Raw genomic sequence first — 124,992 nt, 5'->3', positions numbered from 1 at the left:
CCAAAATTAGAAGTCAAAGCTGGTTTCTCTATTGCTATGCATACTGGTGCTGCTATGCATACATGCAGGTTTAGGCAGAATACTTTGTATTCTGGGCTGAATACTAAATAATCTCTCTTAAATGTATTCAGTAATGTATTCTAATGCATCACATAAAAAAGTAATTTATGAAGAATACAAGGATAATTTTAGAATATATAGGCAAGGCACAATTGGAAGAATTATGTGTAGTATGTCATTATTATCTTATATGAACAGCAACATCTCCACTATTGAAATCTAAGTCAGTCTAAACAGCCAGCTAGCTATCTATCAGCAAGTTGAATGAACTTAGCACTACATTGATTTCTTTAAATTAGAAGGAATAAGGTGGCAGATGGCAGATTCAGTCAACTACAATATCTTGTCCATGCTGCCTGTACCTCCAAGACCCAAAAGCCCCAAGCTGTGACGTTGTAGCAACCAAGCAGGATTGTTTGTGAATGTTCAGAATGGGATTATTTTGTTTTTAACTTTTTTGTTTTTATTATTATTTCATTGGACTGACATATATTTTGACACAAAATTGGATACAAAATGCAAATTAACCATATTTTCAAGATGATAACTGGATGCCACTTGCAGAAATTAAACACACAACGTAGTGAGGTCCTGCAACATTTAGTAAATTAATGATTTGAACTAGGCTTGCTTCTATATTTAGGCCCATTTATTCTTTGTATTTTCTACTTCTTATATTACTGACACTTTAATTTTTTAGGTGCTTTTAATCATTACATTTCTTTTAATATTGTTCATTTGAAATTGTATATAAAAAATAACATTCTGGTGCGATTCTAAAAGTGCTTTAACAAAATGTTACTATTAACTGCATTCTGAATACAGGTGCTAGAAAACTTAATGGGGGCTGAATACAGTTACTTCATTTTTGTATTCTGAACACGTAACACCACTGGTATGTATTCCTTTACAGCCCAACCCTGCATACAGATACTGTTTTTTTTTTTTGCCATTCATTCCTGAATACATGGAACAATTTTGATCTAATTGCTCTCCGAACAGCTCTCCTCAAAGTCTGAAGCAGGGAACTGCACCAGCTCATCATTATAGATTATATCCCTTTAACTTTGTGAAGAACACATAAAAGTACTAAAATAAATAAATAAAAAAGACCACAAAGTAAGTAGATGGTATGGCAGCAAAGCAACATTGTGTAAATGTGCCTTTTTGAGAATGGCAATTTCTGTTTAAAAAGGGCACCATCCATCCTTCATGGTGAGAAGAATATCTCCTCAGAATACTATTATGAGATGTGGGTTGGTGCTGTTTTGGTGGCACAAGGGGGACCTACACTATATTAAGCAGGTGGTTTTAATGTTGCGGCTGATCGGTGTAGAATGGAAAGTCCTCTTTTAGTCATGTAGCTGTCAGTCAGTGAACACACTCACTCACAATAGCATTCATCTTTTCATTTTCACCCAAGGTCAGAATTTCATGTGTGTGTGTGTGTGTGTGTGTGTGTGTGTGTGTGTGTGTGTGTGTGTGTGTGTGTGTGTGTGCGTGTGTGCATGCACGCGTAAGGGTGTGTTTACATAATAAGCAATGGTCTTTTAGTCTTTCTGTGCACAATTCCCTTATTTTGCTACTATCCGTTTTTCTTTTTCTTACAAAAATAAAATGGCACATGTTCAATTTACTCATCTTTGGATTAATTTTCATTTGTATGTGGCCCAGATTAGACCTACAATTAAAAATTAAAGCAACTAATCAACTAAATGAAAAGGACTGAACATGAATAAACAGTTTTCAGATAAATAACGCTCTGCCATAGCAGTTTTACAAAACTGGATAAAAAATTATCCTATATTTTTTTATGCCTAAATATTTGTGAAAAATTGTACAAATGACATGTACATGTACATTTACATTAACAGTACTAATGTAAAATTACATCATATACATTTTGTATTAGCAAATGTGTTTCTCATCATCAAAGTGGGAAAAACAGATGGAAAAGTTTGTAGTTTGTCATTGCATTTTTAGCAACGACAAGTCTATCAATTAGTACTGCTCTATTTACAATTTCCAAGACTGGGAATTGATTGCTTTGCACTCCTGAGCAAACTATATATGTTTTTGTTAGGGCAGAGTGGTCCAAAAACTATAAAAACCTCTACAAGAAAAGTATATAGTAAGTTAATTTCAAATGTGCTGCAAAGACATGTCCAACATTATCTAAAATGAAACAGCTGTATACCGTACATGTATACGTTGAGTTTGTAATCAATAAAATAATATTTGCAGGGATTTCATAGCATTTCTCTGAAACATTTCTAGAGAACTGCATCAACAGAGGAAAGAGAACCATGCCCATAATGCTGTTGCCTGGAACATATAATAATAAAGAGAACACACTGATTCTAATGAACCCACAGCACTTCCCAAAACGTCTGCAGAAGGGGGAGATGACAATGTCCAGCACACTGTGCCACACCACCTTTACCCAGTGCAATGACCAAGAGCTGCACACTTGGAATTATCAGTCTAAAAAGGAGAGAAGGCAGATATGTTATAATTAGCGTTTCTGTCTTATTTTACACTTAAACACAGCTTTTGACAGTTAAATATATTTCTTGGATGTACTTTGGTGTAAGATAAGCCTCCTTGGCAAGTACGTAGATTTACTTGACAGATCATGTTATTTTAAGTACACTTGGCATTTACATTTCCAGGAAAAAAAAAATATATAACGTGATGTTCCACAAGGTTATGTCCTGGGGCCTTCCTGATTTTAATTTTATTATTAACAGGGATTATACCAGCTTTGCTTGATAATAGAGCATATCTATATCTATATATCATATAATAGAGCATAATAGAGTATAGCAGCCACCCAAAATGATCTAATAGATTTCCACAACAGGTCTACTCTGTCAATGATTTCAGTTTGTTGATGGCCTTTTTTTATTTATTTGCACTTGAACAATAATACAACACTCCCATCTGAAAAGACCAGGGTGCTGGTCATCAGAAAGATAATGCTGGTCAGCAGCTTCTTCAGCAAGGTTTCACTGGTGAAAAGCACAGCTATGCTGGTTCACCAGTTTAACCAACGCCAAGCTAAAAACTAACCAGCCTAGATGAACATGGAAATTGCATGCTGGTTAAGATGGCTGGTTACAAGGCTGTGTCTAGTATAATTAGAGCATACACTGGTGACCAAAGTTTGGAATAATGTACAGATTTGCTGTTTTCGGAAGGAAGTTGGTTCCTTAATTCAACAAAGTGGCATTCAACTAATCACAAAGTATAGTCAGGACATTACTGATATAAAAAAACAGCACCATCACTATTTGAAAAATTAATTTTCATGCTAAATTGTTAATTTGGTACTAGAAAATCACTCGCCATAATATCAAACACAGTTGAAAGCTGTTTGGTTTATTAAGTGAATTTTAACATTGTCTTTGTGTTTGTTTTTGAGTTGCCACGGTATGCAATATACTTGCATGTTTTAAGGTCAATATTTGGTCAAAAATGGCAAAAAAAGAAACAACTTTCTCTAAAAACTTGTCATTGAGGAATGAAGGCTATATAAACTGGCCAAAAAACTGAAGATTTCATACAAAGGTACACTACAGTCTTCAAAGATAAAGGATAACTGGCTCTAACAAGGACAGAGAAAGATGTGGAAGGCCAGATGCAACTAATCAAGAGGATAAGTACACTGAGTCTCTAGTTTACGAAATAGACACCCCACATGTTCTCAGATGACAGCTTCTTTCATTGAATTATACCTGCTCAACACCAGTTTAATTTACAAAAGTAAAGAGAAGACTAGGTGTGCAGGCCTTATGTGAAGAATTCACACTTTTGAAACATAAATACAAAAAGAAAAGATCAGATTGGGCAAAGAATCACAGACATTGGACAACAGATATCTGGAAAAGAGTGTTATGGATCTTAACCCAACTGATATTTTGTGGGATCAGCTAGACTGTAAGGTGTGTGAGAATTGCCTGACAAAACAGCCACATCTATGGCAAGTGCTGCAGGAAGTGTGGGGAGAAATGTCACTTGAGTATCTGGACAAACTGACAGCTAGAATGCCAAGGATCTGCAAAGCTATCATTGCTGCACATGAAGGATTTTTTTGATGAGAACTCTTTGAAGTAGTTTAAGAAGTTCTGAAAATAAATAAATCAAATTGTAATAGTAATTTATCGTGTGATTAATGTCGTGACTATACATTATGAGCAGTTGAATGCCACTTTGGTGAATAAAAGTACCCATTTCTTTCCATAAGAACAAAATCTGTACATTATTCCTAACTTTTTGCCGCCAGTGTACATACAATAAATACCTAATACCACTCAATCTGAACTCCAGGTTTAAACAGTTGGGGAAATGTTATAGTCTTCACCTAATCGGTTCACAAATTGTCAATTGACCCTTTGCTAAACCCCCCTTGTTTACGGTTGCTTTCTCTGACATGCTCTGCAGAACTTTCCATAGGAATGAATGGGAGATTATTTAGCTAATTATTTTCATAAACGGAATGGATAATAATCTTAAATGGGCTGGAATGAAGAGTAACACTTTAAGACATATTTATCAGAGGTTTTATTTCTTTTTAACAGATAAAGAAAAACGATTAATCACTGTCACTTGAAAAGAGAAAAGGATAATTTGATAGCAATTATACACCTGACAACATTAATGTAAGTCAACAGAACCGCTAATAACATCTCATAACACTCATTTTGATGCTGTGAACGGTTTATTTACTATAGCTTTTACATGCATGAATCAATACATAAATGAGATAGTTCAGTTATTACCTTTAATTTAACTTGGAGAAAATGTAGACTGATGCTATTCATGTGCATTCGGTAATGGGGACTGACACCGTTTAATCCATAGTATGGTCTTCTAGATATTTATTTAGAGTATTTTTATTTTGATCCTCTCTGGGTCACTATTGCAAGTGACCTGACAACATCGTGTTTTAATTAATTTTTTTTTTGGATGATTTTGATAAAATCCCGCTTAAAACCACGCACACACACTCCACTCCTATATACGCTCTAATTGGGAAATAGCAAACATATGTCAGAATAATGGCGGCACTGCAAAAGTTGCTAAGACAGGATTGGTCAGAAACCTTTTTAAGGCGGGGCTTATCAAAGGGTCAATTATCATTAATTAATATGATATTTATATCAATATATTATATAATTTTATCAATAAATGGCAAAACAATATAGTAATACTTAGTACTTAATTATAGATTCTAACTTAACATTTATAATTATTTTAATTGCACGTGGTTTTTTCTTTCTTTTTTTAAAACTTTTTATTTGTTGGTTTATTGCAGTTGATTGTTGACTCAATGGTGACTCACCAGATATGTAGACAACTGAGGACAGCAAAGATAATACCTGCCACGGCAAGCAGAAAGGGAATGATGCAGTAAATCCAGAGTCTAGACAGCTCAAACAGAGCACAGCCACACATTATCAAAGCTCCTCACTGAAGCAGGCTCTGCTATCACATCCTCAAAGGCCACCTGAGCGGACACATCAAGAGAAAAGCAATTTTTGGTTGCCAAAGCTTTGGACCTATATTACTCTGCCTAACTGATATCTTGGTAACACTGAGTAAAATAGGCATTTATTCCATTAGTGGTCAAAATGTTACATTTTTACTGGCACTAATTGCACAGATGCCAAAAAAGTGTGTGATGCATGAATACTGTGTGCAACACTGTATGACTTTATATGCTGTGAACACCACATGCCATCTGCAATTTGATTACATTTTATGGGCCTTTACAATTAAATCCTGTAGTACTCCTTTTTATCATTAGAGGACAGTATAGCATTATAAACATAGCCTACCATACATTGACCCAAGATTACCATCCATTCTGATATAACTATAGGTATTTCAGCAACACTGTACATCATTTATTTTAAGAAGACGCTATTATATAGTTCACATTTGCACTGGGACGAAAGGGGCTAGTTGTCACATGGAAAAGTTGCTATCACATTTTTGCCTTTGGGGCACAAAAGCTCAATGTGTGGCACATTAATTTGTTTCTTTATTCCTGAACAATAAGTGGCAATGTTTAATAGCCTTTATGTAATCTAGACCTTGAGGTTTGTGTCCCTACAGTAACTGACTTTCTAAAATAACCCCACCATGAGAAATATTTATTTGAGTAAAAAGTGTGACTACTAGCCCCGGTCTCCCCTTCATAACTGATGAAGGGGAAAGAAAGAAAAAACAAAAAGATTCACAATGTGTCTAAACTGAGGAAAAAAAGACTAAATGAGGCTGAGGGAACCACCTATGTGTATGTACACAATAAATGTCTGGTGGCCTGAAAAGAGAAGGCCACTGGCCTGAATAGTGTTGATTGTTTGACTCACCTTTAGGCACTTGATTCCCTTTGGGTCTCTGTCCTTAATGAGAGTTTTGTGTTACTGCAAGCAGCCAATGAATCCTCCTGTCCTTCTGTTTGCTCTTCTGTAGTACCACAGGTATCATTTTGATTAATTTCATAGAGATCCAAGAGTGAAGACTCCTCTCGTCTTCTCTTATCTCTATATCTATAGTGATGTCCTTTGAAGATGTTTCCTGGTACATGATGTGCGGTAGTGTGTGTGTATGGTTGTGTATCTGATTGTTGTAGAGGCTAAACTGTGGACCTACTAATGCATCTTCCCAATAGCATCTTCTCATTAAGAGATTCATCCACTTACACTGAGATGGGACATAACACAAATATTTGTGCCGCCTCACAACTTACTATATTAGTTCCTCAAGAGGACAACAAAGAAGTGACTGGCTTGATTTAGATCATGTCAGAGGTTGATTAATTGGATGGTTTGGAGGCTGAATACAAAATACTAGCCAAATTTAGTCTGAAATGTAAATTACTTTAAATAATTCACCAATAATAATAATGATAATAATTATCTACACTAATTTACTCACACTTGTGTAGTTCCAAACGCAATCGACTTTCTTCCATGGAACACAAAAGTAGATGGTAGAATGCTGGTACTGTTATTCTGTCACAATTCCTTACTCACTATTCACTTCAGTCAATAGAAATCGATACTCACTATCAACATTCAATAGAAAGTCATACAAGTTTGTATTGAAATGAGGGTGAGTAAATGTATACATTTTTGTGTGAATTAACCCTTTAATTTCTTGTTTGTAGAACTGTTGTATAAAAGCAAACTTACGGTCATACTGTTGGTTGAAATATCAGCACGCCTGATATAGTTTATGAAATGTTTTCATGAAAAGTGTGCTTGTGAAATATTCGTCTTTAAAAACGGCACTTAATCAATATTCGCAATGACATTTAGAAATTTGTAAGATTACAAATACTTTTTAGTTCCACTGTATGTTGATTAACAATATATAACTATGGCATTGATTGAAGATTAACTGGGATAAATGGTGGTATGTCTGGATTAGGCTTTTATTTATCCAAAAACAAATAAAGGGAGGTGCACAGAAGAAAAGAATGCAGGAGAGTGGAAAGTGAAAGGTCAAGTTCACACTTTACATTACAGTGTACTTGTACAAGTACAGAGTAATACCATTAAACAACATGTCCTTAATTTGTAAATATAGTAGTTAAACTACAGTATATGCAACGTGAACATTGTTATGTAAAGAGTTACCAAAAAATGAACAAGTGGAAAAAAAAAAATCTAAAGCGGTCATGTTAAATGGATACGTGTATTTGTATATTGGTTGCTTTTTGTTTCAACTTTACAACGTTACTATCAATGTATTTTCTGGATGAACGTAGTGCGATAAAACATTCAGATACTTTTGTGGAGAGGCTATTTGCATCCAGGTGTAAATAGCACCTGCCACATAGCACAGATATCTGCACCAATAGTCAAGTGGAAATATAGAATGTACAAAAAAAACAGCGCAGTGGTGAATAAAGTGAATTCATGGCGTTCCATTTGCGTCAAAAAAGAGTCAACTGCTGTATACAAGCTGCATCCGAATATCCATTCTTCCGTACTATATAGTATGCCAAAAACTGTTTGCCAATTACTGTGCCAATGGAGTAATCATCAGTGTTAATAACACAGTTAGCGAGAAATACCCTGATGACCTACAATTTTCAGCTAGATTCTGAAGTGCGAAATCGACTGGACACCTTATGATCCCATAATACCCCAGGAGTTGAGGAGACGTCATTTAAAAGAATGGTGAGTTGGACGGCTCTTTTCAACTGTTTGTTCTATATACACTAAATAATTGTTTCTTGTGCTCAGAAGGTGCTTGTTTAACAAAACCAGAGTCGAGGATTTTCGCGGTGGTTGTTCTTACCTCATATATTCTGGTCATGGGTCAATACCCATGTTCCCGTATGAAGTATGTCTGGAATCTATTCATTCTACTTGCATGCATACCTAAAGAACGTACTATTTAGCAGGCAGAGAAGTGCATCCTTCATCAAATACAGCACATACTTTGACAGTACACAATTCGGACACAGGGATCCTCTGAAGGGGGATGCAGTAATGTAGAGCTACAGCATGATAATGAGCAGATTTGACTGGCTGTCACAGACTGCTTATACTCTGTCAAACTGAAGAAACAATGTGAATATATTTGAGGTAGTCTACAGTTATTTTAAGTTGTATTAGTATATTATTTTAAGTATATTACGGTATTTTAATGCATTTATTTATTAAATGCAGATAATTTTTTTAATAATTGAGGGAAGGAATGTTTGATCATTTAAACAACTTTTCCATCTCCTCTGAAGATTTGAAGGGGCTGACTGGTAAATAGCATCTGTAAATACTTTATCAGGCAATCAATGTCCATGCTTGAGACTGCATTTTGTTCTTTATGGTGAAGGAGTGTACACACAGCTCTAGGGCACTCCCTGTTGGTCTCCAAACACAGGACAACTCACAGTATATTTTCATGGTGCAATCTTGTCTATGAGAGTACTAGGACTCTTCGCTGTTTGTACCACTCCGCTTGTCTGTGTTCGCAGCATTCCAGCCAGGCTGCCAGTCCTGCATTGCTTGGCAAAACACTGCAGTCGATCCTACTTTGGCTTCATTCTGCATTATTTTCATGAGTGGAGCAAAAATAGACAAAATAGCTGCCCATGTTGTGTCTAAAATGTAAGTTATTTGATATGCCTATAAATGTTGTAAAAGCATTACTGTAACTGCTATCCTGGGATTTTCACACACAGAAGTCTCTAGAGTTTACTCAGAATGGTGCCAAAAAAAACAGCCACACCTTGTTGATGAGAGAGGTCAACAGAGAGTGGCCAGACTGGTTCAAGCTGACAGAAAGGCTACAGTAACTCAGATAACCACTCTGTACAATCGTAGTGTGCAGAATAGCATCTCAGAATGCACAACACGTCGAAACTTGAGGCTGATGGGCTACAACAGCAGAAGACAACGTCGGGCACTTTATTAGGACCATAGTGTTCCTAATAAAGTGCTCAGTAAGTGTAAGTATTGCAGGATAGTCTATCACCTCTCTGTAAGTGTAGCAGGTGTTAACCTTTCCTGCTTCTGTCTCCTAATCGTGGTTGGGAGACACAGGGGAGATTCGTCTTCTCCATGGCCGGTGATTCTCCTCCCGGGGTTAACTCCCTAAACTTCACGCTGTTTGGTGTGATGGTAGCACATAAAAGGACAATGAGGCCGTCTTGCAGAATAGTTTAGGTGCTTTATTTGACTGACTGCACTGAAATACACTGCACATAGCTAGCTACTTGCACGGATCACTGTATCACTCTCACATACACCATCAGCTGCTTCGCGGGGAACAACAAAACAGGGGGGCGCGCGCGCGCCTTCGATAAGCACACTCGCTCACTCTCGGTCACACACACACTGAGCTGTCCCGAACTGAACACTTTAAAGACACATCTCACAACACTACCCCCACCATGGACTGGCAATTAACACTAATTCCATTCCATCTAAATATACTGAGCACAATTCTCTATAGCTGTAGGCCTAAAATGTGAAGAGATAGCTGTGTCCCAAACAATATATAAATCCAAACAGGTAGGATATACCAATTTAACAAGTGTCAAACAGTGTTAAAAGTTCTAAAGCTCATTCAACAGTGAACACAGGAGTGAATAATAACAATTAACAGTAATGTAATAGTCTCTAATAAACATAAGAGTACATCACCTTTTAACTCCTATTCTTCAGTGACCAGAGGTAATACTGTCTGACTAATCTGGTAATAATCAGAACATACATCGGGTGCAATAAAGTGCAATCATGTAAAAGCATTGAAAAGCTCTTCAGTTTTTTTCTTTGAACGTGAAAAGTGCGTAGAAAAGCAAATATAAAACGAACTAGACTAGAGTTCAAAAACGCAAACTGTAAAGTCTCTAGTGCAAATAGGAACTGTCATAGGTGACTCACTCAGTGACCCAGTCCCCATACCGGACCGGTCCTCGGCGCTGACGTTGGGGTCGAGGTTCGCGCGGAGACTGGTGTTGTGGCTCTCCTACCGCACCCCCACCATGGTCAAGTATCACATGGGAAGGAGTGGATGGGAGAGACCCGATAATGTGAGAATTAGTAGCAGATGGAGTAGACGGCCAGGAGTCGCTGGGACCATCACTCTAGGCGGTAGAGTAGAGGCTTTGCAGGCCGAGATCCTCTCGATCTGCTGGGTGCCCATCCACAACTGGTGGCAGGATCTCAGAAGGCGTCCAGTTCTGGGATTGGTCCAGGACCCAGGTGTTGTCCAGGGGCTCACGGCTGCGGTAGCATTTGAGTTGATCATGGTGGACGACTTTGACCTTAGCTCTGGGGCCCTTTTGGATCCGGTAGACTAAGTCGTCTAAATGTCCCATAACAAAGTAAGGTCCCTCGTAGGAGGGGAGGAACTTTTTGACTTTGTTTCTGACATGGCGTGTTCCTTTGATAAGATACCACACCGCATCGCCGACTTTGTACTGTGTGTGGCAAGCGTTTTTGTCATATTGTCTTTTTGCACGCGTGACTGACTCACCGAGGGCTTCCCGGGTGATGTTATGAGCAAGTTCCAACCACTCACGCATTTGTTGCACATACTCGGGGGCTGAAGTTGCATGGTCAGAGTCCGGGGGCAAACCAGCCACAAGGTCCACTGGCTCACTTATTTCACGGCCGAACATCATGAAGTTGGGGGTGAAACCAGTAGCGCTGTGCTTGGTCGCTCTGTAGGCCATAACTGCATATGGGATCATCAGGTCCCAATCCCAGTGACAGTGTTCTGCAGTGGAGGCCAGGATCTTTTGTAGTGTGGCGTTGAAACGTTCAACTTGGCCGTCGGACTGCGGTCTGAATGGTATAGTGTGGGTTTTGTCGATGCCAAACAAACGGCACATTTCTTGGAATACCTCTGATTCAAAATTGCGTCCTTGATCGCTGTGCAGAGAGTGAGGCATTCCAAAGCGACACACCCATTCAGTTGCAACAACGTTTGCCACTGTCACAGCCTTTTCGTCAGGGATTGCGAATGCTTAAGTCCATTTCGTGAAATACTCCTGTATTACGAGTATATAACTGTTTTTACATTCTGTCTCATTGAGTGGGCCTATAATGTCCAGTGCAATGCGCTCCATGGGGGCTCCAACTCTGACAGTTCCCATGGGCGCTTGTGGAGTCTTGTGGGGTCTGGCTCTGCATGCGCAGTTCGTAGAAGTCCGGCACCAGAGGGCCACATCTTCTCTCACGTGGTACCAGTAGTATCTGGTTTGAAGTCTGGCCACAGTCCTTTCAATACCAAAATGTCCACCTACTGGCCCTTCATGCATTTGACACATAACATTGGGTTGCATCTTGCGTGGAAGAACAATTTGAGGATAGAACTGTGTATCGTCTAGACAGTAAACGCGGCGGACCAATACTCCATCTCTGAAGTACAGTCTTCTCCATTGACTCCAGTACGTCTTGGTGGCTGGGCTGCATGGGGAAACTGTGACCCAAGGGGGCCACTCACTGCTGACCCCTAACCAAGCTCTGATTGGTGCAATGTCTGTATCAGCAGCCTGAGCCTGACGCAACTCCTCCATAGTCCAGCCAGGAAACAGTCTGGTCTCATTTGTGTTTGTCACATAAATAATCTCTGTTTGTTTTAAAGTGTCTGTGTTGGTAACACTAATAGCGCTTACCCCCACCGGACTCAGCAATAGGGAGCTAGTGTCAGAGTCCAAATCACACTGAATGGCTTGGTGACTTATGGTTTTTGGCTGCAAGGAAGGGTCCTGCAGATTACAAGGACAGGACTGGCGGCAGGGCCTGCGGAAGAGACTGTCAGCATTGGTGTGCAAGGCCCTGGGCGATGGATAATTTCGAATTCGTACTCCGCTAACTTCTCAAGCCACCGGGCTAACTGACCTTCCGGCTCTTTCATTCGCGTGAGCCAGCGCAGGCTGCTGTGATCAGTCCGTACCTTGAAAGGCCTCCCAAGTAGGTACTGCCGAAAATGCGATGTGAAATCGACAATGGCTAGCAACTCCCGCCTCGTAGTGCAATAGTTCTGTTCAGCTTTGGCTAGTTTGCGGCTGCCGTACGCTAACACACGTTCTGTGCCACCCTGCATTTGCGACAGGACAGTGCCGATACCGGTGTCGCTGGCATCTGTATCCAAAATCATTTCGCCATGGTCCAGTGGATAGCCTAAGACAGGGGCTGTGGTAAGGCGGTGCTTGAGCGTGTCGAAGGTGGCTTGGTGTTCAGCGTGCCACTGGAAGTGTGCATTCTTCTTGGTCAGGTTATGTAACGGTTCGGCAATGGAGGAAAAGTCTTTCACAAACCTGCGATAGTAGGAAGCGAGGCCAATGAAACGTCTGACCTCTTGGACTGATGTGGGAGTGGGCCAGGCTTGGACTTTGCTGACTTTAATGGGGTCAGTGGCCACACTGTGCTCAGACACAATATGACCTAGATAGGCAACTTGACGGTGGAACAGGCAGCATTTGGCTGGTTTCAGTTTGAGATTTGCCTGTTTAAGTCTCTGGAACACTTGGCTCAGTCGCTGCAGCATCTCGGGCACATCCTTGGCCAGCATGATGATGTCGTCCAGGTAGACGAGGCAGGTCTCCCACTGCATGCCAGCAAGGACGCGGTCCATCAGGCGTTGGAACATCGCCGGCGCGTTACATAATCCGAACGGCATAACGTTCCATTCAAATAGTCCATTACGGGTGCAAAAGGCGGCTGCGCGGCGGGCTCTTGGTGTTAGCTCAACTTGCCAGTAACCTGCAGCAAGATCCAGAGTGCTGAACCATTTGGCGGTGGCGAGAGTGTCCAGCGTGTCTTGGATGCGGGGTAACGGGTACGCGTCAGTGATGGTGAGGTTGTTGAGTGCCCATGTAGTCTATACAAAGGCGATAAGTCCCATCATTTTTACGCACCATAACGATCGGCGAGGCCCAACTGCTGTGGCTGCGTGTGGCGTTGCCGCTCTGAAGGCCCTCACTGATCTGCTGTTCTGCGCTTCGCTGTTTTTCCCTGGCCATACGACGAGGAGACTGCTTCACTGGAGGTCCCAGCCGGGTTATGATGTCATGCTGCACAAGACTGGTCCTGCCCAGATCACCAGGTCCCCTGGAAAAGACACTTTCATAGGCACACAACAGGTTAGATAATTCAAGTTTTTCATTGTCATTAAAGTCAGTGGAACTCTGGGCACAGAGCTCCTGGAGGTGCTCTGGAACTGCAGGGGGGCTGGCTGGAAAGTCTGCCGCGGTGGGGATACTGGACGAGGACAGAGCTTCAGCTGGCTGGAGGAGACCTGCAATGGCACCTTCTTTAATAGTCACAGCCTTGTTGCCAGGGTTAAAGAGGCGTAATGGAATGATGTTGGTGGACAGTGCGTTGACCAGGGCTCTGGCAATGAGTACTTTGTGCTTTTCAACAAAGCCTTTTGTGGGGCTAAGCATCATGTCTCCCTGAGCTTCTCTGCAAAAGTGCACGTTGCCTTTGCCTAGGTACTCTTGTCCCGCTTCAACCACAACAGTTCTGGCTACTCTTACAGCGTGTGACTTTGGAACAGTCTCTGGGTGAAAGTAGGGCACTTCTTCTCCAAACAGAATTATGTGGTGCTTACCAAAATCCAGGTGGGCCTCAGCTTGGGTGAGGAAAGGATGGCCAAGCAGCACCTCATTGCCCTCTATGTCTGCTACAAGGAAGTCCACTTCAACTTGAAGTGGACTTGTTGATACTGACTGGTACCTTGGCTTCACCAAGCACTGGCACGTCTCCTGGTCCCACCCCGAGCAAAGTCTCTACGATGGATGACTGAAGCGGTGGTCTCACGTTTTGGTGAATGGCGTTGTATTGGTGAAGAGCCAGCACGCTCCTCCACGCTCCACTGTCTAGGACTGCACATACCTCCAGCTCAGATATGCGCATGTGAATGTTCATTTCACGACTCTGGCTTTTAAGGTGGAACACAGTGGTCAGCGGGCATTCTTTGGCTGCCTTTGAAAAGAAAGTCTCTGTATTTCTTTGAGGGGACGAGCACTGGCTCTGTTTGTGACCCCAACCATTACAGTTATAGCAGCGAATGTCACCCCTTTTAAAGTTCTTGTGCTGCTTTAGTGTTTTTGCAGATGTGCGTGGGACAAAGTGATTGGGGGATGGGCTAACTGTAGAGGTAGTGGTAGTCACAGTCTCATTTTTGTCTCTTTCTCTGACAACAGCAGCCCGGGGCCTGTGTTCAGTGAGGTTGCGGGCCCCTGGCTGCATGATGCTGGTGACATAGGAAGCAGCTCTCTTGGTAGTGTCATGACGGTGGGCTATCTCGTAGGCTTTAGCAAGTGTAGCTGGACGTTTTTCTAACAGTCTCTGAACTAGCTCTGCATCACCCAGGCCGTTTGTGAAAACTTCAACCGCTATAGCATCTTGCTCAGCCTCTGACCAGTCACCATAAGCTATAGATACTTTTCCATAAATGTCATCCCTGAACACATGAAGCGCCTCACCTGGTTTACGCACTCTCTGCCTCAGCTCTATGGCTACAGCCGCTGCATGATCTGAAGAAGGGCCATAAGCAGTTTCGAGTTCCTCCAGCAGGCAGCGATAGTCCCATTTGGATGAACGAGGGTTTCTGTGGACAATGGCGCCTGCAGCTCCCGTGAGACAGAATTTCAGCTGAATAGCCATTGTTTTAACTGACCAGTGATTTGCCTCTGTGCAACTCTCAAACCTGTGCAGAAACTCTCTCCACGGTGTGCTGCCGTCATACTGGCCAGGACGTAGAGTGGGGACTCTCTCTTTGGGGTTATAGTCCTCATCACTGTCCGACAGAGGAGGCTGACGGGGCGCAGAGCAGCTCTTACGGGTTGGAGATGAGGGACCAGGCTGGCGCAACGGGAAATGTCCATGTTTTACAGTCATGTCTGGATTAATAGAAGAATATGGCATGGGAAACGTACTGGCTTCAGGTTTAGATATAGCTGGTGTGCTATGTACAAAACTTCCCATGTAAACATTGGCAAAGGGATTTGTGACTTCATAGTGCCCCTTAAATGGCATGTCTGGAGTGGGATATGTGTAAAGGTGCATGTCTGGCCTTCTCACGGAGCCGTGGCTTTGACTGTTGCCTCCACTAAAAGGATTTGTGGACGAAAAATGGCCGGGCTGTCGAACGGCGCGAACAGATCTTCTCCATTAGGAAGAACGATAGTGCAACTTTCATCACACAGGAATGGGTTATAATGTTCGCGTTTTCTCTCAGCCTTGCACTCGTAAGCTTTCACAGTACCTTGATTGTTGTCCTCCACATTGGTTAGCGACATAAACGGGTTTGAGTAGGTGGTTTCTCGTCTGTAAAAATCGGAGGGATAGCGAGCGGCCGCCATTTTATATTAGTTCAGCCACGCCGCTATAACAGTTGTATTACAGTCACTCGGCTTTACTTTTTATTGTCCTTCCGTTTTATGCTCACCAGTCTTTTAACAACGTAAAGGTCCCTTCGTGGTCGCCAGTGTTAACCTTTCCTGCTTCTGTCTCCTAACCGTGGTTGGGAGACACAGGGGAGATTCGTCTTCTCCATGGCCGGTGATTCTCCTCCCGGGTTAACTCCCTAAACTTCATGCTGTTTGGTGTGATGGTAGCACATAAAAGGACAACGAGGCCGTCTTGCAGAAGAGTTTAGGTGCTTTATTTGACTGACTGCACTGAAATACACTGCACATAGCCAGCTACTTGCACGGATCACTGTATCACTCTCACACACACCATCCGCTGCTTCACGGGGAACAACAAAACAGGGGCGCGCGCGCGCGCCTTCGATAAGCGCACTCGCTCACTCTCGGTCACACACACACTGAGCTGTCCCGAACTGAACACTTTAAAGATGCATCTCACAACACAGGATAGGCTGTCACCTCCCCATAAAAGGCTGTCTTCACAACAACACTCTGCAGTCAGTATTGCCAATTTATAACAGACCAGCTTCCAAGATTTTCAAAATCATTCTGACTTACTAGTTATTTATCAGCATAAATATTAGTTAAAACTAGTCTCCATACACAGTTCAAATGTTGAAGTAATCTAAGTAAAGAGATTCAGGGCCCTATTTTAAAAGCGCAAGCGTCAAGCACAACACGATGCCTTAAGTCATAAGCGCGAAGTCAATGGGCATGGCCATGAAGTTTTTGTATTTTCGTGCAAGCAAGCGCTAAGTTTAGGCGCAAGTGGGTTTGGCAAAATCACCAGTGCAGTCTTTTGTGAATTAACTGCGTCCTTGATGAATATCTTGCATGTTTCTATGACAGTGACACACTCCTTTAATACCCATGGAAATGTGATTCTTGTCAGAATTTCGATGTATTCTTCGTTAAATTAAGTCATTTTTATTAATCATTTCTACTGACACACAATACATGGCTAGTTTTAACAGTAACAGTGTTTGTATCGAAACACATTTCACTTCTACAGGTCGATTTTGATATTAGATATTTTTTTCATTTATTGAAACACAAAACAATTAAACCACAAATATTTCCAAATTCAAATTTCACTTCAAACAAAACTAAAATAGAATAAAAATAACGAAGTGGTCAAAGAGATCATACTAAATCCAGACATTTTACTCTCTCCAACTTGTTTCACGGGCCCCGTATACTGTGACTTTAAAATTACTACCAGTAGTCAAAATTAAAACATAAATACAATTGTAAATATACAAGAATAATAATACCTATAACAAAAAAAAAAATAATAATAATAAAAAAAATTAACTATGATCTCTAGAAGTTTAACATATATCCCGATGTTATTATTGTATAATGCCCGATTATTGTTTTTTACTATATTTTTTGCAGTAATTTATTGTAAAAATACATGTACTTTCTTGTTAAACATAATGTAAATTTTTACCATTACTTATACAGGAAAATCATACTTTTACATTTTTATTGTAAAAACTACTGTATTGTCTTTTAAAATATATTTATAAATTGTACTGTATATTTTAAAGTTAATATTAATTTATCAATTAATTTTTTATTTCTGTAGCATTTTTACAGTTTTTTACTGTTAAAATTACAGAATTTCTTTGTATTGTACTAGAATTTTGAATATTAACAATAAAACGTTTTGTGACATTTCCATGTATTAAGAGTTTATTAATTTCCATGACTTTTTCAGACATGGAACACACAATTTTAAATTTCCATTATTTTCGGGACCATTGGAACCCTGCCATATGGAAAATCCTTGCCCTTATGATGAAAGAAGCCAGTCTCACAGCCAATGTAGATTTAACAATGTGCTTTCAGAAACATCTGCATTTTCCAACCTTTAGAGCCATTAAAAGATCACCTTGCAAACTCCTCTATTAATAACCACTGTCAGCCTTGACTGTCTGTGAGGGGACCCTTTTTTATCTGAGAGCTAAAACACTGTCAATCTCCCACGACAATCCTTCCAAAGACTCATTATGAACAAGGATAGATGCTGATAAATGTACCTCTTAAAATCCTGAATTCTGTTATACTCATCAATATTATGACCTTTTAAAGAGAAGCATCTTGTCTCAGAGATTCATTATATTTATTTATCTTATCTTTTTTTTCTGTTACAGAGATACTCTGATACTTCAGATAATCACACTGATTAGGTTCAAAACCGTTGTGTAACTGGACTAATTCCACAAACAGCTTGGTCTGAAAACATCTGGCTTCTGGGAATGTAGGATTCAAGTCGAGAGCTTGACTTTGCTATTAATTGTGGTTGATCTCTAGACGTTTAACACAAATCTCATAATTTTTGTTTCAACAAACAGCTTCAGCAGTGATTGAAGGGACATAATTTGATGTTCTGAACTTTTAGAATTTGGACATGAACTTTATTACTGGTGGAATCTCCAAACTGCAAATGCAGGAACTGAATTTGGACTTTGTGCTGAGTTAAGATTTTGTATTGAAACGTCTTAGCGCAATGGCATATTTCTCAGCAAAATAGCAAATTACACTTTGCCCCACTTGAACCCACAGTAGCACAAAAATTACACATAGAATTTGCATTCTAAGGAAAATTGGCTAAGACGTTGCGCATGGTCCTAGCACATAGTGCTGCGCTTTGTGCACTCACGGAAATAGAGACCTCAAATCTGCTGCCACGCCACTGTCACAGAGAGAGACTGACTATACACTAGTTCACAGTTATTCACAGTTTACAAATACCTTTGAGGCAGCTGTCTTCGGTTTTGGGTATTATTGGAACACTGTTGGTTGAACTGCATGCTCTTGTGTATTGGTCGCCCTTTTATGTGTCTATTAAATCGTTTGACAGTCTTTTATTTGTGTCTGCATTCAACGACATTACACAAACACAATATGCCCTGAGATTTATGCAGTTTGTAAAGCAGCATATTACATTCGACATTGTGTGACTTGAAGAGGTAATGGTTAAATGTATTTCCTCATCCCCAATAACAGGATACACACAATATTTGTTCATTATCCTACTTCGTCTAATGCTGCTGACTTTATGATTTCTCTTCAAAATCACTTTTGTCTTACTGTGAATTAAGACAAATTTCCCTCTTGAAAGAAGAATAACACGAAACCCACATACGTTTTAAAACACCGTTATTTTATGGTGAGGAAAACCGCATGCTGTATTGTCTTTTAAAATATATTTATAAATTGTACTGTATATTTTAAAGTTAATATTAATTTATCAATTAATTTTTTATTTCTGTAGCATTTTTACAGTTTTTTACTGTTAAAATTACAGAATTTTTTTTGCATTGAACTAGAATTTTGAATATTAACAATAAAACGTTTTGTGACATTTCCATGTATTAAGAGTTTATTAATTTCCATGACTTTTTCAGACATGGAACACACAATTTTAAATTTCCATTATTTTCGGGACCATTGGAACCCTGCCATATGGAAAATCCTTGCCCTTATGATGAAAGAAGCCAGTCTCACAGCCAATGTAGATTTAACAATGTGCTTTCAGAAACATCTGCATTTTCCAACCTTTAGAGCCATTAAAAGATCACCTTGCAAACTCCTCTATTAATAACCACTGTCAGCCTTGACTGTCTGTGAGGGGACCCTTTTTTATCTGAGAGCTAAAACACTGTCAATCTCCCACGACAATCCTTCCAAAGACTCATTAAATCAAGGATAGATGCTGATAAATGTACCTCTTAAAATCCTGAATTCTGTTATACTCATCAATATTATGACCTTTTAAAGAGAAGCATCTTGTCTCAGAGATTCATTATATTTATTTATCTTATTTTTTTTTTTCTGTTACAGAGATACTTCAATTTTCACCTTCATACTACAGAGATACTCTGATACTTCAGATAATCACACTGATTAGGTTCAAAACAATTGTGTAACTGGACTAATTCCACAAACAGCTTGGTCTGAAAACATCTGGCTTCTGGGAATGTAGGATTCAAGTCAAGAGCTTGACTTTGCTATTAACTGTGGTTGATTCAGGTGCAGTGTGTAATTTATGCATCACTAGTGTCACCAAATCAAATTGCAAAAATAATTACTTTTTTAAATAGGTTTCCCAAGCACTCCCCTCTTTTTGGGGGGAACCAATCAAAGTTTTTGATTACTTAGTTGTCTCTGCTTATATTAAGCTTGGATAGCAGAAAATATTTTAACTAGGGCTGTCACTCAAATAACATTTTTAATAGAATTTATTACACAATGTGCTATTTAATTAATACAAATCAATTACAATTAATTTCATATCAGAATTTACTGTGAAAGACCCCTAAATAAATGTAATGTAGAATAAAATAATTAAAGAAATTAAAAATACTTAATAAATATTATAATTCAGACCATTCAAATACATTACATCATCTACATATTTACATTTATGCATTTGATAGACGCTTTTATCCAAAGCGACTTACAGTGCACTTATTACAAGGACAATCCCCCCAGAACAACCTGGAGTTAAGTGCCTTGCTCAAGGACACAATGGTGATGGCTGTGGGGATCGAACCAGCAACCTGATTACCAGTTAGCCCACTACGCTACCACCACTCGCTGTTTCAAAAAGCATTGGGATTTATGGCAGCAGCATTCCATTAGGTCGCTCTGGCTCAAGCACGGTGTGCCACGGCATGCTTGGTGCCAAGGGTGCATGAGCATCACTGTATCCCAGTATAGCCTGTATAGCTCCTTTAGCACCGTGGACAGCTCCTGCCTTTTACCAGTGAGGTGTCGTGGTGGGGCAGGTTGTCAGGTGGAAAGTGGTGACTACGGATGCCTCCAACACAGGTTGGGGGGTGGTGTGCGATGGACACCCGACTTTCGGCACCTGAACTGGTGCAAAGAAAGCATGGCATATCAAATGCCTAGGGTATCCACTGTGTTCCTAGCCTTAAAGGATTTTCAGTCAGAAATAGTGAACTTACATATGCCAATAGTTGTGGCATATGTAAACCACCAAGGCAGAATTAATTCACTGAAGACTGATGCATCACCTCCTCTTATGGAGCGAGAATCATCTCATATCCCTGAGAAAGACATATGTCTCAAGATGCCAGAATTATGGCACGGACCTATTGACACACCAAGGTGTAATTCCGGGCAAATGCAGACTTCATCCTCAGAGTGTATTCGGCAAAGCAGAAATAAATATATTTGCTTCGGGGGGAATACCCACTAACCCCTCTGGTACTCAAAATCCTAAGCCCTGCTGGGAGCGGATGCAATGGCCCACAAATGGCCGGCAAAACGTAAATATGCGTTTCCCCCGGTGTGTCTGATTAACTCTGTCATATGCAAAGTCTGAGAGGACAAGGAAACGATCCTATTAGTTGTGCCGAAATGACCCAACCAGTCATGGTTTCCAGACATGATAGAGATGCTGTACATCTTGCCAAGGGAAATAACACTGAGGAGGAAACCTCTCTCAGGTGCAAGGCACAATCTGGCATCCCCAGCCCAAGCTGTGGAACCTGCATGTGTGGCCCCAGAACTGACAAATTCAGTCATAAACATCATTTTACAGGCCAGAGCATCATCCACGAGACTCCTCTATGCACCTCTAACTCCTCTAACTCTTCGAGAGTGATTAGATGCAGAACTCACTCTGTCAACGCTCAAATTGTATGTGGCGACTATATCTGCGTATCATGCACATGAAGCCGGCACCACTATTGCAAGTATGATTTAATCATAAATTCCTTAAAGGAGCAAGGCTATTAAATCCACCTCAGCAGGCTAAAGTCCCAACTTAGGACTTACCTTTAGTCCTAAATGCTCTTGCAGGGCCCCCTTTCGAGCCTTTGGATAATGTTGATTTGTGCATGGTTTCTGGAAAACGGGTCGTTGACCTGCATGCACTATCAATTGACAATTCATGTGTTTTGTCTGGAGTTTGGCCCTGGTCTTTCAAAAGCCACTGTCAAACTCAGAAAAGGCTATGTGCCTAAGGTCCTAACCATGACCTTCAGAGCGAAGGTGGTTCAACTTCAGGCTTTGTTCCCTCCTCCATTTAAATAAAATGTGGAGCAATCATTTGTTATGCCCTGAGCAGGCGCTACATGCATACGTTTAGCGTACATGCCAATTCGGGCTGTCTGATCAGCTCTTTATATGCTACGGAGGATGCACAAAAGGAAATTTCTATCTCCAATCAAAGACTTTCTCACTGGATTGTCGATGCAATTGCCCTGGCTTATGAGTCGCAGGGTAAGACTTGCCCAATAGGTGTTAAAGCACACTCAACTAGAGGCATGGCCTCCTCATGGCCATGAATGAATGGTATGTCCTTACAAAACATCTGTTTTGCAGCAGGATGGTCTTCTCAAAACACGTTTGCAATATTTTACAACCTAAACCTCTCTCTCTTCACAAATCCACTCAGTTTAGAGCGCTTACTATTCTTTGGCCAAATATAAATATATACATATACTCCTCCCTTTAAGGACGAGCTCCTCATCTTTTTACACAACAGCCTGCATTCAGGCCATTGTAATTTACCATAAGTTGCAAACTCGTGAAGGAGTTAATTCATACTATTTGACTATAGTTCACATAATCATTCTGAGTGCTCCCCAACACGAGGGTCCCTCACTGCGACATACTCATGTCGGTCGCCATCCCACGAGACTGCGTCGTCATGCTTCCTTTCTGGGAGGTTATGTCATGTAGTGTGGCATGGCGTGATGGGATTCTGTTCCCCATATGCGTTAATAAACGCAGTGTCAAGTGTAAAGAGTCATAAGGGAACGTTTCGGTTATGTAGGTAACCTCAGTTCCCTGTGACGAAGAGAACGAAACATTGCAAACGCTAGCTGCACTACAAGACGGGTTCTTGAGGCACGAGCGATGCGCTCTTTGTTCTCAGTCAGAAATTCTGAGGAAATGGTGCACCTGTTTTATAGCAGACAGTTTCATGCCAAAACAGGCCGGGCCTGCATGTACATCTCTACAACTCAAAAGTCCTACACCTGTTATTATTTATTTAAAGGTCCCCTGACATGCTTCTTTTTGTAGGCTTTGATATAGGCCTTAGTGGTCCCTAGTACTGTATCTCAAATCTCTTTTACAAAATTCAGCCTTGGTACAGAATTATAGCCACTACAAGCCAACCCATAATGAGCTTTCCTTCAGACGTGCCATTTCGGTGTCTGTAGTTTTAAATGCTAATGAGGAGGAGAAAGGCGGGGCAAGGTGTAGTGTGGGTGTGGTCTTGACCAGCTTGCGGCAACAGTACCATGCATGTTTACATTGGATATATTGCAATGGCACTTAGACACGCAGTCGTTCAGTTTGAATCAGAATCAGAATGAGCTTCATTAGCCAAGTGTGTGCAGATAGCATGGGGAAAAAACTGTTTTTTTGTGCCTAACGTTAGATGTTCTAGTATGCAGAGATCTGAAACGTCTGTAATTTTGTAAACATATCACCAACAGGAGAACGTATATCCACATAACAAAGAAGTGTACAACACTTGCGTTACAGTGTGTGTATTCACACATATACCTGATGCTATCTACCTTTACATTAGCGACAGTAACTCGGCTGTTAGCTGCATAGCTAATGTTACAGCCACATTCTACGTGTAACAAGCTAGGTAACCATAAATAGTAAAGCAACACAATTATATATAATTAGTTGACTTACTTGTCCGAGGTTTGTAGGTGAGCCAAAGAGAGTTGGTACTGATCCAGACTTCAGTTTCAGACGTTCAGCATGCCTGAACTGACCCAATGCGTCGGTGCATTCCCAGAGTAAATGAAATTTATCCATTGATCCTTCTGGGGATTGGATGAAGGAAGTAAAAAAAGACTTCTGTGATCATTTGTGCATTCAGTTATTGAGCAACTTTTGTGCTTCGATCGGTCACACGCCATGATATCTCTCGAGGATAAACTAAAATCGCGTGCGTTCGTACTTCCTAGCTCGAATTCTCTGGGCGGGCAAAGCAGAGAAGGGGGAGGTAACCTTTCCCCCGTATGACGTCATACAGGGGAGATTCAAGTTCAGCCCGTCTGAGATCTCATTTTCTCACAGGCAGAGAAAGATAGCCAAAACTCGGTTTACACCGACTGAAATTTCTAGACACGAGGGGACCAAATACAGGCTAGGGGAACTAATATTAATGTTAAAAAACCTCAGAAAGTGAAAATTTCATGTCAGGGGACCTTTAAAGTCTGGAATTGTTCCTGCTTCATGAAAGTCTGAGCGAGTTTTGTGTATCTATATCAAACAGTTTCCACCTCTAACAAACTTCATCAGCGAACAGATCAGCTGAATATAAACAAGTTTACTGAAACTGAGGTAGGATACAAACAGACTTATTTTCTTTATTTTATTTATTGCGATCATCGAATGTTTGTGAGTGTGAGTGTATGTCTGTCTATGTGTGGCCCTGCGATGGACTGGCGACCTGTCCAGGGTGTCCCCCGCCTTTCGCCCAATGTTAGCTGGGATAGGCTCCAGCCCCCCGCGACCCTGTACACAGGATAAGCGGTTGACGATGGATGGATGGATGGATCGAATGTTTGTTCAGAGTAACTTATTTTATGTTTTTATCAAAAAGTGCCTTGTTCTGGCAGTCACTTGGATAAGAGCATGTGCTCCCTCTCCCTCTATCACATGTGTAGCAGTGGTGAGTACCTACCAAAAGTGGTCCAAGGAAGGACAACCGGCGAACCTGCAACAGGGTCATGGGTGCCCAAGGCTCATTGATGCATGTGGGTAGCAAAGGCTTGGTCTGATCCCACAGAAGAGCTACTCTAGCACATATTCCTGAAAAACTTAATGTTGGCCATTATAGACAGATGTCAGAACACACAGTGCATCACAGCTTAATGCATATGGAGCTACGTAGCCGCAGACCGGTCAGAGTGCCTATGCTGACCCCTGTCCATCACCAAAAGTGCCTACAATTGGTACTTGAGTATCAGAACTGGATCATGGAGCAATGGAAGAAGGTGGCCTGGTCTGATGAATCACACTTTATTTTAGATTATGTTGATGGCTGGGAAAGGCCTGCGGAAGAGATGGCAGCAGGATGCACTATGGGAAGAAGGCAGCCATGTGGAGGCAGTGTGGTGCTCTGGGCAATGTTCTACTGGGAAACCTTGGGTCCTGGCATTCATGTGGATGTTACATTGACATGTACCACCTACCTAAAGATTGTTGCAGACCACATACACCCATTCATGGCAATGGTATTCCCTTATGATAGTGACCTTTTTCAGCTGGATAATGCACCCTGCCACACTGCAAAAACAATTGTTCAGGGATGGTTTGAGGAACATGACAAAGAGTTCAAGGTGTTGACTTGGCCTTCAAATTCCCCAGATCTCAATCCGATTGAGCATCAATGGGATGTGCTGGACCAACAAGGGGTTCATGTAATATGAGCGTGAAGTGAACGCAACTGCTTTTGGGTCCTTGAATAACGTATAAAGTTCGAGTAAGGGCAGCCAGTGGACTTTCTGGTGCCCTCTTAGGGTAAGATGGTGTTCCCCTAGGGAGTTGGTGCCCTACGCAGTCTGCGTAGTATGTGCAGGGAGCGGCGGAACTGCAGTGATGACAACAGACTCACCACATTATGGAGATAAATCGTGGATAAAATATATTTAAATGTCCACAAAATTCTAATTTGTCAATATTAGTGCTGACCTCAGACCTTTCCTGGAACTTGCCATGGATCAAAATCTTTTTTTGAGGTTTTTCTTTATATTGTTTTACTGGTGTTTTTCCATTCACCACCATTTTTTCCTCCCGCTAATGGTCACAAATATGGTAGCTGTGGGGAAAAAGTGCCCAGTGCTCCAAAGAGAGGCGGGAGCTCCAAACCATCAGCAAACACATATGGAGCCCCTAACCCTAACCGTTAGTTAACGTGATGCCCCCTTTTGGAGCTGGCACAAGCCCCTTTCGGAGTAACCCCACCCCCTTCTGAAGTAACCCTGCCCTTTTTGAGATTCTGCCCTCATTTGGAGATCTCCGGCCTGCTTGCTCATATAACTGGAGTGCTGAATAACCCCTACTGCATCCAGGTGGTAAATCAAGCTTGAATTGCTCCGCGAGTACAGTACTGTGCGAACATTCCTTATTACAGAATTTACACACAGGTCGGGGGCATGATTAATTGCATACATTTTTTTAACGTGTTATTTTTCATATAATTAATCAAACACATTTTCACACACATTTTTTCCATCAATACAATGAAAAGCAGAGCAGACAGTCATGGGATCATGTGGATTCCCATGGTGCACTGATGGCAAAAAGACAATCACATTGCAATCATTACACAAACCCCTCTGTGCCATTCATTGATGTAATAAACTTGCTTTCTCAAAGCTTAAGTGGATTTCAGTGTCCGGATTCAGAGCGCCGTGTTCCGACACTCACACCTGCCTCTCCAGCTGTTGCTGCCCAGTAGTGGTTCAGATAATACAACACTCACACAACTCATCCCCCTCTCCCCAGAATTTTGGTGCCACCACACAATGATCACGGTACCAGCCCAGCCCTCACTGTGAAAAAATTCTGGCACCACCTGTTGCTGCCGTTAAGGATCATTGGCTGACTGACAGTGAGATTTCCCATTAGGAAAACATTCCAGATTTGCCCCACAGAAAAACCTATTTTGATCCTACAGCTAAACCAAATTCAATCCAAACTACTTAGCTGTTATGTGGCACATGCAGTCCATCAAATGTTAGTCCTTTGTAATCATAGCATAACAAATAATAAAAAATAAAAAACTCGACACAGCTTTTTATAAGTTAAAGAGGTCATATCATGAGGAATCAAATATTCTTTGATCTTTTAAGAATAGTGAGTTTGACAAAAAAAAGTTTTGTAACTCAGAACTTAAAACTTCCTACCTGTCGAAAAATATGTATTTGTTCTATTTCGGTTCAAGCAATTTCTGTGTTTTACTTCATTACAAAGATTTCAGAGACTTTGACATTATCCTCAGATCTACGGTCAGAATATCAACAGAGCAATGTTTTGGTGGTGCACAAAAGTAGCTAAAGTGACGTTTCCCTTACGGTACTGCCCTGTGTAAATGCAACAAAGAATTGTTTCACATGTGATGATGACATTTACAAAAAAAAGTCCTAAAAGCACAGCAGCATAAAATAGCTCATTTGATTTAAAGGTAAAGGTAAAAAAAACATTTTTAAGCTGTCATCATCTCATTATTTACTGTTTTGTTTTTGGAAGGGGTGGAGTTTGTTGCTGATCAGCTAAATATGAATTCCCCCCTCATTAATCATTTTCCATAACCTTTAATCTTCACCTTAACATGTCTAAATCCTTTCAGATTCTATTTTTGCCTGGCCTTGTTTTGATCATGGCAGGGACACTCAAGTTTATGCATCCCTAATCATGCTACACGTACCGGCCTCTCTCTCTCTCTCTCTCTCTCTCTCTCTCTCTCTCTCGCTCCTCATACATGACATGTTGTTTCATTGTTTGAAGTGACAGACCAGGTCACTCTTTATTGAATCACTGATGAGAAAGACCTGTTTTGAACTAGAGACTAATACGCGGCAGGGATACATCATGCTGGCTTCTAAAAATACACATTCATTCAGGTTTATTTGTCCACATAGTAAGCACTATGTTGGAGTGGTGGTGTAGTGGTCTAATGCACATAACTGGTAAACTGGTAATCAGAAGTTCGCTGGTTCGAGCCCCACAGCCACCCCCATTGTATCCTTGAGCAAGGCACTTAACTCCAGGTTGCTCCGGGGGATTGTCCCTGTAATAAGGGCTCTGTAAGTCGCTTTGGATAAAAGTGTCTGCATAAATGTAAATGTTGACATTTTTCTTTAGTAATCCTCTCATTTCTTACTGAATGGTGGAAGTCATGTGGAAATCATGAATATTTTCTCTCTTATAATGCAACTAACAAATATAGTTCTGTATCATTTCATGGTTGTAGCCACAATAATAGAAAAATGTAATCTCAATTTTAAGATCATGTGAATGTTACAAAACATGTCAATTTAAACCTATTCTTAAACCCATTAAGATTTTTTGAATGAGAAATTATTTTCACAACAATATAGCGCATTTCCTTTCACAATTTGAATTGCTGTAATGCAAAAATAATAATAAAAAGAAATACTGCAATATGAGAAAATATGATTTAATACAAAATAATTCAGCTAATTATAATTTATAAAAAAATTATTCAATATATTATTTCTCAAATTATTATTATTATTTAATTTTTTATTTTTTTGTGGTGAAATGTGACCTGGACATGTTATGAAGAGATTCACCCAATACATTTGTTGGTGTGCTGTATTTGTACACCCAGTTCCACCACAGCACCACAGTCTTTTACATGCTCCAGCAAAGGACCCGGTAATGTGTACTAACAAATGCATGAAATATTCTACCCAAGTTACATAATTAATACAAAAAAGCTAGTCTTCAATATAGACTGGTAAAAAGGTAATTGTTGCTATTCACTGACAACAAACAGCCAAGGAATTTTTCCTTCTGTTTGTTACAATTGTATACAAAAAGGGAAAAGACCATAAAACCACACCATGTTATCTCATTGTGAATACTTGCATTGCATGATAATGATATGCAGAGTACTGCTGCTTTGAATTATTATTATTTTTTTTAAGTATGTTGAAAACTTACAGAACACCTCAAACTATAAGTAATTTCTTCCTACGATTGTCATAAAAATGAGTTTAGGAATTGGAATATATCATAGTTTAGCAATCTGCTAGGACAATGCTCAAAGGCACCTTGTTGCTATGCAAGTCCCTGTTTCATCACATTTCCATGGATACAAGGAAACATGGAATTAGCAAGAAACATCAGAGCCCCCTTAGTTACATGGAGACGGTTTTTGCTGTCAGCATACTGAATCAGGCCTGATTATGTAACTCATGGAATGGCGTGAGATACTGATGAGAACCATTAACTACTTAATCTACAATAAAACAAATTTTAAGTTATCATTAAACCACATTTTCAAATGTTAAGACTTCAATAATAGTAATTACTGAGTATGAATGAGTGGTGATGATTATGAAATGAGTAATCACAGAGTAAATATTAATTATAATCAATGTTTTATCAAGTGGCAATAAATGAATATATAACGAAAGGTGAAAATATTGATAAGATATTTAACCTTATCTTGAGTATCTGCTGTTGTCACTGATGCATTGGGAACCATAACAACAAATTATGGGTACGTAGATTACAAAAGGTGACACTGCATAGTCCAAAGAGCAGTTAGATCTGATTTTCAGTTTTGTAATAGAGAGCAACATTCGGGTTCCGGAAGTAAAAATCCCATTCATTCTAAAGGCAAATTTTTTTTTACGATAAAGTATAAACCTTTAAAGACAGCCCTATCATGAGCTTTGCGGTTGTAAATCAATGGTATATGCTTCTGTTGAGGCCATCAGTCCAAGCTATTTCAACTTAAAAAAGAAAATATGAATTCCAGAATTCCTGGTGAAGAACTACACTACCCATGATGTTGAAGAGAAATGCTCTACCAATCAGAGAATCATGGCCAAAAAGCACACCAAACCAGCTCTGCAGTGACGGCCTATTCATAATTACTCCATTTGCACTTAATCGATTATAGTGGAATTGTAGTTCATGCACTCATAAAAGACATTCAGTTTTGTACATTTTTTTTTATGTCCGATTTTCAAATACTTTCAACTACTCAATTTGCTTCCAATCAAAGTTTATAAAGGTGTGATTCACTTTGGAGCTGACTGGTTTGGTACTTGGCTTAGAACTCTTTTATGAACACCCATAGAAGAAATAAATGGGAAAAATACTTCCAGAACCAAGATGGCTGAAAAAGTAGGTGGGCACTGTTGTGCTCTATTGCATGATACATTCTACTGGCTTTTCATGGGAAAGTTAATGCATTTTTACAAAGTTAATGTTTAAACATTGCATGAATTTGATTTTTTAATTTCCCTTACAAAAATTTTACGCAAATTCACCACTGATCATTTTCACATGCAAATGAGGATGACAAATTGCCCATTGTTGCCAAAGGTTTGCTGCAGGTTCACCAATACCAGTGAAGAGCTGGAAATGAGTGGCAAATTTGTGGCTAGTTTGCCAAAACACTAGATTTTTTTGTAAGTCTTGGGTTTAGATTCATGCACATAATAGTCTTATAATTAAAACCACAAAACTTTTTTCACACAGTAGTGTCATGTTTGTTTATGTTTATTCATCAGGGATCTGGCCAGGTAACATGGCACCCTGGTCCACAGTGTTCCTCGGGCTGAAATTGCCACAACTAGGTCTTGTGGTCTCAGCAGTGCTGCTGGTCCTCTGCAGGAACTGAAGGAAGTTCTCCTGGAGGGAACCTTCATGACTGGAGGCACGTAGTTCTACAGGTCTACTGATGCAACATTTTCTTAGTTTTACGAGTTCGTCTCGGATCTGTCTGTTCAGAAGACCATAGAAAAAAGGATTCACAGCAAACGAGGAGTATGCTAGCCAAGTGACAGCCTCTTCAATGTCTCCAGGGCTCTGAAGTGGGTTAGTGATGGACATGTGAAGGTGGAAACTGAAATATGGAAGCCAGCATATGAGAAATTGGCCCACAATGACAACCAGGGTGATAGCCGCCTTTCCACCCCCTAAGACCCGCTCTAGAGACAATCTCTGGGGAAGGCTTCGGGTGGTGGTTATCATAGTGGTCTGACTGTTGATAGAATCTGAGCGACTCTTCGCTTGGTTGTCTGTCCAGGACGGCATTTGGACGTGCTGATAAGCAGCCGTTCGTGCAACTTTGTACACATTGCAATATACAGCGAAGATCACAATGGCAGGGACCAAGAAGAAAAACACACAGAAGAGAATAGCAAAAACTTTCCTAAGGCGACTGTGGCTCCAGTGTAAAGAGCAATGGGCTGCTGCAATGGAGCTCTGGTTCCCATATGCTGGCCAACCAAGAAGCGTAACCAAAGCCATCAGAACTGATTTCACCCAAATGAAGACCATAACGGCAAGTGCAAGGTTTAGAGTCATCTTTACCTCATAGCGCATAGGGTGAACAATGTAGTAGTAGCGCTCTATACTAATTGCAGTCACAGTAAGAATAGAGGCACATATGAGGAACACATTTAGAAAGATGTATACCTGGCATTCCAGAACCGTAAATGCCACAGTGCTGAAGAATGGGGAACTTGACACTATCCCAAGAGGCATCAACAATATAGCACAAAGCAAGTCAACTGCACAAAGATGACACACAAAAATATATTTCCTCATATGAGGGGCTCGGGCAATAGCTACCATAACTCCACTGTTGCCCAATAAGACTGCAAGGTTAAGGGTTACCATGCAAAATAGCCCGACAATATCCTTTATCTGGGATTCCGAGTGGATGACCTCCTTCAAGCTGGGAGGGGTAGGCTTGGTTGTACTCCACTGGTCAGACGTGTCATGTGGAGTTGTGTGATTTGTCAGGAGACCGAGCATCAGACCTGGTATGGCTTTCTGCATACTTCACAGTTTAGAAATGGAACTAGGCTTCTCCATGTTTAAATGTTGTTCTCTTTTTGGGTTTTCAGCTGGTTTGTTATGAAGTTCAGTCTAAAAGAAATGAAAAGGATTTATTAATACTGTATTTCCAGTGATTTCACACATAATGGATTGATAGATAGACATTTTATCATTTGTTTAGAAATAACATTAGGTAACTGTGGCAGGGTGGAGGGTGGAGGGCGGGGCCGGGTCGTGATCCAACACACCCGGTCCCGTATTAGGCTAATTATGCCTCTGTGAGGGTTAAAGTTCGACTGCAGAGGATCGTGCGGGAGAGAGAGATCGTTTACGGACATATCCGTCGTGTGTGTTTATGTTGTCTTTTAAGTTTATCATTAAACTATTATTTATATTGAAAAGCCGGTTCTCGCCTCCTCCTTTCAATTGATCCCTTTACACTGGTGCCGAAACCCGGGAAGGAGGAGGGATACGCCGTAGTAGAGTTCTCGCCACTACCGTCCACACCAATGGAGCAGCCGCGGCCGTCTGCCGGGGGACGAGGAGCCCAGCTGCCTGAAAGAGGAAGATGGCTGCCGACCGCGAGGGGAGAAGGGGCTCCTAACCGACCGCCTGGAGTGGTGAGGGCCGCTGCCAGGGGCGGAGGATTTCCCTACCAGCCGCTGAAACATGGTGGGGTTTAAGGCCGCCTACCGCGAGCGGGGAGGGGCTCACTGCCGACCGCCTGGAGCGAGAGAACCGCTGCCAGGGGTGGGGGAGACCCCTTCTGTTCCCCGAGAACGCGGCGGGGCGTTCCGTCCGCCACGAGCTGGAGGACTGCCTCTGATCCACCCGGAGAGGCGCGGCTGTCGTCCGATAGAGGGTGGAGGAGTGGCCGAGGAACAAGCTGCAGTGGCGAGAACCGGCTTTTCAATATAAATAATAGTTTAATGATACACTTAAAAGAAGACACAAACACACATGACGGATATGTCCGTAAACTCTCTCTCTCTCCCGCACGATCCTCTGCAGTCAACCTTTAACCCTCACAGAGGCATAATTAGCCTAATACGGGACAGGGTGTGTAGGGTCACGACCCGGCCCCGCCCTCCGCCCTGCCACAGTTACATACTATAAGTGTAGACTATAGAGCACTAAAAAAAGATATGTTCTTACTGCATATCTCATTTTCTTGTAAAAATTATTCAGATTTGTTTTTAGAGAATGTACATTATATTATTGTATTTTGTGTATTGAAATCTGGAAGTAAAATCTGACAAAATACACTTGCTTTTAAATAAACGCAGTGTTGTCATGTAAAATGTCTTGTTCTAAAGGAACATAACAAAAATATGAATATTTATAAAATAAATGATAAAATAAAGATTTTTGAAAGAGTTTGCAGATATTAAATATGTAAATAAATGTAAGTGTTTTTTTTAACTAATTTAATTACTGTTTGTCAGCAACTGAGAATTGAAATTATGTAAATTTTATAAATAAAAAAATAACTAAACCATTTTGTGAAAAAAAAAAACAAGTTTTAAAATTGCCAAAAAAACAAGTAATGGTGTATATTGCAAATCACAGTCCATAAGATGATGATAATTTCTTCTCAATAATGGTACGTTTATTGTGCCATTAAGATGGCCATAAAGAGAAAAGGTGCATGTTTTATATCCTTAATAATTAGTTATGTAATGTAAATTAATAACACTTCCATCACTCTATTAAACTGATAAAGAGAAATCCCCATCATGTCAAAATAAACATTTACTGCCAGAACAACATGGGGTGTTCTTACATGTTTACACAATTCCCTTTGTGCAAAAAACAAAAACAAAAATACAATAAAATTCTTACTTGGTTGAATCTGAAAAAAAATCTCTAAATGAAAAGTAATTACAAAGTAAGTTAATTTCCTTTCCTTGTGTTCTTTAAAATGTTGATCACCTTTGTAAGGTGCCTGGAAACACAATGTCGATTTCCTTTCACTTGAAAGGAGCCTATAGACATGTATTTTAGGACTCTTTATATGCTAATGAGGGCAGAACAATACCCTGTCCTTCCTTGCTGGCAACTGATAGATTGCTTTCACCCAACAGGAGCATAATATGTTTTTGCACGTAAGAGGTTGTTGATTTTCAGGGATCAATGAAGTTGGAGAACAACATGACATGCTATTGTTGTTTTTTTGTTGTTGGTGGGAGACAAGTATGAGTCATACCTGATTGTGTGCCGTGGCCTCCTCACTACAACCACCTACGCCCTGACCTTTCCCCTCCCCCCATCCAGAGGGTCTAAAGCTGTGACATCATGGCACCTCACATTAACTTTATTTCACTTTGCAGGAAATTCGAACAATTTTACACTGAATTAAAATGAATGAACTACTGGCATGTCAAGTTTTGCTTTGCTGATCTAAAACAATGCCACATGTTGCACCGACACACATCTTTCACAGTTGGCTATAAAGGCAGACAACGTGATTTTTCTTACCTGTCAACTACTGGATATTCTTTGTTTTTTTTGATGATTCTCCAATCAGATTTGGGATGAGAACTTCTGGACATGTTTTTACAAACATATTAACTTTCCCCTTTAAGGCTTTTTCTTCACCTGCAAACAAGCACAGCATCTTGGTATTTACACATCAGAAAGTGAAGCGAAATGCCATAGGAAGAAAATGTTCAACACTCAGCATCTCAGGTGACTTGAATGGAGAACAACCAAAGGAGATCATGGTGCCTTAAAAGTGTTATCATACAGAATACATTATTGCTGGCTCCAAGGAGCAAAGTTCACGCACGTGTTCCTTTTCCATCTGAAAAAAATCCAGATGAAGTGAAATGGTTATGGTCCCACCTGCTCTTCCAGTTGTCAGCAGTGTTGATCAGTATTCACACCACTCAGGCTGCTGTCCATCAGGATGCATTCTCACTCTGTGTCCTGTGCTGTGGAGGGCTGTGACTGTCACACATTGTATCCCTGCGATTTTTTTCTTCCTCTTTCAAATAGACACAAACTCCTCTGTCCTCCAGAGCTGAAGTCACCCCCTGGGTCCTACTGCACACCAATAATCAAGAGGATGTTTTAAAGATCCATTGCAGCATGTTTACAAATCTAACTCCTTTATTTACTGATGTGGGTTCACGGTTAGAATTACACCTTTGTCAACATTTCGACATTCATTGCTGTGCAATTATAGATACACAAAAATATACATGTATTAACATACTATTAAATATAACCTTCAGGAACCCAATTGATTATCTTCTTTTTTATTTCTCTGTGAACATACTGTACATACAACAGTTTTATGTTATATTGAATTTTAAAGAAGACATCCTGGGCTTTTCAGAGGTTTGGTCATGAAAACTTATCAAAACAAAGTACATTTTATTAATAAGAGCAGTAGGTATATGATTTTGTATTCATCATTTGTATTTGATTGATTTTCTAATTGGTCCTTGTAAATAAACAAACACAAAAAAAACTTGAGAAAACTTGATGTAGAGTATGAATTTCTTTGACTATAAAGTCATCTGTGAGGTAAATTGAGACTTACTGGATTTTATTTAATATGACATAACAGAGTAAAAACAATATTCCTTTAAAATATTAAGTATTTAAATGCAGCTTTAGTTATTACTATCATTATTATAATATTTCTTGCATGACAAGTTGCCCCAACATCATGCTAATCCATACTTTATTAGGAACACCTATACATCTATTTCTATTTGTGCATGTGATTAAATCCAGTCAGCCAGTCGTGTGGCAACAGTGCAATGCATAAAATCATTCAGATATGGGTTCATGTTAATGTTCACATCAACCATCAGAATTGGGAATAAAATGTGATTTTGACCATGGCAGGATTGTTGGTGACAGATGGGCAGGTTTGAGTATTGCTGTATCTGCTGATCTCCTGGGATATTCATACACAACAGTCTCAAGAGTTTACTCAGAAGGGTGCCAAAAACAAAAAACAAAAAAACAAGTGAGCAGTAGTTCTGCCTTGTTGATGAGAGAGGTCCAAAGAGAATGGCCAGACTGGTTCGAGCTGACAGAAATGCTATGGTAACTCAGATAACCACTCTGTACAATTGTAGTGAGCAGAAAAATATCTCAGTATGCACAACATGTCGAACCTTGAGGCGGATGGACTGCAAGACCAGAAGACCACGTTGGGCACTTTATTAGGACCATAGTGTTCCTAATAAAGTGCTCAGTAAGCGTCACCTCTCTTGCTGTCTTCACAACAACACTCTGCAGTCGGTATTGCCAACTTATATCAGACCAGCTTCAAAGATTTTCAAAATCATGGTGACTGACTAGTTATTTATCAGCATAAATATTAGTTAAAACTAGTCTCCATACACAGTTCAAATTTTGAAGTAATCTAAGTAAAGAGATTCTGGGCCCTATTTTAAAATCGCAAGCGTCAAGCACTTTGGACCATAGTGTTCCTAATAAAGTGCTCAGTGAGTGTATATTGAACACTATATTACATCTGAAAATGCCCTTGTAAACAAATTACATAATACATGAAAGAATATATTGTGCCAAATATATATATATATATATATATATATATATATATATATATATATATATATATATATATATATATAAAACAGTTTAATTAACTATTAAATGCAGGCACCGTTAATTAATATATCATATTCATAATACAAAATATGTAATCTTTTATAAACAACAACATTTTATTCAGTTATTTAGAATAAATGTGGTAACATTTTACAAGAAGGTTCCATTTGTTAACATTAGATAAAGGTGCAATATGTCATTATTTACTGTACTAAATCATAAAATGACCATAATATGCCATTAGAGAATAAAGATATGCTAAATTGAAATACTGGCTTCTCCAATAACAATGCTACAGCCAGTAGAAATTGAAGTTTCCATTCCAGGCCGGAATTTCTGTTTATGTTTTTGCCTGTGTGATCCTGCCCACTGCCCACTCACCAATATTATTTCGACATCGCCGGGTTGCCAGATTTGAAACACGTTTGCAGGCAAACAACACTGCGTGCCGCATGCACGGAATCCAGCAAACGAACTGGATCAGAGATAACAGATTCCACCCGACCTAAAAAGCCTCACCATCCGTCTAAAACCCACCATGACCAGAGGCGTAGTAAAACAAGCATAAATATTGGAGATACCTTTGGAAGATGGATACAGCTTAAGGTCCACAAATCCTTTCAAACGGATGCTGAGTTGGCTAATTTGCGTGTCAACATTCTGGCAACCCGCATGAGCTTCGAGTCTGGGGCGGGGCAGACAACTCTCCAGTATTTAGAATTTGAACAGCAGTAGCTTGTTGTCAATCTTGACAACAAGCGTTTGAAATGGGTACTGCAGTCCAAATGACATATTATGATTTAGTACAGAAAATATATTACATATAGCACCTTTAATGTATTAGGTATCATGAACAATGAACAATATATTTTATAGAGCATTTATTTATCTTTTTTAATGTTAGTTTCTCATGTTAATTTATACTGAATTTAGTGTAGTTAATTTGAGTCGATACAAAAATAAAAAAAGATGTAATGATATCCAGAAGCGGGTGTGATATCAGTGTTTCTGCTGTAGCAGTAGTACCAATCACCGACTCAATCCTGTACCTGCACCTGAGCTTTAAAATGTTCCCAGAATTCCCTGCATGACCCATTACATTTAGTTATATTTTATGAGAATAGTTATGTTTCTTCTTATTTTTAATATCAGTTATGCACTTTGGGGTGTTCTGTGTTATATTTAATGTAGTTTAGTTCATGTTTATTGCATAATATTCATTTCACATGTTACCCTGATGGTGTTATGTGTTTGTGTGAGTGACACTGAGCACTGTCTCATCGTGTTTATTGGTCAATGCCCCTGGAAGGATGAACTTCGTGTCATCATGTGCCATTTCAGAATTACTATGGTGATTAACAATACAATACAAAGTAAAAATATTTTTTACAGTTTCAGAACGTTAATATCAAGTTTATAATTTAATAATATAAACAATTATAATTCACCGTAAAACATAAAGGCATCAAAATTACATATGGTATAGATTGAAATGTGGTTACCATTTTTTTCTTTACAGTGAATGCCTGGCAACCAAAGCTGCCAGTTTTTTATTGTAAATTTAACAGGATTTATTTTACAGTGTATGGTATATTTTCAGACTTCACCTTAAATGAATTATGTGCACTTTCTGCATCAACAGCTCAGCATAGAAATAATCCAAACAATTATCTCTGCCATTATTTGGAATAAGGAGAAGACTCGCCCTTTTGCAACTATTATTCGGCACTGAATAGTACTCTGTGTATTGTATCAGCTGACAAAAAAACAGCTTAAACAATTCCCACATATTTAATTAACAACAACAGCAATAACATACTTTGCTTGTGAATTAAAAATGAAACTACTGGTAGTTTACAATGTATTGCGCTTCACGCCCTTTCAGCACCACGGACAGCTCACTACAGGCCTGGAGAGTGAAAAGAATAGGGAAAGAGAGGGGGAGCAAGCCAAGTGGGAGAGAGAAATGACAATTGCTGGAATCCAGTCAGCCGTCATGGCCACAATATAGCTATATATATATATATATATATATATATATATATGTGTGTGTGTGTGTGTGTGTGTGTGTGTGTGTGTGTGTGTGTGGGGTGAATTATTCAATTCTGGCATGTCAGTTGGGGGCCCTTTGAAGGGTGGGGCCTGTTTCAATTGAAATGGGTGAAACATAGCTAAGGCCACCAGTGAGTGCATACAACGGAGAAAGGTTTATCTTTCTTAGTCTGTGTGAAGGCTGAGATCCGCACTCTATCAAGAAGAGCATCATCAAGCCACTTCTTCAGATATCCCTTAAACAAAATTGCTTGTACATTTTAACCACTTCGTACTCAAAATCAGAACATTTTTGCACATCTTTTGCACTGTTGGGGCCACTGTAGAAATAAATTGATGCATTTTTGGAGTGCGGACTCATAATTTTTTTCTCAGTCTCAGGAGGATAAATGTAACTTGAAGAGCACTGCGCTGGAATGAATTTGATGCATATTGTGTGTTGGTACATATACTGATATAATATACTGGGTATTATAAATGCATTTATGAAGTCTAGCAAAGATTCAAATCTAAGTAAAAACTTTTAGTACACATGCTGCATATTTACAGTGCTGTAGATATAGAGGATGAGGCTGTAGTGTAGAATAAAATATTTGTGGATTGAAACGTGACATCTGGTTTTTATGAGAATACAACAGAGCAAGTGTTGAAATATAATTATTTATTATATTCAAGGCTTTTCTTTTCGCTATGGAGGCTGGCACTCACATTAACATTGATAAAGGAAAACCTTACATTATTCCACTAATGCAAAGCGGACCATAACATATGTATGGTATGTTTTTTATAACCCTAACACTCACAAAAAGAGAGAGAAAGAAAAAAAAAGATACCATTGGGAAAATATCTGTTGACTTCGAAGTGCTATATGATTGCATATATCAAAAGTGCTTCAAACTAATACATTTATTAAACATCAAACCAAAACAAAAAAGTCGTTAAAGGGCTATAGCATCACATTTCCTACATATTTGTTACAAATGTTTGAGCAGCTTGCAGGCACAGATAATTGCATGAATTAGTGCAAATTGAACTTGAATAAGGAACATTTGACAAAAAATATCATATTAAAACAAAAACGTTAGAAGAAACAAAAATAAAGAGCCTATATAAAACCCTCACTGTAAACCAGAACCATTTGGATTCAGACGTACTTCAAATATAACTGAGGGCTAAATAAAAAAAAACCCAAATGAAAAATTTCAAACATGTTCTCAAATGAAATGTACAATATTTCCCCCTTTTAGCGTTTCCCCTTTTTAACTTGTATATTATTTTAATAAAAATAGCATATTAATTCAACATAATTGGCCAACGTTTAAAGGTGTAAACATTTACTAATTCGTTTTTTGTATGTACTGAACAGGTATACACAGATACACATATTTATGGCAATATAGAAATCTGCATTTGTCAATGAAATAAATAATTTGTCAGTTATAGAAGAGCATTTTTAGGAAAACATTCAAACCTCACCCAAAGAGAAGGTGAAGCGAGTAAACATAAAGCTATACTAAACCAAAGTTTGGGTTACATGATCAAAAATGTCATGTATTAATCAAATATGTATAAGCTTTTACAACTCAATAAGTAAAAGCCCTATTAAATCAGTTCCACCCTTTTCTTTTATTTAACTTTCATTCTATAACAATGATCTCAAACAATAATCATAACATTCAAAACTGTATAGTGAGAGTGAATCCCCATAACAGAAGTTACAATGTATTTAGCGGACATTTTTCAACTCAGCCCCAAAAATTTTGGAACTGTAGCTCCAGGAGGTAACGGATGCGACACTGACTTTCCTTATAAATCAGATACTCACTGTTTGAGAAATAACTTTTCTCATACTGAGGCTGTTTTATGACTTTTCCCTGAGGAACTGCCACCTTTTTACCATCAAACTCAATGAAGACATCTTTCGAAGGATCTGAAAAACAAGAAGAACAGATCAGAGACTGAATACATTGTCGAGAAAGATTTACCAGTATTAAGCAGAGTGTATCAGATGCTGAAAAGGGAATGTATTTGGAAAAACCTGGTTCTTGCTGTCCACGTGCAACAACACTGTCATAGCCATCAGGAGCCTTTCTTAAGCTGGGGTCATCGAGTGTGATGGTGTGCTCTTTTCCCAAAGCAACTTCATTTAGAAACATAATCCCAATGTTGTTGGATGGACGGACTGCATAAAAAAGAAATCAAACATCATCTGTCATTTTATGCTTGATAGCTCCTTGTCGCCATCTACTGTATTTTCATTGTAGGGAAGAGAGCAGCTCAGACGTTCTGCTAAATTCTTCTTTGGTGTTTCACAGAACAAAAAGGAAGTCATATGGTTTTGGAACAAGATGAGGGCGAATAGAAAAAAGAATGACAGAATTTTCAATTTTGGGACAACTATCCCTTAAAAAGTGTTTATCGGTGCTGTTTAGTTGTAATTATTAATGCTTGTTTATATTGTGTCTTTCCATATTAAGTCTAGACTGATGCAAAGATGGTCTCATTCCTCACCGTAGCCAACGGATTTGATGTTTTCAGAGGCAAAATATATTCCCCTGCCCACTCGTCCACCTGAATGGGGCATAATGCGAAGGCCACTCTTCAGAATGGCTGCAACCACTGCAACATTTGTTCCATGCCAAAGCAGCTTCCTGTTCTCCAAAGCATTATGTTCACTGAAGTGCTCAGCCTACACAAGTAAATGCACACACAAAGGATCTAATTAGGATTAGAAGACTCAGTAATGAACAGAATTATGAACACTCACTGAAGCCGAGTGCTCACCGTTATTACATTTTGGTTGTAATGGAAACCTAATAAGAGCTCTAATGGAAAAAAAATTGCAGTGAATTTCTACAGTAAGATGTTGTTGTTGTTTTGGTAAATTACTTTTTTCCCGAATCAATTTGTTTACTTTTAGTATTTTGCTGCCACCATTTCTGTTTAGAAACAAGCTTTCATTTTTATGAGCACTGAACTGTAAAGACTAGCTTGTAATATACTAAAATATATATATATTTTTTTAACTTTTTAGCTTTTAACTTTTATCTACCTCTGCATCTCTCTCAACTTGCCAGACGTCCACTATAGAGAGCTCTTGTCCTCCAGTGGCATTTAGGTACTTCTCAATAATCTTAAAAACAAAAAAGATAGAGAAAGCATTTGGTAATCAAACATTAAGTGTGCTACGCTTTATTTAAAAACATATATATATATATATATATATATATATATATATATATATATATATATATTCATCCAAATATTTTATAAAGTTTAGGAAACATTTCAAACTGTAATTGAAAAAAAAAAAACTTGATTAAATAATACAATATTATGTGTTAAATATGTACTCAAGCTCGGTGGTACTTTATATACATTATATAAAGTGTATGCTGTGCAAGAAAACCTTAAATTCTTTGGACTTCTTATCCAGCAAGGAAAGATTGCATTTGAGAGACTGGTAGTTTTGGTCCACTGGATGAGGCACCATGTCCTCCATCTCTTCTTTGACTTTCTCAGACTCAGCTTTAAGACTCTGGGCAACCTCGATGTCTGCGAGGACCTACAACGATATGAGAAAGACATTCTTATCCAGATGGCAAATCACTCAATATTGTACTATTACAAAGGAAAAAACAAAGCAGATTGCTTTATATAAAAACCATGTGTTAAAATCGCTTCAAAAGACATGGATTTAAACACTTGAGTCATATGGATTACTTTTATGCTGCCTTTATATGCTTTTTGGACTTTCAAAGATCTGGCCACCATTCACTTGCATTGTATGGACCTGCAGAGCTGAGAAATTCTTCTAAAAATGTTCGATTGTGTTCAGCAGAAGAAAGTAAGTCATACACATCTCGGATGGCGTGAGGATGTATATGATGAGAGAGTAAATGTTAAGAGTAAATTATGAGAATTTTTATTTTTGGGTGACTTATCTCTTTAAGAATATTTACCCCCCTCCCTTTTTTTCCTCATTACTATAATGTGTCTAGAGGTTTAACTTTTTCTATTCCCATTGTTTTCAATGATGATTCTCATAACCGTAACACAGTATTGGTTTTACTGTAATACAGTAAAATCAGCGAAAATGTAAACCAGTACAGAGTACTATAATGTATAAATCACATCAACAATTTACATTATTAATCACTGTAAAATTGAAATACATAATTTTTTCACATTGCAGTAATGAAAGCATCATAATGATCATCTTTTTTGGCGTTTTACAAATTCTGAGGTAAAATTAGTATAACTGTCATTAAAATAATGTCTCAATGTAAAATCTTATTAGCCCTAAAAATAGGCTTCATCTTCAAAAGGCAAAATTACATTTATTATTGGTTTCTTTTGATTTTGGAGTAAAATTGGACCAGGATGTTTTCTTGACAGGTTTCATAACAATCACCCAATATCTATCAGGTAAACAAGCAAACACAATACAACAAGCATACATTCAAGCAACGGTCGACTTAAGACTATAAAATGAAGGTAGATTTTAACTGAAAGGTCAATTATAATTAGTCATAAATTATAATAATATGTTTTGTTGGCCAAAACAATGGTGTGATATTTTTATATGTTGCCATTTACATTTCTTTAATTGTTTTGTGTTTCGTATTTGTTTTACTGTGTAAATTCTGTTTTAAATTGTTTTACTCTGTAACAACAATGGAAATGTTCAAAGCTTTTTTATAGCAAAAACTTTGAGGTAGGTGCCCATAGAGAAACTGACTATCAAATATAAACCTACACTGAGAAATATTACCCTGGTGTCCCATTCTTCATTTTACAGGCAGGTACTGTCCTCAGTATCAGTAACTGATGTGTATCTTACCAGAAGCATCTCCTTCTTGCTCTGAAGAACAGATTCATCAGAGATGATAGGGGGTCTGTTGCGGCCAAAGTTATGAGGAATGATGGTAAAGAATTTGCTGGTGAGGTCTTCTAACTTTTTCTGGTCCCCCTTCTTTATTGCAGATTCAATCTCCTCCAACGCCTCAAAGCCTTTAGCTATCTGCTGCTTGCTCAGCTTCCCCAGTGGCATCTTCTTAATATCTGACAGAGAAATATATCACATGAAACTCCCCCACAAAAAGAATTCTATTTAACATTGCAGAAGGGCCTTAAAAAGGACGGAATCAAAGTTTAAATGAGTTGATAGTTAAAGCTGAAGTATTTAACTTCTGTGATACTAGCGCCACCGAACAGAATTGCACAAATAAACAATGTTTTCAAAACAGCTTTTTGAATACACCACTCATCTACAGTTGCACAAACGTTGTTTGGGTGGGTCTAAATGGGTCGATTAAAACAAACACAGGAATTTGTATAGGGCCACAGTGACACAGTGTTTACAATTTTCAAGAAAAATGTACCTATGAAAGGATTACTTGTATTTGTCTCTTTATATTAAGCTGGGATAGAAGAAAGCATTTTAACACTGAAAGCTTTAAGTGACAGTCACACTGCTTAAACTACCCTGTGGCCTTCAGATCTGGTCTATTTCATAGAGTATCAAGATAAAATTTGTTTGCACACCCAGGTTCATGCTCGTCATGGCTTCTTTGAACATGTCGTTGTTGAAAATGAATCGGATAAGTCTTTGAGTTGCCTCATCCAGTGTACAAGGCAAAATTTTTTGAGCATTTTTCACCTTCACATCTCCACTGTCTACAGTGTCCACCTACAAGACATACAAAGCATCTGAAAAAAGTACAGTAAATGGGTCTTTAAAAGAGTCCTTAGATAAAAACAACTATATTCCTTTGGTTTTATCAAGGATGTGAATATTTACTTCAATATTAAAAGAATTGATGAAACAGATTAAATTACCTTCACTACTGCATCCTGGTCTCCGTCTACCTCTATCAATGTGTACTTCCCTGACTGTGACACAAAGTTTTCTCGATCACTCCAATTATTCTTGGTCTTGTCTTTGAATTTCTTTTCAAAACATTTAATGGCTTCACCAACATTAGATGGACCAGCTAAATTGTTTTGGCCTGACTCCCCCTAGAAAAAGTGAAAAAGACACGAGAAATGGAAGAGAAATCTGTCGATTATTCAATAAAATAAATAAAAAGAATTTATGCACATCAAGATGTTATATATTATAGAAATAAAGAAAGAGAGAAAGAAAGTTACCACTCTGCCCCATCTTGTCCAGCAATAGTAACTCCCTCCAGATACTAAGATTTGGATGACATAGAATTTGTTGTTGTTTTGTCCAATGTTGGTTTGGTTAAGCATACAGTCAAAATCTTCATGAACCTGTTCAATCACACATGACTTTTCCATGAGTATGGCTAGGCAATATAACTTGCTTTCAATAGAGTCTGGTTACGGATGTAAACATCCCATAAATAATTTTTCCATAGATTAATTGATTTTCAATGATAACTTAAAAACCATTAAAGACAGACTTATGTGAGCCTCGAGGTTGCTCATCGATTGTACTGTACACGATCAACCAGGCATTTCCGTCCACAGAACTGCTGATCACTGGATGTTTTTGGCACCATTCAGAATACATCCAAGGAGATCAGCAGTTACAGAAAAACTTAAACCAGCCCATCTGGCACCAACAATCACGCCACGCTTCAAATCACTGAGATCAAAAATGTTTCCCCATTCTGATGGTTGATGTGAACATTAACTGAAGCTCCTGACCCGTATCTGCATGATTTTATGCACTGCACTTCTGCAACATCATTGGCTGATTAGATAATCACATGGATGATCGTTGGTGCCAGACGAGCTTGTTTGAGTATTTCTGTAACTGCTGATCTCCTGGGATTTTCACGCACAACAGTGTCTAGAATTTACACAGAATGTGCCAAAAACAAAAAACAACATCTAGTGAGGGGCAGTTCTGCAGATGGAAATGCCTTGTTGATGAGAGAGGTCAACAGAGAATGGCAAGACTGGATTGAACTGACAAAGTCTATGGTAAATCAGATAACCGTTCTGTACAATTATGGTGAGAAGAATATCATCTCAAAATGCTATTCTGAGATGCGGCTTGGCACTGTTTTGGTGGCACGAGGGGGACCTAAACAAAATTAGGCAGGTGGTTTTAATGTTGTGGCTGATCGTGTATATGCCTTTGTTGAAGCCATCAGTCTGCGTTATTTCAACTTCATTGTTTAAAAATAATGTTTAATAGTGGAATTCCTGGTGAACAACTACACTACCCATGGTCCAGCAGAGAAAGATAAACCAATCAGAGAATGGCGGCCAACAAACCCCACCAATCAAGTCCAGCAGTGAGCACCCACTTCCATGATGCACTATGAATGACTACAGTATTCTAGAGAAGTATACTTTTGTATATTGCAATATGTTGCAGTAAATTTAAAACATATTGCTTCTTTATTTATAATCAATAATCTAAAATCAATAGTTTTATAAATTTTATATATTTATACACATTACGAAAGATTACGTCATTCCCAATGCTTCATGGGATTGTAGTCCGTACCTCATGATAAACGGTAAGTACACAGTCTTTGTCTTTTTGTCTGATTTTCAAGTACTTTTTTTGCTTCAAATCAAAGTTTTTAATGTTGAGATTCACCTTGGAGCTGGTTGGTTTGGTTCATGGCTTTCCCTATTTTGTGGAGGATTGAAAAGTCTATGGAAAAATAAATGGAAAAAATACTTCCGCAACCCATACAGCTGAAAAGATAGGCAGTTGCGCTCAATTTCTACACCAACTGAAATCTCTCTCACAATCAACATAAAGTCAGCATGCTGCAAGCTACAATAAAGACATTAGATGGTTGATCATTTAATGCTCACCTCAGCGTTTGATAGATGACAAAAGCTGTCTGGGTTCCGCAAGACCTTCACCTGTGGCCCTGCTGCCTTCAGGGCCTCTTTAGCAGAGGTAAACTTGTCCTTTGGTGGAGCTTGGGGCTCCTCCTTTACCTTCTTCCCTCCAGCTTTGGCACTCGATGTTGCCCTTCGCTTAGGTGCCATTCTATTTCCCCTTATTTTCAACATATATTTAAGTCATATAATTATTTGTGTAATATATTCTGATTAGTGCCCGACCGATATATCTCCATTGTTTACATAGCTGACTCTGAACTGACTTGTGGCTCTGCAGACAGGGTGGAGTTAAGCGGTGCGGTGTTAAGCGGTGTCTTCTCGGTAAGTTGCTAACTAGTTTGTGAAATACATACTGGAAAGTTAATAAATAATGACCCCATCATTTTCCATTTTCAATATAATTAATATAACTTTAACCCTGTCATGTTTATCAAATCTGTTTGATGTGTTTAAGTTTGTCAGTGCAGTAAATAATGTAGTAGATTGAAAGGTAAACATCAGAGCATCTTTTTGCAGCTCAGCAGACAACTGTGCTGTGGTGGATTGTGTCTGTTGACTGTTGATTTTACACTACGTTGTTACTTAGTTGGTGAGACGCAATGCTGGAAAGTAAAATAATCAATGTCCTCATTTTACTCTCTGTTGCAATGAGCTCATAGCTAACTAGCTAACCATGTAGCTACTTTCATAGCTTGGCAGCTGAATGGAAGCTAATGTGTAAACATGTATTCACCAAACTGTTTTGTTCAGGATTCACAGTTTGGTAACCCCTTCAACCAAACAATTCCAGTCATTGCATTTATAAAATGTAATATTTAAAAGTCTGGTTTTCCACCACTGAAAGTATCCCTGAACTTGTATAGCAAAATACGGTGTAACACCGGTTGACTCGGCAGGTGTAAATGCTTCTTGTTTTACAATATGCCTCTAATTGACTACCAGTATTAATACAGTCAGCATTTGACTGATACTAAACAGTTCTGATGATTATTTAGCTATTTATTTTAATGGTCAGCATTTGACTGATACTAAACATTACTGATGTTTATTTAGCTATTTATTGTATTTGTATTTATTCTTTATTTTAATGGTCAGCATTTGACTGATACTAAACATACAGTACTGATGTTTATTTATTTAGAAATTTATTGTATTTACATTTATTCTTTATTTAAATGGTCAGGAATTGACTAATAAAAAGCAGTACTGATGTGTATTGATCTATTTGTTGTATTTTTATTTATTCTTTATTTTCTCAGTGTTCATTTCTAGAATTTGTTGACAATGTCTAATAAAAATATTAATTGTTAAAAAATATGTTTAAGAGAGCAGCTTGCATGGTCATATCGATGTAAAATCGGTGAACAATCCACATAGAAATGGTCTGTTTTCATTCCAGCTCAAAAAGTAACTATATCGTTATCTGTGAATTTTCCCCCTCTAAAATCGGTATCAGTCTCAAAAATCCCATATCGGTCGGGCTCTAATTCTGATAAGCGCTAACTATGTGGATACACTTTTTCAATGTGTCTGCAAATGTAATATCTGATCAAGTCAATTAGTTATTAAGAGACATGAACATTACACATCAGAGAGTAAATCACAACACGTTATAAAAGTAAATAAAAAAGAAAATCGTTCAAAATGTGGTAGAAAATGATGCACAGTTTAGGCATAATGGTTTTTGCGTGTCTGTTGTGACAACGCAATGTACAGTGCAACTGAGATACAGTGTTGGAGTTTACTGTAAATGACGTAATCTTTCTGGCAACCGAACGAAGACAAATTAGCTATGATCTATCGCAACGCGCGTCGTTAAACTGTGGGTTTTAAACCTAAAATCTGTAGCGTTACATGGCAACTATGGTCTACAGATCGTTTGACAGTTAAAATGTATTTTATAATTGTCGGATGAAATAATACTGACCTGATTGCGACGATGCTGACAAAGTTTGCAGACTTGCAGTTCGCGAGTCTACAGTTGTTTGCAGGCCAGGCTGACTTCCGTATTTCTGAGAGTCTACGTCACAGACACAGTCTGAGTTCGCAATAGCATACTACCATTACTACTCGTACTACTTCTGCCATATCTGTCTATAGCAGAAATAGTTATAGTAGTATGGTAGTATGCCATTCCGACCTTGGTCTGCCCCTCCTCATACTCAGGATACTGCTTGGTGAAGCAAACATTTACCAGAAATAAAATTGTATTTATTTATTTTAGTTTCAGCCAAAAAAAAAAAAAAAAAACAGTTAGTGTTACTTCTGTAAAACTGTTTTTCTTTTAGATGGCTTAATAGTTGGCCATACAATTCTTAAATACAGATCTTAGATGTTGCAGTACAATGAATGAGTAACAAAATAAATTAATAAATTCAAATGTTTACTGTCAAAATGCTTATGCACTATAATATATATGTACACATTATGCAAATGCTTTTGTATATTGCAACACAGTTTAAGTAAAAAATGTCTACGTTAAATAACCAGGGAAAGTAAAATGCTCTATAAATATCCATTAACACATTTATGTTACTTATTATGTTAATAATAAGCTTTATTAAACAATTCACTGTTATTACATACAGATGGTTTATTATTATATAAATATGGCCAAACCTTGTGAATTGTATATATTGTAGAGACATATCATTTTGTTTATTTTTATAAATTTAGATAAATAAAATTATTTCTAACAGTAAATAATCTGGCAGTTTGTCATAGGTAAGATTTGGTGTTGAATGCAACCAGTTAAAAATACTGTGTAATTAAAAGCATAGAATGAAGTAAGATTAACAATTATCAATAAACGAATTATCATATTTTATTTTTAGAGGGAAAACAAATGCAGAAGTGAAAAGATTTGTGGAGTAAATGCATCCTCCAGTGGGAATGCACAGTATGGCCATTTCAACAACAGTTGAAGTCATCAATATTGATGAATTAATGTGGAAAATTACTGCAGATATAACTGTTAATATAATGACTGCATCAGGTTGACAATATCCCATATGCCGTTTTGCCACACGATTCAGTGGGTAAAACAGTGTATATCAATTACCCTGCTTGTACTGTAACTTGTATTAGGTCATGGATAGACAGCATGTGTGAACATGAGTTTCTATCATGGAAGAATGATATAAATGTAATATTACGACTATTACATTAAATGTGTAATGCAGAAAAAGCATAATATGCAATAATATTTGATTTCTGCTTTATCTTTTAACATATGAGATGGTAGAGGGTGCATTATTTATTGCACTTCTGGCACAATTAAATTGTAATTAAAATGAATTTATTAAATATAAAAATGACACTGGGGGCATAATGTATCAAAAACTTTTCATTTGATGAATTTCTGATCACCATACTTGATCAGTTCTTATTTACTTCAACCGGTTTGATGTAATGAGCACCTATATCCTCTAGATGGCAACAATGTATCGTTTTTTTGAGTGTTAATGTCACTGCCAAAGTATATATATACATTTTTAAGCTCTCATGGACTAATTGATTTAATGCATTTTCTGTGATTTTGTTTTTATATTTTTAAATTCCCTGTGTCTGACTGCATCACACAATTTACATCATATTGTCCAGACAGAATACTAATGAAGTCCAAAAGACTTCTATTGTAGCTGGGTACATAAAAATGTCAAGTGACTGCTGTGAGGAAGAAAAAACAATAATAATAAAAAAAAAACATCTAGCGTACACTGATAGCAATTGAAAGAACTTAACCTACCATAAGAAATCAATGGGACACAAAATTCAAATCAAGCAGGAACTCTCGTATTCATATAAAACACATTTTATTTACATAAATTACAAGAAAGCACAAACCAGAATCACCATAAATCTACATTAAAAACATCCTGTGTATAATACTTTAAACAGATTTACTCCATATCTCAAACAATACTTTATTATGGTTTCCATAAAAAGACAGATTTTAAACTGGCATCCCACTGATATTATCTAACTAGTCATAGAGAGAGAGAGAGAGAGAGAGAGAGAGAGAGAAATAAAATTGGATTTGTACTCACAGCACGTTGAGAACAACATAACAGGCATTCTTTATTCAGAACAGCCTCCTCAACATTAGCAACACTTGATTTCATGACTAGTGATAAGATTTATCTGTATACCCCATTTGGCAAACAAAGAGGGATCCTGTTTTTCAGAGTGAAGATGTTGTTGAGTCCACTACCTCTCTGCCATTACATACTGTAGGCACGATGTTTGAGGCTGAGGCTGTGAAGGCATCATTGATAATATAAAGAGACTGTTAGTTGCACATCACAGTGACCATTGTCATTCAATAAATGTTTCCAGGTATTTGGATGAATCTCAGAAAAACATGTTCAGGTCACACACACACACACACACACACACACACATATATATATATATATATATATATATATATATATATATATATATATATATTATAAAGATGGGTAGACAGACAGACAGAGAGATAGATATGAATTTGAATTTAAATTGAATTTAAATTTTAATGTTTTGACAGTTGTAGTTTTAAGAGTCTTGGCCAACAGTGAATATTCCATCACTGTTGGTCTGTGTGATTTTTGGGATTTTATATAGACGGATAGAGAAACAGACAGTGAGATAGATATGAATTTGAATTAAAATTGAATTTGAATTTTTATGTTTTGACATTTTGACATTTCGTCAGTTTGGGGATTTTGTATCATCCACTACAGGAAAACCAAAAGTATAATCAGGAAGAAAATATATGTAGCACACAAAGTCAGAACAGTCTGAAGAGCTGTGTGGAGTTTGGTGGATTTAGCTTGAAAGCTTTAATAAGTGTTACAGTCAGAAATGTTGGTTGTGATTTAAGGAATTGAAAAAACTCTGTAGAATAACAGTATGTTGGCTTTGTAAAGCCAGCATAATTACAAACCAAATGCCTGCCTGCACTCAGATCATAGAGCCAATTATAGCTATGGTTCATTCTTCACTATTATTCAACAGCATAGCTGCCATCATAGAGTACTGCAAATATTAATCAATATTTCTGTACATTTTAGAAGTGTACAGAATACGAGCCGATTGATAGAATACAAGCTAATCAATATTTTTTGCTTACAAAAATCATTATATTATATTTGATTTATACAGTCGCTGTTTATTATATCGATGATGATGATGTTGATAATATTGAAGATGAAGATCATAAAGGATACTGTACCTTGAGAGAAGCTTGAGCCTGGGCCGGTGGTCACACTGAATCGGGTGGTCGCCACTCGGGTGTGCGTGTTGACGTTCTTCTGGGGCTGGAAGAGGATGATGTGGATCTTTGGAGCGAAGAGACAGCCCAACACCACTGAACCACTCAGACTCACAGAGATGCACATGGTGGTGGTCTGTACCTGTCAGAGCAAACAAACGGGAGTGAAGAACTTAAACCAACAAACACAGAAACACGATAATATCACCTGACATGTCTGGGTGGTTAAAGGGAAAGTTCAACCAAAACTAAAATTTCTGTCATTATTCTCTCACTCACCCTCATGTTGATTCAAACCAAAATGATTTTCTTTCTTCTGTGCAACACTTAAGGAGATGTTGGGCAAAATAACATGGCCTCAGTCGCCATTCACTTTCATTGTATGAAAAAAGATACAGTGAAAGTGGTTGAATAGACCAACATTCTGCCTAACATCTCTTTTTTGTTTTCCACGCAAGAAAGAATCCCATATGGGTTTGGAACAACATGAGGGTGAGTAAATGATGGCATTTTGGATGGTGGATCTACCTATCAATGGTTTACTTACAGATGTCTCTGCAAATTAAACTGGAATATTAAAAAGTAATTTAAGCATCAAAACAATTACACACTTCAGCTTATATTCAACATTAAATTAAATTTATTTTTCAATTTAAGCAGGGTTGGGGAGTAACGGAATACATGTAATATATAAGTAACTGTATTCTACTATAGTTACAATTTAAATCATTAGTAATTAGAATACAGTTACAGTACGTAGTAAGTTTGAAGTAAGTTTGGAGCAGAAGAAATAAACCTTGTGAAAATTGTCAGCTTTACGCTAAGCTAAAATGCTATTTCTAGCCATTTTACATGCACATGTTACCAGGCACGGTCATATTTTTTTATCAATAATATTCACGTTGGGATCATAATTTCCTTTTTTCTAGTAAGATAATACATTTTGTATTGCTTTCCTGTAAAAATATCTAATAATCCTTAAAACAAGATCAATTTGAGTTGGTTTGAGTTTTTCAGAGAATGTATTTTTAAACATGTGTATTTTGTTTTACTGTATTTACAGAGTTTTTATAATCAAAACAAGTGACAAAATCTACCAGTGCTGAAGAAGTAATCCAAAGTATTTAGACTACATTACTGCCTTGAGTAATCTAACAGAATATGCTACAAATTACATTTTACAGCATGTATTCTGTAATCTGTAGTGGAATATATTTCAAAAGAAACCCTGCAATTAAGTAAATTCTGATGTGTTGCAAAAGCCTATGTGGCTAAATATATATCTTAAGAGGATGATTACATGTCAAAGCAGGTGCGTATGTGAGTATATGCAAAACCTGTGTGTGGGGTGCATGAGCAATATCCTGCATACAAATACAGGCATTAGAGACATGCATCCCCAAATAAGATTTTGATGAGAGAGGGGATGAATCAACATTTCAAAGATTTTCAGAGATGTTTACTGCAAATCATTTTACATTTAATTTGACAGACGCGTTCATCCAAAGCAAAGTGCATTCAAGGTAAACATTTCATCAGAATGTGCTCTCCTTGGGATTTGAACCCATTGCATTGGAATTGATAGCAGCATACGTTATTAGTTACCAAGAATGTTTTTAATTATTCAAAGGTTTCCTTGATTTTTTTATTTTATTTTAATATTAATTATGTGTTTCTCTATTAGATCTCCAAAAATTAAAGGCTACAGCTAACAGTCCCTTGCAGGGTTGTGCGTTGGAGAATCTCCAGTTTGACCTTGTTGAATTATTGTAGTATGAAAACATAGAACAACTGTAAAAGACTAGCTCATTCTTTCTTTTTCAACAAGAAAGATTTAGAAGTGTTTCTGTGCAAGAAGCAATGCGTCAGAACAAACCAAAGTGCTTTAAATAACGCATCATTTAGAGGAGATGTGCTTGAAAATGTCTTGTCCGCTTTTCCAGCAAGCCTTGCTCATGTCTTCATAAAAGTGATGTTCCTATAGAATATCACATTGAATGAGGATGTTGTTGTCTTATTTGCATTCCAGTGTTTCCTACATTGTTAATGATGATTAGTCTTACAAAATCCAACAGGATTGGCAGATTATATCTAGGCAACCTGGTCTCCGAATCATGTAACCATACCTACATTTTTGTAAAATTATTTTTATGTGGCTTGTGCATATCATGGCAGTTTCCAGGTAAAATAAACATTAGAGGTGCTACAACAATGAGTTTTATTCACTTTCACACAAATCACAAGTAAAACGGCAGATTATCGGTTCAATATCGTACTTTTCATCCTGTTCCTCACAACTGATATTTTTTATTATCTAAAAATATTTTACTTGTAAGGCGAAGCATTTTAACATTTGCATTACATAACTAACTACATTTACAGTACAAGCTAATTCAAATGCGATCAAATTGCGCAATAGCGCAACTGAGTGTTACACATGGAATTCAAAGGATGTGAAGAGTACACAAGTTGAAACAATCTTTGACTCTGGCTTTCAGGACAGCCAATGAAACTGCATCCTCTTACTTCAAATCACTTCTACAGGTCTATGTTCCAACATGCTCTCTGCGGTCTATGAACGAGCTGTGCCAAGAACACTCACTTTCTTTGTTCCTCTGTGGTGGAATGAGCTTCCAACCTTCACACGATCTGCTGACAACATCTCAACATTTAAGAACCACCTGAAAACACATCTATTCTGCTAGCACTTAACCAATCCAAGCTAACTGCACTTACTAATGAACTTGCAGTTACTGTACTATTACTGTTTTTCTTCTGTGATAGCTCCTATACTTCTCCATCCACCTAGAGAACTTGGCAGTTCAACACTGCAGATGTTGTTGAACTTTGTATGACAAATTGATTTCTATGTTCCTCATTTGTAAACTGCTTTGGATAAAAGCGTATAAAAATGTAAATGTAAATGACAAGTGAGCCGAATTGATGTGGTTGCTTCAGCAATTGCATTTTTCATGTTACATTTTCTTGACTATCACTTAGGTTTAAGGAAGTGAGGTAGGATTTGTTCATTTAAAACTCAATAGAGCAATAATCTTAAATCCCCCATTTGTTTGGGAGAACTTTTAACTTCTTTTATTGCCACACAATGGACATTTCATCTTGGAACTGCCGCAAAATCACATTATGAACCACATAATATCATTTTGAAAATTAATATTCATATGATAATCTAATCAGCCAAAACACATGTCAGCAGTGCAATGCATACAATCATGCAGATACTGGTCAGGAGCTATAAATAATGTTCACATCAACCATCAGAATGGGAAAAAATTGGATATCAGTGATTTCAACATGATTGTTGGTTTGAGTTCCGTAACTGCTGATCTCCTAAATAATAAATCCTCAATCTTACAAGCATCATAAGCTGTTTCTCAGCATGTTAAAGCCAATAAGTGAAAAGGAGAAATTATGAAACCATACTATGAAATTATTTCTGTTAAATTAATAAGGCTGTAACATTTTCTGTGAGTGTGAGGGTGTGCACCAAGGGCTCAGTCTCTAAAGGCACACCTTGCTTTTAGAGCATGGGCCTCTGCTGGGAATCAGCCTCCTGTGTTGCAACACATCACCACATACACCACACCACTTTCACACCGTGGGGCACATGCATGCACACATACACTGGCGGCCAGAAGTTTGGAATAATGTGCAGATTTTGCTCTTATGGAAAGAAATTGGTACTTGTAATCACCAAAGAAGCATTCAACTTATCACAATGTATAATTAAGCACAAAAACTAAAATAAAAAAATATTCCAAGGCACTCGAATTGTGTAGAAAAAAGTTAAAAAGCCTTTATTAAATCATGGCTTTTAGCAGTAAAATTGGTGACAGATACACCTACGCGTTGCGGCTTAAGCCTTCGTCAGGGTGTGTGTAACAAACAAAGTCACAGGTAAATTTTATGTAGCAGTTAATTAATCAAATAGCAAACACCTGGTCACACTATGCAAGGCAACCTGAAGGGAGAAAAGTTCAAAAATGGAATAATGTATCACACTATATGAAGTTAAATTAATAAAAAAAAAAAAAAAATAAATTAAAATATATATATTTAGAATAACAATTTTATCGATATCTTGAATACGGTATACAAATCAAAATAAATAAACCAATATTATATATTCAATGAGATAAAGTATTTTAAAACAAGTAACACAGATCTAAGTACACTATTCAGTTGATGTATACAGCAAATAATACATATTACAACTTATTGCATATATATATATATATATATATATATATATATATATATATTTTTTTTTTTATTATTATTATTTAATGGGGGCCCGCATGGGGGCCCGCACAAACAATTTTTGGAATGGTGACATTTGTGCAATAAGTTTTCTATTGCTCATTTGCACGTCACGTCAACGATATCATGTCACCGTGGGGGACTGTGGGTCAATTAACCTTGGAGTTGGAGTGGGCGCCCTGATTCTAGTTTTTTTGTAAGCTAGGGAGGCTACTACCTGGGAAGTTCTCCCAATCAGAAGTACGAGATGGGGAGGGGCGTGGGGGTAGTTCAGGTCTAACCACTGGAAGCCAGAGGTAGGGGGAGTGGGGGAATCTATCAAATAGCGCCCATCTAACTTTGTACAGTACTAATGAAAATAAGTCACACTACAAAACATTACAAAATAAAACACAATTCATTCATAATACTGTGAATATATAGTTTCACAGACATATTGTTGCATTTTTTTCTGGTTTGTGTGAAATCGTTAAGAATAATATAAAACCAGACAGTACACCCCCAAGGTGAATTGGTTTAGTCTTGATCGGTTGACAGTGGTTATTATTGATGCTTGAGAGCCAAATCAACACAAATGGATGAGAAAAGTTCTAAGCCATCAGGTGCTCAGTTTAGGAAAAATCGGGATCTCTTCTTTATAAGTGTGTTATTCTATTTGTGTCTTTGTGTGATATAGGATTTGTGCAATTTAGTTTTATTTGTGTGTTTTTTGTTAGCAATAGGGTAACAGTGTAATTCGATTCTTTTTTTTTTTTTTTATCTATATACTACAATTTGTTTTTATTTGTCTTTGTTACTTCTTCTTTTTTATATGTATGAGTCTTATTTTTGTATATATTTTAATATGTATATAGTTGTAAATGTTTGTGAATTCGCCCAGGGCACCATGCAAGCTAGAACTGCCACTGATTTAAAGCATTGTACAGCCTTCATTCCTCCAAACAATGATTCACTGATGAGTTTCTAGAGAAAGCTGTTTCTTTTTTTGTTGCCATTTATGACCTAATATTGACATGCCAGTCTATTGCATACTGTACAACTCAAAAACAAACACAAAGACAATGTTAAGCTTCATTTAATGAACCAAGTAGCTTTCAGCTGTGTTTGATATAATGGCAAATGATTTTGTAGTACAAAATTAGCAGTTTAGCATGATTACTCAAGGATAAGTTGTTGGAGTGATGGCTGCTGGAAATGGGTCCTGACTAGAACTGATCACAAATTACTTTTTTCAAATAGTGATGGTGCTGTTTTTTTAAACATCAGTAATGACCTGACTATACTTTGTGATTAGTTGAATGCAAGTTTGGTGAATTAAAGTACCAATTTCCTTCCGAAAGAGCAAAATCTGTACATTATTCCAAACTTTTGGCCACCAGTTTACATAAATGCAGAAACCCTGAACAGAGAGATGACAGAGTGACATCCAGTCCAATCAAAACAGGAGATTCCCTTATATCTCCTGCAAATTTGATCACTTATATTGTCCTTATTCTAGTGTTAATGTTAATGTAATTTTTTGTAGAACTGACCACCACAGAAGCCCCCACTGCTATAAAACTTCCAGATCATGTTGCTTAACTCTTTTTTGCAGACTGAAGTAGCCAAATAAACTATACTGGTTGTTACCCGCAGTGTAATAGATCTGAGACTGTTCTTTTTTCACTGTCCGCATGTCTGTGTGTATATTTAAAAATACAAATAACAATAAAGCCCAACATTTCTCATATGGCCTTCCATCGTTTAGCAGCCTTTGCTTATGTTCCTCTCTTGCACTAACCAAAAAATACCATGGTATTATTATGGCTTGTTGGACAACAAGGTAATACCATGATATTTTATGAAGTACCTTGGAGAACTATGTCAATGAATGTTCACATTCACAGTACTTTTCACAGTGCTGTTTTGTTCGGATTTGTCTGAAAAAAGGTATCTATATGGAAAATAGTTGACAGACCTTGATCCATACAACCTATGACCCTTACATATACTTTCATTTGACTGTCCTCTAGACATATTAATGGGGTTTTTATTTGAATTGTTTTTAATGTCTGACAAAAGTGGTGATATACCAAGTACATATGGAATAGCTAATATCTTTTAATGGAGTGGACAGAGGTGTGAATCTCTCAAAATATTGTTTTGGGGGAAAAGAATGGAAATGATTATATTCTTGCTTTGAATTAAAAATAAAAATGTTCCCCCCTTTTTATTTTTTATTTAATAAGTCATGTATCAATGTTTAGATTTTAAAAAGATTTGTAAAAAGTTGTATGCACTTCAAAATTGCAAAAAATAAATAAATAGATTTAATAGTAGGCTATCTATGTTCAGGCACTTGACTGAAGCATACTCAGACCAATTGAATGGAATATTTTTTATAGCCTAGTTATTTGCCAGGATGAAATATCCCACTTGCTTTGTTCTACTTTAAACAGCTTTTCAGCCACATGAAATGTGAGCTTCTCCTTTCATCAGTGCAAAAGACAGGTGATCAAAGGGATCTGATCTGCCATTTGAATTGCCGTGTACGGTAACAAAAAAAAAAATACTATCAGGTAATCTACCTCGCTCGTGCTCTCATGGAAATTGTATATATGCTAAAAATAAAGGATAAAGTCAGTGTCATAAAATGATTACGGGTTATAAGAGAGGCTCATTATCTAGATGATGAAAAATATTTCATGCTGTCATTTTGTGTGCAGTGTGATTTGAAACAGCCTCTCTGACATCTATTCCCAGAGGAGAGCTGGTATTATCCCCAGGCATAAGATTTGCTTCTCAAAGAAATGTCTTTGTTATATAGAACACTCAGGCAAATCATTCATAAACAATATTGCAGTAGACTAACATCTTAGTTCAACTTTTCAGCAAACACAACATTTAAAATACTGTTTGTATGCATTTTAAAAGCATTTAAAATGACAACAAATCTTTTTAATTAGAAAGGTTAGTTCACCCCAAAATGAAAATTCTTTCATAATTTACTGACATTCTGTCATCAATTGTCGTTTTAAACCTGCATTGCTTTTTTTCTTGAAATATAAGGAAATGGACATTTAGAAGCAGCATGATGATTTCCTGTGTGATGTTAAAGATTGATGTTTAGCAGAAAGCCCTGGGTGCTCTTTTCCATACAATGAAACTAAATGGGGATAAAGATTTAAGAGCAGTGGTGGAGGGGAACATTTTCGATGATCGAAGGTGCACTTTTGTGTTTATGTCAGCTTGGACACCAAGGGGCATAGATGCAGCATCATTCAAACACAATAGATTTCAGTTACCAATGGCATTGCAGAAATTCACTATTTAAAGTCAGCCATGATTAATTTGATCCTTGAGTTGGAGTTCCATTAGTTGGAAAGTGTCTAAGAGATTAAATGAGAAGTATTTGACTAGCCATGTGATCCTATTTTGGCAGCCCCCATGATGGGGACCCCCTTCATGTAGAATAAAACAGCTTTATAAGGTTACTGATATAACTGTAGTCTTCATATCATGCGAGTGGCGAGTGGGTGTTTCAAAATTACAATGAATTTAATCAGGATTAAAACTTTTTTGATGATGAAAAAATTACATCTTTAATGACTTAAACATTGGTGTGTTCTTGGTTTTAGAAGACATGTAATATAGTGCATGAGTCAAATGGTCTACTTTTCTGGTCATTTTTTGAAGCTTGACAGCGTCCAACCTCCCATTTATTTTTTCTATATAGAAAAGAACACCTAGGACATTCTGCAAAAAAGGAAGTCAAAGAGATTTGGATCAACAATAAACCATCGGTTTTGAGGATACGATGACCATTTTAGGGTGAACCTTTTAACTGAGTTTAGCTGGTGAGGTATATTGCTACAACCATTCACTCAATGATCATATTTACTAACCCTGTAGTCACTGGCAGTAACATAGAAGATTGGTTGGAATGCCAGCCAGATAATGCACGTGGTATACATGGTGAAGCCGATGAACTTGGCCTCGTTGAAGTTCTCTGGGCACTTTCTTGTCTTAAAGGCGTAAAAGGTACAGAGGATGATGAGGACACAGTTGTAGGTAAGAGACATCAGCATGCTAGAGTCCTTACTGTTGCACTTCAGTGTCACCACATCTCTTTTCTCGGGACTGACCTCCTTTCTGACCCCTGGAGATTCTACCAGAAGCCAGACTACTATCACCAGGAGCTGACAGGAGATAAGAGCTGCACAGATGGCCACCTGAGAGGCTGGACTGATGAACCTTGGCCTTTGTGCTCCATCTTTGACACCGTTGAAGATTCGAGCAATTCGATTGGTCTTGGTCAGCAACGCAGAATAGCAAACAGCAAACGAGGTGCCCAATCCAAGCCGTCGTAACGTGCACACCACAGCAGAGGGTTTGCTGATGTAGATGAAGGTCATGCAGTAACAAAGAAGGACACCTAGGAGAAGTAAGTAGGAAAGTTCACGTCCACTAGCTTTTACCACTGGAGTCTCGTTGTGCTTTAAGAAGAGGCCGATTACGAAGAGCGTGCTAAGGATTCCAAGGCAAGCAATGGTGACTGGCCCAATAGCCCAGGCATCCTCCCAATGAATGTACTCCTCTGGTAAGTTGTAACAGCCTGTAAGATTGTCTAAAGGCCACTGTCCAAAGATACAATCTGCACAGGTGAATTCATCCAGGAGGTACTGGTAGGGCTGGCATGGAATGCAAATCCAGCAGCAAACATCACCTGGTTGCATGCTCTTTATTTCATTTTTCCGACATGGGTCACTGCATTGGGATGTTGGCACCACTTGGCTTTCCCAGGGGATCGAGCTGGTGTTCAAAGTCAGACTCTGGGCCCAGTACCCCACTTTCCGATACACATACTCGCCATTTTCTTTGTGATAATGGAAGATGTTGTAGCGACCCAGGCTGTCTCCATAAGCGTCAAAGTGAACAATGTTCTCTGTATCAGCAGGGCGAAAAGGAGCTGCAAACACAAAGGGCAACCAATAAACATATAACTTATTTACATACTTGGCAACAAATAAATAGATATTTCTCAGGAGCAAAGTGTTTTTCTTTGTAAGCAGAAAAATGTACAACCCTGCTAGACCCTCTTACGTAATGCTACCCTGCTTTCTTCTGCTATCTGCCCTGCACAAAGCTCATAAGGTTTTAGATGCATTGGACTCAGGTGCAAACAAAACATTTACATAATTGAGGTCAGGAGGTTGATACATTCCCCTGGTTTCTATTATGTAATTTGGCATTCTTGGAAGAACATTATCAAAAAAAGTCATTAGATGGTAAAGAGATTTTGTATTAGACTAAGAATTGCTATAGGATTATGACAGACTTTTGTTAGTTCCATAATACAAGGAATTGATCACTTGACACAGAAATTTTATATATATCCCTGCTTGTATTTTTTTTAATAATTTGGAAGTTAGCAGGGGGTAAATGAGGCTAATGCATGGTAATAAAACACTTGGACTCATTATAGTGTACACAGACAGGTTATATGTTGGATTTATGCACTAGTGCAATCTATTTTACAACAGCAGTTCTCCACAAGGGAAAACCTCCCAAATAATTTATCATTCAAATTGATTTCTTTGACTAAACAAAGAATAAACATACATAATTTTAGTAAGATAATTTTATTGAGAACTTAATGTGGCAAGTTTGAATATTTGCATACATGATCGCAGCAATTCTGATGTGCAATGTCAACTGTGTGGTGCTATAAATGAGTTAAATATTCTCTCAAACAGATTAGTTTTTTAAGGTTAATACTCTATTGAATTTCAAATAAAAAAAACCTAACTAACCTAAACCTTAAACCTAAACCTAACCAACAGTGTCATAAAATGCGAATGTGAGATGAACAATGTAATTTCTGAAGCATCCAAATCATTTTGTGCTACTATGACATTTTCAGCCAATTTTTGGCTGCATCTTAAGATCTATCAGTTGAGCTGCTGTGCAGCTTGACCACACTCAAACAAGCTTATTAATGTAATTGTGTTCCAGTTATGTAATGCAAACGTTAAAATGTACCATCGTAGATGTCATGCCCTATAGTAAAAGAGTTTTGATGTCATAAGTTACCGTTGTGTGAGGAACAAGGGGAAAAGTACACGTTTAAGAAACTGATAATCTGTCATTTTACTCATGATTTGTGTGAAAGAAAAGAAAATTCACTGTTGTTTTAGTGCCTATAGTGTTTATTTCGCTAAGAAACTGCAGTGATATGTACAACAAGCCATGAAAAATGCAAGTACTATATAGTAATGTGTTTCTATGGGACCATGTTGAGCACACAAGTTGTATAAGTTTTTCTACTTTCTGTAGCTTTACAGCCCTGGTTGATATTCTTTCATTTTATGGAAATCTCCTTTTGTGTACTACGGATGAAAGAGAGTAATGCAGGTTTGGAACAACACATTGGTGCATAAATTATTACAGTATTTTCATTTATTGGTGAATCATTCCTTTAATTAATTTTTACACAACTAATCTATATTATACAGTTTTATGCGACTAATATATTACTCACCATCAAATTTTGTCCTCAGGATGTAGTCCTTGTACAATCTTTTTCCATTTACTGGTTTCATGGCACTACAGATTTTTGTGGTATTAGAACACACTGCTTGCCTCATGCTGTGCAAGGCGTGGGCCATCGCGTAGACAGCATTCACCACAAACATAATCTTGGACTCCTGCTCGAATTTGCCATCTCGGAGAGAATGCTTCCCACAGTTAAAATCATGCAGGCTGCACTGAAAGCGATGTTCCCAGAATTCTCTGAACCAGGGATTCCGTGTGTTGTTGTAAGGATTGAGGCTTGTGAAATATGTTGAAAAGTCAGGGACTGTATAGGACGAAAGCTCAATGGTAAAAGCTCCATCCGCCACATTCTCACTTCCTCTCACCACACTCTCTTGTGCACCCCAGCCATCACTGGCCACCCAAATGAAGGAAACATTCATGTGCTTTGCCGAAACTAATAGCTCCCTGGCATCTTCACTTCTGGTGAAGAGTATCACTACTTTTGCATTGGATTTCTGCAACAGAGATCGGATTACTCCTTCGTAACTGTAGCGGTCCATGGAGCGACTGACTTTGGCAGATGTGGCGATACAAATTTGCAGGGCCCGGGCCTCCTGCTGAAATGCGTCAATACCTGTCTCACCATAATCACCTTCTGAGGCAACGGTGGAGACATAAGTCCAGTTGAAATACCGCAGAATCTCAGCAATGGCTTTGGCTTGGTAGAAGTCAGGGGGCACAGTTCGGGCAAAGTAATCATAACGGGATTTGTCGCTCAGTTTGGCACTGGTTGAGGCATAGCTGATCTGAGGTATCTGGAAAAGACGCAAGAGATTGGCCACCTGTAAATGGACAAATGAAAAACTGTAAATTGCAGAGATACTGAAGTTAATCAATGGTGAAGTATGGCATTTATTTTTTTCATTTATCATAGTTTAAAGTGGAGAAATAACTACAGTATGTCATTTGTGGGTTGACTTTTGTAGGTTGAATAAACACTGTGGTGTAAAGCTCTGTCAATACTTTCAATACATTTAAGGTAATTGAAGTACCCAAAAATGAACATCCTGCCATTATTTTCACACTTTTTATTATAGTCTAATTTATCCCTATCTTTCATATTGTAATATAGTTTGGGCGAGCACTTTTCCTACGACTCTCCACAAAATGTTGGTCCTCCAGAAATGTTTTGTTTGGATTGCAACCCGATCAGAGTCATATATTTCATCTGCTCCTCTATTTAGAAACTCCAGATTCTTACTATTTATGGAATTAATATTTCTCAAATATGTGTTTTTATTTATAAGATATATAAGATATATTCAAGGGTGTATTCCTGAGCATTTCAAGACTTATTTGAAAGCAAATTCACAAGTCCACTCTCACTTAAATCGTCAATCTTACTTGTAGAGGTCAATTTTCAATAAGATTCAGGGGTACCAAATTATGGAATGGCTTTTCTCAACTGGCAAAACATTTTCCTCTATAAAATGTTACAAAAGATGCTTAAAAGATCACTTAATTGCTACCTTGCAACTGCTTTTCCCCATTTATTGTTGTCCATGTATTCACGCTTTAATTATTTCATTCAAAGTGACATTTATTTTTACCATTGTTCAGGCACTCATATACTATTGTTATTGGCACTCATACACACATACATACGTACACACATTTTATAGAAGATTGCATGCAGGTATGTACGTACACACACTATGCACATATGCAAGCATAAACATGCACATATACACACAGAAATACACATATACTGTACATGTTATTTACTTATTTTTTGTTTATATATTGATATATTTTTTGTTTATTGCTGTTGTTGTTATGATACATATTTTGTTATATTTAGTTTGTCATCACTGTGATATAGTCATATTATTTTCTGTATGTTATTTTTGCGTTCTTTATTAACATTATGAAAATGTAAACATTATATAGGTGGAGGCTTTAAATAAGCCCTTACAGGTTTTTCTACCACTCCCTGCACTGTAAATAAATTGATATCTTTGCTTTTTCATTTTTTTATATGATTTTTAAATCATACAAATAAAAATCAATCAATTAAATCAGTCAAAACCCTCATAATGACAGAATTTTTATTTTTGGTTGAACTGTCCATTTGAGTGTTTGAAACTTGCATGTTGCCTGAGAATATTCACTGTAGACCCTATTAGTGCACAAATATACAGTACAATTTATACAGTATTGTCTTCTGCATATACATAGCATGCAAAAAATGGTTAGTTTTACACGACAGAAATCTGTAGTAAGATCTGCTACATTTTTAGCTAGAGAATGTAATTCCTCTGATAACCCAATTCAGCAGTTATCACCAGATGCTTAACACTGAAGTGATTAGTCTCACCCTTCTCACATCTCTCATCTCTGAGAACTCTAATGGCAACACCTCACGTTTTATTCTTTAATTATACTGTATATCAAGATCTCATCCAAGGCAACTGGCCCACCCCACATCTGCCATGGATTCATGCCACTGTCAATGGCGACAATTAAACTCACAAGTGATAATACACTCTATTCTTGGTGTTATTAAACTTAAAAACACAAACAACCCAAACACTCTTTAACATAAGTTGGTTCTTGCAAAGGGTCAGAGTTGGGATTGCAACAAAGGGAATGCATGATGGAATGTTAGCATTGAAGGCTAATCAGTTAGCATGCTTACTGGAAACACAAAAGGTGCACTCCAATCCACAGGGTACCTACGCAGTGTTCACTGCTCCATACTCACTGAACATGGGATATCTGTTGAAGTTAGTTCATTTGGAATACACTGCTACATAATCAAATACAGACAGCCCCTGTGCTGCGCTGATTACGGGGTTCAAGTAAGATGACACAATATTCTCTTGTAAATACATTGTGGTGAACAACTGGACCAGATGACTTTCCAAGAGCCAGTTTATGGCAGAGCCCCTCCCTAACTGTCAAGGCAAAGAAGAGTGGCTCCATTTTGATTGGATCTTGGCAGCACCAACACAAACAAATGCCAAGCACAGACATCAGATAAGCTGCTCGGAAAACTACCAGATACTTCAGAAAGTAAGCCCCCAGACAAGTGCCACACCCTCACAAGATGCTGCCATGGCCGACTGCCCATGTCGCCCATACTTAAATCCGCCACTGCCCCCGGACCTTCCAACACGTTGAAAAAGACTTCTCATTGGTCCATGTAGTGGTTTCTTAGCAACATCTTAGACCCCCATCCTAAGGTTAAATAGTGAACACAAAATGAACTATGGTGGTATAAATTAATGTATGCTTAATATTGAATCTTTTAATATCATGTTTGGTCTCTTATATTCAGAAAAATGCCAAGATTATTTTTGAAGAGGTTTGGAAAAGGAACAATGCATAGATGAGACTTTAAAGACACTAGTCTAACTATGTACTTTAAAATATACAACTGTTCCACACAGAGAAGGGATGGTGAGCCACAATGTGTGGGCCCCCACCAATCTCAGCAGCCAAACAACCCTGAAACAACAAGCCCCAAGAATCTCCTCCTCATCAGGAAGGTATAAAACTATCCTCTGGATGACTACACCTTTGTCCTGAATCCCTGTCCAGAGGATCATTAACAGGATACACTTCAATAAAACTTCTCTGTTCTGAGTATCCGGCTGTTTGAGTACAGCAGCAATAACAGAATAACAATCAACATTCTGAATATCTGACCTGAGTGGTAGGAGATGTAACAGAAAACCAACCATCCAACGTGCTAAGTCTCCGCTTCGCAGAGAGAGGATAACAGATCACCCAACATACTTAGTGTCCATCCTAGAGACTTAACCAAGTACCACTACAGTCTCACTATAAGATACTATTGCAACAGCAAGTTCGGAATCCCATACCAGGGAGATAACTACAGAGACAAGGTTTAGCTCTGGCAAGCAAATTTTCCTTCAAATTTCATGCATCTACGTGTTCCAGATGATGAATTTTACACCATCATAAGGGCTGTATATCTGCCTGTTCCAGATGGCAAGAACCCTCTCTGTGCTTGCAGGAGATCAGCATTCCTTAGCTCCTTCTTGTCCAAGACAGTTGAAATGGAATCCAGCTCCTTCCTCACTGTAACATGGCGCTGAGACCCATTAGAAGACATCGCCATCACCAGACTCATCGATCGATCAAGGAAAACTTAAATATTACTACAAAACCTCTTTCCAGGGACCTTGGCAGATTAATCCGATAACCAGCTCCATCCAATTTATATATTTCTAATTTATCGAATGGTCCATTTTGGATCATTCTTTTACTGTTAAGGTGAAACTCCTTAGCTGGTGCCCTGAGAATAGAAGGAGGGGTCATCTGATATTAATAAACACACATGTACGACATGTGACATGTGATAAAAAATCACTTTGGTGTCTTGTGTGAGGCCCAGTTAATTTCAATTGGTGCCATTGCGATTCACACTACAACATATACTGGTGGTCAAAAATTTAGAATAAATACAGTAATGTACCAATTGCAGTTTCGGAATGAAACTGGTACTTTAATTCACCAAAGTGGCATTCATCTGGTCACAATGTATAGTCAGGACATTACTAATGTAAAAAACAGCACCATCACTATTTGAATAAAGTAATTTTTGATCAAATCTTGACAGGCTCCATTTCCAGCAGCCATCACTCCAACACCTTATCCTCAAGCAATCATGCTAAATTGCTAATTTGGTACTAGAAAATCACTTGCTATTATATCAAACACAGCTGAAAGCTACTTGGTTCGTAAAATGAAGCTTAACATTGTCTTTGTGCTTGTTTTTGAGTTGCCATATGCATGTCTTAAGATCAATATTAGTTCAAAAATGGCCTTTCTCTAAACTCATCAGTCAATCATTGTTTTGAGGAATGAAGAATATACAATGCTTGAATTTGCCAAAAAACTGATTTCATACAAAGATTTCATACAAAGTTGTACACTACAGTCTTCAAATACAAAGGACAACTGGCTCTAACAACGACAGAAAGAGATGTGGAAGGCCAGATGTAAAACTAAACAAGAGGATAAGTACACTGAGTCTCTAGTTTGAGAGATAGACGGCTCACATGTCCTCATCAGATTAGAGTGGGAAAAGAAACGCAGACATTGGACAACAGATAATTGGAAAGAGTGTTATGGATCTTAACCCCATTGAACTTTTGTGGGATCAGCAAGAGTCTAGCTGCTAGACTGTAAGGTGCGTAAGAAGTACCCGACAAGACAGACACATCTATTGCAGGTGTTACAGGAAGCGTGGGATGAAATGTCATCTGAGTATATGGACAAACTGACAGCTAGAATGCCATGGATCTGCAAAGCTGTCATTGCTACATGTGTGGCTCTTTGTAGTGGCTTAAGAAGTTTCGAACATTTATTTCAACCACGTGTACACTTATACAAATATATTGTCATAAATAAATGGACATGTAACCAAGTTTAATTACTGTTGCTGCTTAATTTAAAAAAAAATTATTTTATGTGACTATTTTATAATATGGATGTTTTCTTAACTGTTAAATGACCAATTGTCATGATAATGGATGTACTGTAACAGTCGCATCTCATGCACTTTGCACTTGAGCACAACTGCATAAAAAGGCACACATAAAAGTGAATGAATCTTAATTAAAATGCCTGTGTCTCAAACTCCTTTTGTTTTTGTTTTTTTAGCATTTATTTAGTCACTCTATGTCAGTTCTCTGCTGGTTTGCAATGGCTAGTTGGTAAATTTCATCTCCGCTTCCTCTATTGACGTACATTTATTCCCTATGCCGTTTGGAGTGCCTATCCAACTGAACATAAACACTCCCTTTGGATTGGAATCTCCCTTTCAATGGCTAAATACCATGTGAAGTCCACTTCTTTTAATGAGAAATTGTAAAATGTACCATTTGTTGCTATGGATATATCATGTGATCCTTCATATAAAGCTAACACAACATTAATTTTGTGTTTACAACAGTAATATTTTAAGACAATCTTCAAGCAATATTGTAGGATTTACTATCAAGCAATGAATAGATAACCTATTCAATACTGCCATTCAGCTCAATAGGAATAATAATGGATAACCTTCCTCTTTGGGTTTTGGCGAGCTCTCAGTTAGAGGTAGAGTACCATAATGTGCATAGAGTTCATTCAGTGGAACTGAAGGAAGTTGAAGCACTAGATCAATATTATTTTGCACAGCAAGTCACTTAACTTAGCTAACCTGAGATTCTCCTTTTATCAATGGTATGTGAGTGTCTCAGTTGTGATCATGTGATATGCATTTTCTGACTTCTCTTTGCCTCAGGCAGTTCCTAAGAAGCCTAAGGGAATGTCAGCATGAAGACGCCAGCAGCAGATAAAAAAAGCTCTTTTGGATTTCTGTATATCTACATTGCATAACATTTGATTGTCGACTAACTTTAAACTGAAGTTTGAGGAATTAAAAGAGTTATTCAGCATTATATAAAAATCCAGTGAAGGTGCATTATGATACAAAAGTAAAACGTCTCAAACAAAAGCTAGTCTTGTCTGCATACTACACCAAAGTCAGGTTGCACAGAATAGAGCAGCAAGACTAGTGCTTCATTGCCCTTTTAATACCAATTTTGTGAAATGCACAGAAAATTAACATGGCTCTCTGTGCAGGCTAAGTTGGATCTAAGAATCATGGTATACTTTTATAACGTCTTCAGGTATCACATACCATGTTTCTTTTTTGAAAAGCTTGAAGATGTGGGCTGTGGTTAAGTATAAGACTCGTCAAGTGAACAGGGATGAACTTCTTTTATCATGTCAACAAACAAACTCTAGACTAGCAACCACTTCTGGAAGCTGGGGATCTGAATAAAGAATAAAGGATACTAAACCAAAGTGTAATTCATAGGTGTATAATTTGTGTTTTAAAGAACCTTATTCTATACCATCTTATGTCCCCCATTTTTTCCCCTAAAAGTTTAAACATTGTAACATTGGCTCAACCAATAGTATAAGTTGGAGGCAGGACTAGATGTTTGAATGACTGAATGGAGGATGGGATGAATGTTCATGGGAAACCTGTTTGATACTTATAATGTATTGTAAATGTTTATACAGATAAAAACTACACTCTCACCCAATAAATTCGTTATGTGTGGCATTATATCTAGAATCATGTAGAGAGAAAGAAATGATGGGATGAGGAGTACATGTGCAAAACATTGGGAAATAATGGAAAAAGCCACAATATATTAAGCACCAAAGAACACACCTGCTCCTCACTTTCACCTTCTTCCTTAAAACCAGAGACAACACAATTTATTTATGTAACTACCTCATTTATGTTCACTGAAATAGGTACAAACAAATACTAAATGCTACATGTCTATTATGATGGTACTAGAATTTCTTATTTTAATGCTGCAGATCAAGAATGTTTAGGAGAGCAATTGGCCTGTTATTCCATTTGTATTACAGTACATTGCACAAAGATAAGAATGAACTTGTCATGCATCGAATATTATCATAGTGATTATATCAATCATTAAATTCTGCAACTGATGCACTGAATTTGTATTTCATTTGACACTGCTGTCATAATCAGTCATAATCTGTAACATTTGGAGGTTTTCATAGATTCTTTATAATTCTCTCTGTGTGTTTTGTGCACGGTAATATCACTGACATATAGTCATCTCACATACCAGATTTTACAGTGCTATATTTACAGTTCTAAAATAGATGGAATATGAAAAGTTCAGCCTGCATTTTTCATATCTGTTGCTATAGAAACAGCTGGGTTAGAAATAAAAAGGTGCCTTTGAGAAGCAGAGGTTAATGTTGTTACTTTGTTTCCCCAGAGATTCCCCATCTCTCTTGAGCAGGGCCGTAGCTAGTGGAGTGAAAGTTGGTAATGATTCTTGGGGCCCACAGTTCCAGGAGAGCCCCACAACAAATTATAAACTATAACTTTTAATAGGAAAGGGGCCCAGAGCAATATACAGTCAGGGGCCCCAGAATACCTTGCTCTTGAGAACAGCATTTCTATGGATTCAATTTAAAACAAACCTAAACCTTTTTTCTGAGAACTCCAGACTGTCTGTGTTTAAACCTCTTCAAATATAGCAGCTAAAAATAATTAGTTTTTCTTTCTGAAGGATTTGAAAAAGAAATAAACAAGGTGACGATATGAGACTCTTTCTGATGATAACATGTTTTTAAATGGACAATATGATACAAAATAATGTGTATTTAAGCGAGACAAGTAAGTTCATGGGAGTTAAAAAAAAATATATAACTAGAGTAATTATCCAAATGATAGTCTATGCTCTACAATTTTCTAATTTGCTCTTAAATTAGAGTTAATAACAGTATTCATTGGCCAGCTTTGTACTATAGCTTCACATTTGCTTCCATTAAAAAAATACATGCAGGTTCTCATAAGGTATTTATTGATGATGGGCCAATATTTTAAAATCAGTCATTGCTTATAAGCAAGGGCGGAGCTTGGGGGAATCCGTGGCCACCATGGACTGAAGCCTGGCCACTCCATTGGCCACCCCACTCGCAATTGCCGTTTTGGTAATTTTTTTGTCTTGGGCACAATTTAGTTAGTCTTTCTACACAAACAACCACCATCACCCCCACTCCAACAATGTGTCCACCACAGACTGATTGCTGGACCCTGCACAGCCACCACTGAGAAAAACTCCTGGCTCCGCCACTGCTTACAAGGATCTGATGGATGACGTTTTTTCTGCACTGTATGAGAAATCTGACACCTCTCAAGATGAAATGAAAGATATATTTCATGGAGCATTCACTGTCTCCTGGGTGAACGTACGTGATTTTGATAAAATGGTTTTGTCCTTACCAAGCTAGAGTAAAAGATGTGTCTCCATATATATCTTGGCAAAACATAAGGATCCAGTGTACAACCATTGAGCTGAAATTCATGAATATTCATTAGGTTATGTGCAGATAATGCAAATTAAATATTAGTTTATTGTTATAATAAATAGTCATTCTTGAAGACCAATTCAATTGCAAATAGCAAAATACCACAGTATTGCCACCTGGTACCATCATTGTGCCGTGGTACTGTCATGGTACTTTTTGTGAGGAACAGAAATTAAAGAATTATCCACAATTTACATAGTAGCAACACAATGTTGGAGTTGGTGTGACAATTTTCAACAATCGTCAGACTGCATCTTTTTTCATACAATGAAAGTGAATGGCGACTGAGGCGATTCTGCTTAACATCTCCTTTTGTATTCCAGAAGAAAGAAAGTCATGCAGGTTTGAACATCATGAGGGTGAATAAATGATGACCGAATTTGCAATTTTGGGTGACCCATCCCTCTAATAGTGATGCTTGACTTAGCAACAACTGTTAACGAATGAACGAATGAGATGAAATAATATGAAGAAACAGTATAAATAGACAGCAGTAGCCATAAATGTTTCATAATTCAAATTGGTTACAGTTACATTACAACCATAATGTGCTCTACAGGAATTTCAATCATATTTTGAGGAGCATTTCAGTGCAATTGATTAGCTCTGATTAGCTGTGAGTCGCTTCCCCATTATGCCAAATGGCTTTATGTGACTTAAACACATTAGATATGGAGCTCATGCCCTTTTTCATAATGTCATGATGCTCACAGTCTGCCTTCAAGACATAGACAAGGATTTAATTAACAAAATTACCAGCAACGTGCGTTTGCGGGCGGAAGAGTTGACTGTTAAATGGATTAATTATTCTAGGAAAGAGGATGACTCTTGAACAAGGGATTTTTGTGTTTGGCAGAAGAAGTGGACATACTATGTGTTTTTCATTCAATGTGTATCCACAAGAGTGTACATCTTGCATTTATAATGATTATGTAAAAACATTCTCATGAACACGTGTTTGCAGTGCGACAGGATGCTCATGTCTTATTAATTTACACAGCTGCTTAACACTGGCTCACTGTCAGCTACTCTATCAATACAACCTCTGCGCTGCCAACATATTGACATTTTAGAAGAGGTAAGATCGAGAGAGAAAAAAAAGAAAGAAATGTCAGGTGAGAGAATATTTTAATTAATGTTAACACATTCGGTTGTATCGTAAAGGACTAACTCACCCAAAATGAAAAAATTCTGTCATAATTTACTCACCCTCATGTCATTCCAAACCCATATGACTTTCTATCTTATGCGGAACACAAAAATATATTTTTTAATTAAAATAACAGTCCATCTTTTCAATACAATGGCAATCGATGGGAACTCACTTTAAGCCTTTTGAATACATATACTGTAATATGTTTTGGTAAAAAATAACATGACATTTTGTGGTGGTGGGGGCATGGTTGAGTGCCGGCATGTGAATGGAGAGCAAAATCAGGAGATGAGAACGCTAAGGATCATCACCTGGCAATGACTGTCTCTAACAACTGTTTGTCATTGCAGTGATATTGAAGCCGGGTTTTAAGAGCGAGCTTGACGCCAGTGAGGAATAACTTTTTGAGTTGGATCTCGCCATCTCCCACGTCCTCTCTTCTAATAAGAAGAGAACTGTTGGAGGCCTTGGTAGCTCAGCGAGTATTGACATTGACTACACCCCTGGAGTCGCGGGTTCCAACCTAGGGTGTGTTGAGTGACTCCAGCCAGGTCTCCTAAGCAACCAAATTGGCCCGGTTGCTAGGGAGGGTAGAGACACATGGGGTAACCTCCTCGTGGTCGCGATTAGTGGTTCTCGCTCACAATGGAGAGCGTGGTAAGTTGTGCGTGGATCGCGGAGAGTAGGATGAGCCCCCACATGCGGAGTCTCTGCTGTGTCATGCATGACAAGCCACGTGATAAGCTGCATAGATTGACCGTCTCAGAAGTGGAGGCAACTGAGAAATGTCCTCCAACACCCAGATTGAGGTGAGTGACCACGCCACCACAAGGACCTACTCAGTAGTAGGAATTGGGCATTCCAAATTGGGAGAAAAGGGGATAAAAAAAAAGAAATTATAAAAAGAAGAGAACTGTTGCACAGTTATTTTTTGTGAAAATCTTGACTTCCTTAGTCCGATCATGAGTGCATGAGAGAAGCTAGTTCACAGTGGCATGCACTAAAAACAATGCTCACATAGTTGAGGAATACTTCAAGGCTATTTTAACTTAATTTGTTAATATTTAAATAAGCAAGAGGTTCAATAGTATATTTGTTTATGCTGTAGTATCGAAACTGGTATCGCGAATCATGAACATATAGTGGTATTAGTATCGACTACTGAAATATTTTGTATTAAATTCTAGTCCAATCGAATCACATTTTCTGCAGATCATAAGCTTTAACTTCTGGCATCGTCAGCCCCTCACTCGCACTTTTTTCCATGGAGCACAAAAGGAGTCATAATTAAAATGTCAAAACTGCTCTTTACAATACAAATAAAATGCATTCAGATCACTGGCTGTTAAAGTCCAATTTTGCTTGGTTTATTAAAATAATTGTCAGGTCAGGATTTGAACCTTGGTTTCCTTGCACACCAATTGAAAAATCTACCACTACACTAAAACACCGCACACTTTCATACATACTGTAACTATTATGTTGTTTAAAAGTATTTTTCTTTTCTTTAATCACGTCTCACTTATTTTGCCCAGGGCACCAAGTGAGCCAGAACTGCTTCTGGTTCCACCTCAAAAATAACAATACGTTTTTAAGAAGTTGTATGATGCCCCTGAGAGAGATTATGCTTTAGCTACAGTAAGGTAAGCAACAACCTTGTTTGCAAGGCTCTGGGAGCTTCAGCTCAAAGTAGATCCAACCAAAGTTGTAGATAACACAAAAGTATTTCCTTGGTCCAATGACTCACACACTCTCGTCTGAAATTTGTTCGTGATTTGGCTTACTCTATAATGCAAGAAACGGAAGCCTCTGAGCAGAGAGAGGCTTTTTTTCTGCACATCAAGCAGCATTGTTTAGCTATGAGAGTTTAAAAGAAGAGAAGCAGAGCAGCAAGAGAAAAATGTGTATTCAGACATTTGTCCATTCATATATCCATGTACTCGACTATTTACAAGAATGAAATGCTCTGACTATCCATATATTCATTAATGCACAGGCTATCCATCTACTCTCCCACACATTTTCTCACTCACAGATGCTCTTTTAACTTCTAATGTAACACATTTTGCCGACGCTATGACACATTCCTCTGTATTAAGCAAGCTTCTCAGGCACACAGCACTTGCTCTGCAGAGCAATTTGTTTCCAAGTATGGAAAGTGTTACTATGAAATATGCATAAACAGAGCAGTGGGAAAGTTTTAAAACACACTTGTACAGAATTAATTGTGGTACTTTACAGCAGTGGGTCTTAACTGGTGGGTCGTGACCAAAAAATGGTTTGCAGTTCTGTTCTGTTAAGGCAATTGGAAGCAAAGAAAAAACAAATGCCATATGCAAATAATAAAATAAAATGAACAATATAACCATGCTTAGCTAGGATAGCAAAATAAATAGGCTTATAAACTATAAAAAGGGGGGAGAATGCACTTTTGGTGTTGACGTCAAAGGCTGGGAATCCAATCAAATGTATGGAATTTTGGTGCTTCTGTAATTAGTTGTCACTTGGTTGAAGATAGTGAAATAAGGTAGATGCAACATTGCGAGACATGAACTCGAAAACCATGAACAAATTTACACAAGGTAAAACAATCAAACCAAATCCACCCCTTTGACTTTTATTTTGAAGTTATAGAAGTTAAAGTGGTGGCTTTGTTCTTTGTGTCTCCCCTCTTCTTCTCCCTGTCTTTGTCTTGCATTGTTTGATGTTCTAGGTTCAGTTTGGTGAATCCTTTAGCTTTGTATCATTTGTGTTTCACCGTTTTGTTCTGCTTTATCTTGTTTATGGAGATCTGCACTTGAGTTATAAAACTTCTACTTGCCAGACCCTCATCATCACACACTTACAACAGAAGAACCGTCTGTAAGTTGTTCAAATCATTTTAGGGTTTACTGTGTTATATCGTCATGGCAACAAAGTTGCAAAATTGGAGATCACTTTCAAAGAAAAGGTTAGTATGCAATTTTATCAGACTAAAATCATGTTAATACACATATTCTTTACAACGTTTACAATGGTTAATATTTTAATGCTTTTAATTGTGCTATTTTTTAAAGAAAAGGACAAGTAAAAATAATTTTTTGTGATAATCAACATGCCACAAATGCTCTCTATTGAAACAAAATTTCCTTTAACTACATTAAATATATGTAGGTTTACAAGCAGCGATAATAAACATGTTTTTGCCAATCACAATTTATTTAGAGCAGCAAATTATTGGCTACCAAGAGCCTGAAACCATCAAATGTGGGTTTTGGATTCGCTATATGCAACTTTTAATTTATTTTAACCCATTTCATACTGTTCAGGACACTCTAAGGAGTCATTTAAGGGTTCAAATTCTGGCGCATGGAGTCACGTGACCAAACACCATGTTGATTTCCGCTTCTATGGGTTTAGCGCCAACAACAAGTGCCACTGGTAAGAAATCACTTCACATTTTTTCACTGAAACCTGTTTGGTTGTAAAGAGTAGTGTCTCTAGTTTTGTTTGATATGCTGCTTTAAATATTTAGTTCATTTTATGCACTTTTGCGAGCTGATAAACATGAATCCAAAACCGTGTTCGTCATTTTGAATAACTTTTCACAATAACAAATCTGTGGGTCATTTCACTTCATTTTAATCTAAACATATTTTTTGTTAACACTGTACAATAAGGTGTGTATATTTACTGTGCATTTTCACATTGAAAATAAATGTATTCATCCAAAAGCTGTAAAATGTTGCTTTAAGAGGCTTTATATTGAGTTAGGATGAAAATAAGGTTTTTAAACTGTGAATATAGACAGCACACTGGAAGATAAGTCCTATTGCATCCTATAGCTTTCATTTGCAGCTAATTGCATTCACTCCTAAAATCAGACCAAAAGTTCTGTTTCAGGGTGCAGATGATGTTTGGACCACTCAACATGTTTGACAGACATAGCTCAATGATGATCAGTGCATAGATTCAGAATTTTTTCATTTAAATAAAATATTTTAACATGCTTGGCAATGATTTGATGGTGCTGGCCATTACTTTTAAGCAGAACTATGTATTCATTTTTCTAGAAAACCAGCTGTAATGTCTATAACATCCCAAAAACATGAATAATCAAATCTCCTGGAAAAATAAACTATTTAATGAAATAAGCTTTCCATAGCTTGGTATTTCTTAAAATGTCACAATCTTTTTTATTTATTTATTTTGTACTTTTTTTATTAGGTGCTACTAGATACAAATTAAAAAATGAAATAGAAAATGCACACAGAAGTCATGAGGCGGTCTCAGGAGGATAATGTTAATAATTTAGCACATTGTTGGGGCTATGCAGTTCATGGTAATATGAATAAATTTACATTTTTGATTTTAAGCACATTTTTATTACTTTTGGTACTATATCGGGAAGATAAAGGGAGGGAAATAAAGAGAGGGAAAAAGCAAGAGTAAGTAGGCCAATGGACAAAGGTGGAGATAAAGATGGAGATAAACTCTGGTGGTGTATTTTGACACATTTTAGAAAACACAGTTAGAGACAATAAAGTCTGTGAGTGGATAAACGTAGCAGAACATAAAAGAAGACAGGACAAAAAGGAAATTTACAATCAGAGGATTGCAGGATGAACCATCCGTTGGATGTCATGATTTTTTTCAACATGAAAAATCTGATTTCCCTGGAGACTCTCCTATCCTACCATATAGCACAATATTCCTACGACACAGCACAGACATGCAAACACAACCCAAAATATATTCTTATGCTCTAGGGTTGTGTGCGATTCAGAAGTGAATAGAGAATCCCTTTTAAATTCCAATTTAAATTGCTGAATTTGAATTGAGGTGGCAAAAAGGATGCATTTTGGACATTTTGTGGTTATATGGCAAAGGAAAAATCTGTTTGGCTATGTTAATTGTTTTGACAGTACTGACCTTTAGAGAAATATGTCTTATCAACAGAGAATAAATACATATTCAACATATAACAGAGAAAAAAAATATAAGTAAAAACGAATGATGTAATGATTCGCAAAAATGAATGATTTGTCACAAAACCTGTTTAACTAATTCAGGTCCTCGGTTTCAGTAAATTCCTTGTCCTATTAGTCTCGTTTAATTTCTAACTCAGTAGTATCCTGTGGTGTGTGGCTGTAACGATTACCCTGTCTTGTTTCTCTGTTGCCCTTTTGGTTACCATTTGTTGTCACTTTTGCATTTCTCAGTTTTCACTTTAGTCCCTTATGTAATTCCATAGTCTCTTTGTTAGCGTTCGTGTTTTCCTCTGTTCATTGTTTTCACCTGCCCTTGTTAATTTGCCTTTGGTTTCTGTTAATCACATTGTTATCTTGTTTGAGTTCTGTTCTTTCATTGGTCCCTTTTTCCCTGTCTGTGTATTTATACCCCGTGTCTTTGTTCAGTCTTTGTTAATCGTCGTTTGATGTTTAACCTGATGTTTCTTTCCTTCCCGAGTTCCCTGTTCGTGTCAACCTTGGTCAGCTCATTCAGTTTATGTTTCATTTCCCCATCGTGGGTTGTTGCTTTGTGTTTTGCCCTGTTATTCAGTTAAATAAAGTTCAACTGCGTTTGGATCCGCATCTCCTCGTCAGCCTCATTACTCAAGCGTAACAGAACGATTGACCACACATGGATCCAGCAGCTATTCGGGCCAAATGTCGGCTGCTCAACTTGCAGCAAGAACACTACCCACTTGTAGACCACGCTCACTACTTCCTCCTCCTGGCTGAACGCTACTGACTTCCCGGACTCTGCACTGATGATCTTTTTCAGGGACAGCTTAAATCGCTCGCTGAGGGAGCGGGTGCCACAGGCAACGGCCGGCAGCACTCTCGCGACTACCTGGAGATGACCCTACTAGCGTGCAGCTCACCGCACCCTGTCACACCAGCCTCACCTGTCAGCGAGCAACCCCCATGACAGTGGCTCCCCTTGAACCTGCACAGTCCATTTTGTCCGCCCGGAGGAGGAGAAGACAGGCTTCCGCCTCCGACCCACGCCTGCCCGGTCTGCGAGCCAGAGCCACGCCTGCCCGGTCTGCGAGCCAGAGCCCACGCCTGCCCGGTCTGCGAGCCAGAGCCCGCCTGCCCGGTCTGCGAGCCAGAGCCCACCTGCCCGGTCTGCGAGCCAGAGCCCACGCCTGCCCCGGTCTGCGAGCCAGAGCCCACGCCTGTCACCGTGAGCGAGCCAGAGCCCACGCATGTCACCGTGAGCGAGCCCGAATCCTCGTCAACCACGGTAACCCAGCCAGAGCCTGTAGCCTCAGACGTCAGTGAGCCAGCGCCTGTAGCCTCGACCGTCCCTGAGCCAGCGCCTGTAGCCTCAACCGTCCCTGAGCCAGCGCCGTAGCCTCGACCGTCCCTGAGCCAGCGCCTGTAGCCTCGACCGTCCCTGAGCCAGCGCCTGTAGCCTCGACCGTCCCTGAGCCAGCGCCTGTAGCCTCGACCGTCCCTGAGCCAGCGCCTGTAGCCTCGACCGTCCCTGAGCCAGCGCCTGTAGCCTCGACCGTCCCTGAGCCAGTGCCTGTAGCCATCGACCGTCCCTGAGCCAGTGCCTGTAGCCTCGACCGTCCAAGAGCCAGTGCCAGTAGCCGTGACCGTCCAAGAGCCAGTGCCAGTAGCCGTGACCGTCCAAGAGCCAGTGCCAGAAGCCTTGACTGTCCAAGAGCCAGTGCCAGTAGCCATGACCGTCCAAGAGCCAGTGCCAGTGCCAATGGCCGTGACCGTCCAAGAGCCAGCGCCTCTCGAGCCCCCTAGGGTTCCGCCTCCCAAGTCTCTCAAGTCTCTCAAGCCTCTCGAGCCTTCCAGGGCTCCTCCTCCCGAGCTTTCCAGAGCTCAGCCATCCGAGTTTCCCGAGCTTTCCAGAGCTCAGCCATCCGAGTTTCCCGAGCTTTCCAGAGCTCAGCCATCCGAGTTTCCCGAGCTTTCCAGAGCTCAGCCATCCGAGTTTCCCGAGCTTTCCAGAGCTCAGCCATCCGAGTTTCCCGAGCTTTCCAGAGCTCAGCCATCCGAAGTTTCCCGAGCTTTCCAGAGCTCAGCCATCCGAAGCTTCCCGAGCTTTCCAGAGCTCAGCCATCCGAGTTTCCCGAGCTTTCCAGAGCTCAGCCATCCGAGTTTCCCGAGCTTTCCAGAGCTCAGCCATCCGAGCTTTCCAGAGCTCCGCCTCCCGAGCTTTCCAGCGCTCCGCCTCCCGAGCTTTCCAGAGCTCCGCCTCCCGAGCTTTCCAGAGCTCCGCCTCTCAACCCTCTCGAGCCTTCCAGGGCTCCGCCCCTCAACCCTCTCGAGCCTACCAGGGCTCCGCCCCTCAACCCTCTCGAGCCTACCAGGACTCCGCCCCTCAAGCCTCTCGAGCCTGCCAGGACTCCGCCCCTCGAACCTCTCGAGCCTCCCAGGGCTCCACCTCCTGAACCTCTCGAGCCTTCCAGGGCTCCGCCCCCCGAGCCTCCTACGGCTCCGCCCCCAGAGCCTCTTGAGCCTCCTACGGCTCCACCCCCAGAGCCTCTCGAGCCTCCTGCAGCTCCGCCTACGGGGCCTCCTACGGCTCCGCCTCCAGAGCCTCCGATTGCTCCGCCTCTCGATCCACTCAAGCCTTTGATGGCTCCGCCCCCAGAGCCTCTTGAGCCTCCTACGGCTCTGCCTCTCGAGCCACTCAAGCCTTCGACGGCTCCGCCCTCAGAGCCTCCCGAGCCTCCTATGGCTCCGCCTCCCGAGACTCCTCCGGCTTCCCCTCTCGAGCCACTCAAGCCTTCGATGGCTCCGCCTCCCGAGCCTCCTATGGCTCCGCCTCCGAGACTCCTCCGGCTTCCCTCTCAAGCCACTCAAGCCTTCGACGGCACCGCCCTCAGAGCCTCCTATGGCTCTGCCTCCCGAGCCTTCTCCGGCACCGCCTCTCAAGCCACTCAAGCCTTTGGCGGCTCCACCCTCAGAGCCTCCTACGTCTCTACCCCCAGAGACTCCAGAGTCTTCCTGGTCTCCGCTCCTAGAGCCTCCCACGGAGCCGCCTACCTCGGCTCCGCCTCCTGAGCCTCTCTCAGCTCAACCTCCTGGGCCTCCCGAGCCTCTCCCGGCTCCGCCTCCGAAGCCTCCATTGGCTCCGTCTTCAGAGCCTTCATCGCCCTCGCCACCTTCGGCTCCGCCTCCCCTGGCTCCGCCCAACTCTGTTCCGCCTCCTGATCTGCCCAAGGCCTTACCACCTGAGTCTGCCATGGCCCTGCCTAAGCCTCCTTTGGCGCCGCCTCCTAAGTCCTCCTTGGCTCCACCTCACACGGCTCTGCCAGCCTCAGTCCCGTGGCCTCTTCCCAGGCCCCCCGACCCAGTCCCTGTCCGGTGGCCTCCACCCAGGCCTCCTGACCCTTTTCCCCTGGTCCCTGAGGCCTTCCCCAGGCCTCCTGACCCAGTCCCTGTCCATTGGCCTCCTCCCTGGTCCCCCAAACCTGTCCTTGCCCTGTGGCCAGCTCCCAGACCACTGAAACCTGTCCCCGCCCGGTCTATACCACCCCGGCCTCCCAAACCTGTCCCTTTGTGCCCCCATGGACTGCCTGGTTGTCCCTTGTGCCCCCGTGGACTGTCTCATCTCCCTTGTGCCCCCGTGGACTGTCGCATCTCCTTTGCCTCGTGGACTGTCTCATTTCCCCCGTGGCCCCCCCGGACTTCCTGCCTGCCCTCTGTGCCCCTCGGACTGCCTCCTTGCTCTTGTGCCCCCCTGGTCTGCCTGTCTGCCCCGGATTTCCTGCCTGCCCAGTGTTCCCCCTGGTCTGCCTGTCTACCTATGTGCCCACTTGTACTGTCTGGTTGCCCCTGGTGCCCTCATGTTGTTCTTATGGACTTTTGTCTTTTGTTGTGTGTTTGTTAGGATCGTCTGGAATCCGATCTTTAAAGGGGGGGCTATGTAACGATTACCCTGTCTTGTTTCTCTGTTGCCCTTTTGTTTACCATTTGTTGTCACTTTTGCATTTCTCAGTTTTCACTTTAGTCCCTTATGTAATTCCATAGTCTCTTTGTTAGCGTTGGTGTTTTCCTCTGTTCACTGTTTTCACCTGCCCTTGTTAATTTGCCTTTGGTTTCTGTTAATCACATTGTTATCTTGTTTGAGTTCTGTTCTTTCATTGGTCCCTTTTTCCCTGTCTGTGTATTTATACCCCGTGTCTTTGTTCAGTCTTTGTCAATCGTCGTTTGATGTTTAACCTGATGTTTCTTTCCTTCCTGAGTTCCCTGTTCGTGTCAACCTTGGTCAGCTCATTCAGTTTATGTTTCATTTCCCCATCGTGGGTTGTTGCTTTGTGTTTTGCCCTGTTATTCAGTTAAATAAAGTTCAACTGCGTTTGGATCCGCATCTCCTCATCAGCCTCATTACTCAAGCGTAACAGTGGCCAAGTCAATTCAAATTCCAACTCTTGAATTTACATTCTTAAAATTTAGTTAAAATGTAGTTAATTCTTAAACACGCATCCAAAACACACACGGTACAGGAGATGATGTATGTGCAGAGATACATGAGAAGAATGGAATATGAGGATCAGGATAAATGTGATTACAATGATGACCAAAAATAATATTTATGATAATGTAGCTGACTTCAGTAGTAATGATGATGAACAATGACAGCACCTGCGGCTACAATGAGATTTTTAGTGACACAGAAAATGATATGAATGATGAACAGTAGTGAACTAATGCTGCAGTGACATCTCTTGAGAAGCTTGTCTCTTTCTACATCAGAGGAGGTGGATTCCACATTTGAAGAGTTCTGTTGCCAGGCAACAGCAGTGAATGTGTTTGGTCAGGTGGAAGTGTGACCCGGTTAGAATAGAGAGGATCTCTCTAATCTAACTCTGATCCTTCACCCTTACCTAACATAGAACACTCTCTTTCACTCCCTTTCTCACAGGGGCCTTTACTTTCATGTGCCCTTTAGGCCACCTAAAGTCATACACATTAAAGTCATGAGCCACAGCCACTGTATTAACTCTAACAATGTTGGAGTACATGAATTACATATTAATGATTATAAGTGTTTAAATGTGACAGTTTAATGAAGCCTTAGTGTGCTAAACAAGCTACAGTAACTGGGTTAAAATCATAGTCCAATCTGAGGTTCACAGTGAGTTCATCATTCATATCAGGAATGAACGAGTGCAATGTAAAAGTATTGAATTATAGAATATATAGATTATAGAATAATCAAGTATCCAAATCTAGATAAGATCTCAATTGATGATCAAAAATAATTTCAGGTCTAAAATAATTGTTGTCATATTAAATGATTAAGTTAGATTCGGTCTTATCTATATCAAATAGTTATGATGCTACAGCCACATGCACATGAAAAAGACAAACACGCAGATATCTTCACCACTTCGCTGGATTCCAACGTTGTGCCAGCGAGGTGGCATTTTTACAACCTTGCCTAAACCTTCAGAATGTACAAAATGCAGTAAAAATGTCTATGTAAAGTGTGGTAAACAACACTTATTCCCAGGGCTGGACTGGTAATCTGGCATACCTGGCATTTTCCTGGTGGGCCGACACACTTTTGGGCTGATCAGGGGCGTAATGGCCATCGGGATAACCGAGCGGGCCATTGGTTCGGCTGTGAAACGTGCTGAATGGGCCAAGATAAGCAGAAATAAGCCGCCGCGTTATGCCAGACGGACCACAAAACGGTGCCGTGATATGCAGAAAAGGACAGAGAACAACATACCCCCCCCCCCACACCACTAAACAACATTTGGCATTTATCATTTAAATCTATTGACTCTTCAGGTTTCTGGGGATTAGAAGATTGTCTTCTGATTGACACAAGGGGGGGTGCTAAGTGATGGAAATGAATACTCCAAAAAGTTGACAAAATAAAATCTTAGCAGATATGTTCTAAAAATGTGTTTACAATATTTTACATTTGGCAGACGCTTTTATCCAAAGCAACTTACAATCCCCCTGGAGCAACCTGGAGTTAAGTGCCTTGCTCAAGGACACAATGGTGGTGGCTGTGGGGATCGAACCAGCGTCCTTCTGATTACAAGATTACCAGATTACCAGTTATGTGCTTTAGACCACTACACATAAAAAGGACAACCCCTTCGATACGTCACACCCTACCATCTGATTTAATAGTTAATATGTCAACAAATGAAAGAAAATTGTGTTCATCAAACTATTTCATGGGGTCTTTAAAACATGACATCAGAGAATGATGTATATGAATGGGTGAGTTATTTTACCAGATGTCTAGCATTGATGACACATTTAAAGAGATGAACTGCTACTCATTACACCAGCTATAAACAGTCTCAATCAACCCTGACATCAGATCACTCCATCAGTCAGTGGTAATAGAAAGTGCCAAACAAAGAGGGTCCTTATATATCTACCTGTCACAAAGAATGGCAAACACGGGCAATTTAATTTTATCTTTCTATGCCCATCTGTACACTGTTTGTGAAATTCTCATCTAAATTTAGCACACCATTGGCTGAGCCAGTGTTGCTGTGTCAGGCTGGATGGGAAGGTTTTGATATCTCCACAGAGCCACAATGTACAAGAGAATTCAAACAACAAATGGATAGGACAGTGTTTCCCAACCTAAGTGCCACGGCACACTAATGTGCTGTGAAAGATATTCAGGTGTGCCGTGAAAAATTATAGAATCCACAAAATAGATAAATGCATGAAAAGAAATGTATGGATCCAAACTCCTCACCTTTCTGAGAAATTCTAAATCCGTGACTGTGAAGAGCAATGATTAATGTGCAAAAGTGATTAACCCTTGTGCATCAATTAAAAAAAGTTACACATAGGTTCATTATGGACAAAAATGTCCTTGTCCAAAAACTGTCATAAAAATATTATAGATTTATATTTTTTTCCACTTTCACTGACATAATTTTTTTAACCAGCATCAGCTCTAATCATAATGACCAAACATTCATTCATTTTTAGAATTTTAACCCTTTAAACGCTGGTTTGTTTACATAATGCCACTGTTGTTTTTTAGGAAAAAATGAAAAATAGTAATTATTTTCAATTTAATAGATGCTAAGCAGAATTTTTTTCTTTGATTATTAGAGCCTCGGATATGTCAATGATTAACAACAACATTCATTTTGATGCTTTCATATTTTTTATACAGTATCAGATTTTAAAAAAAAGCTACCACTTAGGTCCATAATGGACAAAAATGGCTATGTCAAAAAGTGTCATAAAAATATTATAGAATAATATTATAGAATAATATTATTTTCTACTTTCACTGACTTATATTTTAACCAGCATCAGTTCTAATCATAATTACCAAACATTCATTTATTTTCAGAATTTTAACACTTTAAACGCCGGTTTGTTTACATAATGCCACTGTTGTTTTTTTATAAAAAATATAATAATTATAATTATTTTCAATTTAATAAATGCTAAACAGAATTTTTTTATTTTTATTATTAGAGCCTCAGACACATACAAACCACACTCTGAAATCCATACCAACACACTCACACAATTATATATTCATAATGTATCTAATTGGCTCTATAATATGCATAAGCCAAAAACAGCAGAAAACAACAACAAAAGTGATGATATGCCAAACCTGAAAAAATGGCACGATCTGGTAAAAAATATTTAAAATGTAAATTTTGAAGCCTTGCCAACATAATGAAAGCATGTTAAACAAGATTGCATAATTTTATAGTTAAATAGCACTGGGATTAAAAATCGCAGTTTTAATGGGTTTCAATGTGCCATTTTTGTCCAAAACGATGCTAAGAGGGAGTATTTTGTGTAACTAGTGCAAAAAATATTTTTTTAAAGAAAATAGGGTGAAATATTAAAATTCCAATAAAAATTCACACCTGTGGAAAATTTTATGCAGTTAGCATTAACACAGACAAAGTTATCAAAAAAACAAAACTGAAAAAGCCAAAAATGTCCACAAGGATGCACAAGGGTTAATGATTTATATGCACTAAGCGTCACATGACTCACGTCAGTGCTGCTGATTACATTGAAGTATATGAAGTGACTTTACACCAAAGTTTTTTTCACACACGTATTTGCTTCACCAATAATGTCTTTGAGAGTACTAATATTTAGAAATATTTAAAAACTGTCCAAATTTGTGAAGAGATATCGAATGTCTCATAATTCCTTTTAATTAAATATTACCTTATCGTTTATGAATATCAGAGACCCCAGTTATTGAACTAATTTAAATTCACCAAGAAAACACTTAGACCTAAACATAAATGAGTCCTTTTACTACTCTCTGCTATCAAAGCAACTGTAAGTATTTTTCTCTCTTCCAAATACATGTTTTCTATGTTTATTGTTCACACGATATTGAAACTATTATTACACTATTATTGTTGTATTTTTGGATGAAAAATAATGCTCAGTCTGAAGGAAGACTACAGATCTGTTATTTTAATGCTTAAATACTATAAAGTCTCTTGGTAGATTTCGGTCATGAATGACTAAAAATGATTCACTGACTCACTCATAGCACAAAAGACGCTCATTTGTCGCCACCTAGTGACATTACCAGAAGGGGCCACTGAACTAATCAGTTAAAAAGCTGAAAATCACACACATCGACTTTAAAAATCTACATAAGCCTATTTGATAAGAGTGCAGATTGAATGCAGATATGTATTTATTTATTTCTGTTGCTGAACTGCATTGCTGATTTACGTATTTGTTGGCAGTCTGTTAGCATTAGTGCAGGGTACCGCTTCATTATCAGTCACACAAAGCTACAATCTCCAATGGACTAAACTGAGCTGTAGTTGCCAGTATAAATTAATCACTAGCTAACCCTTAGGCTACATGTTCCTCAGTATGATTACAGAATGTAGGCAATCAACAATTTCATGGAGCTGTGAGCATTTTGTCAGAGAAAAAGTCAACTTCTGTTGGCTTATTAGCAGTAGTGTAGTCTAGCACAGTGATTCCCATCCAGGGGTACATAATTAGGTTACATGGGGTGCAGGAAAATAATAAGATTTTGTTATGTTGAACCTTACAAAATCACATGTATGCTAAAAATAAAAATAATAAAATCAGGTATGGTTCGAATAATGATAAATCAATAAAAATAAAAAGAAACTGATAAATGCACATTATCCCCACTTCTTCAGACAATACTAAACCACTGCTTATTAAGCAGTTTTTGCAAGAGCATTTAAAATTATTATTGAACTTTAGAATTAAGTTGCTTTTAGCAGATCGATAGACTGATTTTCACTTCAAGCTAATTGGTAAGTGCTTTTTGCACTGTTATAGCAACATCAAGAATTTTCTAAGCATAAATTAAGCTGCTGGAGCATTCAGTATCGGAACAAGTAACCTGACGAAACAAAATTTAAATCGCAAACATTATTAGAGATCTTTTTCTTGGTATATATATATATATTCTGAAGTCACTAAGACATGCAAATTAATAAAGTATAATTAGACTTTTTTCAAATGTTTAATGACACATTCATCTGTTTACAAAAATGGTCACTGAAAGAATAAGTGAACAAATTTGAACTAATATTTGTATTATTATTTTATAGCCCACCTTTGTTTTGCAAGGTTAGTCACTTTTTATTATCTTTTCTAAAGGATTTTCTATTTTCAAAAGATGAAGAGACTCAAGTCAATAACATACAGGTAAATATCATCTAAAATTAATTCACTGCATTAAATACCGACCAAGGTAAATTTGAAATGTAATGTAATGTTTTTGTGATGTTTAATATAACTTTATTCTAAAGAAGTTGTGAAATGACTGATTCATTTCTACCATTTTGTTTTGTAATAAATAGACTTTGTAATAACTTTATCAGTGTGTTTATTATGGAAAATGACAATATTCTGAATTAATTTTAGCTGGTATTCTTAATGATATAAACACAGTTTAAAAAACACTATCTATGCAACAGAGTGTAATACATTAAATCTGCACATTGTATATTGTATTTGGACTATGTACATGAAAAATAATTGTGGACACTTACACAATAGACTAGAGAAAGCTCTTTAAAAAAAATGTTGGTCAGAATATGTGTCACTTTTGCAAACTTTTGCATACAGTACTTCCTTAACGTCTTTACAATGCGGAGACATATGCTCCCTATTCACACATACTGTAACTATGAGCTTGATGGCAGGGTTGTGGTGGGCTTGATCATAGACTTTAAGCAGAAGAAGTTCTACCAAACAGAGATTGAGAGCTTTACATGTTTGTGCCAGAACAACTTTCTCACTGAACAACAGCAAGACCAAGGAGCTGAGAGTAACTTTAGGAGGTAACGGAGGAAAACTTACTTGTGATCAATGGGTTACCTGTGGTGACAGCAAAGAACATCAAGTACCTCATAGTTCACATCACAGGGGACTCGACATGGACAAGATACAACATCTTCATCAGTAAGACTCTGCAATGCCTCTATTACTTCATGCAGGAGGGGACATTCAGAATGGACCCCCAGACGCTGAGATCTTTATTCAGGTGCACTATAGGAAGCATTCTGTCAGGCAGTATTAATGCCTGGTATGAGAGCAACAAAAAAACAGGAGGGTGTGAGGTCGGCTGAATATATTGCTGGAGGTGTTCTGCTCAACCTGCAGGACATCTTCATCAGGACTAAGGCCAGGAAATTCATCAAGGATTCCAGCTATCCAAACAATAGACTTGTCTCACTGCTGAAGTCAGGGGAATACAACCATAGCCTACTATACAACTACCCTTGAGCCATTTGGATCCAAAATAAAGATTTTAGAAGTTGTCTGCAATACCACACAATAACCCATGGCCATCTCAAATTAGCCAATCAATATATAAATGTGTCAATCAATTTAGGAAATGGCTAGGAACCTCTTGCAAAAAGCATTTTGCCAAGCAGGGAGGATTTGAGACAATTCCATTGGAACCATTGGAACAGAGCACAGTTTGTTTAATATCTTAACCACAGCTTACACATACACACTATTATCCAGGCATGGCTCCAAGTCTAACTTAACCTGTCTGGAACATATGGTGAACAAAAGAATCACCATGAACAACATCCAAACAACCAATAAAAGAGCCTGATCTGATGAAAATTACATGACTGTGGTTTAATTTTTTCTAAATTATATTACAAGGTGCACGTGTCACAGCAGTTCCGAGGTGAAATGTCCAATGGTTGGCGCTGAAAGGGGGTTGCATTTTTCCCCCCAAACAGAAAAGGTTTTTAAGGTTTTTGTTCTATAGAGTTTTAAATCAACTAAAACCGACCTCCCTAACCTAAACCTTAAACTGGGCTTGGATTGGCCAATAGAAGAGTCGGGACTTTTCCCGGTGAGTCGGCAGGCCACTAGCAGGATGATGCACATTATGATATAAAAAGCCATTTAAACAAATAAATATCCTTTAAAATATTATATTATTGCTGTACAATATACAGAATAAAAAGTATATACATATAAAAAGTACAAAATTCACACCCACTTCTGTGTCATCGGATCAAAGAGGATTCTAGAAAGAAATGTGCCGTTGATACTCTTGCACTATAAAAAAGTACCACGACCAGAACAGATTGCAGATGTCTGCTCCAGAATACCTAAAAACATTTATGCAGAGCTACGTTCCCACCAGAAGCCTGCGGTCGTCTAAGGAACGTCGCCTTGTCGTACCAAAACAAAGAGGCACCAAAACACTTTCCCGGACTTTCAGTTTCATCATACCACGGTGGTGGAATGACCTTCCCAACTCAATCCGGGAAGCTAACTCACTCTCTATCTTCAAAAAAACGGCTAAAAACACATCTTTTCCAAAAGCACTTAACCGGTCACAAAAAAAAAAAAAAGCTTAGCTTCCCGGATTTACTATTCTGATGATAGTGAAACTTTGTAATATGGCACTTTTTGTACCACTGAGATGATTCGCTGATGTTTTTCCTCTTTTGTAAGTCGCTTTGGATAAAAGTGTCTGCCAAATGAATGAATGTATATGTCTGGAGACTCATTTTACTTTTTAACTTGTCAAGGTGTCTAAAAAATTTGACACTTCTGCATGAGAGGGTGAACAACAGCGAGATGCTTCACAACGTTCAAAGACGTCCGTCTAGTGCATGTTTACATAAGAAAACAATTGAAAAATAGCATTGACAGATGCAAAAATGTACAATGTCACTGGGCTTGCCTACAAGTTCCTAAGTTTTGCATAAGTGGCATGTGAAAGTAGGTTTGCATCAATCGGATCACAGTGTACTACTTTGAAGACTATTTACTTAAAGGTAACATTTTTCTTTTTATTTTGCCTTAAAACTAAACTTGAAAAACACCTGAAATTTGACATGAAAAGCACAATTGCGGAAGAAACCATGTCATTTTGTGGTGGTTCCAATTGTGCTCATGTGCCATCTTGCATGCTCTTCAGGACTTGTAAATCGCAAGTGCTACGCTCTGTCAGTTGAGCTACTGCGCAATTTTATTGGGCTTGAACAAGCTGATAGTTGGTTACGTAATGCAAATGTAAAAATGTAGCACCTTACATTTTATGCACGTTATCAGTGATTTTGTGTTTTGATGTTATAAGAAAGCTTTAAGTGAGGAACATGGCAGAAAGTATTTATGACTGATAATCTGTGGGTTTACTCATGATTTGTGTGAAAGAGTATAAAAGTTATTATTGGTGCAGCACATCTGGTGTTTATTTTTATAGGAAACCACATAAAAATTATTTATCAAAAATGTAAGTATGTAACATGATTCAATAAGTACAGATTGTATAACAGGCCAGTTTAGGATCTGTTCATACCTCATGGTAAAAAATATAAACAAATAAAATATGGTAAGTGTCTGCACAGTGATTCATGGCAATAGCTGTAAAAACGTTGCAAGAAAATGCAAGCTAATAAAGACCAATTAATCAGTGTGCGGACTCTTGCCATTTTTTCTGTTCTCTTTTTTCTTTGTTGGTTGCATTCTGTCTTGCACCTGTGCCTAACTCAGGTTGGATGTGCATACGTTTTTTTTTTCTTCATTTTTATTTAAAAATGCTAAACACACGGCCATTAATTCTGGAGAACATTAGGTCACACGGAGATAAGAATGACCTTTCTCATGAACCAAATTAAGACTGATATAATCACAACAAGAGTTTCTGAAGTCAGCAAGGAGAGGAAAAACCCTCTGTGTTAAAATCAGGCAAAAGAGTCAAGAATATTTCATGCAAACAATCAATCGCTCAGTTCAAAGCATGATTTCAAGAATGTGATTTGAAGGGTACAAAAGACAGTCTGAGCAAGTTCAACAAGAGAAAGCTCAACAAACAAAGCCATGACTTATGAAACGACTGCCACTCAAAGAAGGCTTCATTCTCTTACATGGGGAAACCATGAAGGGGAATGGATGGAGGAAATCTAGAAGCAGAGTATGACTAGGGCGTGAAAGAATACTGTCAATACTATTGTCTTATAATTGTCTGATAAGACTTAATTAATGCCAGTGCAATGGACATGAGTGCATTAGTGCATTCAATGCATTTAATTTGTAATTGTAAGAACGTGTGTCTTAATTAATGCTATCTCTTATAAGTAGTGTAACAAAGATCCCCCATTTAGCCTGAACAGACTGTAGGGGCAAGTGCTGTTAGCGAGCACCTCCTCGCTAGTGTAAGTAGTGTAACACACACACACACACACACACACACACACACACACAAAATAAAAATTAATAATGATTTAAGTACCAAAAATATATAGGGTCTTTAGAGACCCGAGGTATGTAAGAGTGTCAGGTATTTTTCGCATTTCCATAAACCATATATTTTTTATTATTATTTATTTTCTATTTAAGTTTACTATCACAGGATTTCTTTGTTTATTACAAGAGAGATCTATACACTATAAACTATTGTCATTTGGGAGTACTTCATCTATTTATATATAAGTTGTTTATCTATTAGACTCAATAAATGCCTGAGAAAATACATATGTGTAACTTTGGTGCAGCTGATGTGTGTTTTATGTGTTATGGGTAGCTCAATATGTGTTTGACAGGTAGTTGCATCTCATGCAATTTCAGTGTGAAAATAATTAATCCTGTTCGAGATTTGTCCTGATTTGATGCATTATCTCTTTGATTTATGAAAAATTAAACATCAAAATATATTTTATTTTATTATTTTGTAATTTTTTTTTTTTATATTTTGAAAATGTGACACTATCTAGACATTTTGTACATCCATTTTGGATAGATTTAAGTGCCGGGTCTCTAAAGACCCAAATATGTAAGAATGTTTGGGAAAATTACCATGCATTTAAGGGTTTATGGGAATTATTGCATAGTTTTACCATCAGCATTACATTGCCAAAACTTGTGTTTTCTGTGTAGGAGATGTATGTCTGCATTGATATCTGTTAAACAATGTAAACATACTTGTATTGTGCTGTAAACCAGTCTACATCCATCCAGCTTTTATGTACTATCAAGCAGATGACATATGTATCAGATTTATTGAGTTGGGGCTGTGCTTTAGAGCAGACACTTTGGAACAGCACCTCCATAAATAGCTGCTAGGCAAGGACATGCACTTTTATGAGAGAGGACCCAAATACTGACCTCAACCAAAACTGCATCTCATTCATCAGACTCTCTAAACATCTCACTTCCTCTTTCTCTTGCTCTTGTGCCCTAAAAGCTTTTTTTGCCTTGTCTGTGTGCTGTCAAAGCCCTCCATTCTCATCAATCCATAGGAGAGGATGCCAATAAATGAGGGTGAAGAGAGTCTTTACACTGGTACCACGAAAAGCCTAAGGCAGCCACCTGCTTGTCTCACTCGACTCCACACAGCTAATAGTGAGATCACACTGCTGTCAGCCAAGTCTCTTTGTTACATATGTACTTTGCCATGATGTCTAGTTATTGGAGGAGGCTTATAAGTTCACAATACTTGTTTCTTACATAAAGTAAGTAACATGAGAAAAAAGCTTTCCTAGCATTTTTAGATTTGTTAGTTATGTAATGGTTCTAAGCAGAAGAAAATGGCATAGTAACAGGGATTCCCCCGTGACATATTTTAGAAGAGAGCTGAAAGATGATTTTCACTTTCACTAGCCCTTCAGGAAAGATCCCTTTCTACTGCCCGAAGTGTCCAATTTTAGCTTGCCTGTGGAAATAAACAATGTGTGTACAGTAAGTGTGAGCATGTGTGTGAGACACACCAACAGTTGTCTTACATGTAGAAAAACTGAAGACAATTATAAGGATATAGAGCAGAAAAAAGAGAGTGAGAGAATCTCTGTGTGATAAAATTACATTTCATACACAAACCATACACTCAACTCTCTCTCTCTCTCTCTCTCTCTCTCTCTCTCTCTCTCTCTCTCTCTCTGTCTGTTTAATCTGCATTATTAATGCATCCCATGTCTCTGCGTGGGTACTGAAGTAATTAAACTCTGAAAAAGAAAGAATGAACAAAGTTCTCTTTCTCACTGAGTGACTTATTTACTCCTGCAACAGCATGACTCTCACTGATTTAATATGCGATTTTAAAGCATTTATTCGTCAGCCAGCATTCTACTATAGGGGTAAATAATTAACTTGTTATTTCAGTTCAGTACGATTTATATTGTTAAAAGTACTATTGGTATTTGCATTTAGTCTTAACAAGCACCTCAATACCTGTCACACCAAAACCAATGATTCAAGAACTTTGCAAGAAGAACGCAAGTTCTAGATGGTACACACTGGTATGGTGGAGTATTAGTGAGGGGATTCCAGAGTTGCTATGCGGTTGCTAGGGTGTGTTTTATGATTGCATACCGGCCTAAGTCAAGACCCCACACTCAGGTGTTTATGATATTCTGTTCCCTATATGGCTTGAATAAAATGGCCATATAAGTGTAAGTCTATGGGAGTTTCACATCCATTTTATTGTCCACCATCAAATCGAACCAGACAATAATGTAATATTTTGCACAATTAAAGATGAATTGTTAGGACTTAGTTATTACATATCAATAGCATAATAATAAACAATATCATTTAATTTATATCATCCCTATAAACTCCCCAGGATAGTGTTTAGTCAGGTGTTTAGTAACCTTATCCCACTACAAGACCCCGTCAGTATGTGGATTTATTCACTGTAGTGTGCAGATGAATCACCTTCATCACTCTTTGCCCTGCTAACAACACATACTGCAGGAATTACTGTTGATAAATCAATTTCTCAACACATTTTATTCTAATTAGTATTTCTCACTGTCTCATTCTCTCATATCATATTAAACCTTCAAGAGGAGATCTGTTGAGCACATAATCAAGCTGTCTCTGTTTTCATTCCTTAAAGCTAACATCTGCAGCTTGTCTGCTCCTTACATCCTAGGGAGTGCCAGGAAATACAAAGACTCGCCACATGGTTGGCAGCAAATTGGATGGACTGAGCATATGGACAGGGTTGGGAGGGTTACTTTTGAAACGTATTCCACTACAGATTACTCAAGGTCAGTAACATATTCTAAATACTTTGGATTACTTCATCTGCACTGGTAGATTTTTTTTCACTTATTTTGACTATAAAAACTCACATGTTAAAAATACATTCTCTGAAAAACCTAAATATCTTATGCAGTGTTGCTTCTAAGGATTTTTTGATATTTTACAGGAAAATGATACAAAAATCATTATCAAGAATACGATTTTTCCCCTAATATCAAAGGTCTTACTGGAAAAAAATTAATTATGATCCAACGTGAATTTACTTGATAAAAAACATGATCGTGTCTGGTAACGTGCATATAAAATGGCTAGTTATAGCATTTTAGCTTAGCATAAACTGACAAAGAATTAAATACTTTATAGAAATAAAGTGTAATCTAAGTTGCTATTGTAGATTTTTCAGTTTTGAGTGAAATCCAAATGATCCCTGAAGCACATTTATGACTTGCAACATTTTGACATTTGATCTGATTATTAATTTAGTAGGAAGACAAAAGTGCTAGCTTGTAATTTTCCCATATGTAATGGAATGCAGAGGAATACACATTTTTAAAATGTGTGACAGGAATCAGTACCTGTATTGACACATCACTGTAGGAGCCTCCAATCACTCCAGAAATAGCAAGCGGAACATCGTCATGGATGGCGTAGGATCCATCTGGACATGTGTACTCACTATCATCCACTTTCGTTAGCGAAGCACGCACAAACTCTAGTGACTGCTCTAGTGCATATGTGTCCTTAGAGCAAGTGTCCAGAATGTGGGCACCTAACGTTACCCCAGGCAAAATCTGATCATCTTGATTGATCTCGTCTAAGGCTAGCAGCATTGCCTCCAGTCTCTGAATCCCTCTCTGGGCATTGATACGGCCACAGTCCTGTGCCCCCTCTCCCTTATGATGAACAGGAAACAGGCCTCCAATCACTAGGTCCCCCTCGATTATGATCTCCTTCTTGGAGGCATCAGTGTTGTAGCCAGGGACAGCCAAAGCCTGGGGTGTCCTGGCCAATAAAAGCAGCAGTAGAGATAAATGAAGGGGCCAGGTGGGGCCGTGACCTCTAAAATTAATTGACCTCTTAACCATTGTGAGCAAAGGTCTGGATGCTTTTCAGGTCAATCCCTTTTTAGCAGTCTTTGGTCCTCTCTCTAAATGGAAAGGGATGGTACTGAAGATGTGCTAAGAAGACTTCAAACAGTCTTCAGTGTGCGTGTAACCAGGCGTTGGCAAACTCAAGCATCATTGCCATCTCCCGCTTGTTAGAGAAGATCACAATCTGTGGATCAAACAGAAAGATTGTTTTAGATGCATCGCTGAAAGAAACAATGACAGTTTTGTCTAAACATTGCCAATGGGATTGTTTTTTCAAAGAGAGTTTTCTTAAGGTCAAGGTTTTTATTTCAAAACAGATTGGACATTGGCATGGGTAGAGAATACGTGGGAGACGTGTCCCCCTCACTTAAAAAAAATTAATACAATTTGTACACTGTGTTTAGTAAATGTGATTACATTAGCCAGCCAGCCGTGTTGTGTCCGCTCAAATGTGCACATTAATTTTCAAACAGCAACACCTACTCCCATCTGTCTAGAACAACATGATACTCAACATTTTTGTGTTTGGATTCCAATTGATCTTAATATTGTTACAATAAAATATATATATATATATATATATATATATATATATATATATATATATATATATATATATATATATATATATATACATATATATATATATATAATCCCTGAACATTCCTTCCCCATTACTTTAATATTATTACTACACCTCAGGACATATGGCATAGTGTTGATTCATATCCATGGATGAGATATGGAGTGTGTTCTTTAAAAGTCAAAGGTTAGGTTAATGGTTAGTGGTTAAATTGATGGTTTTGAGAGCATTAAGTGCAGATGGCAGAACTTGGAATCATGAAACAAATGATTCATTTAGAAGAGCTACATGCTATATGCATTAAATTTTGTGAATATATTCATACTGAATTGTACAGAAGCAGATCTTTCTTGTGAAAACAATTTCAATAACATACATCAAGATCATGACAGGGGATACATAATATTTCTGTTCTGTATGGATATACAGTAGGCCCTGAAGACAATGCTTGAATGGCATGAGAGAATGTTATCTTTGAAATAAATTACAGAATCACAAACACTGTTGGGTAGTAATTGAGTACATGTAATCTGGTTTACATAATCAGATTACAAAAATCACTACTTGTAATTAGATTACAAATTTCTTTTTAATCATATTACAGTTTCTTTAATGGATTACATGATTACATATAGATTAAATTACCTGTTTCAGTCTTAGATTATAACATATCTAAAATCTATTGTATAATCTAAAACAGTGCTCGGGAACCTATGGCTTGTGAGCCACAAGTGACTCTTTTTAAAAAATCAAGTGACTCGCTGGGTCTCTCACCATTGACCAATACATGAACGTATGAACCTTTCTAGAGATACTTTTCCAACAGAAAGTGTGGGTGCAGTTTCAAAGCTTGAAGTCAATGACACTGTTTTGGTTTCCTTTCTCCCGAATTTTACAGCCAGCTTCTGGTGAACAAGGTTTGAAATGAACACCCGCCAAATGCAGATTTTTCATGCTGAGTATTTTGCTGATGTACCAGCCACTGTGGAAGGTGACCTGAAAGACTTTTCAGAGAGATATATAACAAGAAACTAGACACAAAGATGCACGTTTGGCGAAACCTGATTATATTTTAAAGAACAGACGAAAGAAAAGCCGCCAATTCACGTCTGATCTGATGTGTGCACAGTGAGCTCTGAGTGCAATGAAAACGCTTCTCCAACACACAAACATTCATATGGTTCTGGGATTCGTTTCCCAATAACTATTGATCTTAGCTGTTAAGAGCATTTTCTACGAGTGATTTCATGAACGTTCGTTATTATTTATGTGCAACCAGGGTGTGATATAGCACCCGGAATATGCGACGAGACTCAATCCAGTTCGCAAGCTCCTCTCCAAATGCATTTCATGCTCGAGTAATTTTGCTCATCTAACTGCAAAAGGTGTCTCGGTGTAACACATTACATGAAATGCTGACGTGTTTGAAGAAACCAAAACCTTATATTTTTAAGAACAGACTTCATTTGCCGTCAATGCTCATGTCTGATTCACTGTTCAGAGGCGTGCCCTGTCTCATGAAACAAGCACTTGTATAGAGTTATCACTCCTTTTTCTCCGTTTCATTCAACTGAAAACTGTTTGCAAGAATAATGTAGTCTATGAGAAGATCTCCGATGAGTTTAGTTCGCTCTTACACATTGTGAACGCAACTCTTTTTTTGTGTTTCAATAAATTAATTACATTTTTAAAGCAAAATCAATAAAGCAAAAATATTTACCGACCTTGGGGATTGACCATATAATCGTATATTGATATTTTAAATGCGATTATCAATGAAATGTTTTTTAAATATCGCCCAGCCCAAAAGAGAAATATATTTTTCATGACGTAAAATGAATTAATTTTATGGAGACCCGCACAAACACGTGTGCTCAATTCCATATTGCAACATGTTACCTCTTAATATTTGCATATTTGTTTGTTTTTGAGTAGTCTGTGGGCAATATAAAAAATGTATTTTATTGAAAAACTTTGTTTTTGAAAATAGTAAATTATTCGTTTGTGGTATGGCTCTTTCGAAAAAATGCATCAACCAAAAATAAAAAAAGTTGGCTCCTTAGTGACAAAAGGATCCCGACCCCTGATCTAAAAGGTTACATTACTGAACATTTTAGTTGTATAATTTGTAATCAGTTACAGATTACATTTTTGAAGTAATCTACCAATACTGATCATGAATGCCTCTTTTTTATGCCAAATTTATATGTAATTGTTTCAGATTTATTTATTTTTGTAAAAAGAGACTCCAAGATTTTTGAATCACACAATAAACCACACATTATTAAGATGAAAATATAAACAGTTAATTTTAACAGTTCAATCCAGTAAGCAGTTTCAAAACCCTTTAGTACTAACACTATTTTTGTTTATCAGTGGTAGTGAGCACAGAGGCTGATGAAAAAAATATGTCAGTGAATTTCTCAGAATTTCTCTTTAATTCCATTAGACTACTGTATTTGTTAGGGCCAAGGTATCAGCTCCATAAGGCCCCTTTCCCTTAGGGACCTGGCTAGTCCATTGAGGGTTTTGTTGCCTGTTTGTGTGTGCGTGCATGTGCGTGTTTGTGTGTGTGACTTTGTGCTCGGGGGACAGTGTGACCATTGTAGTGTAAAGCTAGCGCAAATGAACTTATGTAGAGGATCACTATCAGATGGCTTATAAGCCAACAGCTGCTTCGCACAGACACACACGTCAGTACATATGCTTACCTATATGTACACTCATAAACTGACTCTGACCTTTAAATATGCAGTAACAACAAAATAGACAAGCAAAATAGCATGATTGAATAATGACTCAAGTTTTGCTAATTGTAAGCAAATTTTGGCAATAGGCATCTTTCCCTTTCTCATTTTCTTTCTCTCTCATACGGACACATTTCGACACAGAGCATGTATACTAATTTCACACATACTAAGAGGTGTTGAGTCTGGCTTTCAGGTGCTGTGATATAATTATGGGGTTTCATCTCCTGGAGTGTGAGAAGAGATGGTGTGTGCGCATAGATATTATTTACTTACAGCCGCTTTAACATTACAGTGGCTTTTCAAATGTACACAACTGGAAATTCAATGAGTGAAGTAATGTAATAACATACAGTGATTTCAAAAATATTAGTGACATCTGATTCTGGAACTAGATGTGCATTTGCTCAAGGAAATGCCAGTGCTTTTAAGCCAGCAAAAGCGTTGAAATTTAGGGTTATAAGTTTACACCAATTATTCCCAATAGAGATGTTTTTTCCTCCACCAAAAATGACTCAAAATGCTCTGGAAATGCAATCCATTTGGAAAATGATGACATTAGCAAAACTGAAAACTGAGTTTTGAAATGAATTAATGTGGATATGGACATGCAGTTTTAGGCATTGTTTCTGTAAACAAAAAGCTGCATCAGAGATGCGTTGAAATCAAGTGTCTTGATTTCTCTCAGTTATGCATGAGAATCAGCATATGGTCACTGTGGAGTGTAAAGGTGGCTATACATTATTAAATATATGAAAGGATGAAGAAATGTAAGATTAAGATTTTCAAACTTTCATTTTAAATTTCTTACAAGTGTAACATTTGTAACAACTAAATATATACTAATATACACCCCTAAAAAAGGCAAAAAGTGTTATTTGTTCAACATCAAAGGGTTTTACTTTTTAATGAAATGACAATAATTGTTATAGTGAACCAACACCTTTTGAAATAGACCGTTTAAAAGATTTGCATACTGATTGCTGAGTAACAGACTTTTAGGGGGGCTGAGATTAATTTTAGGGTAGCTAAAGCCTTCCAAAATAGGGTCTAGCAACGCCTATGGAGGTGTGTCATAAACATCCAATGAAGGATCATTGCCCTTCTATTAATTTTAGAGTGACTTCACTATATTTCTCTCCTCAACACTGTCCAAAAAGCCAGCATGAAAGTGAATGTTTTGGAATTGGAGTGTGTGTGTCCATATCTTAACATTATATGTGTTCATCTCAGTGAGACACACACTAACTCATTAGGGTCTTCTCCCTACCCTTTGTTTCCATGGAAACTTGCCAGACAAGAGTGAAAGGAAGGGAAAGAGTGAGAGGAGAAGTGAGGCTAAAAGGGCCAAGAAGTTCCTGTGGGAATTTTTGTAAAGTTGGTTTAAATTGGCTATATCTTTTTAAAACATACATCTCCTGAAGCGCATCACTTAAGGATTACTGCATGCTTGCATCCCTTCGGAACCATAAAGATTATTTGATACCGCTGTTCTCCACAACAGAATTGATTTATTGGATGATAGCCTTTTAAATAATACCTGATGCTCTTACAGCAGTAGAGCAAGTATTAAGAAAGGAAGATGATCTTTAATTGACATTTGTCTTGGATTGGTGCATATGAATAGGAAAATAACTAGACAGTGTTGAAAATGCCATATAGCGATGACAGGAAACAGCTCTGAGCAAATGGCAAAGTAACCTATTGTGGATTGTAACAATAGTGGAGTCAGAATGAAAATACAGTATGTGAGCAATACTGTCACTAAAAAGATATTTAAAATAAGACTTTCATCTGACAAAGCAATGTTTTCTCTTTACTGTTTGTAGGTATTCAAACATAAAGTGTGGTTACATCATACTTTTGTACATTTTAGTATCTATTCAAACATACAGCAATGTAGATGTAAATTACATGTAGATTACAAATACTAATAAGATAACCCTGGACAGTCTAGTCTGTCCAATAATTGCAAAAACACCACAGGTTAAACACAAAAAATTAAGCTGCCTTCTAAGGCAGCATCCTAACCATCATGAAACGTTATCTGGAGTGCCCTACATAGGCAGCAGTTCTGTAAAACACTTAGGTTTCCAACTGTTCACCACGTGGCTCTTCAGCGTTCTGAGCTTTTCAATTCAGGACAGGGGTCTCCCTCATAATTGATTCCAGTAGAGTTTGAAATTAGCATTTTGCTAAGCTAATGATGTGTTACTCTAATAAGCATAAAAATACATAGAGGCATAAATCCATACATATTTTACTTATTCGTATATCTCTTTTTTCCAGATTTCTGTTCAAGATTTTTTTATTAAAAACTGATGTCAGACCATTGGCTTTTTTCATATGTAGGTGTAGATGTTTAAATATTTACACTCACACAAAAAAAAAACGTTACTTTTTCGTCGGTTTTACTCAGTCCTTCTATGTTCATATTACTCAAGTTGATTCAACTAAAAAAGGGTCTTGTCAGCTTTTCTTAATCCATGTGCACTGGGACAACATGAAACATTTTGGCTTGGTTAACTGTAACTGGGCAGAGAATTTCTAGTTCCCAGCATGCTTTGCATGGGGCTTAACAGGTTGTGTAAATGTTACATTTCTGTTATTTTATGTGTGAAAATAAATGAGGAGACTTGTTAGTTTTTAATATTTTATGTTGAGATTTAAAAGAATTGTTGTTATGTTGTTGTTTTGGGGGTTACCATCATGGCTAAGAGAGAAATTTGAGCCTACGCTGAGGACCAATACATTTTAAGTATTCTACATATTGCTTTATCCATTGAACAATTTCTGTGCTAACCATAGCATATTGACCAAGTTGCACTCAGTAGTGCTTCCCACCAGCATGTGTTTAGCATGTTAACCTTTCCCTCCTAGCTAGGATATCACTAAAAGAGTTTCATTTGACTTATTTTGACATGTTACATTTGGTCGGGTTTACTTGATTCAGTTAGGTTCCCTCTACTTGAAGAATTAAAATTAAAATGATATAGTAATTTTGATTTAAGAAGACGCATTTCAAACATGTGGAACCACCGTCCATTATTGAATCAAGTTCAGCCAAAGAGTAATTTTCTGACTGTAGACACTAAGGGGGGAATTTACGAAGAATGAATAGTGCCAGGTATAAGCGCCAGTTATTTGCACACACTGTCTGCGCTGGTTTAGCACCCGAATAACTAAAGCAATTATTGAGATCATGCAGCGCCACAAATGCACCGACAAAATTGCTTCTGAATGCAATTTGCACACACAATTTAGATCTTGCTGGGTAATTCTGAGTGCTATTTAGCGGAGGATGCCGCAGACCACTGTATTCTGACACACTTTGCCAGGACTGAACAGTATCACTCTTTACTGTGATCCACACACCTGAATCATCTCTTTAACATGCCGAAAGTGTGCTTGACTACACCGCACATCTGAATATTTGCCAGGTTATAACGCTCTTCTCTGTAATCTGATCATTATTTGATGAAGTACTGCTGACATGATCGATAGAAAATGTACACTAAAATGTATAAAATATTGTTTTAGCACCTGCTTTCATCCGGCGGTAATAGTGCAATCTAAACTGTGGCAGGCATTTTTTGTGAATGACGCACAATGTGTAATAAGACTAATTTACATAGAAAGGAGGCATGTTTGCATGGAAAGGAATGACAATGACTTAATTTAAATACTCAAAACGCAGCACAGTTTAAGTGGAAATTGCGTTGGTTGAACTAGATTGGTTTAGGAAGGTTAGTGAAAAAGATGCAGGGTTTTAGACTGAAATCCCATGTGCAAAACTGACTCAAATGTTTAGTGAATTCATCCCCAAGCATTCCTGCAAACAAATCAAGTGATACAAGGCTTTTACAATTGCTTTTAACCAGGAAAAATGAAACCGTGGACTCCAAGAGATTCAGTCAAACATCTGGGTCAGTTTCTGGACCCTTAGCAAATGTAGCTTTTAAAGGAGCTTAAAGCCAACAAGAACACAGTTCACAAGCCATTGTACTTCCATAATGTAATGTATTTCCAAGTAAAACAGGATATTCAATGAGAAAAAAAAATTAGAGCAGAAAGATTAATAAAACAAACATTAGTTTCTTTAGAATCATGTGTACTGAGGAATCATTAACAATAATCCCAGGAATGTGTATTAAGAAAGTAAATAAGTTCGGTTTTGTTTTCATGTTGACTGTGCTATTTATTTATCTCCACTTACAGAGATGTCTCTGGTAACTGCATATTTACACAAGAGATATGCCAGTTCACTGTGCAACCATTGTGTAACTATGCTAGAGTGGAAGATCACATTTACATTTATTCAGATTATGTAAATACATGGCAATTTAACACCCATACATTTCTCTAAATATACAGTCTTTGCAACTTTCTCTCTCTTCCTCTCTCTCTCTCTCTTTCTCTGCCTCTCTACTCTCATTGTATCTTCTGCCTCAACAGATGGCCTCTTCAATTTGATGGCTCTGCTTTTGCCAGTCTTCAACACTGCTCCAGCCACGCAGTGTGAAGAAGCAGAGTAAGTGAGAGATGCTGGCAGAGGACAGAGGCAGGGAGAAAAAAAGAAAATAAGAAAGAGGAGGGACTGAGAGGAGGAGTTGTGCGGACACTCACAAAGTGTTAATTCATTTCGGTATTTTCAATCTCATGCTGGCAAAGAGACCGGCATGAATATGGTAATAACACATCAAGAAGAGAGGTCATTTTGATGTAACCACTGGGCTGAGAGAGGAAAGAGAGCAAGAGGAATTCCATATATGGGTCCTTTCTCACAAGGCAGAACTGATTAGAGAAGAGAAACTATGTAAATAAATGTCAGGCTTCCCCTTAAACTACATTTCATACGACAAAATTGAAATTTCCTGTGAGTATGGCATCTATACTGCTGTTTGTGTGTGTATGTGTGTGGGTGTAATTTTAAATCAAACTAAAATGCAATCCAAGAACTTCTATGTGATAACCCGTCCTTATCCAACCAACCTGTTGCTTTATTTAAAATGACCCACATCACTCATCTTTTAAATGTTCAACTGCCTTCGAATCGTAAATGCTCATTTGTAAATTCCATTTGCCACAGTTAGCCAAAAGATAAATGCACATTACACACTTGTAAGTAAATGACAGCTTCTCTCAGTCCCAGCTTGATTTGAGGTGCCGCTGTGCCAGGTCCATCCTGGCAGTGATAAATCCAAATACAATAAAGGAGAGAACTACTCTTCAAATTTCTGCTAATCGCTGGATTGCAGTACATTTTCAACAAATTGATAAATGTCTTTTTAATTTGGTGCTCCAAGCCGCAAATCCAATCTGTACAGCTGTGAGTGCAATGCCACAACCCAGAGGGCACGTTATTTGATAACCATCCAAAGAGTCATGGCTGTGGGCCAAATGAGGTTTTGAAGCCTTAGAGCACTTTAAGCAACCACATCATCAACTACCATTTGAACGGGGAATTGCAATGAAGTGTGTACAACTGCTCACTCCAAGGGGCCCTTGAAAATGACCGTTAGAGAAGGGTACAGGTACTGAACACTTGAAAGTCCAACCTTGAAACAATTCAGTGATTTCCTGCACAGGTTATTCACTTAAAAAAAAAAAAAGAAAGCTGAATTAACAACTAATTTATTAGTCACTCATTCAGACATCACCACATTTGATTATGCATGAACCAAAAGCACTGCTCGGAATTGGGGGTGGGGGGAGGGGGGGTGACAGTTAATCACCCCATAAGGCCAAAATAATTTAACTTCAGGGGATCCTCTGGTGTTTGTGGTGAAACAATGGACATTGTCCATTTTTGGTCCCATTTTTCATAAATATTTCAATCCAGACTTATTACATAGGAAAATTCTAAACACGAACGAGTACACAACGTGCTGTTTTCTGGCGGAACTTACAAACTGTGACTGAGTGACACCTGCAGAGTGGATCCTCATTTTTACCTCACAATAATGGTAAGATATCATTCCTCTTTGATATATGATTGTTGGTACTCCTAAATTACTAACATTAAATCATCTTTTATCTTAGAACCAAAGAACCACCACTAGATGTTAATTACTATGCGCACAGTTAATATGTATATAGTTTTGCCAGTAATTTTCTAACACTACATGAGAGCTAAAAAAAAAAAAGGTTGTAAAGTTATTACATGGATGCTATGTGGAGAAATTGCTTTGTCCATTTCTTAAGCTGAGCCTGTGATGATCGTCCCTTCCTCAATATCTTTAAAATGTAAGCCAAGCTGATAAACGATAGAAACAATAGAGGAAGCAATTCAGTAAAACACATTATAATGTACTAAAATGAGCTACTTCTTATTTACAGTATAACTCTAACATACACTATGCAAATACATATTTAAATGGTAAAAAGTCAATTGTTGAGCCTAACATCTTACTCTAGTCTTAAAAACTACAATAATTAAAATATCAAAATGACTAACTGATATATAGGTTAACTACATATCAAATTATTAATGTGCTACCTGGATATAAACTATAACCCAACACTAACCGTACTCCCTAAACCTAAGAAGTCTGCTAGAAATCATAATTTCCAAACAACAGTACGTTGTAACTAATAAAATATATATTTAACATTTAAATGATACTGCATAATTGTGATTCAAGTAATGTTAAAAATGTATAATCACAAGATTTTGGAGAGACTTTCAGTTTTATTATTGACTGGTTGTTTGTATGACAAAATGTAGACAGAACTGGTTTTAATGCATCGTATAATAAACAAAAAATTAAAAAGGACTATTGGTTGCCCTACACCCATAAACGATGTGGTAAAATTGGTTCCACGTGCCACAGGTTCAGTGTAAATAACCAAACATTTAGAAATGCTTATTTCCTTTCCTCCAATGAACTTGCATTACACTGGATTGAGTTCTTAACCGTTACATGTTTTGATTCCTATTCCTTGATTGCCTACAAAAGTAGAGCTGAAACCCTGGAATAGGGCTGTGATCCTACACACCCGGTCCCGTATTAGCCTAATCAAGCCTCCGAGAGGGATAAAGGTCAACTGCAGAGGATCGTGCGGGAGAGACAGATTGTTTACGGACATGTCCGTCGTGTGTGTTTGTTTAAGTTTTATATTAAAAATATTATTTATATTATCAAGCCGGTTCTCGCCTCCTCCCTTCCATTGAATACTTTACACTGGTGCCGAAATCCGGGAAGGAGGAGGTATACGCTGTAGTAGAGTTCTCGCCACTACCATCCACCCCAACGGAGCAGCCACAGCCATCTGCCGGGGGACGAGGAGCCCGGCCGCCTGGAAGAGGATGACGGCCACTGACCGAGAGGGGAGAAGGGGCTCCTAACCGACCGCCTGGAGCAGTCAGGGCCACTGCCAGGGGCGCAGGAGTTGCCTACCGGCTGCTGAAACACAGTGGGGTTTCAGACCGCAGGCCGCGAGCCAGGAGGGGCTTGCTGCCGACCGCCTGGAGCAGCAGAACAGCTGCCAGGGGCGGGGGAGACCCCTTCTGTTCCCCGAGAACGCGGAGGGGGCGTTCCGTCCGCCAGGGGCTGGAGGTCTGCCTCTGATCCGCCTGGAGAGGCGCGGCTGTCGTCCGATAGAGGGTAGAGGAGTGGCCGAGGAACAAGCTGTGGCGTATCGGAGAACTGGCGAGTAAGAGTTTTTGGTTTTTTTCATCTCTCTCTCTCACTGCCGCTCTGCGTTGGCCTTTTCCCTCTCTTTTACATTTTTGTGTTTTTTTGGGCAATACTACACTGTTACAGGAAGTACCCCCCCAGTTTAATTATTTTTGTTTTCCTCCCCTTGTCCCCTTCCTCGTCCAGGTAGATAGGGATGACCTGCCAGCAGACAGGGCTTAGGGCACGCCCTCCCCAAGGGAAGGGGGGTGTACGTCATGCTGGGGGCTCCCCAGCCTGAGAGAACAAGGGATGAATGTGGCAGGGAGGAGGGCGGGGCTGGGTCGTGATCCTACACACCCGGTCCTGTTTTAGGCTAATCAAGCCTCCGAGAGGGATAAAGGTCGACTGCAGAGGATCGTGCGGGAGAGAGAGATCGTTTACGGACATGTCCGTCATGTGTGTGTTTGTTTAAGTTTTATATTAAAAATATAATTTATATCAAGCCGGTTCTCACCTCCTCCTTTCCATTGATCCCTTTACAGGCATATTAATAACACTTTCCAATGGATTGCACCCAGTCTCTCAGACTTTTTTTTTTTCAAGTTTAAATTGCCGCCATAGTGAAAAACACATCATGGTCACACGTGAAATCGACACGTTGCTTCAGATTGGATGAGCAACCTACAAGACACAAGTTCTAGCCCTGTGGGAACCAGGAAGTAATCTTGTTCACATAAACAATCGTGAGCATGTTTCAGAGGTTGCATTTTCCCTCTAAAGTTACATTTTTACTCCAGTAATGGTCAGGTTTAGGGTTGGGGTTTGGGTTAAAGGGTAGTTAATAAAATATGAATACCTGTTGACTAAAAATACAACTTGTTTTGATGTGACTGTGGCATATCACCTGGAAATTGGAGCTACAACTTTCAGTTTTATTATTGACACTTGCCTATGTGTTCAACACCACCACTGGAGAGCAATGGTTCGAATTTGTGTGGTAAGCACAGTTCGGTTTCAGCAGCAGAACCTTTGATCTACTGTTACTGAATTTACAGTGAAATCAGTCTGAAGAAGTAGTACTTTTTTTGAAGTTAAAATAATTGTTGTTGTTATCTTGATGTAAGATATCTGCTAAATATAACATCTACTGTAACAGTTGTTCTATAAAGCTTTATAAGGTAAATGTTAGATTTTAAAAGGCGCGTGCTGACCTTTTCATGCAGGGCCCTAATAATGAGATCATAAAATATAAAGTAACTGAAATTTAAATGATATCCATCCAGTGCAGGACAGGAAATACAGTAAACAGCTATTAAAATGCTGCCAATCAAATTCCCACAACCTCCAAACCATGGTGAAATTGACTGTGGAAAAGTTGAAGAGATTGCAGAGGAACACAATTAGATACGTTTTTTTGAATACTGCACAATATTTGACTTATTGTTTGTTCATATAGATCTGTTGGTAAGGGGCATTGCTAGGGTTGCAAGAAATAAGGTTCTTAGCCCATCGAGACTCCCCATCTCATTCATGTGTTATGATTGGGATTGGACACCACATCAATAGGCAAGGCAAGTTTAATTATATAGCACATTTCATACACAATAGTAATTCAAAGTGCTTTACATAGAAGAGATTAAAATAAGAATAAAAAAAAATAAGAATAATTGAAACAGTTTAGAATATAAAATAAAATAAAATACAATACATACATACAGTCGGACACACAGTGGCACAGTGCTCATTTAGTAAATGCACAGCTAAACAGATGTGTTTTGAGTCTGAATTTGAATGTGACTACTGTAGGAGCACATCTGATCTCTTCTGGAAGCTGGTTCCAGCTCGGGCATAATAGCTAAAAGCAGACTCTCCTTGCTTAGAGTGAACCCTTGGTATTTCTAGCTGATGTGATCCTAATGATCTGAGTGATCTGTTGGGTTTATATTCAGTGAGCATATCTACAATATATTGAGGTCCTAGCCCATTGAGTGATTTATATACCAGTAATAATACTTTAAAATCAATCCTAAATGTAACTGGGAGCCAGTGTAAAGACTTGAGGACCGGTGTGATATGTTCATATTTTCTGGTTCTGCTCAGAATCCTGGCAGTATGAGCTGCAACTGTCTTGTGGTCTTTTTGGGAAGGCCAGTGAGGAGTCCATTACAATAATCCACCCTGCTGGTGATGAAAGCATGCACAAGTTTCTCTAGGTCTTGACTGGAAACAAAGCATCTAATTCTTGCAATATTTTTCAGATGATAGTATGCTGATTTAGTTATTGCTTTGACATGACTACTGAAACTAAGGTCTGACTCTAGAGACACACCAAGATTCCTGACTTGATTTTTAGTTGTTTGACCCCTAGCGTCAATGTATGCATTCACCTTGAGAACTTCATCTTTGTTTCCAAACGCAATGACTTCAGTTTTGTCTTTGTTTAACTGAAGAAAGTTTTGGCACATCCAACTGTTAACTTCATCAATACATTGGCACAGGGAGTCAATGGGGCTGTAATCGTTAGGTGATAGGGCTAAGTAGATCTGTGTGTCGTCTGCATAGCTGTGGTAAGCAATTTGGTTCTTTCTCATTATTTGGCTCATTGGGAGCATATACAGGTTGAACAGGAGTGGCGCAAGAATTGAGCCTTGAGGGACTCCGCATGTCATGGACATCCACTCAAACTTATGGTCTCCTATACTCACATAATAACCTCTCCCTTCTATGTATAACCTGAACCATTTTAGGACAATCCCAGAAAGCCCCACCCAGTTTTCCAGCCTGTCAGGAAGTATGTTGTGATCGACAGTGTCAAATGCAGCACTGAGGTCGAGTAGTACCAGTACTGATAATTTGCCTGTATCAGTATTTAAGCGAATATCGTTTATTATCTTTATGAGCGCTGTCTCTGTGCTGTGATGCGATCGGAAACCAGATTGAAAATTGTCAAAAATATCCACATTAAATCCACATATTAACATTTTTATATTCTTGAAATCTTCACTCTCTTTGTTCGTTTATTTATTTATATATGTATTTTTCAGTTTGAGCCACTGCCCCTTAAAATGTCCATGGCCCTGCTACGACTTATACATCAACCAATCACATACACTGCACCAACACATATTCGGAACCCGAAAGTGTTGCTTTCTTCTGGATTACACATCAGGGCTTTTAACTTTAATATAATGGTTATGTTTTCACTCAGGGTAGGGTAAAGTGTTACACTACATGGTTAGGTTTAGGGATGGGGTTTTGGTTAGGGGTTAAAGTTATGAAAACAGTTTTGGATTAACACAGAACACTTCAAAAGCCATGAATTAATCCACTGGAGTCATATGGATTACTTTTATGATGACTATATTTACTTTTTGGAGCTTCAAAAATGTGGCACCCATTCACTTGCATTTTATGGACCTTCAGTGCTGAGATAGTCTTCTTAAAATCTTAGTTTGTGTTCTGCTGAAGAAAGACCGTCATACACATCTGAGATGGCAAGAGTAAATGATAAGAGAATTTACATTTTTGGGTGAACTATTACTTTAAGCAAAGAAGTTAGAAATTCTCAAATTCGCTGAGCAGTGAAATGTCTAACTTTTTACACATATTACCTAATCAGCTCTTTGAAACAATGATAATTTGATGTAACCTGCCGAGTGACAATTGTTCCACCTACTGACCGGAACAGGTAGTGTTTCACAGCTGACTACAAATGCAGGGGCTTTATATGGACTACTAGTCAAACAAAGATAAAACATATTTTATTTGTTACAAGAAACGTGTGTAAATCTTCATAAAAATCAGGGGCTTAAGCCCCCTCCCCTCCCTTGCATCGCCACTGCTATTGGTATAGTTTTTAATGTTGGACAAACATTTATTAAATTTAACGACCCATAATTCATCTCTCGCTCTTCATCTCTCACTTTCTCTAATTACTGCCTGTAGAGTCTTTTACAAAGAAAAATACATTTAGCTTTCACAAGTTATGCTGAGATTTTTGCATTCTATATGCTCTCTCCCCTCACACTCAGAATCGATACATTATTCATATCCTAATCACTTGGGACCTGTGAACCACTTCATACAGGGTTTCCCTTCTGCCTTTAAACACATTAGTGCAAGCCTAATACGTCACATTATGTTTTTTTTCTGACACCCTTGGGAGCTTGAGTGAGCTCGCACATGTTCTTTTTTTTCCTGTTGGAAAAGTACACAACAGACAGACCTACTGTGATGAAATGTCACTACATGTCTACCTTTATTTCTCAGAATCTGCATTTGTTTTTTTATTTACAATATTTACATATGTCTCCCATTGTATCAGAAATACACAGAGATATACACATGTGCACTATTGCACAGATCCACAAATATTCTCATGTTTCTGTGCATGAGTCTCTCCAGGGATTCGCACATTCCCACAGTTTCTCTGAAAGTGTTTTATCAGAAGCTTGACAAGGAACTCACAACTTCTGCTATGGAATATGCTAGATGTATACATAATAGTTAATGTATTATTCACACATAAATTTCCCCTCCAAGAGATGAAGTTTAGTTGATGTGTTTGCAAATGTTAATGGATAAAGCAGCTCTCCTACTAATCAGTGTAAATAATAGCAAAGATCATTGATTAAACATTGAATCAATGTGGAAAGTAATGAGCAAAATCAATGTTCATACAATGTTGAATCAATGAACGTGCTGTTTTGGCTGACCTGTTAATCACCATAAAATGCACAATTAACCCCACTTTGTTTCAAAGAGTTGATATGAATAAAACTAAACTTTATTATGCTATTACTACCTTGATAAGAATTAATTAAGCTGCCACATTTTATACAACCACAGCTGTTTATCAAGTGATCCATTAATGAAAAGATCTGTGATTATCTGGAACAAAGAAATAAGATATATATCTGTTTTATTAAAACACTGGCTCAACTGTCATGCCTATTGTCTTATATGCAGGACTTCTGGAATTAATTGGATTGAATATAACAGCCATTGGTAAACATTATCAAATTGGATAATAGAGCTTGGTGACATCAGCCAAAAGTTGGGCTGTGAATACAACACTTTAGCTGAAAGCACAAAACATGTAGCCAATACATTTAATATACAACTTCACAAGATGTTGAGGATTTGATTTCTAAATTTTGTGGAAATTTGTGTAGCTTTCTGCATTTGGCTGGCACCAGGATTAAGAAGACTAAAATAGTATATCTTTGAACATGCACAATAATGTACAATAAGACCAGGGATATAGATTAGAAAGTAACTAGGACCCATTTTGTTTTCAGGTTGACTTAAAAGAGGACAAATATATCCATTTGGTATAGCCTATAATCACTGGATATTGTGATATTTTTCAAATTAATGTGATGCTAAGTTATGGTTCCTGACACATTCTAAATATGTTATGACTGAACTGCTTTCTCACACTGATTTCTTATAACATCCATTCATTTATTTACTTTGCTTTGATTGTCTTCATCACCGTTAGCGATCATAGGCGCGGGAAACTCTTTCCCGCCACAAATGCTTGTCAGCATCTGTGACATATCACGTCGTTGTGACCCTTTTCCTGTCTGCTTTCTTCACCTAATAGCTTGTTGTCCAGGCTATGCAGACTTTAGGTGAACTCTGTGTTAGCAATTCTGATTTTTATTGTCGTTCAATATTCAATGCGGTTGTGTTACTCGCAGATAAGGCACTTTTACACGCCATGACGGTGATCGCAGCTTCGACACTCTCTCAAAAGCGAGACCTGAAGGATTGGCTTCCATTCATGTCTTTTTCTCTAACACATATCTCTTTACATATGTGGCTATGGGCAACTGCCCTCGTTGGGCGGCTGCTACACAGGTGAAGTGGTTTTCATTAGGTCTGAAGAGACACTTTGTGCGTCGCGGTCTTCGTTTTGCAGCAAGTCCTCACAGTAAAAGATAAGAGCATGTGCGGCGCGAAATTTAATTATTTAAACTAAACAGCCTAACGGTTGTTCGCCGCTTCTCGATCCTGTAATTTTTAAAAGGCAGCTTGTCTTGCTCATCAAAAAGCCTCAGCACAAATGTGAAACGACTTGTATTTCGTTGCATTTACATTTTTAATGCAGACTATATACATTAAATAGAGGCAAGAAAGCAAATCAATAGACACTGTTACTCTCACATCCTGCCCTCGTAGGTTTTGACAAAATCGCACATTCTAGGATATAAAAACACCATGCTGATTTAAAGATTGTTTTCAGAAACATTGTTCAAATGCTTAACAAAACGAATCGAAATGTTTATGCAAGAGGAGCAATGTTAAACTTTAATGGTCTGAAGGGACAAGATAAACGTGAATGATTACAGTGCACTGTTGTCAGGTGTGCTAATGAATACTGTTCGTCTGATAAAAATGACCGTTTAATCAAACTACTGTTTACACATTTCTGTAGTAGTCACCACTGCAGTAGCGGATCCTGGCATAGGCTATATAGTCAGGCGCCTAGGGCGGCACCACAGGGCACCTGATCGATCGCCCCCGCCCCGAGCTCGCAAGATCGCGATGGGAGACAGGTGCCTCTTGTTGTTCCTGACAATTGTTAGGATTATAGATGTTCATAATGCATTCCTACATTCTGAACAAACACAAGATAACCATAATGTAGGGCCTACATCGTGACACAGGATCAACTCAGTGGTCTTGAGAAAATAAGTATCAACCATGTGATTGCTGGGCAGATTTGACAAAGTCATTGATGATTTTGCATCAATGAAAACCAGGAGGGGAGTGTTCAAATCGAAATTAGGAATTATGTGTAATAGCACAAGCAGCAAACTGTAAGTATTTTGCCATTTTCTTTATTTATTGTCTCTATAAGTTAATTTCGAAATTTAAATTCTGTATATATAATGTACATGCTAATATAATTTGCCATTATATATATATACGTATATAGTTACTTCATTTCTATATTCATTGTCTAGTTATACCCAAAAATGAAAATTCTCTCTCGACATTTAAATGACATTTACTCACCATCATGCCATTCCAGAAACATGGCTTTCTTTCTTTTGCAGAATGCAAATGAAGGTTTTTAGAAGAATATTTCAGCTCTGTAGGTCCATAACAGTGAATGTTGTGAACAGTGATATGATAGGTGTGGGTGAGAAATATATCGATAATCCCTTTTTACTCTAAATATCTACTTATATTTTCAGACCATAAAAGTGAAACAAAACAGGCATCACGTGTGACTTTAAGATGTGGAAGTGGAGATATAGAGTAAAAAAAATTAGTAGTCAAATTAGTAAGTTACATTATTATAGAACACGCAACATATGTAGAACTTCTTCGTGTTTCACGAAGTTCCAGAAAGGTGTGAAGTCTTAAAATCAAAAGCTTGAAATGACTTAAACCGTTTTTAAGCGCCTTTGTAGTTGTTTTAATGGGGTTTTAAACAGTCAACTTAATATGAAGCTAATTGATTGAAAGAGTTTGCTCTTTGCGAGACTGTTGAACATGCAGCAACAAGCCACAATTTAAGGACAATAAAGTTCAAATACTCGGTAGCAGATATAGGCTGTACATGCCTTTCATATACATCCAAAGAGATGCGTTTACAGACACACCCATAGCGAGAGTGTTTTTCTATTGATAGCAATATGTGATGATATGTTGTTACCTGTGCGACTGTTTATCTGATCAGATGCTTTGTGAGCAAGTGGATTTTTGAACGGAATCTTGAGCAAATGGAAAACATTGCATTGCATTATGATTCAAAGTGAACATTTCATGAACATTCTTGATTGTGTCAGGTGTCAGGACTATGCATGTTATTAATCAATTGTAATAACAACGCTAAGTTTGTCTCTTTATTTCCACCCCTAGTGTAACGAAATCTATATCAAGAAATCAAACGTGTCACATTTATCATCAGAGATGATTCAAATGATAATGTTCTTACCTGACCTGTCCAGTTCACCTCACATCCACAAATTCCAGGCGGATAGCCCTCAAGACACTGGGTTAAAGTCCCTGTAGTTTCTTCGTATCCTTGGTGACAGTTTCGTATTACTCTATTGCTGCATTTAAAACATAGCCTACTGCAATTCAGGTTTCATTCAGTGGATGAAGTTTGCGCGGAGACGCTGTCAGCGCCTGGAACTGTCCGTGGTACTGAAAACTGAAAAGGCGTCACGCGCGTCATTGGATTCCTTGAGACTGAATGATCATAAAATGCTAAAGAATGCTTGCTCCACTATGCCCACTTATTGCAGCGTGTTAACGCAATATATTTGTTACAATTAAGTGTCACCATTTTTGTCTATCAACTTAAAATCAGTTTATAATGCCAATTCATGATTGTAAAAAAAAAAAGATTTGCGTTGATTTGAAGACCCTCTGTCCGATGATGTCTAAACCTAGCTCAAGATATCGACTCCTCGACGGATATCTTCAGCTCCTTGAGTTTATAATTTACTGACCACTGACAGAGAAACGTTGTCTATAAACAACATGGTAACCGAAGTCATCGCCGACCGCATAATTGCGCAATTAACTATTGAGGGTGCTAACAGCAACTTCACCCAAATCTGCTCAGCGAGACGGAGAATATGTAAATGTCACAAAGACGTCAGAAATCGACATTTTTGTGTTATCTGCCAAGGACCGGTCTGTGACGCCGATATATTAAGGTTGGCTTGTCACAACCACACGTCATAGGATCAATGTCCTATTTCGGGTCGATAGTCAAGTTCTTACATGTCATGAGCGGGAAGCTCGTGAGAGGGCACGAGGTCCCGAGAGGATGTAGTCAAAGCGAACATAGATTGTGCGTTTACCCATTGAGCAACAATCACACCATCTTGGCATATGTTTTATAACTTGTGAGATACTATCATTCGCGTTCTGTTGGTTAAAGACTAGAGCATCATAAATGGTCGGTCAGCAAAGTAGACATGATTGTTTGCAGGCTTTAAAAGACAATATGGACAGCTACTTTGTTTATTTTTGCTCCATCAACGAAAAATAGTAGGGAAGAACCATAGCTGGATGAAGTACATCAGGATCAAAAACTTCTTGCCTAACATTCCCATACTCTTGTCTTTCCCCTCAGTATTTAATGCTAAAATTGTGTACACTAATATCTGTCAGTGTTTGAGTTTGTTAAGGCAGCTGGCCAACCAGAACCCTGCTGAGAGGTCATTTCAATGCTCCTCCTTTACTAAGCTTCACTGAGCTAGCTGCAATCCCATGGAAAAATGTTCAGAAGATAAGGAACCAGCTGGAGCTCTTAAATTGTTGCACTTATATTGATTTGTTTTGTTGTTGTTTTGTCAATGACGAACACTCACATATCAACCACAGACAAGATCAGGGTAAATTGCTATGTTACAAAGGGAGAGAATTACCCATAAGGGGTTTAGGGCATAAATATTAGTGGGATACATTTGTCAATCAGTGCTTATTAAGTATGTGGAAGACCAGCATGTGTAAATGAAAAAACATTAGTGTCTGCACTTTTTAACATGAAGCAAGTTAATATTTTTTTTTAAATTGTAACACTTTACAATAAAGGTTACATTCGTTAACATTAGTTGATAAAATAGTTCATATGAACTAACAATGAGTAATATTTTACAGCATTTATTGATCTTTGTTAAGGTTAATTTCTACATAACACTAATATATTTTACTTTTGCATTCAAAGTTGTATACATTAACATTAGTTTAAGAAACATTCCAGGTCCAATACAAGAGCAACAGCATTTGTGGCATAATGTTACTTATATATATATATATATATATATATATACACACTCACCTAAAGGATTATTAGGAACGCCATACTAATACTGTGTTTGACCCCCTTTCTCCTTCAGAACTGCCTTAATTCCACGTGGCATTGATTCAACAAGGTGCTGAAAGCATTCTTTAGAAATGTTGGCCCATATTGATAGGATAGCATCTTGCAGTTGATGGAGATTTGTGGGATGCACATCCAGGGCACGAAGCTCCTGCTCCACCACATCCCAAAGATGCTCTATTGGGTTGAGATCTGGTGACTGTGGGGGCCATTTTAGTACAGTGAACTCATTGTCATGTTCAAGAAACCAATTTGAAATGATTCGAGCTTTGTGACATGGTGCATTATCCTGCTGGAAGTAGCCATCAGAGGATGGGTACATGGTGGCCATAAAGGGATGGACATGGTCAGAAACAATGCTCAGGTAGGCCGTGGCATTTAAACGATGCCCAATTGGCACTAAGGGGCATAAAGTGTGCCAAGAAAACATCCCCCACACCATTACACCACAACCACCAGCCTGCACAGTGGTAACAAGGCATGATGGATCCATGTTCTCATTCTGTTTACGCTAAATTCTGACTCTACCATCTGAATGTCTCAACAGAAATCGAGACTCATCAGACCGGGCAACATTTTTCCAGTCTTCAACTGTCCAATTTTGGTGAGCTCTTGCAAATTGTAGCCTCTTTTTCCTATTTGTAGTGGAGATGAGTGGTACCCGGTGGGGTATTCTGCTGTTGTAGCCCATCCGCCTCAAGGTTGTGCATGTTGTGGCTTCACAAATGCTTTGCTGCATACCTCGGTTGTAACGAGTGGTTATTTCAGTCAAAGTTGCTCTTCTATCAGCTTGAATCAGTCGGCCCATTCTCCTCTGACCTCTAGCATCAACAAGGCATTTTCGCCCACAGGACTGCCGCATACTGGATGTTTTTCCCTTTTCACACCATTCTTTGTAAACCCTAGAAATGGTTGTGCGTGAAAATCCCAGTAACTGAGCAGATTGTGAAATACTCAGACCGGCCCGTCTGGCACCAACAACCATGCCACGCTCAAAATTGCTTAAATCACCTTTCTTTCCCATTCTGACATTCAGTTTGGAGTTCAGGAGATTGTCTTGACCAGGACCACACCCCTAAATGCATTGAAGCAACTGCCATGTGATTGGTTGGTTAGATAATTGCATTAATGGGAAATTGAACAGGTGTTCCTAATAATCCTTTAGGTGGGCGTATATGTGTGTGTGTGTGTGTGTGTGTGTGTGTGTGTGTGTGTGTGTGTGTGTGGTTACAGTAAGACTATAATAAATAAATGTAATAAATGCTACAATAAACATAATTTCAAAAGTATAGCCACAAAACGTAAACATTATACAAGTTAATTTTTGAATGATTCTTACTAACCTTATCGGTGTAAATCTATATACAATGCCAGGATTACAGGGTTCGGTAGTCATGGAAACTAAATTGTAATATTGGATACACCTTTACACAGTAAATGGTAGCAAGTGATTTTATCACACTAAAATGATGTTAACACAAGGAATGTTTATGTCTTGCAGCTATATTTTTTAAACAGTGTGTATTTTAAAATGTATGGACTGGCCCAATTCACTTCCAAGTGCCTTACTGTAAATAAGATTTTAAAAAATAAATAAATAAAAAAGGACACCTTACATGTACATTAAAATACACAATAATTGCATAACATTATCTAACATAATAAAAGAAACAAATACAAATACACAAAGAACAACAAATGCAATTGTTAAAAATCAGCAATAAAATAATCTGAATAAATGGGTTTTGAGACATGATTTAAAAGTAGGGCTATACATTATTTTTCAATAAAGGGCAAAATTATCTTTTGTGGAAATCAGAATTATGCTGTTAACTGGGATTAAAGGAATAGTTCACCCAAAATTTAAAATTCTCTCATCATTTACTCAGATGTGTATGACTTTGTTTCTTCCTCAGAACCTAAACAACGATATTTGAAAGAATATCTCAGCTCTGTAGGTACATACAATGCAAGTCAATGGTGACCAAAACTTCGATTCTCCAAAAAGCACACAAATGCAGCATAAAAGTAATCTATATTACTCCAGTGGTTAAGTCCATGTCTTCTAAAGCGATCGGATTTGGGAGAGAACAGACAAAAATGTAACTCCTTTTTCACTGTGCATCTTGCCATTGTAGTCTCTAGGCACGATCATGATTTTTTATTTTTTTAATCATGATCGCCAAGGAGACTGCAGATGTCGACATTTTTAGTGAAAAAGGAGTTACATTGTGGCATGTTCTCACCTAAAACCGATTGGATCTTCATATTGAAAGTTTTGGTCAACATTCACTTGCACTGTATGGACCTACAGAGCTAAGATATTCTTTCAAAAATCTTGGTTTCGGTTCTGCAAAAGAAACAAAGTCATACTCATCTGGGATGGATATGAGAGAATTTAAATTTTTGGGTGAACCATCCCTTTAAATTGTACTGAACCCTGAATATACTTTTTATGCATTATGAACCAAACAACAACATGAAGAAACAATTCATAATAATATTTTGATAAATTAACATTAATAATTAATAAATGCTGTAAAAGTTAATTGTTAATTTTTAGTTTATGATACCTAACGCATTAACTAAGAGAACCTTATTGTAAAGTGTTACCAAAAAAATAAATAAAAATGTCATTATTGGTTCTGCGGTTCAGCGTTTGGTTGTATGTATTTGTATTTTTGGGAGCAAAGTTAAAATTGTACTTCTTTTCCTCAAAGAAAAGTTTGCTTTAGTAAACCAGGTGTAATAGCAAATAGCACTGATAAAGCAAACACACAAGAACACATTTGCCTTACACATACTTTATACTTTAAGAATGCAGAATTACATTGTAAAAAGCCTGATCAACAGTGTGTTTCAGGGACATTACCTGTTAGTATCAAAAGAATACATAACAGCATAATACATTCTGACACATAAGATGACAATTTCAAAAAATATTCCTCAAAACCAAACATATCTTTATGTTTCTCTTAGGTGTGATGTGAGAAGTAATTACTGAAAAATGTATATAGAAAAATACATAGTAAAGGAAAAGAAACATATATAGTTATATTAGAATATTTTTCATATACTAAATCTCTCTGTTTGTTCAACTAACCTTTTCCAAACAACCAATACATAGTCTTTCAATTGCATGCAGGGAAGACAAAAATGGTACACGACACTTGAATTGCAAAAAACAAAATACCCGCTGCATTCCCCTGCTATTCCACACTTTTCAGATTCATTTGAATACAACAGAATCAATAAAACACTTGAAATTAATCATTCCTGTTTTAAATCAAACAAAATTGAATATATCATCTGTTGAACATGTTTATGAAAAAGGTTTGATTAAGCTGTTAACTAGTGTTAATGGCTAATGGTGTTACCTCATTTTCAGAATGCACATTATTTACTTTCTGGCTAAATGTAGTCCATGATTACTGTGTGAACGAAAGACAATAGAGAACGCAACATATCATTTTTTTTTTACAGACATAAATACAAAGTGAAAGAATAATGTGCATTTCATTGGGTCTTTAATAAAAGGTTATGAAATGAATAATTGCTTGCTGTGATAACAGGGAAGAAACTTTCCACGTATTTAGGGATGCTAATTTCAACATTCAGAAAGACTCATTCAAAAATAAAACAAAGCCTTTGATGATTTCAAAGACAAATACAAACTCTTTTCCTCTCACATACTGTATTCATCTACACTCAAATATGTGCACATGCATACACAAACACTCATCATTCGCCCACATTCCCTCTAATTCACTAATCCCTCACTCCTCTCTGTTCCCAACTGTTTCTTCCTCTAGCTTCTCCTGTCCATTATGATCTTCCTCCTCTTCTTCCAGGTCTTCATTCTTTTCCTCCTCCTTCTCCTCTTCTATTTCCATGTCCAGCTCTTCAAAGGAAGAGCCACTGCCTACAGACTCACTCGATCCCTTGCCTCCCTGGTCCCCATCCTCACTTTGATCCTCTTCTTCACCCAGTGTTTGCTGAGAGCATTCCAGCAATGGGGCTGAGGCTTCCACCACATTCCTGCTCTCTTCAACCACCTCCTTGATCACAGAGCTTGACTCAGGCCTAAATTCTTTACCTGGAACAAATAAACAATACATTTTAATCAATTACCACTTCTCTTATGATAAAAAGATAATGGACAGAGTGCATGATGACATGACATGTTGACTTATTGTGCACAAATTAAAGAGACTGTCTTTTTTCCACTACTCCTGTAGATCCCTCTATACATTACGAACAATTCTGAGTGAACATACATTTTAATAATTAATAGATAATAAGAAACTTCAGAGACATTTAGGAAATGGAAAGAATATATAATTAAAAAATATTTAATGCCAGCTTAAAGTCCTGCTGTTAGTTGATAGCCTTTGGGGATCCTTTAATGGCATGTCTCAGCATCAGATGGTTATAGTCATTTACAAACAGCAGTATAATTGCAAGAAGCTGTGCTGTTATCGAGACACACACCAGGTGAGTTATAATTGCCAAAAAGCTAAATGTGAGCTAAAACAACTCCCTGAGGCTGCATTTGTGCCAAATTAAAAATGCTTTCAAAGAGATTTCAAACATTTAACTCAGAATTATAGGTGAGACTCTGGGAACTGTGATTGTTCAGGGAAGAAAAAAATAAATTCCTAAAAGAATGCTAGGAACACCTGTACACCTATTATTCATGTGATTATCTAATCAGACAATCGTGTGGCAGCAGTGCAATGCATACAATCATGCAGATAGGTGTTAGGAGCTTCAGTTAATGTTCACATCAACCATCAGAATGGGAAAAAAAATATGATCTCAATGATTTAGACTGTGGCATGATTGTTGGTGCAAGATGGGCTGGTTTGAGTATTTCTGTAACTGCTGATTTCCTGGAATTTTCATGCACAACAGTGTCTAGAATTTACTCAGAATGGTGCCAAAAACAAAAAACATCAAGTGAGCAGCAGATCTGCAGACAGAAATGTCTTGTTGATGAGTGAGGTCAATGGAGAATGGCCAGACTGGTTTTAACTGACAGAAAACGATGGTAACTCGGATAACCACTCAGTACGATTGTAGTGAGCAGAATAGAATCTCATAATGCACAACACGTCAAAACAGGGATGTAGGATAACTTGTATGACAGAAAAGACAAAAATGGACAGAACTATAATGAAGTTGCACTCCAGTTTAACCTTTTGGCAAGGGGTTATGATATTTTAGCAAGGCATAATTTAATAGGGTCATGACTGCAATCAAATGCTTCAAAATTAACAAATAAATTACTAAATCATAATGAGGATTGGCATGGATGAGAGTGAAAGAGAAAAAGAGAAAGGACATCACGTGTCACTCTTTTTTAAAACTAGAATAGAACTAGGCAATCATTTCATGTGGCCTAATTTCTTTTAAGATGACAGTGAATTTGCCCTCTGCTCCCTCCCTGCCAGTATTGTTTTAGATGGAGAGAACTGATCCCAGTCTCATTTAGCCCATCTCAACATATTAGATGACACCCCAATTAGGCTCCAGCTCTCTGCTCATTGTGGGGATCCACACCGGTAGAAGAGAGGAGTAGAGATAGGAAGACCTTTTCAAACCCCATCAGGTGCCACAACACACCTTAAATTTTCTCACCCCTTAAACATGCCTGAATGTCATTCAGATGTAATAAATAATCCCCAACAAGCCTGAATAAACCTTTGATCAAGGTAGAAGGTTACACAGATAGTGTATGCAAACCACAAAATATGTATGGATACTGGATCATGAATCAGTCCAGCTTATTCCCAAAATTGTTTCATGCAATGCAGTCTGAGGCCATGTCCACGCTAATACGTTTTCATTTGGAAACACATTGATTTTTCTACTTTACCTCTCTGATTATGTAATATAATATGTAAAGTTTTAATTTATGTTATTAAATCATTCATTTTTATAAAGTACTGTATCAATAGCTCATGATGTGTTCATAAAGAACACATTATCATTATAAACAACCATCCTGTAATTACTATGATTTAAGTAGCAGAAACCATAAGTACACATAAAACAGTTCTTAGCTAATTTCGACTCCGACATGACAAAATTATTGTCTTGGAAGTCAATACGTTTTTGGTTCACTAAAAAGAGTAAGAGTAATTCATCAAGTAGGAAGCACTGTGTTTTGAGCTGTAGATTCAAAAGTACCAGCTCATAAGAATCCTTTGTTCTGGATTTGGACTACACTGGTTATGTTGTATGTTTCATGCTATAGATTCAAAAGAACGGACTCATAAGAGTCATTTGTTCTTGAATTGGATTACAATGGTTGTGTTGCATGTTTCACGTTGCAGATTCAAAAGAACGGACTCATAAGAGTCATATGTAATGTAATTTGAATACATTGGTCGTGTTGCATGTTTGCATGTATGTTATGCAATGCAGATTCAAAAGAGCTGACTCATAAGAGTCATTTGTTCAGGAATTGGACTACACTGGCCAAACTGTATGTTTCTCACTGCTGATTAAGCAGTGGTGTTGCAGTGCCGCTGAATGATAGCACAGGAAACACTGTCAGAGTATTTTAGCACAGTGTTGCATCCACATCAGCAGAATAACGCACATTTGAGAATTGTTAACAAAAGTTATGAATATCACTCGGTTCCAGTATTTCTTTAAAAATGGAACCAGTTCACAGCTCCCAACCTGTCAGGGACTACATCCTTTAGTGTAAGGATGGCACTAAATGAATTTGCTTAATAAAATGAAAAACCGTGTCCTTAAGATTTGTATTCACTAGTTACTGCTTTATAAAAACATATACGACACTTGAGACCAAGCTACAGTATATTGTGAATATAGTCACAATAAAGTGGCTGCATGCACTCTTCTCGTGTCTAACAATATCCTTAAGCCGTAACAAAATGTAACATGACCTCTAGTGCTGTATTGCTTAAATGCAGACTTATGTCAGAGTAGTTAAAGTCAACGTGCAGTTGCTACTTCAAAATCATAGACTGTTACCCAAACCTTTCCTCTAAAAGCTACTTGTTAGGCAGCAGCTTCCTCCCAACCAAGTCCGAATCACCACAGCTAATTATAACCTCTCAGCCATAGTATGTGAGAAACCTTTTAACAACCCAAAAGGGCACCGCTAAGATTAGACTGGGCTTTTCAGTCCTGGTGAATTTGCCTGTACTTGTCCTTTACTTTGTGCACAGTGTACCCTTGGTGCTCTTGAGTGCCATGCCACTAAAATTAGCTCTGTTCACAGCTTGGACGACACCCTCTAAAAGATAATTGTCACATCGGAGAATGGTCCCTTGAGACAACAATGTAATGTTGTGAGAATGTCCCTAATTCACCAGTTCTACTCCCTTTTCCTAATCACTTTCCTGGCCTTAATAACTCGTCGTACTGTCATTATCGGTTTCAACTCAAGACAGATCCTGGCCTGCCCAAGACACAGAGTGTGCCACCATGAGAGATAGACAGAAGGGATTAGACATGGAAAATGAGACACTTTGACAATGTACCATAATATGTGTATAATAATTAATAGGATGGTGAGAACAGAAAAAGCGATGAAGATCTTTTCATGTTTTCATTGAACACACTGTCTATGAAGAAGAAAGTATATGCACCTATTGATTAATTAGCAGAATGAAGAGTATAGTAAACAATAGTTAACTATAAGAGTTTTTTTGTCCTACTTATTAAACTAAAATGTTAAATTAAATGCAGATTAATAAAAGAATTTCACCACTGTATATTGTCGAACAATCAAGAAACATTGTTTTGGCAATAACAGGTTTTCTATTTAATATACAGTGTGAGGGAGAACTTTCAGTTTGGGAAAACCTGAGTTACTTTCAGCCACTCCAAATGGTGCTCCAACAAAGCTGAAGCATATCTTTCCTTGGAAAGCCTTTTAAAATCACATTTGCCTGAATTAGTCTCTAAATTGGGTCCAGTGGGAATGTTAGCCGAGCTTCAGTATTTTTGTTCAGTAAAATGTTTCAGACGATAGGGATTTTAAAAGAGGACAGGATTAATTATAGCTAAGACAGAGAGTGAGGGTTAGAGAGAGAGAGAGAGAGAGAGAGAGAGAGAGAGAGAGAGAGAACATTAGGTGAGATACAGATATAAGGATATATGACAGTGGGCACAAAAGTATAATGAAGTTTGTAATGATCTGAGCTCATCATGTACACTAAAAGACAAAACTAATTAAAGCAGATACTTATATTCTAAATATGAGTTTTGTGGCTTTATATGTCTATAAATAGTAGTGCACACATATAAGTTGACAAAACAATCTTTTAGCATAGAATGATCTCAGAATTTGTCATGGAGACAGAAGCTTCCAGTGCAAATGCAACAGTATATACATACATACAAATATATACATTTAAACATATACACATATAGTGACATAAGAAATAAGATATACTGTAACAGATGAAAAAATAGAAATATACAATAGAGCAATAATGTTGTTTGAATGTTTTATATAAAGATATGGTTATGTGCAGGCTTTTCAAATCTATAGTAAAACAAAATTTAGGTCGTCAACCAATTGTTGATTCCCTACAGTGTTGGGGATGGTGTCTTGTAGTTGGTAAATTCTTTCAGGCCTCTCCACACTGATGCAGGGTCGTTAACTGAAAACAGTTTTTTCTGCTTTTCAGAATAGCTCCTTTTAGCCACTCTGATCACCTTTGTCAGTCTGTTTTTGGCCTGATTATACAAAATGTTATCACCACTTCTGTAAACATCCTTGTTGGCCTTACAAAGCTGCCTGAGTTTTGCTGTAAACCATGGTTTATCATTGTTGTATGTTAAATAAGTCCCAGTAGGACTGTATATTGTATACAGACATTTTTCATAGAAAGACTGTAAAATTTACTGGTGCGAATTTACTGAATAGATGCACCACATTTGCGCATGGTATTTTAGCACAAAAAACCTACGTCTTATTCATAACCACCAGCAATGTAGTTTAAACAGTTGAAATCAGTGCTCAAAAAGCGTTATTTGCATCTTGAGTATTTAAATAAAATCATTGTCATTCCTTTCCACACAAACACACCTCCTTTCGAAGTAAAATAGGCTCATTATAAATTGCACTTTATTCACCAAACTCTGTGCTGTTTGCTCAGCGCAATTAACATTGAGCTGTTACTGCCCCCGGAAAGCATGCTATGAACTGAATTTTAGGAAAAAAATGTATATTTTGTGCACTTTATCGATAATGGCAATAGTAATTCATTAAATTATGATCAAATGATGTAGAAGAGCGCTACAGCCTGGCATATATCCTATTTTATTTTTCTTCCAAATGAACATTGCAATATTTCTGCCCCCGGAAAGCATGCTATGAACTGAATTTTATTTAAAAAAAAATTGTTTGTGCACTTTATCAATCATTGCAATATTAATTCATTAAATTATGATCAAATGATGTA

General features: G+C 38.1%; 4 protein-coding genes across 6 annotated transcripts in view; all 4 read right to left on the bottom strand.

Moving 5' to 3' along the window:
• Positions 1–28,330: 28,330 nt before the first annotated feature.
• LOC127646198 (probable G-protein coupled receptor) lies at positions 28,331–34,552 on the bottom strand. The gene is made up of 3 exons (XM_052129694.1): positions 34,382–34,552; positions 34,016–34,135; positions 28,331–31,627 (listed from the first exon to the last, which is right to left on the bottom strand). The coding sequence occupies exon 3, from the start codon at positions 31,535–31,537 to the stop codon at positions 30,251–30,253; it is 1,287 nt and encodes a 428-aa protein (XP_051985654.1). The 5' UTR covers positions 31,538–31,627; positions 34,016–34,135; positions 34,382–34,552; the 3' UTR covers positions 28,331–30,250.
• Positions 34,553–38,807: 4,255 nt separating this feature from the next.
• On the bottom strand, positions 38,808–48,025 carry LOC127646186 (protein mono-ADP-ribosyltransferase PARP3-like). The gene is made up of 11 exons (XM_052129675.1): positions 47,952–48,025; positions 45,992–46,181; positions 44,336–44,461; positions 44,024–44,203; positions 43,730–43,874; positions 43,026–43,246; positions 41,592–41,747; positions 41,235–41,315; positions 40,694–40,871; positions 40,221–40,364; positions 38,808–40,112 (listed from the first exon to the last, which is right to left on the bottom strand). Exons 2-11 carry the CDS (start codon positions 46,169–46,171, stop codon positions 39,928–39,930), a joined length of 1,596 nt encoding a protein of 531 aa, XP_051985635.1. The 5' UTR covers positions 46,172–46,181; positions 47,952–48,025; the 3' UTR covers positions 38,808–39,927.
• Positions 48,026–49,868: 1,843 nt separating this feature from the next.
• On the bottom strand, positions 49,869–114,246 carry LOC127646176 (metabotropic glutamate receptor 2-like). Of its 3 annotated transcripts, XM_052129664.1 has the most exons (7): positions 113,639–114,246; positions 94,217–94,916; positions 62,086–62,923; positions 59,690–60,513; positions 59,450–59,569; positions 51,246–51,426; positions 49,869–50,281 (listed from the first exon to the last, which is right to left on the bottom strand). In XM_052129664.1, exons 2-7 carry the CDS (start codon positions 94,724–94,726, stop codon positions 50,208–50,210), a joined length of 2,547 nt encoding a protein of 848 aa, XP_051985624.1. In that variant the 5' UTR covers positions 94,727–94,916; positions 113,639–114,246; the 3' UTR covers positions 49,869–50,207. The 3 variants fall into 3 exon arrangements, with proteins under 3 accessions (XP_051985624.1, XP_051985622.1, XP_051985623.1); XM_052129662.1 differs by having other exon boundaries at positions 59,450–60,513; XM_052129663.1 differs by having other exon boundaries at positions 59,450–60,513; positions 113,644–114,246.
• Positions 114,247–118,335: 4,089 nt separating this feature from the next.
• The window catches only part of LOC127646204 (testis-expressed protein 264-like), a 101,550-nt gene continuing 94,893 nt past the window's right edge, over positions 118,336–124,992 (bottom strand). The window contains exon 4 of the mRNA XM_052129703.1: positions 118,336–119,636. Coding sequence (XP_051985663.1) covers positions 119,317–119,636 — 320 coding nt within the window. The 3' untranslated portion in view covers positions 118,336–119,316. The remainder of the gene's footprint in view (positions 119,637–124,992) is intronic.

Source organism: Xyrauchen texanus, chromosome 7 (assembly GCF_025860055.1).
Source record: "Xyrauchen texanus isolate HMW12.3.18 chromosome 7, RBS_HiC_50CHRs, whole genome shotgun sequence".
Classification (NCBI taxonomy): domain Eukaryota; kingdom Metazoa; phylum Chordata; class Actinopteri; order Cypriniformes; family Catostomidae; genus Xyrauchen; species Xyrauchen texanus.
This window is presented reverse-complemented; position numbering and strand designations above follow the sequence as displayed.

Excerpts from the sequence above, each read along its gene's own strand:
- LOC127646198 (XM_052129694.1), bottom strand. The coding sequence starts at position 31,537 with ATGCAGAAAGCCATACCAGGTCTGATGCTCGGTCTCCTGACAAATCAC.
- LOC127646186 (XM_052129675.1), bottom strand. The coding sequence starts at position 46,171 with ATGGCACCTAAGCGAAGGGCAACATCGAGTGCCAAAGCTGGAGGGAAG. Across the intron at positions 41,748-43,025 it reads GCAAGAAGGAGATGCTTCTG|GTCCTCGCAGACATCGAGGT; the intron begins GTAAGATACACA and ends ATATCGTTGTAG. Across the intron at positions 40,113-40,220 it reads ACGTGGACAGCAAGAACCAG|ATCCTTCGAAAGATGTCTTC; the intron begins GTTTTTCCAAAT and ends CTTGTTTTTCAG.
- LOC127646176 (XM_052129662.1), bottom strand. The coding sequence starts at position 94,726 with ATGGTTAAGAGGTCAATTAATTTTAGAGGTCACGGCCCCACCTGGCCC. Across the intron at positions 62,924-94,216 it reads ACAGTGATGTGTCAATACAG|GTGGCCAATCTCTTGCGTCT; the intron begins GTACTGATTCCT and ends GTCCATTTACAG. Across the intron at positions 50,282-51,245 it reads AGGCTCAAGCTTCTCTCAAG|CCTCAGCCTCAAACATCGTG; the intron begins GTACAGTATCCT and ends ATGCCTTCACAG.